Source organism: Cetorhinus maximus, chromosome 21 (genome assembly GCF_964194155.1).
Source record: "Cetorhinus maximus chromosome 21, sCetMax3.hap1.1, whole genome shotgun sequence".
Lineage (NCBI taxonomy): Eukaryota > Metazoa > Chordata > Chondrichthyes > Lamniformes > Cetorhinidae > Cetorhinus > Cetorhinus maximus.
The window spans coordinates 84,789,101-84,933,279 of record NC_135899.1 but is presented as its reverse complement, the minus strand read 5'-3'; the positions used below and the strand labels follow the sequence as shown (position 1 = coordinate 84,933,279).

Genomic DNA, 144,179 nt, shown 5'->3' with positions numbered 1-144,179 from the left:
GCGAAAAATCCTGCCCTGCGTGTTTTTTTTACCCATCAAGTCTGGTTAAAATTAACACCCCACTACTCCTACCCTCCCATTACGCTCTCCACCCCCCCCGCCCACCTACCCACCCCCATAGAGTGTGCAGAGGTTTAAATCACTTAAGACTATTCTCAATCAGTGTCTCAGAATGTAATTGTGTGATGAACAGTAGTTGGAAAACAATCTTTGCAAAGCCACCCAGTCAGGCATCGGTGAAGCACATCTGCTTCCTCCCTAGCCTACTGAGGAGCTCTGGTCAAGATGATAAGGTCGGCTGATCATTTCAAATCAAGGCAATGGAACAAATAAGTGGCTTTAATGCTTTGGACCAAAAGTATTGCTTTCCAGTTAGTAAATTTTGTATTGAAATTGAGAAACCAGGATCAAAGACCTTGGCCAGAATTTTACTGCCCCGCGGGCAGGTGCATGCCTGACCTGTCTGGCTGGGTAATAGCTCGAGATGACATCAGGCGAGTGTCCTTCTGTCATCGCGCGATATCTTGCTCAGCCGGCACGCGCGCCCGACGACAATTGCAATGAAGCCCATTAAGGAGGCAATTGGAAGTGATTTTTCGTGACCCGTCCACTTTTATGGTTGGCGGACAGGCCAATCGGCCAGGCGGCCTTTGCCTTTTTGCTCAAACCTCAGTCCCAGGCGAAATGGAACCTCTGTGGGGAAATAAAATAAAAGAGCTATCTGGGGATATCTCCAGATAACTGTTTGTTATGGGGTATGCTTTAAAGTGCTTGATTGTACTGCACGGCATATTTTGCAGCATTTTTGTTGTTTTGTTTATCTCTGAAGGTCTGCAGCTCCCTGGGGCATCTGTCTGCCTTCAGGGAGTTCACTGGAAGCGCTCACCTGCACCCGCGGTGATATCAGCGTCCGCCCTCTCCCCGCCCCCACCGGCAGCGCTGAGCCTTTCCTGTCTGCTCCCAGGCCCGCCAATCGCATGTGCCCAATAAGCAAAAAAATTCAGCCTTTAAAGCAAAAGATCCCAAAGTTGAATGCCTCCCCACTTGCCTTCCTATTAAGGATGGCGGGCGGGCCTAACGAGAGGGCTGGCAGCTCTGGAACCTTGGCAGATGGCCACTGCTGAGGCAGGCAGGAGAACCTGAGGATGCCTCAAAATGGAGGCACCCTCAGAGACTTAGAAATAAATATTTATTTCAGAGCGGAGAAGCCCCCTCAGATCAAAGGGGAAAGCAGTCTGGAGGGATTGTTGGGGACACTGGCTTGGTCTTTCCTTCCTGCATCTCCTTAAATTAATAGACCCTCAACCTACTGAAGGGGGGCTCCCTCCATTAAGCTGGTGGCCTCCAAACATGACTACTCAGCCAGCAGCAATATAACTCTTTTCGAGTCACAGCCAGCAGCAATATAATTCTTTCGAGTTATCAACAGTCACAGATTGCAACTCTTTTGAGTACATTCACAGTTCTTGGTTTCCGGGAAACTCTTTCGAGTTATCAACAGTCACAGATTGCAACTCTTTCGAGTACAATCACAGTTCTTGGTTTCCGGGAGTGGGACATGAACCCACAACCCTCTGATTCAAAGGCGAGGGTGCTACGAACTGAGCCACAGCTGACACCTATCTGCAAGCCCAAACAATCCCCCTTAATTGGGGCCTTAAGTAGTCAAATTGGCTGTCTGCCTGTGTGGAGCAGGCAGCCAATCCACATCCTAGCCTGCCCCTGGGAATCCTCCCCAGCAGCAGGAAGGCATTGAGGAGATGGCCCAGCCCCACTCCTCACTATTTCCCCAGCCCCCTCCCCCACTTCTACTCCTACCAGGGAAAAATCTGCCCAACATTGGAGTGGAAAACAGAACTGATACTTCACCTTGTGATTGACACAAAAGATTGCAATTCTTGTACTTGACTCATTTAATTTTTGTCAACCATCAAATAAACTTTCCAGGAACTATGGAAAATGGAATCTTTACTCAAAGGCTTGATAGGAAAACATCCAGAAACCAAAAAATACAATTGAGTAGTCAGCACAGATTTCAAAAGCGAAGGTTACACTTGACTAAACTTATTGAATTCTTTGAAGTAACAGAAAAAGGAGATTAGGGTACTATAGTACATTAATATATTTGGATTTTTCAAAGGCCTTTGATAAAGTCGTTCTCAAAGTCTGGGTCATCCAGGTGATCCATGGGATGGTTGACATGCAATGTCACAACCGAGGCCATACAAGAGAACAGGCCAGAACCCTCATCCCTAATACTCGCCTGACATCACACAACCAGACCGGATCCCATGTATATGGCACGAGTCGTCATCAGCACAAGCGGTGCCAATATGGTTTTATAAGAAAGATTAATGTTACTGTTAAATATAACAACATACAAGACACGTGGGGCTGAAAACAAAGAGGAGTGGAGTCCAACATGAGACTGAAGCCCTCCAGCTTGGAAGCAGATATCATCTCATTGGTGTATCATCTAATGAGCATTTTATTTTCCCAATGGCAGGAAAGTGGACGAGGTAGGACTGGTAGGTGGTCCATGGGGTCTTTTGCTCTGCCTAAGTGGGTACGAAAGAAAAAGCTTGTGAACCACATCAATAAGGTACTACAAGACAGGCTCAGGACTGAGGTCAGAGCATGTGGGGTTAGGGGAATAGTTGCAAAATGGAGAGCAAAACAGAATAGGAGTCAGAGGCAGCTACCCAGACAGGCAAAGGTGGCACCATGTTGTTCACAATTTACATTAACAATTTGGACTCGAAAATCAGAAGCATAATCTCTAAAAATGTGGATGAATCCAAATTGTGAATTGTAGTTAACACAAAGGAAGAATAAAATAGCAGACATTAATAAACTTGCAAAATAGGTGTTTAATGACCAAAAGAATGTCAATATAGTTAAGGGTGAGATTCAATAAGGAGACTGCATACTGCTTAAATATTAAGAATCTCAATGATGTACAGAAGCCAAGGTATAAGAGGTACAGAAATCAATAAAAGTAGCAAGCAGGATAATAATGCCATAAAATGAAAATCAAGCACTGGTTTCATTTGCGAAAGGACAGTATTTAAACCCAGGGAAGTTATGTTAAACCTGCATAGAACCTTGGTTGGATCACAGTTAGTAGTATTTACGTTATAAAAAATACATAGAGGCATTGGAAAGGTGGAAAAAAGATTCACAAGGATAAGAACAGAACTGGGGGAAGAATTTTCCCCCCCGTCGTAGGGGAAGTGCAGCAGCAGGTGCAGGCAGGCACGCCTCTGCTATGTGCTCCCTGTGCGGGCAGGTCGGGGGGAATTCCCTCAGCCGGGAGTGCGCTCTTTTGCTCATGCGCGTGGAAGAGCACACTGATCTCCCTGAGGCTAAGTGCAAGCTTCAGGGAGATCGGCTCAGAATTAAAACTTTGAAGGTAAATGTTGAAAAAATTTCCCTGACATGTCCCCTCATGTGACACTCACATGAGTTGGGACATGTACATCACTTTAACTCAAACATTTATTAAATTTTTTTTAAACCCTCATGAAACCTCATCCCACCTGTGGATGAGGTTTCATGCTTTTTCTGAAGCCCGCCACGGTTCCCGGCCTGCCCACTGACCTTAAGGCTGGACGGGCAAGTCCATTAGTTAAGTTAATGACTTTTTAAATGGCCTCAATAGGCCATTGACAGGTCGGCGGGCGCACAGCTGATTCGGTTGCACCTCCACTGACCTGAAAATGGAGATGACGCAGGGTGACATCGGGAGTTCCGCCCGACGTCATCCCGTGTCATTTTACGCATCGGCGCACTGACCTAAAGATCCTGCCCTGGGAGTTTATAAGTATTAGGAAAGATTGAACAGGCTGGGGCTCATTTCTCTTGAAAAGTGAAGGCTGAGGGTCGATAGAGGTCGCTAAGGTAGTGGAAGGGTTTCACAGGGTGGACATGGAATAAATATTTTCACTTTGGAGGAGACCAAAAACAGAGACCATAAAAATAAGACAGTAACTAATAAATCTAATAGGAAATTCAGGAGAAGTTTCTTTACAATGAGAGAGTTTAAGAATGTGGAATTGCTGCCACAAGTAATAGTTTTTTCTTATTATTTTATGGAATGTGGGCGTCACTGGCTAGGCCAGAATTTATTGCCCATCTAAATTGCCCTTGAGAAGGTGGTGGTGAGCTGCCTTCTTGAACTGCTGCTGTCTGTGTGGTGTAGGTACACCCACAGTGCTGTTAGGGTGTTCCAGAAGTTTGACCCAGCTACATTGACGGAATGGTGATACAGTTCCAAGTCAGGATGATGTATGTCTTGGAGGGGAACTTGCGATTGGTGGTGTTCCCATACATCTGCTGCCCGTGTCCTTCTAGGTGGGAGAGGTCACAGGTTTGAAATGTGCTGTCAAAGTTGAGGCAAATAGCACAGATACATTTAACAGGAAGCTAGATAAGTACATGAGGGAGAAAGGGATAGAAGGGGATGCTGTTAGGGGTTAGTTGAGGAGGTTCATGTGGAGCATAAATGCCGACAGACTGACTGGGTCAAATGGTCTATTGCTATGCTCTACACTCAATGCAACCAATTAAATTACTTTTAAGGAAAACTATACACACAGGTCTAAATGTTCTATGAACTTAATAAACCTCAGTTTGGACTTTCCTCTTTAGTTCCACTTCTGAGTAATCCAGTAATTGCACTTAGGGAAGCGGTTCAGTGCATGATCAGTCAGTTCTGACTTCTTAGTTTGCAAAAGGTATTTTAATGTTTATAATTTGCATGGGACATTTAAATATAAACGTTTAAAATGCATAAATCTCCATGTGAATTGCAAACATTATAACAAACATTTCAAGAAGGCTTCATGAATCAGCAAACATTAACAATATTCGGTGAAATTCTGAAACTATTGGAGCACCATCATTTAAGGTATTTAATTTTTTTTTTTGCATGGACCATATATCATGGCCTCTGGACATGGTTGTCAATGATGACCTCACCCTCCAAGTACCATCACTGTAAAACTCTCTGCTGTTTTCAGGCTTATTTTTATTTACTACTGTCTGAACATAGAGTTCCAAGTTTCTGGAAGAGATAATACTGGTTTCTTCAGTTCCCAAAATAGTTAAAATTGAAAGTCATCTGCCTGGGCAAATCTAACTCCAGCTCTGAAACAAAAGATGCAATTGAAAACTTTCCAACACTCTCTATTTGTACTGAACTTAATTGCACAGGATTTCCAAAAGCAGCTTTGGTGCTTTTGCTAAATTACTGGTTACAAAGTCATGTATATTTGCACTCTCTCTAATTATCACAGTCTTAAAATGATCCTTTAGCAGGCTTTGGGGTTTTGACCAGATGAGGTAACGTGCCTTTGACTTTCTCAGCATTTTTTTCCTTGAATGCCACACATATGTTTGCATGTGTGCAGTGGAATCAGCTTCAACAACTTACCTTTATATATTGCCTTTAATTTTTCTAACATCCCACGGCGCTTTACAGTGAAATAACAAGAATGGACATTGAGCTATGAGCAAGGGTTAGGACAGGTAACTGAACACTAGGCCACAAGGATGGCTTTTGAGAAGGTTTTTAAAGGGCAGAGAAGTAAAAGTAAAAAGACAGGTATAGAGAGGAATTACCAGAGAGTGGAACTGAGGTGATTGAAGACTTGCTGGGCAAAGCAAGTTGAGGGTGGGGGGAGGGGTGCCATGTGGTGGTGTGGGCAGGTGGGTTGGACAGAAGACCACAAATGGAGAACCATTAGTGCAATGAGGAAATGCTAAGCTATGGGGAAGGTTACAGAAATAAGGCAGAGGGAGGCTGTGGAGAGACTTGAAGAGGAGAACAAGGATTTTGAATTGGACACATTGGCAGACAGGGAATCAGTGTAGGGTCAGCAAGGACAGGGTGATGGGTGACTAGGACTTAGTGAGTGACAGGAGGAACATTAAATCATTTCACTTCTGAATAACAAAGACAGAATATTGTGACTATGGGCCATGAACTTCACAACAGGTGGACAGAATGCAGTATTCTATGGACATCTGATTTTCTTCCAGGTTCTCCTATAGGAGTTATGTTTATTGCACCTGGCATTTCACCATGGAAAACAACACTACCTGGTGTGAAAAATGGAGCTAACAATCCTGGGATTCGGTTATTTGAGTATGATACAAATACATTAGAAGTCCAGGTAAGAGGGATCTGTTCTTTCTCCAGTAAATATGCCAGCACTTCATCATTTTGTAGACACACTTTAAAATGCTTACTTCCTTATTCTGATCTCCAAGTAGGTAAAAATGCCACACTTTCAGCTACCAAGTATTTCAGACCAGTAGATCCCAAACTTGATTCCTTATCTATATGGAGTTAACTGTAGCACCAGTTAAAGTGTTGCAATCGACCTCAGTATCCTCGGTTATGGAGGGGGAAATAATTAGCTATAAGTCTCAACTCCTGACAGTGGTTAAGTGATTGTTGGTAACTGCACAGGTGTGCATGCTGAATGTGGCCCCTTCCATTGAGGAATAGCACCCCTATATGCACATGACGAAAGGCCGCTTGAGCAAAGTATTGGATAGTTGTCAGCACCTGTGGAACCACATCTCAACAACAACTGCCTCCAGGAGAGTGGGGAAAATGGAATGCTTGCTTTATACAGCAGATTCAAATGTTGAGCACTACATACCCAGATATATTTACTCAGCCTTGTCCTCACTTTGGGGGTAAATGTTATCCAACTCTGCCTATGTCCAGTAAGTCCCCTGGGTGGCCAGCTCGGTGTTGACATATCACACCTGATATACATATCAGGTGTGATATGTGTTTTAGTCTCTATGTAGGTCTAAATGAGAATAAGTCATCAATCAATACTATTTCATTGACTAGGCTCCATTTCCTCTTCAGTCAGGATGCATTTAATCTTTACTTCGTCTTAACTGGTTTTACATTTGTGTCAAGCAGAATAATTATAATTATTTAATGTTTGATTTCCATTTCTAATTGGAGATTGTTTCAAATTCAAATTCAAATTTTATTATCCATCAGAAATTCATTGCGGGTGCACTGCTCATTAAAAATCTCACACAAACATATAGCTAACAACGAAAAAGAAAAACTATATCATAAACGATGATCCATGTTAAATTCTATGTCACCGCAATGCAGTGCCATCTTATCTCTTCATCTCAAACAAGAAATAAACTACTTTAGTTAAATGAAGTATTCCCCCATTCCATGTGTTCCTATAGTAGTTTACAATTTTCTAGTTCATACTGAGAGGGACGTAGATTGGATTTCCAAAATTAAATGTGGGCAAATATGCATTTTAGTCTCTAACTTTGTCATAAAAACTATCAAGGAAGCCTGTTCTTCAAGAAAACAAACTATACCTTTTCTTCTGTGACCTTGTTGTGATAGACTGAGTTTGATAAAGTGGACATCTCTCTTTACTACTGTAATTGTTTTTAATGGAACAGTTCATTGGCACAGATTTTGTGATCAGTGGCGAAGCAATGGTGTTGATCTCGAAGGAAGCTGCACTGAGAGTTCTCGCAATCTCCGTGGCGAGAGCTTTAAGTTTCTCACCTTGTAATTGGTTGTAGTTTGTTTTAACGGTGATTCTCAGTGTTAAGCTGCAGTGATGTCATCAAGCTTTTCAAGCAACCAATCACATTAAAGAATTCTCACGGACAGCCAGCCAGGAAATGAAAAGCATAATAACCAAACCACTTCTTAAAGATTTTACACAGTGTGAAATAAAGTTTGAGAGTACATATTGGGTGAAGGTAGAAGCTGAAATATCATGAAACACTTCAATTTTAAAAAAATATTTTTAAAAATCTACTTTATAAAAATCTAATATTTAATCATAATGGAGACATTGAACAACAATGCACATGTTTTTTCAGGGCCAGATCAGTTGTTCAGCAGTAGTTATTGCTCAGATCACCATTTAAAAACCCAGTTACACATCATTGAACATGGGGAGCTGGTGGCGTAGAGATATTGTCCCTGGACTAGTATTCCAGAGACCCAGGGTAATGCTCTGGGGACACAGGTTTTAAACCCACCATGGCAGATGGTGGAATTTGAGTTCAATCAATAAAAAATCTAAAAATCTGGAATTAAAAGTCTCACAATGACCATGAAACCATTGTCAATTGTCATAAAAACCCATCTGGTTCATTAATGTCCTTTAGGGTCCTTACCTGGTCTGGCCTACATGTGACTCCAGTCCCACAGCAATGTGGTTGACTCTGAAATGGCCTAGCAAGCCACTCAGTTTTATCAAAACTGTTAGAAAGTCAGTAAGGGTACCTAGACCACATGGACTGCAGCAGTTTAAGAAGGCAGCTCACCACCACCTTCTCAAGGGCAAATAGGGATGGGCAATAAATGCTGGCCTAAGAAGTGACACTCAAATCCCATAAATGAATTTTTAAAAAATCATTGAACATCTCTTTTTATGAGATTTATAACAGTGATATAAGAGCAGAAAAGGAGAATTTATCATCATATAAATTGATTGCACTGATTGCCAGCTCTCAGGGAAGGATGGGTGTCGGGGTTCAAAGTGCACCTGTGAACAGACTACAACTTCAGTAATTCTATGTTCATTGAGGCATAGAGTACAAAAGCAAAGAGGTTATGGTGAACCTTTATAAAACACTGGTTCAGGAATTGGAGAGGGTGCAGAAAAGATTCACAAAAATGGTTCCAGGAACGAGAGACTCAGTTATGAGGATAGGTTGGCAAAGCTGGGGCTGTTCTCTTTAGAGCAGAGAAGGCTGAGAGAATTGATAGAGGTGTTCAAAATCATGAGGGGTCTGAACAGAGTGGATAGGGAGAAACTGTTCCCATTGGCGGAAGAGTCAAGAAACAGAGGACACATATTTAAGGTGATCAGAAAAAGAAGCAATGGCAACATGAGGAAAAACTTTTGTTTAAATGCAGCAAATGGTTAGGATCTGGGATGCACTACCTGACAGTGTGATGGAGGCAGATCCAATCATGGCTTTCAAAAGGCAATTGGATAATTATCTGAAGAGAAAAATTTTGCAGGCCAACAAGGAGAAGACAGAAAAGACAAAACGGACAGGACATGCCAAGTGACTTCATCCTGTGCTGTAATCATTCCATAATTTGCATCTGGCGATGCTGGGGCTGTTCTCTTTAGAAAAAGTTGAGAGAAGAATTGATAGAGGTGTCCTGAAATTGTGCCCAGAATCAGACTGACTGATTGTTGTCAAAAACCCTGCAAATTTTTCATACCAAAGTCAATTTTAAAATTATTTATATGCATATTTAAGCACTCACTGCAATTTGGTTTTATGGTCATTGCTCATCAATAATTCAGTTTCACCACTGCCATAACAACATCTGACTTTACTTTAGGATATGGTGACATGCTACTTCAATTTAAGCTATGCCAACACAATAGCTCCACGATGGCAATTGGAGTACCGTTTAACAGAGGCATTCAAAGTTCCAGATGGTACAGTTCAATCTATGGAAATGGCACTGAATAAGTTATACAATAACAACTACTATCTACAGAAATATTACAAATATAATTCTGTAAACTATGATTTAACTGAATGTAACAAGGACTGCAGAATTGATCAGATTTGTGCAATCCAGGAAGTTGACTTTGTTAAATATGAAGATTGTGTAAAAAGAATGAGCTCTTCTTCCACTCTTACGGCACAAGTACCTGCGATTTCATCTCTGCTGCTTTCCATCCTGTTCCTTCAATTCTAGCATACGCCAGATCTATGTAAATGTACCAAAGTACAAGGATCCTATAAATTGTTTAATGGGCAATCTGAGAGTGACAATGATATATACTTCAAGATCCACATGTACTTTATTCAGTCTGATTAATCTAGCTTGGGTCATCGTTAAGCTAGAATAGAACAATCCATTTAGTCCTTTGACTTTGTGTATGATTGTGTAATTATTGAAAAGAAAAACGAAATGCAACTAAACAGCATCCGTGGCAGCCGGTCATTGAAAATTACCTTCATGGACTTTTCTCTGGAGACAACCAATTTCACGGCATGAAATAGAGTCATTACAACACAGGAGATGGCCATTCAGCCCATTGAGTCCATGCCACTCTCTGTAGAGCGATCCAGTTAATCCTCTGCATTATCCCTGCAGGTTTGTTTTCCTCAACTGCCCATCCAAATCCTTTTGAAATTATTGATCTTCTCCACTTCTACCACCCTTGTAGACAACGAGTTCCAGGTCATTATTACACGCTGCTTAAAAATATTCTTCCTCACAATTCCCTGTATCTCTCATCCAAAACCTAAAATTTGTGTCCCCTAGTCCTTGTATCATCAGCTAATGGGAACAGCTTTTCTTTGTCTATCTTATCTAAACCTGTATAATCTCGTACACCTCTATCAAATCTCCCCTCAACCTCCTTTGCTCCAAGGAGAACAACCCCCGCTTCTCCAATCTAACCTTGTAACTAAAATCCCTCATCCCTGGAACCATTCTGGTAAATCTCCTCTGCACCCTTTCACAATCTGCCTAAAAATCTCCAAACGTCTGTAATGGCTCCAGTCTTAGAACAGATTTTGCTTAGTTGAACGTAAAGAACTTAATAATGATTGTTAATCAATGCCTTGAAATTATTCACTTCTGTCAGAATTATACATTGTTGTTGTGCATTGTCAACCTGTGTATGCAATCTTACCAAGACTGGTGGTAAACTCAACGCACAGAGGCTGAGTTATGCTATTCAAGGCAATGGGGAAGTTGGAAGGGCAAAATGGACATTAGCTAAAAGGATTTCTGCAAAAGAGGTGCCAAGTCATCAGAAGACCTGGTTAAAAGTGGCAAACCTACCCTTCTATTGAAAGATAAGAAATGGAAAGGTGAGTAGGCAATATGGCCCCTCAAACCAGGCCCTCGCAACTTCAACCCCGACTCCACTTTCCCTCCAGATCCCTTGGAGTCCAGAAATCAATCAATCTCACCTTTGAATACACTCAAAGCCTGAGCATCCACAGCCCTCTGGGATAAAGAATTTCAAAGATTCATAATTTTCCGAGTAAAGGAATTTCTCCTTACCTCTGTATTAAATAGCTGGTTCCTTATCCTGAGAATATGCACTGACTCTCCAGTCAAGTTTAAGTGTAAATATCATTTAAGATCAGGTCCAAACATAAGCACCCAGGATGTGGCTCCAGTGTTCCAGCTGCAAGTAGGATGCACAGTGGTTGGTTTTTATTTGAATAAAGCTCTTCCGATTATTTTGGAGAAATTCTCAAAGTTTCCATTCACGTTATAGTTGAAGCTGGCTGGAATTCACTTTACTAATATGTTTTTTTCTAACTATTGCACAGAATGTTAACACAAAAACAAAATTAACTCATCTGATTAATAAATATTACATTTCTGATTAAAAAGCCATCAGTCAATTTTGATAGTTTCTTTGTACATGGTGTTAAAAATCCATGTTTTATATCGAAAATGACTTTGTGTATTGAATGGGCTGAAGCCACAGAATACGTTTTAAAAGACTGAACAACAGCATTTGAAGTGACTTAAATAGCAGTTCCTAAAGTGGCCAAACATCTTCATAACTACACCTTGCCATTTACAAAGCTACCAGAACAGAGTCTAGCTGTAGTCCACCAGAGACAATTAACTTAAACGAGTGTGGATGACTCATCTCCTGGACCATTCACTAAACATCCAGATGTAACCTGTCAATTCGGGGAGGGGGAGGGGAAGGGGGAGGGGGGGGGGGGGGGGGGGGGGGGCGAGTTTGGACCAAGCATTACACTTTTGGACAATAGACCCCAGCTAAGAAGAGGGCCACACCAACCATCTTAATCTAATTACTGTAAACAATGGACCTGGAATGAGCTTGTATGACCATGTTTGGTGACTGACTAGTTCCTGAAGGAAGGTCATGTGACAGCAAGTTAGCCTTTTGTGGAAAATGACACTGATTTCCAAGGTCAGAGTGCAGAAAGACCATGAGCTAATAACAGCAAGAAGACTTCGTAGTCCCTTTTCTCTCTCTCTCTCTCTCCAGCCATTCTGCAAGCATTCCCTGTATTTTGACTAGTCAAACCCCAAAGGCAGTATATTTAACATAAACCAAGCAGATGCTGACTCCAGAAGAAGAGACAGAAATCGCCTGTCAACATTTTAAATCGTCTCAACGCAGAATCTGGAAAGATCACTGAACCCAGCCTGAAACCGTCCAAATAGTCAATACACAGGAATCGTATATGATTGACTGCCTTTTGGGACTCTTAAACCATTTACCTACCTTCCCTCTTTGTAATTTACTTCTGTGTGTGTGTGTGTGTGTGTGTGTGAGAGAGAGCATGAACCACTTGAATGCATGTGTGTGTGAGAGTTGGAGCATTTTTTCAAAATTATTTTTTATGCCGGGTGTTAAGTACATTAAATACCATTTCCTTTTCTTTTATAACTTACAAAAAAACCTGTGTGTGTGTGTGTGTGTGTGTGTGTCTTTTACAGTCACAGCACTTAAACAGTTAACACTCACTGAATTAGTAAGCAAATTCTCTTTCAAAGCACCTGTTGCAGTCAGTGGGAGGTGGAAAGAGAGGGGAGCCATTCTACAACTGCTCACCTGGCCGTAACAATTGGCCAAACAGAAAACGTAGTAGGTCTAGGTATGGAGACCTTTAAAATCAATTATTACTAATTTCCATGACTAAATTCACAGAGCGATCTTTATGTAGGGTAAAACAGTTAAAAATTAATATTTTAAAGATGAATTCTTGCAATTCTTGGGGAAATCCAGAGATACATCTGTTTTGCATTAATAATGTTAAACACACTTTATTAAAGACATATGTAACGTGTAATGACAGCATTAACATGATGTGTGGACATCTAGGACCCAACTTCTGCACAAAATTCTTAAAGGCGTAAACCAAGGGGAACTCCTTAAGTAATTGGGAGTTTGAGAGAGAGATTAAATGCTGCCACATATCTATCACACATGACCCATGGTGCCAAAAGGAAAATGAAAGTCCTATTCAAAGAGGCACTGTGTCAAAATGTAATAGGCATGCACACTTAATAGGCAATGAAATCAAGCATGTATCAAAATGTAGGTTTTTAAAATTTCTTCTTAGGCTACGGATGATTCCAGCAAGGTGCCATTTATTGCCGAGTTGCCCTAAGAAAGTGGTCATGGACTTTCTCCTTGAAATGCTGCAGTCTTTCTGGTGAAGGTGTTCCTACAATAGTGGTAGATAGCTAATTCCAGAATATTGACCCAGAGATGTTGAAGGATCAGCAATATACATCCATGATTATACATACATTAGACTGGTATGTGACTTGAGGTGTATGTATTCCCATGACATTGTTGTGCTTGTCCTTCTCAGTGATAAGGTTTCAGGGGAAGGAGTAACTGTTGGAATAATGAGTTGCTGTATCTTCTATATTGTATATACAGTATTGGAGCCATAATTCAATGTAGATGGAGGGAGTGGATATTGAGTAGAGTGGCACTATTAAGCTAATTGCATTGTCTTTGGATGTGTGTATTACTCTGGATGGTAGAGTCTATGACGGGTCAGGTGGGGAACCAAAGTACCTAGCCTCTGTCCTGTTCTTGTATATGTCTGGTCCAGTTAAACTTCTTGTCAATGACCAACCTGAAATGTTGATAATGGAAAACTCAGTGAGTATGATGCTACTGAAAGCAGGTGGCTGGGCTTTGTCTAGTTTGGTACGTCCATCGCCTGATTGTTAACCCAAACTTGAATGCTGTAGGCTGACATGGGCTGCTTCCTTACTGAAGTTGTGAATGGAACTGAACACCATGCAATAGCCCTAAAAACCAGGCTAATTCTAACATAGCCACTTGTACTCAATCAAGCTCCTTCCCATAATGAGTAATGTAACTATTACTATTCACTATACATTCAACATTATTTTATATACCTCTGAGCTGGCAACCGGTCAAGTCATGATTCTTGTGTCGTGTGAGATTCAATAAATGCTCATTAATTACCCATAAAGGGATGACCCCTTCATTAATCTGTCTTAAATTTTCTCGGGCTTGTTCCAACGCCCAAGATCCATAGGTGCTGCAAACATCATTTCTGCTCGCTTTGTCTGAAATATTTTTTCCTATTTCAATTAGTTTATTGATGGTCCCCGCATGACTTTCGAGCACGGTAGCCAGGCTTTGAATTAACCGCGTCACGTCCTGGTCCGTATCTAATTGGGTATCCTGGATCCCCTGTCCCCGCTCTAGAATCTCCTTAAGCTTAAAGCTCAGGGTATGGACCTTCTGGTCAACAGTTGCCAGGTTCTGAATTAACCACTGATGTCCCTATATTAAATATCGTAGCAGCATCATTTATCAGGCTACGCTTAACGTGGTTCGCTCCCAAGCCTGGTCACACCTCGCCATTGAACTGAGATGCTTCAGTCATCAGCTGGCCCATTCGAGCCGTACATAGTACTCAAATATGGGTTGAGCACCACTGGGGTGGGGCAATTCCGGATATGTTCAAGACTATGGGTACCAGCTCGTGGTGCACATTATCATACAAAACTTCTGACTAACCAGTACCAAACTATTCGTCGGTCCTGGACAAGGTGGATCAGTCGGTGTGGACTGAAAGGCTTCAATTATCTCTACTGGGATTGTGGAAGTAGGTGTGGGAGATGGCTGGGTAGTGGTACTAATTTTCTCTTTTCGGCAGACCTCCCACGCCCAATCTGAAGCAAACCCTTACCACAATTCGAAAGCACTTGTTCTCCAATTGTTACATTTATCATTCCCCATTGCGTGTCGCATTCGGCACTGTCCGTGCTGTTCTGCGGTGCGGGATGAGCAGTAATGATCCACGACCTTGTTGCCAGTACTGATACGCCCACGACCAGGATTGTAGATCTGTGGAGACATTAACATCAGCTCCCGTCCTCCGGGTTACCGCTTGGTCAATTGTCATGTATCTTTAACTATGTGTAATGCCTCCATTTACTTCCTGTTCTCATACCTACAAGTGCACATGTATCACCTGTCATAATTACCTCGTATGGTCCATTTTTGCTCTTTGGATTTGCCTGTTTCCATATCCTTAATCACCTGTCGGTCTCTGACTTCCTTCCTTAACTCATGCAATTGCTTACTTATTTCCCTCACATAGTCTCGCATCCTTCCTTTTAGTGGTCCTACATCTCCCACTACTACTATGATTCCCTCGGGTAACTGCATTGCTCTCCTTGTCATTATTTCAAATGGGGTGAACCTGGTGGTTCTGCTTGGGGTAGTCCTAAGGCGCATCAGAATACTGGGCTGTTCCCTGTCTCTTGAACTGCTTTTGTGATTGATGTTTTTTTTGTAAAGTTCAGTTCATCCTTTCCACCATCCCTGAGCTCTGAGGCTGGTAGGGAATGTGGAATTTCTGTGTATATTTAAATGTCTTTGATGACTCTTCCTGTGAAATGAGTTCCCTGATCTGAATCCATCTGGATGGGCACCCTCCACTCCTTCCCGTCTACTGTCTCCTGCTGCTGTCCCACATCGGACCTCAATTCCTTAAACTGCCAACACAACTCTTGCAATGCACCTTCTTATCCTATTTTTCAATGGCTCAGTATCTTCACTTCCAGTGATGGTTCTCTCTTGGAGCTGCTTAACTGTCTGTCATCATAGTGTTAATCCTGTGGCCTTACTTTTTGTAGCTCGCAGGCAGCAATTACAATCAGTAATACATCTATTTAGCCTTTTTCCAGCTTTCCCTTTACCTATATACATCTTGTGGTAAATTGTTGTTAAGTATTATTTCTCCTTACATTTCAATTCCTGAACTACAGATTCCACATAGTTGTACCTCTTAAGTTTTATTTTCCCTGACCATGATCATCTTAAGATTCTATTGAGTTCAGTTTCCCTATTGTCAACGAGGATCTCTGTCTCTAGATCTTTGCTTATCTCCCCTGTGCGTTTCCAATGTCTCAGTTGATGGTCAGACTATCAAGTTCACTTCCCTTAAAAAGTTTGTATATTGTGACCTCTTTCCCTAACTCATTCTCCTACTTGCCTCATACCATTTTACACATGCAACAGCTACCACCTTATCTTGTTCAGGTTGCTTGGAGAGACTTTAAAATAAATAAAGTGTTCTCATAACAGTTTTAAAAACAGAAATCAGGCATTGACATGTTCCTTATCTTCTTCTCAAACAACATTTTATTGACTCAAAAGTAACCACTAAATTATGTCTGACCCGTTTCTTTTAGAATTATCCCAGATTCATTAACTCGGCCAAAAATTGGATTTCTGCCAAACTTTGTCAAGGTCTTGAGTTTAGCTTCATATTTTGGGAACAGACTTACAAATACAAAAGCTTGCAGCATTTGAATTAGTGCCAATTGTCAAACCTTTTAAAATGAAAATTCCCTTTTGAGAACTTTATCAAGGACCAAACCTCAAATTTTGAAACTTTGTAAGAACTGTAATTTACACTATCAAAATTAAAGCAACCTCTTTTTCATGTGTAATGATTTGTATCCAAGTTACAATTTCCGTATGTTTAGCGACACATTCTTTATCTTAGATAGCATCCTCGTTATTCAAAGTAACCTGTTAAATTACACTGCACTTTACATCTCAAGATTGTCCCAAATTCAAATTCCAGTGCTTTTGGAAAGCAGATTTCCGTTAATATTTAATTCATCTCTTCATAAGAAACCCCTTTTTATCCATTGGACCCACCTAGACCTTGTGTTTATGTCTTTTGGTTTTCCTAGAATCCTTTTGAATTTCAAGTAATTGTTTTTTTCTCAGAATTTTAGAATACGAACTCGTATGTATTAATCCCAATCAGCTTGGAAGCTGATGATGATTGTTATTCCTTACTAGTCTGCAAGGGAGTGGTTCATCTCAAACAAAGGCAAGCCCTGTTTTATCTTTACATTACCTTCAAATTACGATTTTTGCCAGAAAGCTCAACTCAAACCTTGTACTCAAAACTTTGGAATGTTTTAGTATACTTTTCCTTTAATCTAACATGGGGCTTTCAACCCTAAAATGCTGAACTACACGTGCAAATGACAATTTACGGAAGAAGCACATTTAAAGCTCACATACGAATGCTTCCTTGCACACAAACAAACATATATTTCCAGGTATGTATTTATATTCCTGTATCCTTAACTTAACAACTTAAAACTCTCATATTCTAAACAAAACTTCAAATAGCAGTGGGGGAAACAAAGGGATCTTGAAGGCTCCACCTATAGGGACCATCAAACTGACGAAAGCTCACATTTCCCCTGCCCGTCAGTGCTTATTAACTCCCCTAGGGGTACGCCCCTTTTCTCTCTTTCTCTCTCTCTCCAGCACAAGCAGCTCTTGTAACTCAGATCAATTCATTTTTTTAAAGTTACAGAAAATTGAGTAGTGGACCTTTCGGGTCCCAATCATCCTTCCACATTTTCAGGAAAATCTCGTCATCCCGCACGGGACATTATACACCTCCAATTCGTTTCTCCCTCCCCCAAGGCTTCCTTGACTGCCCTCTCAAACTTCCTGTGCATGGCTGTCGCCTTCCCCCGATCTGGGACATCCCCAGGTTTCGCCCAGTCTCCACTCTTAGGCTGCAGGGGTAATCTTCCCAAATATCCCCTGGGCATTTAGCCTTCACCAGTGTGTGGGTATCAAGGGGGTGCATTGCATGGAAATCTTGCATTTCCCGCAGTTTGGTCCAAAAATCTGGGTTGCTATGCCGAGTTTTAAGCGTCAGCAGTTCTTTAAGCAAAACCTCTTTCTCCCCCGGGCTGAATGGTACGTGCTTAACTTTCTCCGTAACCCTCTCAATCTCTTCATCCTCCCCCTATTCCTCAGCCCCTTTTCTCCCTTCGGGTTTCAATTCGCCTTTCCTGACTTTACTTTTCCTAACGGTTATTGCCATAGGGGCCAAGGGATTCAATGGGCACAGTGGGGCGGTTGGTCGCCCCTCAGCTCCTTCACAGGTTTCTCCTTCGGAGCTTTCCCCTTCTTGATCAGTGCCACTGCAGACTGCTGCTGTCGCCACTGTTCTGATCTGTCCTGGATCTGACTTTGTTTCTCTCTCTCTAATCGACTGGAATTTAGCATTAACCCTTCTGCACAACTGTAGGTGCAGTGTGATAACAACCATCATCCCTTTCTTTTCCTTATCCTTTTTTTTGCTCTAACCACCACTGTTTTTGTTCTCCGGGGGTTCCCTGTGGGTTCCACCCCTCCTTCTGCATTTTATTGATTATTTTTGACTGTTGTTCCGCTATGAACCTCGTAATGGAGTCCGCAGTTCCCCAGTCGAGTTCCTTAGCGCTATTTTGTTTCCCTGACGGCACTCTGTTCTTATTCCCATCTATCTCTGCGCGGTATGTTCACGCGGCCCTAACAACTTAGTTATCTGAGGTATGTATGTGTGGTTTCACTGGGGTCTGGCCTCCCTGCGCGGCTTCGGTTATGGTTATATTTCAAACCGTAACCACGCCAACACGGCTCTGCCTCCTCTCAACTGGGGTCTGGCCTCCCTGCGCGGCTTTGGCCCCACTAGCCCACCTGCACGGCTCCACCTATTACCCCTGGCGCCTCCGATCTCCTGTCCTGAGTCCTCCTCTTGATTCTTTGTTACTTGACCGGACCGTTCTCAGGTAGGCTTGCTGCACTAACTACGGGTGGTAAATGAATATACTCACCCACTTTGCAGAGCTGTCCCGAGGATCCGATCCAAGTATCCTGCCGACTACGCCAAATTGTTGTGGTATCTTTGATGAATGGACCACAGGAGACTCAGGTACAGGTTACGATCATTTATTCGAGCAATTGCAAGGAGGGCACCATCTCAATGCAGCTTGAGACAGTACTCTGCTAAACTACAAGTGTTCATTACATTTATACATTATTGGTCACGTACAAGAACAGTTTCCAGATTTCGATCTTGTAGGTTTACATTAGGTTTACATTAAACAGACAAGTCTCTGGTACAAAGGTACATGCATCATCTAACCCTACTTTCACCCAGGCAGAAACCTGCCTTCCTATCTAAGCTGGGACCATCTGTCCTTCCCCTATCTGTTGAAGAGCACGCATAATCTATGTTATTGCCATCCTCTGACTCCAGTCTAATTCCCAGGACCTTGCTGGTGATTGCAAACCCTCAGGGTGTACAAAGTTTGAGAGTGTATAAGGTTCATCTGGTTTAACTATTTAATTGTTGATTTACTGATTTGCGCTGGCCTGGCTATAGATTCTAATTTAAGTAATTCATTCCCTTATAATGAATTCTCCCTTACCATAAATTCTCATTTACTTTTTTCCCCCCTAACAGTTAGCAATGTTAAAAACATGTCCCCTCATGTGACTCTGCCACAAGAGCAGGGACGTGTTATGAATGAATTTTAAAAAATTTTATTTGACATTTAATTGCTGTTGGAAACCTCATCTCGCCCTTGGATGAGGTTTCCTAAAAAATCCAAAGGCCGCTTTGCCTTTTCGCCCACCCGCCAACTGTAAGGTTGGACAGGCAGCGAAAAGTTTCATTCAATTATAATTTTAATGGCTTTAATAGGCCTGTTAATTGTTGGCGAGCGCACTGCCCACTCCTGTGCACATCCGCCGACCGAAATATCACGCGAGTGCACGATGACACTGGAATGCTCGCCCAACGTCATCGCAGGACATTTTATGCTCAAGCGGGTTGGGCATGCACCCGCCCGCTCAGCGCAAATTTCTGCCCACTGTTTCTGAACTTCACCTGGCTAGGTGACACATTTCACCCCCTCCTTTGAAAATAATCTAGTCTGGTTTATTTAAAAATGCAAACGTTCTTTTACACCTTACATTCGAAACTTCCCCCATGTTTACCTGCTTAACATTTCAAACCCAGTTTATCTTCTAACATGCCAAAGCCTTCTGGCCAGCTGCCTTTAATTCAATTAAGTCACACGCACACACACACGCACACACACACACACACACACACACACACATATATAGACACAGATACCACTATTTTACAATAAATTCCAACAACATTATATCTTCCTGACATCCTCCAGAACCTCTTTTCTCCAAGCCTGATAACATAGGCACAAGAACTGAAGGTCTGCAGGAGAGGCAAGAGTAGATACTGGGCCCAACAAAGTAGCTTTCAACTAAGTATGGCAGCAAGGAGCTCTAGCAAAACTAAGGTCAGTGAAGGACAATGATCTTCTCGATGTTGGAGGAGTGAGGGATGTGCTAGATCACAAGATTGCAGCCTGTGGCGACGTACAGTTTTGCTGGCCAGATTTGGGCTGTCTGACTGAGGATGACAGAATGTCCTTTATAAGCCTTGTAAAATGATATATTTGGAAACAAAATGTACAAAAGTGAAATATATCTGAAAAGCTTTAAGATAATGACTACAGATGTTATTAACAGAATGGATACACTGCACGCAATGTATACAATGTGCGTACCTACATCACAAGGACTGCAGCGGTTCAAGGCGGCAGCTCACCACCCCATTCTCAAGGGCAATTATGGATGGGCAATAAATGCTGGCCTCACCAGCCACACCCACATACAGTGAACAAATAAAAAAAAGTCAATTCATAGAATATACAGAAAAACTAAATCTTAGCTTTGACAATTCCATATTTGAAAAGTTTTACAAACATTTGTGCTTCAAAATAGTCATGTGTTATTTTAACCATAGATTTTATCAGTTAACATAGTTCACTTACCATCACTGTAAGTGTATTTTCCAGTAAAAACTAGTTTGACCTGGAAATCTGTATTGGAGCACATTTATACCCATTTATGACATTCAAAATAAAAACTGATTTTCTCCAATAAACCCTGGGTTTTGGGCTCTAGCCTTTTCTCTGTTGTTGATGCTAAAATCACAACTGCACCCACCCATCCCGCCTAACAAAGGTTTTAACGGCAATAAAACCAACTTAAAAAGATCCTTAAATAGGAGCCAAATGCCCGATATTTTCATCCACTGCTAAGTTACAGTAACCTGATACATCATTCACACAAGTAAGTTACTCCCACTTTTATCTCTTCCAACTAAAGTTTTTTTAAAAAGGGTTTCATTTATCAAGAGAAAAACAGACCCTTCATTGAACATTGAACCCCGGGGGGTGGGGTACTGCTCCTGACAGGCTTACAGACATTTTCTGTCACGTGGAAATCCAATTTTCCTTCAACTAACATCAGTGACAAACAGAATCAGCAAATACCAATGTTAAAGAAAACTGGAAACTCCCTGAGCTTTATTTTCAGCCCCCACTGGGGCCAGGGTTGAAGGCACTGGGAGTTAAAATTCCCTGGCTCAACACCGCTTTGGGCCATTCTGCGGTGATGGGATAGTGGGTGCGGGTGGGGAGAGGCAGCAGGGCTACTCTCCCCCACACATAGGATAGTTGACACAGCTTAAGAGCCAATTGAGGCCAATTAAAGCAGGCCTCCAGGTTCACACAAGCAGTGTGGGATAGTTTAGCCACCAGGAGGTAACTTCCTGGTGGCAGACCGGGGGTTCGCTCCTGTCAGGCTTACTTGTCTGGGTGCAGCAACAGGCCACCCTGTGTAGGGACTCCCCAAACCCCCATCCCCACATTAGTGGTCTGGCTGCAAGATCCATTTTTTAATTTTAAAACAATTGGAGAGGGTACCTCCATATTGAAGCACCCTCTCTCTTACTTACCTTCCATTGCATCCAGCAGTTCCTTTCAAGCTAAAAGACCTCTGATTGGCCGTCCAGCTTTGAGAGTCTGCCTGTTTCACCCTCTGGGTGCAGGTTTGGGACTCAGAAACTGTGCCAAACTCTGTTTCTCTCCCTTGGAGGGAAAAAAATGCCACTTGCCTGTGCTCAGTCAGTTAGATTCTGGCAGGAAAGGGGTAGAGGCACTAACTATAATTAACTTGTATCAGCTGAAAGTACACATGCAGATGTTGGGAGAGGACAGCATGTAATGCTTTCAGCAGTGGAATAGCCTACAAAGGCTCACCGTCTTGGCTCACAAGAAGAATGGCCATTTTGGTGCAATATTGAAAGGCTGCCAGTGCCTTTGGAACTGCACTGTAGCATGAGCAGGCTTCAGGAGATAAGCAGAGTATAGGGGAAAGGGAATTGCTGCATCTCCCAGATAAGTAAGTACCTGCAAAATGAAGACAGAGGAGCATCTGAAAACAGAACTGTCAATGTTAGGGAAAAATGAGGGATGAACTATATAATGAAAAACTGTCAGACTGATGGTCAACTCATTTATCAATGGGATGACATTATTCCTTTCAATAATATTGGTGCAAAACATTAAAGCAAATACAAAATGTCCAAAAATGGGTCTTGCATTTCTATAGTGGCTTTCATGACTTCTGGACGTCCCAACTGCTTTACAGCCAATTAAGTACTTTTGAGGTGTAGTTTGGCAGTCAACCTGCAGACAGCAAGCCCCCACAAACAGCAATGTGATAATGAGCAGATAATCTGTTTTTTATGATGTGGATTGAAGGATAAATATTGGCCAAGGCACCAGGGGAAAACACTATCTTGTACTGGTGCCAACTTTTCTGATAAAATGATATGGGAGAAATGTTCCCCCTCTCCCTTGGTGTTATGTATTGCTACCATTTTTATACCAAGAACAGTGAGATTAGATATAAAAACCAAAAGTGCTGGAAATACTCAGCAGGTCTGGCAGCATCTGTGGAGAGAGAAATAGAGTTAACGTTTCAGGTCAAGGATCTTTCTTCAGAACTGAAGGAATGTAGAAATGTAATAAGAATGGAAATGGAATTTAGAAATAGGTTTTGTGCAAGTGAAAGGAGGGGAGGGAATATGAAGAACAAAAGGGAAGATCAGTGATAGGGTTGTCAGCAGGAGAGGTTATATGACAAAAGATTTCATGGTACAAAGGGCAAAAGGAGTAGTAATAGTTGTAGCAAAGAAACAAAAGATTTGTCCAAAGTGAGTGTAAATGGCAGAATAACGAACAACTCTGTCCAAAAGCAAAACCACTAAAACCAAAGTTAAGACCAGCACATGCAAAAAACAAACCAAAATAGGGGAACTGAGTTCATGGTCTGAAATTGTTTAACTCATTGTTGAATCCAGAAAGCTGTAAAATGCCTACACAAAGCACGAGGTGCTGTTCCACGAGCTTGCTTTGCACTTCACTGGATCACCGCGGCAGGCCGAAGACAGAGATGTCAGTGTGAGATCAAGGTGGAGAATTAAAATGGCAGGCAACTGGAAGCTCAGGGTCATGCTTGCGGACTGAGTGGAGCTGATCCACAAAGTAGTCACCCAATTTGTGTTTGGTCTCCCCAGTGTAGAAGAGACCCCATTGCGAGTGCTGAATAGGGTTTACTAAGTACAAGTAAATCTCTGCTTCACCTTCACAGTTCTATTGCCCTTTAGTTCTTGAAGAAAGGTCCTTGACCTGAAACGTTAACACTAGTTATCTCTCTCCACAGTTGCTGCCAGAGCTGTCCAGTACTTCCAGCCTATTAGTTTTTTTTGATTTCAGATTTCCAGCATCCGCAGTATTTGACTTAGTGAGCGGGGGTTTTTTTTTTGTTTGGAGTGAGGGAGATAACACTAGAGGGTGCTACTGAAAAGCATTAAAAGTTTTGTCCGCTCTTGCCCGATTTCGTTCCCTCCCCCAAGTTGTGTGTTGTTTTGTAAAAAAAAAGTTACCCTATAATTACCAGGAAATAAAATCCCCTTGAGCATGGGGGAATTGATGTGGAGTGAGATGAGAGAGTTTGCGAGCCAGGGAGGGAAGATGCAGGGCTGGTGAGTCTGGAGCAGCAACAACCCGAAGAGGAAACAAATGTTTCAAAAGTTCCAGTTAAGCGACCGGCTCCGAAGTAAATGACAGGCGTTCCCCGCTCTGTTTTGTTGCGAATATGGCTACGGGCGATGAGCTTCGTTTCTCTGCGCTCGATCTGATCTTCATCTGGATGGGCTTGGCCACTTTCCTCTTGGACCTGGGCACTGATGCCTGGGTGGTGGTCTGTTTCTTCCTGCGGGGAGATTACTTCTGGGGCGGCGCCGTGTTATTCCTGGTGCTCTTCTGCTCGCTGGTCGTCCAGCTGTTCAGCTGGTGCTGGTTTGCCGGGGATCGGGAGAAGCTGCAAGTCAGCTCCGAACAACTTCCAGCCTTGAAGAGCACGGTGGGAGGCCGCGTCCTGCGGCTGTTACATGGACTGCAGCTGGGGTTCCTGGTCAGGTCAGTGTCGCCAGACAGGAGGCAGATGGCAAAGGGGGGGGGGGGTCAGTGGGAAATGGAGGGTCGGTACTGCTTCTGCTTCATGGAGAGAGAGTTGGAGAGCGAGGGAGTAAAAGGCTGTTGGAGGGGGGGGGCGTGGAAATGGAGGAAACAGGAGAAAACGAAATAAAGGAGGAGGAAGACGAACAAGGCAGGGAGGAACAGCAATGGGCAGAGAAAAGAGTGAGACGTGGACAAAGTAAAGCAGGATTTGAGAGTGGTTAGTGATGTACTAGGTTGAACCGTGAGGAGACAGTCAGGAATATCTCTATGCCTGTCTCTTTATGGGGTATGTGGAACATTCCTTGTTCCAGTCCTACTCCGGCCCCCTCCCACAACTCTTTCTCCGGTACATCGATGATTACTTCGGTGCTGCTTCATGCTCTCGTCTGGACCTGGAAAAATTTATTAATTTTGCTTCCAATTTCCACCATTTTCACATGGTCCATCTCTGACACTTCTCTTCCCTTCCTTGACCTCTCTGTCTCAATTTCTGATGATAGACTGTCCACCAATATCCATTACAAGCCTACCGACTCCCACAGCTACCTCGACTACAGCTCCTCTCACCCCGCTTCCTGTAAGGACTCCATCCCATTCTCTCAGTTCCTTCGCCTCCGTCGCGTCTGTTCTGATGACGTTACCTTCAAAAACAGTTCCTCTGACATGTCCTCCTTCTTCCTTAACCGAGATTTTCCACCCACGGTTGTTGACAGGGCCCTCAACCGTGTCCGGCCCATCTCCCGCGCATCCGCCCTCACGCCTTCTCCTCCCTCCCAGAAACATGATAGGGTCCCCCTTGTCCTCACTTATCACCCCACCAGCCTCCGCATTCAAAGGATCATCCTCCGCCATTTCCGCCAACTCCAGCATGATGCCACCACCAAACACATCTTCCCTTCAACCCTCCTGGCGGCATTCCGTAGGGATCGTTCCCTCCGGGACACCCTGGTCCACTCCTCCATCACCCCCTACTCCTCAACCCCCACCTATGGCACCTCCCCATGCCCACGCAGAAGATGCAACACCTGCCCCTTCACTTCCTCTCTCACCATCCAAGGGCCCAAACACTCCTTTCAAGTGAAGCAGCATTTCACTTGCATTTCCCCTAACTTAGTCTACTGCATTCGTTGCTCCCAATGCGGTCTCCTCTACATTGGAGAGACCAAACGCAAACTGGGCGACCGCTTTGCAGAACACCTGCGGTCTGTCCGCAAGAAAGACCCAAACCTCCCTGTCGCTTGCCATTTTAACACTCTACTCTGCTCTCTTGCCCACATGTCTGTCCTTGGCTTGCTGCATTGTTCCAATGAAGCCCAACGCAAACTGGAGGAACAGCACCTCATCTTCCGACTAGGCACTTTACAGCCTTCCGGGCTGAATATTGAATTCAACAACTTTAGATCTTAAACTCCCCCTCCCCCCATCCCCACCCCGTTTCTTCCCCCTCCCTTTTGTTTTTTTTTTCAATAATTTATATAGATTTTTCTTTTCCCACCTATTTTCATTATTTTTAAATCTACAACTAATACCTTGTCAGTCTTTCCACCCCACCCCCACTAGAGCTGTACCTTGAGTGTCCTGCCATCCATTCTTAATTAGCACTTTTCTTAGATAATATCACCACCTTCAACACCTCTTTGAACCTTTTGTCTGTGACATCTTTTGATTATCTGCTCCTATCACTGCTTGCTTGTCCTTACAACCACCCCACCCTCAACTTCTCTCCCCCCGCCCCCCACCTTAAACCAGCTTATATTTCACCCCTCTCCTAACTATACTTCAGTTCTGTTGAAGGGTCATGTGGACTCGAAACGTCAACTCTTTTCTTCTCCACCGATGCTGCCAGACCTGCTGAGTTTTTCCAGGTAATTCTGTTTTTGTTTAGGAATATCAGCTGTGCTGCCCATGGCTCGAGGGTAGCAAGAACTTCGCTGGGATGGTGGAACAGCTAAGAGATGGTGATGCTACATTGACCTTTACACCGTGTCTCATTGTGAATAACGAACCGCAGTTCCACTAATTTAAATGGAGTAGCACCTGTATCTTCATTAATCTTTGTTTCTTTCTGCCTGTGATCCTCCCTCGCCCTAGTCATATTCTCTCTCTCTTGCTCTCATCCTTCTCGTGTGTCTGTCACCATTCCCCTTCTCTGCACCACCACAGCAGGTTTAAGCCAGTTTCACAATGCAAATAATTACCAAACACATGTAAACTATTGATACATATGTTCAGTAATGTACCCAAACATTCATTTAAACAGATTTATACTGAATACTGGCTTTAGACTTGCTTTTTACTAGTTTCCCTTATTCGTTCATGGGACGTGGACATCTCTGGCTAGGCCAGCATTTATTGCCCATTCCTAATTGCTCTTGTTTAGTGGGCATTTAAGAGTCATCCGCATTGCTGTGGGTCTGGACTTACATGTAGGCCAGACCAGGTAAAGATGGCAGATTTCCTTCCATAAGGGACATTAGTAAACCAGATGGGTTTCTACAACAATCAGCAATGGTTTCATGGCTGTCATCAGACTTTGAATTCCAGATTCTTTTTTTTATTGAATTCAAATTTCACCATCTGCCATGGTAGGATTCGAATCCGGATCCCCAGAGCCTGGGTCTCTGAAATACCAGTCAGTGACAATACCACTATGCACCACCTCCACTTTCATTAGTTTAAATTAATGGCTTCTGATTTTAATCTCCTTGGTCGCTTTAAAAGTAATATCCTGCTGCTTTTCTTAACTGTATCATTTAATATTTTGACTTGATCAGGTTGCTGGTTGTTTTAAACAATCGAGCTTGAGACTGCTTTTGGCAGTCGGCTACAGGGATTTTAGCAGTGCCCCAGCAACAGGCTCTCCTGTCTCCACCTGAGCTGTCAGGTGTGGCTGAGTTGTTGGCACTCTCTTCTTCTGAGTCAGAAGGTTATCCATGCAAGTTCCACCTCTAGGCTAACACTTCACTACAGTACTGAAAGAATACTAAAATTACTGAAATAGATTGTAACGGGATAACAACCATCCAATTTGTGGAGCTTGCTATGTGCAAATTGGCTGTTGGGTTTTCCTTGTTACAACAGTCATTACAGTTCAAAAAGTGCTTTCCAGATGACACTTCCATCACAAAGTCCTAGTGATCATGCGGAGAACAACCACAGAGATGATCCCTAGGATTGAGGACTTGTTGACGGTTTGCACTCCTCAAGTTTAAAACGGGGGGGTCACAAGATATTTAACAGCATTGAAAAGTTGCAACCAGAACACTACATTAATTTAAGATTTTAAAATTCTCTTCCTTGTTTTCAAATCCCTCGCCATTCCCTATCTCTGTAATCTCCTCCAACCTCACCACACTCAAGATATTTGTGTTCCTTCAATTCTGGCCTCTTTTGCATCCCTGATTTTAATTGCTGCACCATTGTGGCCTGGCCTTCGGCTGCCCAGGCCCTAAGCATTCCCACCCTATACGTCTCTACCGCTCTTTCCTCCTTTAAAGATACTCCTTAAAAACTACCTCTTTGACCAAGCTTTTGGTCATCTGATCAAATATTTCCTCATCTGTGTTTTATAATGCTCCAGTGAAGCTCCTTGTGACATTATAGGTGCTATATAAATCTAAGTTGTTGTTGTTAACTAGTTCTTCACACAAAGCATGATCAATACCAGGAACAGATTTTTGGGTAGAGGTGAATATATTGGAATTGTTTAAAAAAAATAGTTGGATGCCGCAATGAGGAGCTGTAGGCTTTCAGATTGATGAATGATGGGCTGAATGGCCTTCCTCATCATATTGGTCTTCAGACCCACAAAACAAAAGGTGCAAGATACATCATCATTTATTAATTACACTTTGTTCCATCAGGTATGTAGCAGCACTAGAGGTGGGGTTCCGAGCATACAAAGAAAAGAACGCCAGGGACCTGCAGTATACCACTTACCTGGTCAGTGATATCAGCATGTTACGACTCTTTGAGATCATTTTTGAAAGTGCTCCTCAACTCACACTGATGCTGTACATCATCATGCTGAGGAACCAGGTGGAGCTTCACCAGTGTAAGTGCTAACTACTGCATCCATCTTCATCCAGCCACTTTTATGTGAAACAAAAACTATAAAAGAAAGACAACTATGTATCAGCAGAAGAGCAGAGATTAAAGTAGTGATATACAAACTAAGAACAAGTTGACCACATTTTGTTTAAAAAAAAAATTCTAAATAGCATTTTGATATATTTGCGCCTTTTAAAACCAGTTTGATCCAGTAAGTATCTGCATGGCTATTCAAGAAAGCCAGCAGAGTAAGCTGTGCCAATAGAAAGTTTTAATGAACCAGTTTGCTTCATGGGGAACTACATTCTAATGGGATGGGACAGGTATAAATGGTATTCATACCAAAACTCTAAAAGCAGCTTTATGTGGGAAGGAGATTGGCATCTCTTTACCAGGACTTGGCGCTAACCTTCTGAGAGGGGCCATAGAATTCTGTCTGAGGCCTGTGTACCCTCATGTTTCAGAGTAGAAGTGCACAGGAAGAAAGATCCTAGTGAGACCAGAAATGGAGGAATCTCTCTGACTTTGATGGCCAATAAGTGAAATTTATTAGAAGTAACACGATTGGCAAAGTACACTTTGGAATTCTGGTTTTCCATAGTAGGCACTGCTTTTAATATTTTTCTGATTCATCTCATTGTTAAGTTGACTTTAGTTAGGAGACTAGTTAATTGTAAATTCTGTTGAATTGTATTTTACTTTTGGTGTTTCAGTTCAGTTTGCATTCAGCTTTCTCCTATGATTTTATTACATTTTTCTGTTTCTAATTGGCTTTAAAACCCACCTGTACATACTCTCCTCTCATCTGTCATTGGCTCAACACTGCTGTGCATTGCCTCCCACGACTTACTTCTATTTATTAACAGGATGAGGGCGTCGTTAGCTAGGCCAGCATTTATTGCCTATCCCTGATTGCCCCAGAGAAGGTGGTGGTGAGTCACCTTCTTGAAAAGGAGTGCTAGGTCTTTTCAGAGGGCAGTTAAAAGTCAACCATATTGCTCTGGGATCTCAAATGGGCCAGACTGGCTAAGGATGACAGATTTCCTTCCCTAAAGGACAACCAGGAGTCATGGTGGGATTTGAATTAGTGTCTCTAGATCATTTAGAAGAGGCCTCTGGATGCCAATGTAACTACTATATTACCTACCTTGCTTGGATTTCCAATCAACACTCACTATAACTGTTGACAGTACAGCAGGACAAAGGAATTCAGGAACCCACGGTTAAATGGAGAGGCCACTCTCTATGGATTTCACTAGGTGCCACTGACTGGTGCAAGTGGGAGAATGAAATTCCAATTAAAGGAGGACAGCTTACTAAAGCATATGGTAAATTTAAATTCGCAGAGGATTCTTGCATCAAAACCACATTTCTGACAGCAGATATTCAACATACATTTATTTCCACATTTAAAACACTAATTTAAAAATGGGAACAATTTTTTTTTCTTGAGAGCTACACCATTGATGTATTCACACAATTTTTAAACTATTTTAAAAAGGTTGCTCTCTTCCTCCTCCCCCCACCCACCCACTCCAATACTTCGCACAGTGATAGGGAAACTATTGGAAAAAATTCTGAGGGACAGAATTATTCACTTGGAGAGGCAGGGATTAATCGAGGATAGTCAGCATGGCTTTGTCAGGGGGAGATCATGTCTGACAAATTTGATTGAATTTTTCAAGGAGGTAACCAGGTGTGTAGCTGAGGGTAGTGCAGTTGATGTAGTCTACATGGTTTCAGTAAGGCTTTTGACAAGGTGTCTCATGGGAGAATGGTCAAGAAGGTAAGAGCCCATGGGATCCAGGGCAATTTGGCAAATTGGATCCAAAATTGGCTTAGTGGCAGGAGGCAGAAGGTGATGGTCAAAGGTTATTTTTACGACTGGAAGCCTGTGTCCAATGGCGTACTGCAGGGTTCGGTGCTGGGTCCCTTGCTGTTTGTAGTGCACATTAACGATCTAGACATAAATGTAGGAGGTATGATCAGTAAGTTCGCAGATGACATGAAAACTGGTGGTGTGGTAAATAGTGAGGAGGAAAGCCTTAGACTATAGGACGATATAGACGGGCTGGTCAGATGAGCAGAACAGTGGCAAATGGAATTTAATCTTGAAAAATGTGAGGTGATGCATTTTGGGAGGACTAACAAGGCAAGGGAGTACACGTCAATGGTGGGACCCTAGGAATAACAGGCTCAGAGGGACCTTGATGTGCATGTCCATAGATCCTTGAAGGCAGCAGGACAGGTAGATAAGGTGGTTAAGAAGGCATATGGGATACTTGCCTTTATTAGTTGAGGCATTGAATACAAGAGCAGGGAGGTTATGATGGAGCAGTTTAAAGAGTTAGTTAGGCCACAGCTGGAGTACTGTGTGCAGTTCTGGTCACCACACTATAGGAAGGATGTGATTGCACTAGAGAGGATACAGAGGAGATTCACCAGGATGTTGCCTGGACTGGAGTGTCTCAGCTATGAAGAGATACTAGATAGGCTGGGGTTGTTTTCCTTAGAGCAGAGAAGGCTGAGGGGGGAACGTGATTGAGGTGTACAAAATTATGAGGGGCATAGATAGGGTAGATAGGAAGAAACTTTTCCCCTTTAGTAGAGGGATCAATAGCCATGGGGCATAGATTTAAGGTAAGGGGCAGGAGGTTTAGAGGGGGTTTGAGGAAAGATTTTTCAGCCAGAGGGGTATCTGGAACTCTGTGCCTAATAGGGTGGCAGAGGCAGGAACCCTCACAACATTTAAGTATTTAGATGAACACTTGAAACGCCATAGCATACAAGACTATGTGCCAAGTGCTGGAAAATGGGATTAGAGTAGATAGGGGCTTGATGACCGGTGTGGACACGATGGGCCTCTTTCATGCTATAAAACTCTGACTCTATCTCTCCCAAGGGCGCTGTTATTGTGGATTAGTTTCAAGGAGCCCCGTTCTTCACATAAGCAACTTCTTCAGATCGAATCCAGAAACAGTACAGGGCCGGAGTCGAACTTGCTCACGATCCATTCACCTTAGCTATTGTTAAAAATCAGGTGGTGTCAACAGGCTATTTGAGTAGCAGGCATCATCCCATGCCAGTCCTATTCCCACACTCAAACACTTTCTAAGAAGAGTCACTGGATGATGATCTCCTGGCTAATTTCAACCCCCAACCCTTTCACCAACAAGGAAAAAAGGGAGAAGGGAATGTTAGGTGAAACATAACTGATTTAGTTTTTGCACCCAACAAGTTTATTCTTCCTTGACTTGAAAGGGAGGAAATGGGGGGAACTGAGTGATATTTGTAACTTTAAGTAAACAACCAAGAATGTGATAAACCTTCTCATGCTTTGTCCTCTCGCTGTTCCACTTTTCAGATTTCTCCATTGTGGCCTCTTTCCTCTCCATTGCCTGGGCTCTCCTGGACTTTCAAAAGGCCCTGCGCGAATCTCTCGCTGACAAAATAAGTCTTAGATTCATGTCTGCGGTGTTTTATTTCATGTTTAACCTGCTGTTCATCTGTCCTAGGATTTTCAGCATCGCCCTGTTTACAACCGTATTCAAACTCTATGTCCTCTTGCACTTTGCTCTTATTTGGCTGTCCATGTTTGTTTGGGCATGGCAAAAAGGGACAGACTTCATGAACAGCCGTCCTGAAGAGGTCTTCTACAGGGGTACAGTGGCAGTCGTCTTGTATTTCACCTGGCTTAATATTGCTGAGGGAAAAACAAACATCAGGCAGATTATCTATCACTCATTCATGGCTGTGGACTGCAGTATTTTAGTTGGATTTTGGTGGCTCTATAGAGACCCAGTTTTAACCACTACCTACTCGCTCCCACTCCTTATTACTATATTGTCATCATATCTTCTTGGCGTGATTGTAAAGTGCATTTATTACAAGTATCTACATCCTACTGTCACAGCAGAAGACTTACTAACAACTGATGAAACAGACAGCCTAGAAGAGGTTGGATTTCGATCAATATGTGAGAGCAGATCTTTGATAAACAAAAGAATGAAAATCCTCGCCAATTCTTTTTACTCTCCCAAACCTGAGGGTAACAAACACCATTCAAATATAGAGGAAACTAAAATCTAAAGATCCATTATTCTGTTACATGTCAATTTATGCAAAGGATTTTTTTCTCTGCCATGAAACTTTATTTCAGGTCAAAATGCACTAAGAGGGTATAATTCAGTTGGAATGTAAACATCAGGAGCAGATCCTTCTTCATTAATTTCTCCTCTCCTGCCATTGTCAGGTGATACAATGAGTGTCAACAAACTTATTTGCTTAAAAGCAGCATCAATGAATGGAGATACCAACCCTGAGTTAATGAACGGGAGTTCCTCTGATATTAACCCAGTAGACCAGAGAAAATTAATATAAATTACAATATGGAAATTGGGTCAGACGGAATAAGCAATAATTCTAAACCCATGTGTTTGTCCCATTCCCATATCTATTTTCCTTTCATTCATCCATCTATCATTATTAAATGTTGACATGATCTCTGCCTCAATCACTAACTCTAATTTTACTTTCCTTTCAAGTTTGTGAATCTTTGGAACACAATTTTTTTCCACGCTCTGTCCAAAGTCTCACATTTAATCCTATATCTGTGTCTCCATATTCACATCATCCAACTTTCCACATTCAGAAGTATGATGATCTTTAAATCCACCTCACTGACTGACTGAATTTCATCTACCCATTGCAACAGCATATCAATATCCTCTTGCAAGTTTTATTTATTCTCAATTTTTTATTATGCCTATTTTAATATTATTGGCAAATGTGGACACTACTTCCTCTAGCGCAATATTCATAACATTGATGCATATTGTGAACAGAATCCTGTGGGGCACTGCTATCTACTTCTATCCTCTCTAAATTACCACCTTTAACTTCTACTTTGTTTCCCCACTTCTAACCATTTATAACCTAAAAAGCTTCAGTTCCCCTAATTCCATGCCCCTGAATCTTGTCCAATATTTCCCCACATGGTAAATTTCCAAAGACTTTCTGGTTCGCCTACATTTACACCTACATTCGTCTTGTCCTCCATTTCAGTTATTTCCTCAATGTGCCCAGGCTAGGTTTGCTGAGTTCAGTTGGAGCTGGAGCAAGAACGGCAAATTGGCCTGAGTAATTCAGGCCCAATTTCCCTCTTTCAGTTACCAATTTACCAGCTGTGTAATTCTCTTTTTATTATAAGCTTGTACAACAGACGGATTATCTATTAAGTATTCAAGAAAAATAGATTGAATTTTACTGCCCCAGGCCACTAAAAATTAACATAATGCAGTCAGCTATGAGTTCAGTGAAAACAGAAATGATTTCACAACGTCCTTAAATGTGTCATGGTGCTCCCAGATGATGTACATTATTCACAGTTAATAATGCAGACCTGGTACTGTGTAATCAGTTCCAAAAGTAGGCTACTAAAATTGAATATATTAAATAAGACTTGCTGGGATGGATCAGAGTGAAAATCTGAGGGGAAAGTACAAGGCATAATCCTAGTTTGTGTCAGGTCACTTGATTGCAGTCAGGAAACCATGAGCAGCACAATAAGTGGCTGCAGCGCTGTGGACTTGGAGAGGGAGAATTGGTTTTGTGGGGGGCGGGAGTGAAATCAGTCTGGGCCACGATATTGTCCATAGTCAGCCAGCCCTACCAGCACGACTCACAAGAATAATGGCAATTTGAGTGAGATAAAGGGTGCGGGCACTCTTGTCGCAGCATACAATAGTAAGTAAATGCCTTTGGAGATAAAATTGAGTAGGAAAAGATTATGAGCTCTCATAGTGCATGTTGTTGTTGTTATTGTGTATCTGATTTGGAGAATGTAACCAAAGTTTTGCAATGACTGAACAAGCTAGTAGCCAGTTTACATATGACAATGAATGAATATCTTCACAGATTATGTGCAAATACAGTGATAAATAGTGAGGATGGGAATAGTTCCTTTTTTGCAAAACTTGTGTGGCAAACTTTGCTATATACGACAATGTGGAGAAAATCCCCCTTCTACCAAGGTCACTGCATCGATTTACAGTAGTCACATGCAGATTATTTGACAACCTGTGTATGTGCCATTGAAAAGCACAAATACTGGAATTCAAATGTCTAGAGTTACTGTAGTTTAAATTAGTGGAGGAGCTCACTGCTTTAATACAGGGAAAATAAGAGTTAATATTAACTCGACCACAGAAATGTGCTTCTGATTTAGTTAATTTGAATTGCTGATAATTTGAGATTCATGAAGGAAGTGCAAGTGCAGGGTTTTAAGTCTGTGAATGTACTGGCTATCCCTGAAACCTGCTTCTTCAACAGCTTCTCATCCTGTACTTAGTATTTCAACAGTTCAGCAGTTCTTTTATTTGCATGTGTATTAATTTTTATAAATATATATTGTGGAAGAGTTTTTTCCTTCAACATATCTTTTTCTTTAACTAAATTTCTCAAGTTGTATTGATTTGTTAGATCCAGCAGGGACTCGTAGGGCCAAATGGCCACCCACCTGTCTATGCCATTATGACTATGTACAAGACATCAATCAGGGGAGCTGCCAGATGCCACTGGCAACTGCTGTGATGCTGTTTGAATCATGGCTTAGTTAAGTTTTAGAAGTGAATGGGAGTTAGAAGCTGGATCAATATCTCCATATCTCCCAAGAGGATGCAGAGCCATCTGATCACAGCTACAACTGCCCTTGGCACCCTTAAGATGAGGCAGGGACAGCAAGCTACAATTCTTAACCACAGATTTATTTTGTGAACCCAGAACGTACATGACATCGCACAAGACTATTAAGCTTAGCTGGGATTAGACGTGCAGTTGAATAACCTCATGCCATTAACTGTCAAGTCTCACCCATGACAAGCAGTCATTTGGACAAGGTACTAGCAGGAACCTGGAATTGTGCCGTAGCAAGTTGTTGTCCCATTAGGACAAGGTGAGGGTAGAGGGGAGACTGTAATTTGTTTAGTTGACCAAGGGCGGCATGTGAGTTGGTAACTTAGAACAGTGATTGATCACAATGAAAACAGTACTTAATCATATTAATGAGGACCAACCTACTCACCGTCTGCTGGAAAAGCTCATCAGCTTTATAAATAAATGTGACTTTTTGCAACCGGAATCCGTCATCTGATTTGTATCCTATCCTTGAATTGTGGAGAGTTATTATGTTTGCTGTTGAATGTTAATAGGAATTGGCACAAGATTAGTAAGCACAAATTGCAATATGCTACTGGTCACCAAAATAATTAATTTTCCAGTTGTCATTCAGGAGTAGTTCCTTACAATAACAGCTTCATTTCAGACACACAAAAACATAGGTGAAGGGGGAAACAGGAACAACTGCTTTTGTAAAAAAAAAAAATAAATGGAGAAATGCATTTCCAGAAAAACAAGAAGTTGTCAGAACATAAGTTTTCAAACTTGCAGTTTGTAAGAATGTGGTTTCATTAGCATTGCTGAAAAGGTTGTGGCCAATCTTGATGCACCTAAAATGCTTCTCAAGCAGCTGGTGAGATACTTGCTTGCAGAAGCAAAAAGTCTCAAGATAATGAAGTTTTTCACACGAGTGTTTCTGGGAACGTATGAACAAGCAGGAAACTATTTCCCAGTTTCAGAACCAAAGAAGTAGATGAGGAAAATGTAACGTAATTTTGAAAAGCAACAATCGTCATATTGATCACACAAGGAGGCATCGTGAGGACATTTCCCCACTGGTACCATCTATGAAATTGAACGTGTGCAACTAGTTAGTACTCAGATCAGCAGTTTTGTGTCATAGCATTGCCATGCACAACTGTAAATGCACAGGCTCCAACAGTGAAAGTTCACAGTAACAATTGCATAGCAACAATGACCACCTGTCATTGATGCTAGTCTGTCAGTGTTAGTCATAGACACAAATAGAGGTAGAGGGTTTTCTGTGTCCATTGCAGCTATCCTCCAGTGCTCCTCGTTCAATTGGGGGCACACAGTAGTACAGCACATCCAAAACCAACAGATAAAGGAAAAAACACAAGTTATGGTGCTGAAAACATATCCACAGACACTGCAAAACTTAATAAAAAATGAATTCATCATTAGTATCATACAAGTCAGTCATTCTATGTGGAGAAAATAATGCTTCCATTGTCTAAAACCCCAAAGATCTGGATAATGAGATCATTCTCTGACTACAGCAGCTGACCTGCAGCTCACTTTTGCTGGGAGCTACATGGTGACATAGCTTTATCTATACGTAATGGAGTAGGACATGATAGTTACTAAAACCTGATCCTATGATCCCATTGTGCAAATGTTAAGTGCTGACCTTTGCTGCTGCTGCTGGTATTACGCAGATGATTGACTGGCCCAGTAAATTTTCATCCACCAAGTGGCATAGCTCAGTCCCTGGCCTTCATGTCTTGCATTAGCCTTCACCTTCTGCACAGCTCCTCCACCACCTGCAGGTTGTTGACTGGTGAAATAACACTGCTCTCTGCGGAGTCATATAGCTCCCACTTGGTTTCCCTCATTGCAGTATACCCACAAATGCCCACTGCACTATTTACCCAGGACTCATGATGCTTTGACATTTTCACTTTTGTTGAACTTAGTAAAACTCAGGATGAACTTAGGGCAAAATACTCAGGTTTTTATTGCACTTAAACTACAGCATGCTACTCAGATGTGTCCTTAATTGTCTGCAGGCCCTTTAAGAATAGCAACCTACAGCAGTCTGAGGCATTTGGCCCAACTGGTCTATACAAGCCATTTATGTACCACACAAGCCTCACTCATCCCACTGCATCTAAACCTATCAGTAGATCCTTCCATTCCTTTCTGCCTCAAATGCATTTATGTTACTAGTCTCAAACTAATTCTTGTGGGAGCATGGTTCACATTCCACCTGAATTCCCTACTTAAATATAAGATAGTCATTCGTAAGTTATGAATTTTATTTTTGGACTCCAAGTGGGGAAATTTTCTCTACATCTACCCTTTCAAACTCTCTCTTAATCTTAAGACCTTGAATAGGTCACCCTTCAGCCTTTTCTGGAGAAAAGAATCTCAACTTGTTCAGCCTTTCTTGATAAATATATCCTCTGGGAATACACCTCATAGGAGAACGGGGATAATTAATCAATGGTCAGCTCACTGGGAAGAGCTACACTCCCACCAGAGCAATGTTTCAGCACTATTCTTATCTCTGCAATTTTCACGTTTACTGATCACAAAGATGCTAGCCCGAGGTTTCAAGTGAAAGATGGTACAAAGCACACATATGGGGCTGGATTTATTGTGGCCTGGTGTGGCAGGGAACACAGTAGCCAGGACCACTTAATTGCGGGAGAGGCTGCATGTCAATCTATCAGCAGCGGGAAAACCTCCCGCAATTAAGTTGGAGGTGGGAAGGGGCCAATGTGGGAAACCCACCCTCTTACAGCGGGATGTCAGTTAGGCTCATTAGTGAGCTTAACCGACACTAAATACCCCACAGGAGCAATGTTGGTTTCCCACCATTCACCAACCAGTGAGCAGGATCTGCATTGGCAACAATAAATTCCGAGCATGGTGCTAAAAACTTACTCTAATCAATTTGAATAAATCTAAAAATTCACCAAACATTTTATTTAAAAGCTGCCAACCCAATAAAATATATTGTATTTCAATTTTTAATATGGTTTCATTACTTGCCAATGGCTGACCCCTAGATTAGGCCAGACTGGTTCAATGAGTCTTTTGGGTTAGCTCAATTGTATAAAGACTGACCGAAGGTTTTATTAGGTTGCACTAGATTCATTGGGTGAATTCTCACACATACTGTAATGCACTATTTATTGTAAAAGCCTTAGGGCAGGATGTTGCCAGTTATTGTTTGGACTTTTATGTCAGTTACACAATGTAACAAGTATTATTTATTAAAAAGTCATTCGCAACAAATTATTTAGTCTACTGCATCCACTGCTCCCAATGTGGTTTCCTCTACATTGGAGAGACCAAACGCAGACTGGGTGACCGCTTTGCCATTTCAACACACCACCCTGCTCTCATGCCCACATGTCCGTCCTTGGCCTGCTGCAATGTTCCAGTGAACCTCAACACAAACTGGAGGAACAGCACCTCATCTTCCGACTAGGCACTTTACAGCCTTCTGGACTGAATATTGAGTTCAACAACTTTAGATCATGAACTCTCTCCTCCATCCCAACCCCCTTTCTGACCCCCCCCCCTCCCCCTTTTCCAATAATTTATATATATTTTTCTTTTCCCACCTATTTCCATTATTTTAAAATTTATTTCCATCGTTTTATCTCTACCTTTTAGCCTATTTCGATTCTCCCCCCCCCCCCCCCCCACTAGGTCTATCTGTACTTTGCTCGTCCTTTCTACTCTTAATGCCCCCTTTAGCACATTCCTTAGATAATATCACCACCTCTTTGTTCTTTTGTCTATGACATCTTTTGGCAATCTCCACCTATCACTGGCCCTCTATCCAGCTCTACCTGTCCCACCCCCCCCCCCCCCACCTTAAACCAGCTAACCAGCTTATATTTCACCTCTTTTCTATTTTTCCTTAGTTCTGGAAGTCATTCGGACTTCAAACGTTAACTGTGTTCCTCTCTGCAGATGCTGTCAGACCTGAGTTTTTCAAGGTATTTTTGTTCTAGATTTCCAGCATCTGCAGTATTTTGCTTTTAAATTATTTACAATGCTGGAATTACAAAGGGAAGCTGAAAGATGGAAACTAAGCAGGTTTTCAGAGTAATCAAATGAGGAAAGGACTTGCTGCTTCCACGCATGGGAAGTCCTTGCTGCTGACCGGAGTTGCTGGAGACTATTATGTTTTTATAATGGTATAAAGGCACTATTCACTCAAGGATTGGGTAAATGCATTGTGGGTTCATTTATTAAGGCTAGGCACATGAGAACATATATACATAAATAGAAAGCTTGAAGACATAAGCAGCAGAGCTGTGCTCTCCGCTCAAAGGCAAAAGTGAAACTAAGGCTGGATTGTATGACACACTTCCCTTCCACTGAAGTCAAGCTGCTATACCTTAAAGGCATATTACAACAGAGACAAACAGTCAGGGAAAGCATGGAAAAGGCAGAGGACAAAAGAAACAACCAGATGGAGGAAAAGAGTGAAAGGAAAAACCATCAGTCCACCTCAGACCAACACTATTCAGGTGTGCCAGCTGCAGAAGGGACTGCCATTCACAGGTTGACCTCTACACCCAGATGTTCAATTCAGAAGTGACATATACCCCAGGCACGGTCCATCATCTCCGAGGAGGACTGATGCCTATATAAATGAGGGAGACATCTGGAGTTTTTTCATGTCTACTGTTGGGACTCCTTTCCACACCAGAAAGTTCAGGTGAATGCATTTAAAAGATTAAATTTCAATTATTTTTAAATTCAAGATTTCTTTATTGTTATTTTAACCCTGCAGGTCTTAGTTTTGTTTCTCTGGTGCATTATTCCACAGAGAAAGGAATCAAACCACCATCTCAGTTTGCCATCGCTGAAATAGGATGTAGAGAATGGCTGGAGGTGGAATGGGGGGCAGGGGAAAATAATCATACACAGAAGTACAGACCAACTTCTACTACTAAACTAAGATAAAAGTAATCATATTCTTCTGTTTCCCTTTTAACCCAAACACATTAAAAACCCAATTGTCTGATTTGGCCTTAGTAATAGAACCGCACAATAAACGATTTACAATGCGGAAACTAAAAATCATAGCTCAGTTTTCACAATGCAAATAGATTTTAATGACCACACCATTGGTGGTCTCATCTTCAGATGTTTAGGTCCTATGCTCTGGAGTTCCCTCCCTACACCTCTCAGCCTCCTTACTTCACTTTCCTCCTTTAAGACATTGCTGCTGAATGAATTCTTGCATTTTGGCTTGCACTGCGACTTGTTTGATTAAGAGGCCCTATGGACCAGTGATTCTCAAACATTTTTGGTTGAAGTACCCCTTTTCAAATGGGTTACAACTCCCCATCTAGACTATATAATACTCATGATGAGAGTGTTGCATGTAAAGAGGTTTAATAACACCTTTAAGAAAACTCAAAGTTTACTTTGAGCGATCAGTGAAATGGGTGTGCATGCTTCTCATCGCAGAGTCTGCATAATTGAGCTACTAGGGAGTGTCATGTACAGTTCTACCTCTGGGAGGCAAGTAGCCAGGCCATTTTTGTTACCAATAGAAGTGTTTGACATTTGCCAATACTCAGGATATAAACACAATGGGTAAGACTGTAGGAAGGAAGAATACACAAACAGCACATAGTATTTACAAAACAGAATGGTGCTAACTGATCAGGCTTGAGTGAATTATGGCAGAGTATTAAAGTTTTTTTATTTACCAAAATGTCACAATACCAAGTGTTCCGAAATTGTTCTTTTCTATAAATAATGTCTTTTCATCAACAGAGGTAAAATAGTCTTCACAATTAAGCAAGGGATAGTTTGCTCTTAGCTGCAGTAAAGATCACAGAAAGAGACAAGGAGTTATCTATAAAAAAAGAGTTCTGGTTTGGCCCCAGCAGCCTCCACTGAACTAAACTGCTGAATGCAAACCACTCATCTTAGGCATGGCACGAAGGTATTCAACTTACTCTTCATGATAAAGGGTTGCAGTCTAACTTCTCATTTAATATTTGTGGCATTGAACGCGGCCTGATTTATGCTCAACTTGTGTTGCATATAATTTGAAACGTGAAATGCACAGAACATGCATTGATTCGGACAGATGGGCAATTAATTTTCAAAAACTTCATTTGCATTCTACAGCTTAGAATAAATAAAGTTCGTAAATATTTTAAACAACAGCAGTAGGCACAGCCAACTATAGTATTTCTATGTTTTTTATTCATTCATTCACATTATTACCAGCATCTCAAATATCCAAATTGCTCAAACCAGATATTTCCTATGGGGCGTTTGACTATAAAAAGAGTAATAGCAAAGTCCACTTGTAATATCATAAAAATATGCTTAAAGAACAATCCGAGTGGAGCTGCTAACAACAGGAAATCGCTAATATAGTGATTCCGTCACTGACAAAAAAATAGAAAGAAGCAATTTAACTTCTGAGGGACAAAGGAAGGGAAAGATTACACCACATCAAGATCAGCATATTATCTCCCTCCTCTACTACTGTCAAGTAGTGTCAAACTGAAAAGGTTCACTTCTGTGTTTGAGGCTCGACTTGGTACTGAGTGGCACCGTATCACCTTGGGAACATTCAGAATTAGTATACAACCACAGAAAGATGTTTATTAAAAACTACACAGAATTACACTTAAAAAGACCCCCAACTGAAATGAAGGTCTGTTTAAAACAAAAAGATAAAACTGCTCCTTTATACTTCTCGCCAAATAAATCTCCAATGCATTTCTGCAGCCTAGCTTCCCAGTAATAAAACACTGCTGGATCTGGGTTGGTCTGTAGATAATGCTGAAGTACGGATATTCAGAAACATTTATACAGTAAAGCTTCCAAAGAATGTTTTGCACAAAGCCTCAATATTAATGCCTGCAGAGGTTTCAGTGCATTTAACATGGAGCAGACACTTACTTGGCTATAGCCCAGCACAGGATCTTCTCTTCCTTTAAACATCCATTTAAAAATTTTGATCTATGTGAACAGAATTTTTCTTTCAAAAAGGGGTGATAATTTAACCTTCTAGAGTTCCTGCAGAGTGTGTTTTTGTATGTGTGTGTGTGTTTGTTTGTTTAAGTTAACGCCTGACATTAATAAGCAGATCGTTCACATAGTTCGACTGCCCACAGTCCTAACTGGTTTGTTCTGGGTTAAACAAGAATCACTATGAATGAAATTAGTGGTCCATCCTCAAACATGGTGCAAGGCATCTGTTGCAGTTGCTCAGCTTCTTGTTCCTTCCCAGCTGTTCACAGGTAGTCCAATTCCAGGGCTTGATACAATGACACCAGATCACCATTATTCAATATTCTCCAAAATGGCATGTTGTGCTGGAATTAAGAGTATACACATAATCAAGTATAAGAAAGAGATAAACCTTAGTTAAACATTGCAACACAATTATGGTAAATTTTTTGAACTAAAGATTACAAATAGAAAAAGGGTACTTTTTGTGAATGTATTTTTTTTTCTTTGCTCCCTCCTTTCATCCATTTGAAAACTGTGCACTTTGTCAATGTAAACCTGGAAACTGAACCTCTTGTGCTTTGAATCCCTAAATGAAGTCCAGCAGATGGCTGTCAACCTTCAGGCACAGAGGGTTACATGACCAGAAGTAGCATTACATTTCAAACTGTAAAATCATTTAGCAGTTTATAGAAGTGAGATTCAGAAGGCTTAGCTGCAGACAAATTTCATAATAAATTAGAAGCAACTGTATGAACTTTACCATGGCCAAAGATTTCACATAATTCCATAAGACCATAAGACATAGGAGCAGAAATTAGGCCATTCGGCCCATCGAGTCTGCTCCGCCATTCAATCATGGCTGATAAGTTTCTCAACCCTATTCTCCCACCATCTCCCCGTAACCTTTGATCCCCTTACCAATCAAGAACCTATCTTGGTCTTAAATACACTCAATGACCTGGCCTCCACAGCCTTCTGTGGCAATGAATTCCATAGATTCACCACTCTCTGGTTAAAGAAGTTTCTCCTCATCTCTGTTCTAAAAGGTCTTCCCTTTACTCTGAGGCTTTGCCCTCGGGTCCTAGTCTCTCCTGCTAATGGAAACGTCTTCCCCACGTCCACTCTATCCAGGCCTTTCAGTATTCTTTAAGTTTCAATCAGATCCCCCTCATCCTTCTAAACTCCATTGAGTATAAACCCAGAGTCCTCAAATGTTCCTCATATGTTAAGCCTTTCATTCCTGGGATCAATCTCGTGAACCTCCTCTGGACCCTCTCCAAGGCCAGCACATCCTTCCTGGGATACGGGGCCCAAAATTGCTCACAATATTCTAAATGTGGTCTGACCAGAGCCTTATAAAGCCTCAGCAGCACATCTCTGCTTTTATATTCTAGTCCTCTCGAAATAAATGCCAACATTGCATTTGCCTTCCTAACTACCGACTCAACCTGCAAGTTAACCTTAAGAGAATCCTGGACTAGGACTCCCAAGTCCCTTTGCACTCCAGACTTCTGAATTCTCTCCCCATTTAGAAAATAGTCTATGCCTCTATTCTTCCTACCAAAGTGCATGACCTCACACTTCCCCACGTTGTATTCCATCTGCCACTTCTTTGCCCATTCTCCTAACCTGTGCAAATCCTTCTGCAGCCCCGCCGCCTCCTCAATACTACCTGTCCCTCCACCTATCTTTGTATCATTTGCAAACTTAGCCAGGATGCCCTCAGTTCCTTCATCTAGATCATTAATGTATGAAGTGAAAAGTTGTGGTCCCAACACTGACCCCTACGGAACTCCACTAGTCACCGGCCGCCATCCTGAGAAGGACCCCCTTATCCCCACTCTCTGCCTCCTGCCAGACAGCCAATCTTCTATCCATGCTAATACCTTGCCTCTAACACCATGGGCTCTTAGCTTACTGAGCAGCCTCCTGTGCGGCACCTTGTCAAAGGCCTTCTGGAAGTCCAAGTAGATAACATCCATTGGCTCTCCTTTGTCTAACCTACTCGTTACTCCTCAAAGAATTCTAACAGATTTGTCAGGCATGACCTCCCCTTGATGAAACCATGCTGACTTTGCCCGATTTTACCATGCACTTCCAAGTATTCTGAAATCTCATCCTTAATAATGGACTCTAAAATCTTACCAACGACCGAGGTCAGGCTAATCGGCCTGTAATTTCCCATCTTTTGCCTCACTCCCTTCTTAAACAGGGGGGTTACATTAGCGATTTTCCAGTCCTCTGGGACCCTCCCTGACTCCAGTGATTCCTGAAAGATCACCACTAACGCCTCCACTATCTCTTCAGCTATCTCCTTCAGAACTCTGGGGTGTAATCCATCTGGTCCAGGTGATTTATCCACCTTCAAACCTTTCAGTTTTCCTAGCACCTTCTCCTTGGTAATGGCCACCATACTCACCTCTGCCCCCCGACTCTCTTGAACTTTGGGGATGTCACTCGTGTCTTCCACTGTGAAGACTGATGCAAAGTACCTATTCAGTTCCTCCGCCATTTCTTTGTTCCCCACGACTACTTCTCCAGCATCATGTTCCAGCAACCCAATGTCCACTTTTGCCTCTCTCTTACCCTTTATATATCTAAAAAAACTCTTGCAATCTTCTTTTATATTACTGGCTAGTTTACTCTCATACTTAATCTTCTCCCTCCTTATTTATTTTTTAGTTGTCCTCTGTTGGTCTTTGTAGGCTTCTCAATCCCCTGGTTTCCCACTGCTCTTTGCCGCATTGTATGCTTTCTCTTTAGCTTTTATGCTGTCCCTGACTTCCCTTGTCAGCCATGGTTGCCTCGTCCTCCCTTTATTATGCTTCTTCTTCCTAGGGATGAATTTTTGCTGTGTCTCCCAAATTAATTCCAGAAACTCCTGCCATTGCTGTTCCACTGTCTTTCCTGCTAGGCTCATCTCCCAGTCAATTCTGGCCAGCTCCTCCCTCATGCCTCTGTAGCTGCCTTTATTCAATTGTAATACCGTTACATCTGATTCCAGCTTTTTCCTCTCAAATTGCAGGGTAAATTCTATCATATTATGGTCACTTCCTCCTAAGGGTTCCTTCACCTTAAGCTCCCTTATCAAATCTGCCTCATTACACATCACTAAATCTAAAATTGCCTGTTCCCTAGTGGGCTCCACCACAAGCTGCTCCAAAAAGCCATCTCGTAGACATTGCACAAATTCCTTTTCTTGGGATCCACTACCAACCTGATTTTCCCAGTCTACCTGCATATTGAAATCCCCCATGATCACTGTAACCTTGCCTTTCTTACACACCTTTTCTATCTCCTGGTGTATCTTGTGCCCCACATCCTGACTACTGTTCGGAGGCCTGTACATAACTCCCATTATGGTTTTTTTACCTTTGCGGTTCCTCAACTCTACCCACACAGATTCTACATCATCTGACCCTACATCATTTCTTGCTATCGATTTAATTTCATTTCTTACTAACAAAGCAACCCCAGCTTATATTCTTTATAGACAGTACAAAAGAATTAACCCAACAAAACTAATCTGTCAATGGTTGTGCATCAGTTGTAGTATGGATGTTAGTAAGATATACACCACACACATTGAGAAATCCAAGGATAAAGTGAATTATACTTTCAATGATTAGTACTGGCTACGACTGTTGAAAATAAAGATGCTGGAAGCCCAAAAAACAATATCCTTTGCAGTATATAATAAAGTAGATTGTTAGGTGTTTGTAAAAAAACTGAAATATAATGTTTTTGAGTGTGACTCTATAGAAACCCATCCAGTTAGTAAGCAACAGTGCACAGAGGGAAGATATTTTTGTAATCCACTCAATGCCACCTTATAGTTTTAAAATATGCACTATAGTATGTATAGAATGCATTGCAAGATCAGTGAAATCAAGCAATATGCAACAACTTGGAATGAGCACAGAAAAGTGCATGATTACATGAAAACAAGACCGTTGTGTTTAACATCACAACAGCTTTATTCCAATGGATTTCTTCTGTGGAGCTGGATTACGACCAGAGATATAATTTTAATGTAACTGAAAGGGTAAACATCAACAAAAGGAAACTTAAGCAATGATCCCTGAAGGATAGATATGGGGAGGTTTATTCTTTCACGTGTACACTCTGAGTCAGGGAACGTGGCTTTCTGCTTAGTAGGTTTTTATTTTACTATTCTTTTCGCTGTTGCTTGCAGACCCTTGCTGTGAGAAAACTGGTTGCTGCACATACCTGCAATACTTTGAAGTACCCTTGGGACATCCAGAGGCCATGACACTCTAGGGCTGAAATTCCTCAGAGTGGTAATCAGCATCAGAGTGCCACTCCATGCCCAATTACTTATGTAAATGTTTTTTTTTTGATCCCATCTGACCCAACCTCCCAACTCAGGCTAGGCGAGATCCAGGCAATGCAGTGCGTCCTCAAGGCCCAGCGAAGTGCAGGAGAGTGGAGGAGGCCACACTCCCCTTTTTCTTTTTTTTTTAAAACAGCACTAAAGGCCTGAAGCCAGCTAAGTTTAAAGGTCTTTTGAAATTTAAAGGTCCTTGACAGGCCAGGTGGAAGGTTGGGACAGGCCTGCAGTGGAGTGGGAAGACCCATGTGGGTGAGGGGAATCCCTGGTCGGGGTAGTATGACACTCCAGGGCGGTGGTGGGGGGGGGGGGGCAGAGAGGAGAGGAGGGAGAGAGGGAGAGGGAGAGGGAGAGGGAGAGAGAGAGTGAGTCCCATGGGGGTCGGTCTGGGTCTGTACAATACTTACCCAGAAGTTAGAAGGGGTTTTAATTCTAACTTTTTCTGGGTAACTACTGGTGTAACCCAGTCAGAACCATCCAAAGTTTGTGATTTAAATTATATTTTTGGATGGTTCTCAATGCAGGGCAATTGCCCAGGAGAATCAGCACCTCTGGGCAATTGATGTGTAAACTTTACCTGTGAACTTCCAAAGGGGATTCCTCAGCGCATCTTTGGAGTACCCCTGCAATCAGACGCTGGGGAGCTTCAAAGTTAAGCCCCTATATAGATGCAAGTTTGTTCTTTTTCATTCACTGATAGTCCAGAAAATAAACTAATTTTTAAGCCCTATTTATATATTTTTAAAAAATCATTACAAGAAACACAGCAAACAACCATCACATTTTTTTAACAAATGCTTCTTTGGGGATGTTCCATCTCAGGGAAGGGGACATTTTTAAAAAAATATTGTTTGGAGGTCACTTAGCATGCATGCAAACTGACAGGAATTCAGTAATTAATAAAAATCAAAGTAGGCAGAAAAAGGATAAGAAAACACTTGGAAAATGAAGAAGAAAAATGAAACAATGCAATGCAAGTAAACAGTGTGGAGAAGCGGAGTTATAATTGGGTATAATTATTGAGAAATTGAATAAAATTAATCACTCAAAAAGTTGTAACACACTAAAGGCAAGAAAGCTGATGAAATGCTTCAGACTTCATTTACACAGACCAATGGGGCAAATAACGGACATCATTTCAAGGATCAGTAATTTGCAATCAGGTGGTAGTGTTAAGCTCACACACATTGTACATCAAGGCACAATAATTGGTTGGGGGAAAAGTTACATTATAGCAAATTTTGCCAGAACTTAAAATACAACAAATGAACAAAGGTGAAATTGGGACTTTCAAGCAATATATATTTAAAATGCATTTTGCATACAAGTGGATTTGACTCTAAAAACTGGTGTAGCTTTGAAGAAAAAAATGGCGAAAGCAGAGTTTACCTTATTTGGATTTGTTAGATTCAATCCCAGGCAAAAATGTTAAAGTTTTTGGTGATGGTCGCATTCTATTAAGAGATATCTCACTACTCACCAAAAGAAAACACATCATGATACTTTCAAACAACAAAGCCAATATTTTGCTAAACTCCAACCCCAATCAACTATTCCATCCTTATTGCAATTTCTGACACTTATCCCTTTATGTGGTGTTACAATTGTGTTTGCTGCTTTTGTATCAAACCTTGTGAAATGTGCACAACTTACATTCACTGCAAAACATTACGAGTCAAGCTTACCCGTTTAGCTGCATACTCCTCATCCCGACCATCCCCAATGACTACATATGTAACTTTCTTCCCAAATCTGGACACAATGCGCTCAAAACAGCTTTCTTTGCCTAAAGAAAAACAAATACATCTTACTGATTTTACGTCCCAGCGAAGATGGAGGCTTTGTTTACACAGGCTTCATGAATACTTTCCACCTGCCCTTCAGGGCCAACTGCTTAAAACTTTCCCTCCAGTAAAATAATGGTTTGCATTGAAGAAACTCTGCTGAAAAGGCTCACAGGAGCATTATGGAGTGTGGCAATGTACTTGAGGTTCAGATGTTAAATTAAGGTGCCATCTATCTGCTCAGATGGGCATTGAAAAGATCATCCCTTTGCTGTCAGCATCACTTGTTGAGCAGGGAATTTTCCAATTAACATTCCTTTTTCAAGTTACACCATCAAAAACCGGTTGGGGTCTGTGAGAGCTTGCTGGCAATGAACAGTTAGTTACCTCATTTACCCACCCCAGACATAATTAATTCTGTGAAGGGCAGACACCCCAACAACATTGAACATTTCTTGCGATTGGCTTTTCACATCAACCTACAGGTGGTGATTTTATAAAGCTCTCTCAGGAAAAAGTTCTAAGCAGCTGGAACCCGTATTATGTGTCAGTCTAAACTGGCAAGCAGAATAGGCTGAACTAAACTAAAAGAAGTTTCAAGTCAGCATACAACACAGAGGCAGATTGCATATTTTCCTGCTGGTTTTAAACAATAAAAAAAGGTACTCAATATAATAAAATAACCCTAAAAGACTTTTTTTTATTCTTCAACATGGCAAATTCATCCAAATTACAATCCATATAATACATATTTGAAAACGTTTATCTGAAGCAGAAAATCAATGGCCCATGCTTGGAACAGCAATGCATTCACTTCTTCCAACCAACACCAGCATGAAATACAAGTCAAATGCTGAATACTGCTTCATTTACAATGCCAACATGTCTTAACTAATCCCTTATGCCCCCATTGTACCAAGAGTTCTATGCTGAATTCACACCTACTGAGGTGTGATTCAGTGTGTAAATCATAGAGTGTACCTAACTTTACTTTGATTCAAAACCTGTTCATGATGGTGGGCCAAAGCTGGAGCAACAATGCTCTAACTACAACATCCCAGAACCCAATGTGCGCCATATATATCACTGTGCACATGGGAGGTGCCCTATACCCGGCCACTGAACCAATAGTCAGTGCGCCAGCAAATGCAGTATGCATCACAAGTATCAAGCTGTACACAATAGGCACTTTGGTTTCCTATGACACTCAAGACAGCAGTACATGCATCTTGCAGTCATACACCCAACTGCGAGAGCCCAGGGGAACATGGCGGCAGAATTGTTAAGTGACTTACCCTGGCTCAGCTAGTATAAGGCATTAGAATAGAAAACCCTAAATAGCATTATATTTCCATATCAGATATCCTAGACAGTTTTCAGCATGAAATCGTACCCATTAAGAGCTATGTTAAGACTGGCCAAAATCATTTTACTGAGGTTTTTAGCAGCTGTCCTAGACATCCAACAGTTTGAGCTAGATTCCAACTCATGGCCCAGATATGAACTGAGTGTTCCAATTCACCATTCTATGCAGTTCCCTCTATTGGATTATTTGATATTCACAATTATAATGAAACTATATGCAAGCCTGAACAAAATATGCTCTAAGCAAACTGACATTTTCATCACCAGCAGTAGCTTACTTAAATAATGTTCTTCCCACTTAGATTTCTTTGAATGAACTTATTCCAATTCACTCAAAACTTTACAACTAACAAAATGTCAAAAGCAGAGAATGTCATAACTATCAAAACTTATTCTAACAGCACCTAGATGATCAGAATTACCTGATGAAAGGTTAAAGAAGTCAGTAATACTTTGGAATATAATACCAGGTGTTGGGATAATCAAACGGTGTTGACAAGTCAATTAACTACAAAACAACTTATTCTAGAACATATTAAAAAAGGGCAGTTATATAATGATAAATGTTAAAAATATAAGGTCACATAAAAACTAATATAGGAGTCACTAACAATAGGGCAGGTTGCTGGAAGTCAGAAAAAGACCCACATAAGCTGATGCTCAAACCCTGATGATATTCGTTTCCCTCCACCCCACAATAAGCCAAGTAAATATATAAGTAGTGCATTTCCAGGTCTCTAAGTTATACCATGATTAGTTGCAAGAATTTGCACAAGTCTAGTGCAACTCTCACCAGTGCACAACAGTGACACCCTTAAAATGTTCTACATATTGAAGCTACTTGGAAGCATGATTCAAATCTCTGTCAGAATATTACAAGACAACATCAATTCCACTTTATATTGACAAGGCTAACTTTGCAACACAATGTGTGAAGTTTGAAAAAAATTACTCAACTAGTCGTGTTGGTGGAGTTGCATTTGATTATGAGAAAATCATCCAAAGACAATAACTATAAAATAAAATTGAAACCAAATCCCTTACCTATTTTTGTGGCACTGTAAATGTTTTCAATAGGGAAAATTTCACCCAGTCCATACAGCAATACTTTAGCCAGAGCTGGAACTAGTTGTGTTGTAGTGACCAGTATGTTAACACAGTTTCTTCTGGAATAAAAAAAGACCCCAACTAGTCTATTTATTTTTCTAAATGTATGTTACACGCTTTTTTATTCCCTTTTTTAAAAAAAATCTTTTGTGTGATCATCAAGCTGAAGAGGTCAGTCATTTTGGCTGCCAGCTTCAACATCTTGTACAATTTGGGGTTTCTCCACTTTATATGTCAACCATCCTTGTGCTCTCTCCAAGCAAGATCATTAGTGCTTAAATATGAGCAGTTTTGTACAGGGGGTCCACTGCTTACTAGAAACTTGATTGTAAATAAGATTAATTTGAAGCTTTCAAACAGCAGACAGACTTCAATTTTCTGTTAAAATAATAGATGGAAAATTATATGCAGCACATGCCCAAGTTCCCAATCTGCATTTCTGGCAGGCAAGGCTTCCCAAGGATGCAAAGGCAGCAAATTCTAATTTCAGTTTATTCATTAAACATGCTTCCAGAGTTTATGCAAATCTGAACATGGTGAGTCTGAATAGGCTTTGATTTGAATACTAGAGACTGTTCAGTTGTAGAATGCAACAAGGATGAAATAAACAGTCAACAAAATTCCAAAACCGTATGTTTTATGCATATTATGAATCTATTCAGCTACCTTGACTGAATTAGCAATAGTGATTTCAATGCAGTTGCTAGCCAGGAGTCAGTTAAAACTTCAACATCAGCCCTTAACTGCTGTAAGGAATCCCTCTTGGTCGGATTGAGCAGCTCTGTTGAAACAATAAATGACACTTGTTCACTTTTCTTAGCAACAATCATTGGCAGAGAGGCTGAGTGGAAAAAAATTCTCAAGGCAGTTACTCACAACTTTGTTATAAGAAACTTACCTCCAACATTTGTACTGTATGTGTTGTACATTTCTTTCACACGTCGATATCGAAAGGCCAGCTTTCTCATCCAATCAATACCTCCCTGCACACCACCTCCTGAGGAAAGGCTCGAACCAGACACCGATCCATGAAAACCGTCAGTAGCAAAGTTGTAGTTACTGAAACCAAAAGTAAAAATAGCTTCTTACATTTGACCAGTATCTTGTAAAAAGAAACACTTACATTAATCAACAAAGCATACACAAAGCAATACGATGCATTAGAACAGCAGCAGACCATTCAGCCCCTTGAGCCTGTTTCACAATTCATTTAGATCTGTATCTTAACTCCATCTACCCGACTTGGTTCCATAACACTTAATGCTCTTGCCTAACAAAAATTCATCAATTTCAGTTTTTAAATTTTTACTTGACCGCCTCCAGCCTCAAGAGCTTTTTCAGGGAGTAGAGTTCCAGATTTCCACTACCTTTTGCGTGAAGAGGTTTAAAAATTTTTAAAAAGAAAAGAGGTCAGGGGGGGAGGGAGGGGTGGAGGGAATGTGAACCACCAGTCTCAGGCACTACCAATTTCGACCATAACATTCTGTCATAGTACATTAATGCACAAAGTGTAAGACTTTAAACTGAAATATAACATTGATTACGTTAAGTCTTGTCCGTTGTCATCAGCCGCAACATCCTCCACGTGAACTTGATCACACTCCTGTTGAATAAGCAAGGCAAAAAGCATGAACTTGGAAACATACAGAGATTTCAAACTCCGGCTTCTAGTCGCTACATTAATATCAGAGGCCAAACAGTGAGGCAATCGCATGGGTTTTGTGCTATTTAGCGCCAACAACCTGTGAGATTCTGTACATACTTCCCTATTATGAAATTTATTCTCCCCAGTTTGTAAGCAGCCCTAAAAGCAGCCCCGTGTTAGCCTTCCAAAAACTGGATTATAGAAACATATAGCAAAAGCCAGACTAAGCGATTACTGTTCAAAGTTGAATTGTCTGTAATACAATGTTTATAGATAGTCAAACCCTCTTAGCCTTCCTGTCAGTCACGAGTATGGACAAGGTCTTGTTCATTTTCTATATGCCATGAAAATACATAGTCTTTTCTCAGCACGACCTGAATAATCAAGATATTTGAAAACCAGCACTGAATAGTCTATCACTGTAGCAGAAGGCATTAGTACAAAATAGACCTGCAATATCTTTCCTAAGTAAAATGAGCTATCCCCTGCACTTTCTGCTTCATTCATCAAGTGGTTCCAACTTCTAAAGGTTAGAATTAGACTTTGAAGCTTATATAGGAGAGACTTGAACATAAATCTTTTGAGATGCTATTATTTAGTTGCTAATCATTAGTCATTACCTCCAAGTCATTGAAGAACAAGTGTGTGTCAGCAAGATCAAAAATCATTTCCTCCATTCGCAGTCCTAATGTCAATGCTGATGTTGGGTCCTGCAAATTAATCACATCAGACAGCAGTGGCATCACACACATCATGTAAATTATTTAATTGAGAGAAGATTTAAAAGAAGGACAATCACGAGTTTCTGCCCCATTTAGAGATGGAGGATAATTGGAGCATCACAGATAACTTCAGTGCCTCTGGAATATAATGGGAGGACTGAGAAGGGAAAGAAAAAGATAAGTCAAGGTTCCTTTTCATGACCAGTGCCCAGTGACTCTGTAGCTAAACCTGCTCAAATGTCTGCTTTATCCATTATCAAAAGTACATCAATGTTGTGTCCAGGTTTACATATGGGAAATGAATGGCCCCAGCTTTCCAAATAGGACAATCCTCACTCGGTAATACAAGGTCAATGATTCAAGGAGAAAATTAGAGAGGGCATTTTAAAAAGAGAACTTAGGTAATGATAACACACTGTAAAACTGGAAATAATATCAGGTGTATTTTATGAGACCATGGAGTTTAAATCTGACGGATCAGACAAATAAAATGTAATACTACCAGTTATAATTTGCAACTGTGCGTCTCTTCCTTACCGCCATTTAAATATTAACCAGTTTTAAATGCTAGTGGATCTGCCTGTATGTGCAGAAAGTTGTCAGCTAGCACAGTATTCAGCAGTTTTTAGATATTGTCAGTTCAGCTCTGCGGCGTTGTTTAGCACTGGGAGTCTAAATTAGAGAGCTGGTGACCAGGGCACTTACTAATTTCACCATAAATCCATAAATTTCTATTTAAGATCGAGAAATTTATGAAAATTGTAGAATTAGATTACCTGGTGCCCTAATCACAACATGTTGGAGGATACACTTATTTTTGGAGAGAAAGGCGTATTACAAGGTATTGTTTGGCTTAAATGCTTGTGTGTGTAACTTGATGTATCTCTAAGAGCACAAGTGTAATTGATGTGGCTCCTTTTGATCAGCTGAAGGCTGAGACCCCCCCCCCGCCCAACTGCAAACAGGACTGCAAGTCAGTCAGCAGTCAATGTCTTTCCATATTTAAAAAAGTTTCACCTGAAGCCAGTCAAAGCATTTTCTGTAAATGGGTCAGTTTATCTGCATTTTGCAAATGATTGCTTTTCTTTTTTTAAAAAAAAGTGACAGAAATTATTGTGCATAAAGCCTGAAGTATAATAGGCTTTTCAAAATTAATTCATTGCAAATTTATTTTAGTGTTGTTCGACCTCCAATACTTCGCTATTAAAATCAGCTTTACATGAAGCTTTTAGTCATTTCCTACCTTTCCAAATTTTTGTGCATACGACCCAGTAAGTAGTGAATGAAAGATGATAATGGTTTCATCCAAGTCCCACACAAACACACGCTGTAAAAGGGACACGGAAAGAATATTACACACAAGTGATAAGTTGCTACCCCAAATCTTCTGAAGCTACATGCAAAATAGCATGTGTTTCTTTAACCAGTTCCTTATACTCAACACAGCAATTCTGTTAGACTTATTACTTTGAGTCTGATCACCTGAGTTTGATGGTTTCATTCCTAATAATTTTATACCAAGGTGACAAACAGCAATTCAAAACACAGCACGATGGTAGTGAGCACTGTTGGCCCATACAGTACTTCCGAGTTAGAGGCTGTAGTTTCATACCCTCTATGTGTTCATGTCACCTCGAGGTCATGAACACAGTCAGATTAGGGTACAATGCAAGGATAGCTACATTGTCAGAGGTCATTCCTTCTGAAGAAAGACAAAAATTTATGTTCTTGCTATCCTTCAAATACACAGCGGTGTCTGAAGAAAAATTAGTTGTTTAATGTTAACAGATCTGGCAGCACAGAAGTAGGCCATTCAACCCATTGTGCTTATGCTGGCTCTTTGAAAGAGTTACCCAATTAGTTCCTCAAAACCGTTCCAATTTTTGCTTTCAAAGTATTAATCCAATTTCCTTTTGAAAGTTATTGCTGAATTTGCTTTCAGACAGTGCATTCTAAACCAGTCCAATACTGGCAAATGTTCCTCAATTTGTCCGATGGTTGGGGCCAGTTATTTGTTGAGATCTTGCCGTGTAAAAAAGAAAGCTCTCATCTGCCTACATAGCTAGCCAATCATTGTCTTTCAGAGGCACCAAAAGGTGATATCTAAATGTCAATCTTTCTTTTTGAACTGTCTCAATACAGAAGACAAACTTCCTCCTATTTCTGTAAATTGTCTTCATGGCCAATTCTATTGTATTTTCCGAGATGCCCAAATGGCAAATAGTGATGGTTCGTGTGCTTGTCAACTGTTGCAGTGCCAGGAGAAATGAGCCTTGGTAAATGTTTTCTCCTTCCCATCTTGAAGATGCTGAGGCTAATCTTTATCAAATTCTTGCTCTCTTTAGTTGTAACATACAAACCACATGTTCTCAAAACTTGTTTCAAATAGACTATGTTTCTATTATGAATTGGTATTTAGCTTGCTCCCTATATACCACTTGTTTGGAAAACAAATATAGCAGCCAATTTACAACTAGTAGTGTACCAGAAACAACAACATACAAAACTGCTTCTATCATAGAAAGTTGAACCTTAACTTTGCCAAAAAAGTACCGTACATCTTTTATGCCCATCTAAAAAGTCAGACAGGTCTTCAGTAATAACATCTCACCCAAGGAACAGCAGCTTTGACAGCACAGCAGCAAAACACCAACTCACTGATTCATGATGTGAAGTGTGACAAAACCTCGCAGTCTTCTGACTCAGAATAGAGATGACATTTTGAATCTATTACCGCCTTTAACACCACAAAATTCCTGCTCATTAATGGTTCAGATTTCATTTGTTTGGATTTAGTATTTAAATAGATCATATTTTTCAATAACAGCCACACTGGCCTGGAGTTTAAAATAAGGAATATTTATTTTTACTGTATCATTCTTGGGATAATAAGATGGACAGTATTTTTCACCTGAATATGTTGCTCGCTATGCATGAATTTCTCTAACCTTAGAATCCTGAGCAAAACAAACATCTTCTGCACATCTCCAATAGTGTGGAAAAGATGATTCACTCCATCCACCAGGTTTCTTATTAATTTGAAGTTTACACACCATCCACACACATTAGCTTTAAATTTGCATCATACCACACAGCATGAAATGAAAACTGCTCATGTCCTGAAGTGTGCAAGTAAAACTCCACAATAATAGTTTCAAATTTAAATGAATGGTATACAAAAGAACATTTGCCAAAAAACCATAGAAGAGCACCTTTAAGTTTAAATATGAAGGTCTTTTTAAAAACTCAATATTGAAAGGAGTATGTAGCCTATGTTCTAACAGCAGTAGCCACATTTTCAATACATTCTCTAAATAATTTTTTCCTCCAAAAGAAACAATATAGTTGGTGACAAGATTTCAGCTGATGTTTTTCCAAAATGCGTTCTTAAAAGAAATTGGGTCAGTAAAACAAGATTTTGCTGCTAAAATGCGTTATGGACATTATTTTTGCTTGGCTGATAAATGGCAAGTTACATTTGCGCCATACAAGTGTCAGGTAAGAGCAAATTCAGCCATCTCCCCATGACATTCAATGGCATTAACATTGCTGAATCCCCCACTACCAACAACCTGGGGATTACCATTGGCCAGGAAATGAATTGGACCAACCATATAAATACTGTGGTTACAAAAGCAGGTCAGGACTTGGGAATTCTGTGATGAGTAACTCACCTCCTGACTCTGCAAAGCCTGTCCACCATCTACAATGCACAAGTCAGGAATGTGATGGAATACTCCTCACTTGCTTGGGTGACTGCAGCTCCAACAACACTCAGAATCACAGAATCAGAATCACAGTGCAGAAGAGGCCCTTCGGCCCATCAAGTTGCACCGACATGTGAGAAACATCTGACCTACCTAATCCCATTTACCAGCATTTGGTCCATAGCCTTGAATGCTATGATGTGCCAAGTGCTCATCCAAGTACTTTTTAAAGGATGTGAGGCAACCCACCTCCACCATCCTCCCAGGCAGTGCATTCCAGAAAGATTGACACCATCCAGGACAAAGGAGCCCACTTGATAGGCACCCTATCCACCACCTTAAACATTCACTCCCCCTGCCCTCGATGCACAGTAGCAGCAGTGTGTACCATCTACAAGATGCATTGCAGCAACTCACCAAGGTTCCTTTGACAGCACCTACCAAACCTGCAAGCTCTACCGCCTAGAAGGACAAGGGCAGCAGATGCATGGGAACATCACCACCTGCAAGTTCCCCTCCAACCCACACACACCATCCTGATGAGTGCAAGACAAAAAGCTTCACTAGCATGTCTCTTTTTTCAGCAATATTCAACTTTACATATGTTAAATAACAGACAGCAATACCCCTAAAACAAATAGATTGCCACTTCTACTCCTGTCCTCCTGCACAAACATTTTGCTTTTGACCAAACTTACCTCCAACTCATTATCGGGAGGTGGTGAAGAACAACTCTTCTTTCCTTTCCCCCTGGATTTCCCACCAGGAGTTTTATGAGATCGCTCCTCAAGCTCCTTTACGATTGTGGGTGACACACCTTGAACTGTACCATCATCTCCTGAACAGAAAGAAAATTAAACTAGTACTTTTGAGAGTAAATACGGAATTTTAACACATGCTATTCCCTCAAAAACGACATTTTATATTTTGTACGATTGCAAAAGCACAAGTCCTATCTTTTAAAGCTTTCTTCTTTCAATGCAGGTTTAGTTGATTCTCTTTAAAATTGATCATTTTTGTTACATTCAAATGTTTCTTTCAAATGATCCTCAGTTACCATGTGTAGGTCTGTGAACTTTTAATTTCTTTCAAATGTTACAAGAGCATTTCCTTCCAACAGCTTTGCATTCCTGACCCTCCTCAGTAGATTGAAATACAAATTCTGCTTCATTTTATACGGGATCTTGGTTGTTTGCAGGTTCAATAGTCCAGCCGTCAGTTCTCTTCTACCTCAATAAAATAATGCTATACTACCAAATTCTTCTTCGTCAGAATCTTGAGGACATTTGCTATCATAACAAAAGTGCAGCTTTTAGTTTGGAATTAAACTAGCCAGTAAACATTCTGTTTTCTAAGTTTTCATATGTGCACCCTATGAAACTTACAATTTTAGAATGTACAGTATGCATGAGTGGCATGCCTCAGACTTAAGAATCTACCTTTTGTGGTAAAATTTTACCTAGAGCACATGCATCTTCTGATGGAGGGAAATTGAAATTTGTTAGACAATATGCAGTGGGGGTGGATAGAAGGTGCGATTTTGTTTTTAGTAAACAATTTCTTAGTGTGAGCCAAGAGCAAGTAGGTTATGTTGAACTTGTATAAGTCACTTGCTTGGCCTCAGCTGAAGTGCTGCACCAGTTCTGGGCACCACACTTTAGGAAAGATGTGAAGGCATTGGAGAGAGCACAGAAAAGATTCATGCGAATGGTTCCAGGGATGAGGAACTTCAGTTACAAAGATAGATGGAGAAGTTGGGGCAGTTGTCCTTGGAGAAAAGAAGGCTGAGAAAGGTTTTCAAAATTATGAGGGGTCTGGACAGAAAACATAGGGAGAAACTGTTCCCACTCATGAAAGGATCAAGAACAAGAGGGCACAGATTTAAAGTAATTGGCAAAAGAAGCAAAGAGCGACATGAGGAAAAATTTTTTCACGCAGCGAGTGGGTAATGTCTAGAATGCACTGCCTGAGTGTGCAGTGGAGGCAGGTTCAATTGAAGCATTCAAAAGGGAATTAGACTTATCAGAAAAGGAAGAATGTGCAGGGTGACAGGAGAAGGCTGGAGAATGGTGCTAAGTGAATTGCTCATTTGGAAAGCTGGTGCAAACTCACCAGGCCAAATAACCTCTATGTGCGTTGTAACAAATCTGTGCAGTTGGCTTTTGATTGATGATCTCTGTCTACAGGGAGCTATTAGTGTGGTACTATGTCAGTGCACTGCTGACCTTGCTCCATGCCCAAAGACAGACTGCAATTTTCTATAATATTAAAAAAATAAAGTCTTCACAACAGTCCCTAAAGTGGACACAAGTCCTTCTAAAAATCCAAACTGCATATTTTTTCTTTTCTGATGAAAACTGAGTCCAGAGGTGCACATACATGGCATCAGAATAGCACATGCAACACTCAAAATTATCCATATGATGCCTGTGCATCTCCAGGACTGGTTATAATTAAGAAAACAATAGGAAATGGAGATTTTTTTCCATCAAGTTTGGGAGGAAAATCAATTTTTAACCAGTTTACTACAGCCGTCGTCCTCAAGACCAAAAAGCCAGGAATCAATTGATAGATATTCATTACTGGGAGTCAGCAAAAACTGACTCTAAAGGTTCCAATATATACTAATAGGCATCTATTTAATAAGGACTTTACTTCCAATGAGCGGACAGGACTACCGAAACAAAGAAAAATCTGGTCTTAATGTAAATGAAGTACTCGTCTGGGTGCCAACAGCACCTTTCTTTGGGAAACTTGCTGAATACTTATTTATTTACCTCATTGTCAGTCTGATACTCAACATGTTCCTTGACCACCTCCAAATAATTACTAAAAAGAAAATGCTAAAATCTTTGCAAAGTCAGCAATCATGAAAGAGGTTTATGCTCCAGCACATTATGTATAAAACGTTACTGCTGCATGACAATTTTGCAGATTTAAATAGACCAGCTTCTAAACAGAACTGTACTAAAATGCATTACCAGATTGGAAACCCTGGTTTGCTGGACTGGAAACCTCTTCTTGCATTTTTTGCATCTGGTAGGTGACAGTTGTTGAGGTGCTGCTGGTAGGTGAAGAGTTTGGAGTTGTGGTTCCATAATTTGAATTGGAAAAATAGGGCACATACTGGCTTTGCCCAATGGGTGGGTAGGAAGGATAATCCTATAGAAATAAAATGAATAAAAAAGGTAATAATGTTATTTATATAAAAAGTGATTTCAAAAATATGACAGGTAAAAAATACATATTACCTACCTGATTCGAACTGTTAGGGCTAGCAGCACTGGTGACAACAATAGCAGCAGCAGCGCTGCCAGAATAACTACCAGCTCTTGGGAAACTGGTACCTGTCAAAATTAAAAGGCAAAGCATTTTCAAAAATATATATAAATACTTACATGTACTGGCATATATACAATATATCTGTAGTATATCCCAAGATTCAAAACCATAAAAAATTGAAAGAAATACAAACTTGATACTAATACGAAAACTTTGAGGTAAATACTGCTAATAAATATTTCTAAACATTGCATGACCTACAGCAAAATCCATACACATACATCACTCACCTCCCCATTAATACCTCTGCACGAAAGGAGGGAATGATGTGGGTGGGGTGCACGGTAACAAGTGTTTGGTGCTGGGGAGGTCTGACATTATGGTTTGAAGGGAGCAAGAGATCAAGGTAGGAGAAGATTAGAAATTGTAATAGTGGGGAGAGAGAAGGCACGACTGACTGGCTTAGGGGAAGCTGAAGTCAGAGACCAGGGTCACTCACAAGGAGTGCAGTAAAAGGCATTTACTTTATTGTGCCAGAACTAATAGCTCCCTTTTACTGCTGCATATGACAATTTTCAATTTAAGTCAGGCCCCCAATTGCACTGTTGAAGTCTTATTTAAATATGTTAACATAGCGTCCCTCACTCGCATGGCACGAAACCCGTAAAATAAGAAACCTCCTACCCCAAATGACTGTTGCGACGGGTTAACACTAAGGCATATATGTTATACTCTTACCTTGAACAGGATATGTATAAGGTGCTGTACTAGTTTGGTTTGAGCTAAACCCTGTATTATAAGTGAGGTATCCAGGCTGACTGGGTGATCCATCTTCTGTTTTCACACCAGGCCACAATGCACCTAAGATTAAAACAGCAATTATTAATGGCACTCTTCCATAACCAGATTACCTAAAAGGGAAAAACAAAATATGTTAATGCAAGCATTTGATGTAAACCAAATCTTCCTCGAGCTATTGTTAAAGGGGCGATTCTGCAAAACATTACACAAATAGCTTCAGATTTCAACCTACTGGATCCCAGCGGCTATTTCCATATTACAATAAATTATGGAACATTTTGAACTATTAATAGTCAGGAGAAGTTGTGTAGATTTAAAAATGAGAAAAATTCAAACATGCATCTAACTTAATTTACAGCTGATCCAGAAATCACTCACCTGGATGAAAAGTAAAATGATTTTTAAAAATAGTAGTTGGCTACTACATATCTTCCCATGGTCAGTCATCTGAATATTGATCCATCTACAGAGTGCCTGATTTTTTAATAAAAGATCATTCCCAAACAATGCATTGATAATGAACTGCTCAATTAATCCAAATTCCAAAATTGCTGAGACATACACCGGAATTGACAATGTCAAAATGACATGTACTCACTCCTCCTGCTTTTTTGTCCCTACAGTTTTCTAGTTTTTGAAGGATCTTTAGCTTCAGGCAAGACCAATATTACATATATCAATCTCAAGGAAAGAATGAATCAAGCATCTTCAAAAATTCTTTGACCCATTTCATGTACATGACAGGTAGAATGGCCTCCTTCTGTGCTATAACCATTTTGTGACTTTACAAAGCAGGGTGCAGAATAAGCTTACCGAAGGGAGGTAGTCCATAAGGCTGACTTGGTTGTGGATATGCTGTATAAGATGCTGCCTGTTGCACTGTTGGGTATCGAGTCTGTCCTGAATAAGAAGCTTGTACTATTGGTGGAGAAAAAAGGTGTGGATATGGCCTAAAAAAGTTAAAAACTGATTAGTCTGAAGCACCTTTAAACCATGACTGATTAGTCTGAAATAAATCTAAAATCATCTGATTACCATGACAAACTGATAAGCTACAATTATTTCTGGTTAAACAGCACAGGGGGAAAACTGGGTCATTATTACAACAGTTGAGCAAATGGACCAATAATGAACTTAGTTCTCATCAGTGAAGAAACAAGTTATATGAAGTGGTTAACAAGTGCAGTCATTACACAACATTGTATGCTAGGAAAATACTGGAACCAATGCCAGCGTAGAGTATATTAACAAAATAATGAAATCCTCTCATCAGTACTTAAGGGTTCAACTAATTTGCAAGGACATGTAATGTGATTAACCTTCATAAAAATAAATCTCCCCATTAATGTGCTGATGTAAAAATTATACAATCTATATATGCGCTTTCAGAATTTATACAATGTTATTGAGAAAGTGCACAGAGAAAATGCACAAAAGCTCTCAGCCTCAGTGAAAAAGCTGCCCTCCCCATTATACAAATGTGCAAATGTAAAGGAGGCAAAAACCAAGTGAAATGTAAAATACTGTGTAATTTATTTAAAATTAATTTAAAAATGAAATATTTTTTGTATATTTATAAAAGCTGTAAAAATCAAGAGCAGCAAGAAAGTTAAGAATTATTTTTCACTCATGCAGGTACTGATTTGCTTAATTTCCCATTTCTAATTGTGACTGATTTACTGCACCCATGCTCAATCACTATGGAATCCCTGCGATGGAACTTGGCTCCCACTTTTTTTTTCCCAAATGAGCTGCATGACTATAGAATCTCCACTTCCCACTCAGCTTAGTCAACACATACCCATCTGAGCAAATTGTTCTCTACAGGATAGGGCTCATGTCTGGGGCATGAAAGTTAGAAATAGCTAGGGAAAACAGATGAAAATCTTTCACCCAAGGAGCATCAGTCTTGTGGAATAAATTACCAGGGAAGTCCTCTGAAATTGACAGGATGAATGGATTGGAGAGACAACGTGAGAGGAGGGATTGAGGGATATGGCAAAAAGGCAATTGAGATGGTTTGATTGCTGAAAAACACTGGCTTTTGTCCAATGGTATTTTCTATTGCCTAAAAAAAAACATGTTCTATATGCCCATGGTCTAAAAGTATTGTTTGGTCAAACTGAGAAACCCATACCAACATTACTCATTTAAATTGAAACTTACTTTGTAGGAAACATTAGCAAGTTATCTTGATTTGGCACCCGTGGACTATAACCTGTGCAGGTTATAACTGTAAAAAGAAACAGGAGGAGATATTCATTTCAATGACCTGGAACCAACACTAGAAAGTTGAAACCTCCTTGTCCTACTTTGCCCAAATTAAAATTGTTAATGTACAACGTATTTGCTTCTGTAAAGCAAGGCAATGAGGATTTATCAAACCTTTTAAATACAGCATGAATTGCATTCAACAATTGGTACTTAATCTCAAACACAAAACAGTTGCGAACTGTCAATATTTTTAATTTCTGAAAATGGTTTACAAAGACTTATGATAAAAATTTCAAATGGAAAAAACTTCATGTTTTTTTAAACTTTCTTTTACAACTATAATCTTTCATTCCTGGTACCATTCAAGTGAACCACCTCCTCATGACTCCAACATCCTTTCTATAAATGGAGAACCCAAAACTGCAACGACTTTTATAAATTTACCACTGCTCCCTAAATTTTGTATTCAAATGCATTAAACCTAGAATCCTATTTTCCATTTCGATCTACATTCTGATGTGAAAGATTGATGGCCCAAATCTTCCAATTTCTGAATCGTTGGAGACCAGATATCTGGGACCTGTGGAAGTCCTGACACACTGATCTACATGGGAATTGCCTGGGAAGTTTCAACTTCCAATGGGCAATTCCCCTGCTCCCCTTGACCCTCCACGATTATCTTCGACTCAGAGTTAAAGCCAGAGATTTAGGACAGTTCCAATGTACTTACCTGGATGGTTACCCAGAAAATATTAATTAAAACTTAGTTTAACTCCTGGGTAACTCCAGAACTGCCACCCCATTCACCTGCCACTTCACCCACTCTACCCATTCACTCATTCATCGACTCACCCAATCACTAACATTCAAACTTAACCTTTAAACTTACTATATGGCAGCTGGTGCTGTAAAAAGGGGACATGGCCCATCTCCCTCAATCCCCTCGACTCTCCTCCACTACAACAGAGCTCTCCAACAGACGCTACACTCTTCATTTCTGGGAAAGCCGGACTCGGAAGGTTCTGGGAGAAATGAGGAGCAGCGTCGAGTTGGGGGTGTGTTTGGGTGGAGCACCAATCCGAGGATGACTAGTGTTCCTCAGAAAATCCAGGCCAATGAGTCTGCACTAATAGTTCTCTGTATTCGTCCACTCTTAAGCACCTGTTTAGGGTTTAATTCCTTTCGTTTTTCTCCCTAAATGTAGCACTTCACATTTCCCTGCACTGAATAGCATTCGTTACCTGTCTGTTCACCTGTCCATTTCCTGCTACAATTTTCTGCATCCTTCTTCAGTTTTCAAAGTCTCAAAATTTGGATTATCAGCAAACTTTTAAGTAAAATATCAAACCGCATTTCTGACCTCTTCAATCTCTGTTGGTGGCTAATTTTTAAAATGTACAAATAATCTCTCGCCTAGCCAGCAAAGCCCACATCCCATAAAAATGAATTAAAAAAACTAGGTAATCTATTTGAAACATGACAGCTCCCCGTTTCCTGCCTTTTGTCTCTATCCCAATTACTTTAAAATGTTCTTGTTTGACATGCTGAATAAGCTTGCTCCATAATCTGATAATTCTGATCATCCTACCGATCAAAGTTATTGCTCTTCCTAATGTCCTGTGCCTTACTGCCTGAACCTTTACAATGAAATATTACAGAAAATCAAGTTATGAAAATCAATTTCTTAGCTACCGCTCTTAGATGGTGAGTGATTATTGCAAATCCTAATCACAGTAACCTAACTGATTTAAGGGTTGTATTACGAAATTTGTTCTTTATACATTTTATGAAAAATTCTGAACTTTAGGTAGCATAGGAGCATAGGAATAGACCATTTAGCCCAACAGGTCTATGCCTCCAATATTTCACACGAGCCAATGCCATTTAGCATTTTTCCCACATGTTGACATTTCTAGGCAAGGTGTCTAGTTTAAATGATTAAGGACAATAGTGTAGATAGATGAACAAATTGGCTGCTTTAATTCAGAATTCTTTGGACTGAATCGCAACACCTTGTTGCACAAGAACATAAGAACGTAAGAAACAGGAACAGGAGTAGCCCTTACGGTCCTTGAGCCTGCTCGGACATTCAATACAATACGGTTGATCAACTCCACTTTTCCACACGCTCACCATATCAAAAATCTATCTATCTATCCATCCTACCGTTGGTTTATTTCAAGGCTGAAGTATATTCAAAGAACACAGCAGGGTGTTGAGACTTGCAAATCCCTGTAAATCCTTCAGCCTAATTTTAACAGCAAGATGTTTCACCTACGTCAAAACTTATCAGGAAAATGCTTAAATCAATGGCAATAGAAGGATGAAAATTAATTCCCATGACTTCATTGTCAAGGCTGGAAAACATTAAACAATTTGTTTAGCAAGCTGTTTGATGAGCTAAATGACAAATAAATATATATATTTAAATCTTTCTTGCTGCACAGGGTACGACTGCCTCCAGCTGAGTGTATGTAAATGGTTTGACCACCTACTTCCACCTGTGACATCATTCAGCTCAGCTCCAGCCTTCATACATTTACTGCCAAAGCCACATCTATCCCTTATTATCTCTAGGTCTGGATATTCCAATGGTCAGTCAGCACCCCCATCTTGTACCCTTCATAAATTTAGTCATCGAAAACTCTGCTGCGTGTGCCCTGATCTGCATCAGATTCCATTCACCTGACACCCTTATATTTGCTGACATACACTGCCTCCCAGTCTAGTCCCTAATTTAAAATTCTCGCCCACCTTTTCAACTCCCTCCATGGCCGCATCCTTCCCCATGTAACCCCGTCCAGCCCTGCAACCCACCGAGATCACTCCAATTCTGGCCTCTTAAGCACATAATTTTAATCACTCCGTTGCTGACTGTTGTGCCTTCAGTTGCCTGGGCCCTGAGTTCTGGAATTTCCTCCTTGAACCTCTCAACCTCTTTTAAGAAGCTTATTAAAACCTTCTTTAGCCAAGTTTTTGAACACCTGTCCTAACACTGGCTTGAGGTTCAGTGTCAAAGTTTGTTGGATAATGCTCCAGTGAAGCGCCTTGGGATGTTTCACCATGTTAAAGGAGCTACAGAAATGCTAGCTGCTACTGGTGCCCACAGTATGTTTTGATAAATTCTGATGTCAAATGAATGGCATGCTTCCCCTTGAGGTTTCCAGAGTGAAATCCATGAACTAAGCTTCAAGTTGCTAATGTACCCTCTCTTTCTCCTCATCTTGGCCCTATTACCACCCTGCTGGTGATTCCTAGTAGAATTTTTTCTAAAGCTCAAAATACAGAACTCTTTGCCCTGGGGTACAATCCACAATGACAAAACGTTCACATCCGCAATTTAAGTGATAGGATCCAAATAACAGCAAAGTAGGAAAAACTCTGCTGCAAGTTTCCTCCAAAGAACTCCTTTGCTCCTTCGAGTTCTGGTCCACCTCCATGGGAACAGGCCCAAATGCAAGACAAGGCACATTACAGGAGGCAGCGTTAAGCCAGCCCAGTGCTATCTCCCATTAAACCGTTGTCCAGTTATGGTCACATCTCTCACTGCCAGCTGATCTGCTGTCTTTCCTGGGCTTTACAGCCATGAGTCAGGGCCAGGTTCAATCTACATCTTTCTAGGCTCCAACCAAAATGCCTCTTTCTAGCTATAAGTATGCATATGTAGCAGTGTTACCCCTGTGCTCACTTGCATGCACCCACTGGCTGCCGACGTGGAGGTTTTCTATACTTCAGTTTCCTGGTTCCCAGACCAACTCCTTTTCATCTCTTGCCTTCCATTAAGTAACTTACGCTTTCGCTCCCCTCATCTCCTACTCTAAAGCAGAAAATGATGGAAAAAACCTAGTTAACAGTTAAAGAGAGATAGATTATTGATGTTTCAAGTGTGTGTAACATTTCAGCAGAACTGATGAAAGGTTATACAGCCAAAATCTGCCTTTTCTTTTCACAAATGATGCCAGCCATGTTGTACATGTCCAGCATATCTATTTTTAACTCAGCTTGTGCAATTTTTTTTCCTTCTACATTCCTTTCTCTCTGGAGTTCTCAATAGCATAGTGACCACCCAACTCCTTGACCACCTCTCCCCGAGCCACCGCCCCATTCCCTTTCAATCCTCAATAAACTAGATTTCTTTCTGTCCCCAGACTGAAAATCACCCTGTTCAAACTCCCTAATGACACCCTGTATAACTGTGATTGCAGCGCATTATCACCTCATGCTCACTGCAGCCTTAGAAACAACTGACCATGTTATCCTCCTCCACTGCCTTTCCTCATGGCCCATTCCATAGGAGTGGAACCATGTGAAGATGATCTTGTCAGCACAATGCCTTCTCTTACAGGACTTGCACAATCATGGCTGTGCCACAGGCTTCAATCCTTGTCCCTTTAAGGCTCACCTATATGCTGTCACTCAATGGCATTATCTTTAGACATGGGATCACTTTCTATATGTATGCTAACAATTTTCACCTTCATCATCATCCACAATATATGATGCTCATCTGCTTGTCCTAAATCACGTCATGGATGGGCTAGAATTTGGCAAGACTGAATCCATCTTGTCGAGCTCTCACCAGTAGGTTTGCACTTTAACACTCCTCCATCACCCCCCCTCTCCTTCAGATGAAGTTTGATCTTAAGCTGAACTTTGAACCCCACATCCAGGTCCATTACCTATACCACTCACTCTGTCACAAATTCATGCCTTTGCCATCTCAAAACTCAACTTCTCACCAGCTTCCTGACTCCATCCTATAAACTCCGACTTATCCGGAGTTCTATCACCTCCATCCTATCTGGCATCAATTCTTCCTCACCCATCAACCCTATCCCCATCAACCACTACTGGCTGTCCCATCACCTAACAAAATTTCAAAGCCTCTACAAGCTTTTTCAAATTCTCTCAATCTCACACCAGCCTACTTGGTACCATAGAACTTGAATATTGCTGAAAAGAGAGAAATGGTGTTGAGCTTTTTGTCTTGTATTCATCAGGATAAACACAAGAATGTCAAAGTTCAAATGACCTAGTCATTCTGCTGCAGCTGGTTTTGTAGAATTATTGAAGGAAGATTGATCCCAAAGACATTCGACACATTAAAAACACAAGACATTTCTAGGGAGTTTTTGAAAAGTTTTATATTCCTAGCCCTTCTCTATCTTCTCTAAATACATTACATCTTGATTTTTGATTTTTTAATTGCCATGTCGCAGTAATCCCTGCTATGTCTGGTTGTATGAACGCCTTCAAGCTCCCCAGTTTTATTGCACGTGTTGTGTGCATTGTTGTACAGACATTTTAAACTAGTTTTTAATAGGATTTCTTCTCACTTTGTTTAATCATCATTTTGGATTCCCTTCTGTAACTGCATTTATTCCCTTGCCATCAATGTCCTCCCTTACTTTATTTTTTCCTATGTTCTCCTGCTGTTTATATTTAGAATGCTTACTTTTCTTGTAGATCATCTCTCCCCACCCACCCTTAACTAGTTTAAAGCCTTTGCCACCTTTCCTCTAGGATACAGGCCCTATCCTGGTTTAGGTGGAGCCCACCCATCAGTACAGCTCCTTCCTGGTCCAGAACTGATGCCAGTGTTCCAAGAAAAGGCACTCCTCTTTCCCACACTAGCCCTTAAGCCACAAGTTAATTCTGTCAGCTCCTTTGCCAATTTATTTCTGGCTCGGGCAATAATCCAGACACTATTACCCTCAAGGTCCTTATTAATTTAGAGGCCAACACTTGATACTCTTTCAGCAGAACCTCCTTGCTGTCCTACCTAGGTCATTTGTTCCTACATGGAGCATGACAACAGGTTCCCCTCTAGCCACTGACGTGGATATGATATAGAATTTAAAAGGTACAGGGATCAGGTCAAAGGTTATACAGCAGGAATAAAGGTTATATAGTGCCTTCCCTAAAGAAATTCCACATCAATTCTTTGACAGACAAATTGGTCTCTGTTTACATCTTTTGAAGGTTAAAGTGGAATTCAGCAGAATGCCTACTCAGGCTGGGATTTCTACACAGCAGAAATTACCATATTTCTGCAATGGCTCAAAAGATGATTATTCAGTGACTCATTGAGCCACAAGCACCAGAGATGCCCCAGGTTCAATCTAATAGCCTAAACCTGGGTGTACAGGGCACAACATCAAAATTTGCAGGTGACACAAAATTGGAAGCATTATGAACATTTATGAGGATAGAGTAGACTTCAAGATTGCATAGACAGGCTGGTGGAACGGACAGTCACGGGCAGATGAAATTTAATGCAGAGAAATGTGAAGTAGTACGTTTTGGGAGGAAGAATGAAGACAGAACACAAGAAAGAAGAGCAGGAGAAGACCATATGGCCTGCTGCAGCACTCAATATGATCATGGCTGATTTTGACTTCAACTTTCCCACCCGTTCCCCATATGCCTAGATTTCAAGAGACCAAAAATCTCTCAGCCTTAAATATATTCAACGATGGCACATCCACAATCCTCTTGGGTATAGAATTCAAAAGAATCACAACCTTTTTGGGTGAAGAAATTTCTCCACATCTCTGCCCTAAATGATCAGCCTTTTATCCTGATAGAGGCAATGTAAATTAGAGGATATCATTCTAAAGGGAGTGCAGGAACAGAGTGACATACAAACACATGAACAAGGAGGAGTGGGCCATTCAGCCCCTCGAGCCTGCTCTGCCATTTAATAAGATCATGGCTGATCTGATAGTAACCTGAAAGCAGCATCCCACCTACCACCGATAACCCATCGCCCCCTTGCTTACCAAGAATCTATCCACCTCTGTCTTAAAAATATTCAAAGGCTTTGCTTTCACCACCTTTTCAGGGAGAGAGTTCAAAGACTGACAATCCTCAGTGAAAAAATTTTGCCTCACCTCTGCTTTAAATGGTTGACCCCTTATTTTTAAATAGTGACCCCTAGTTCTAGATTCTCCCACAAGAGGAAACATCCTCTCCACATCAAACCTGTCAAGATCCCACAAGATCTTATATGTTTCAATCAAGTTCCCTCTTACTATCCTAAACTCCAGCGAATACAAGCCTAGTCTGTCCAACCTTTCCTCAAAAGACACAACCCACCCATCCCAGGTATTAGTCTGGTAAACCTTCTCTGAACTGCTTCAAATGCATTTACATCCATCCTTAAATGAGGTGACCAATGCTATACAAATATAGTCTCACTAGTGCCCTGTAAAACTGAAGCATAGCCTCCCTACTTTTATATTCAATCCCCCTCACCATAAATGATAACACTCTATTAGCTTTCCTAATGACTTACTGTACTTGCATACTAGCTTTTTGTGATTCTTGCACTAGGACACCCAGATCCCTCTGCACCTCAGAGCTCTGCAATTTCTCACCATTTAGATAATATGCTTCTCTTTTAATCTTCCTGCCAAAATGGACAATTCACATTTTTCCATATTATACTCCATCTGCCGGATCTTTGCCCACTCATTTAACCTATCTATATCCCTTTGTAGCTTCCTTATGTCCTCTTCACAACTTTCCTACCTTTCTTTGTACCACCAAATTTGGCAATCATCCCTTCATCCAAGTCATTTATATAAATTGTAAACAGTTGAGGTCCCAGCACTGATCCTTGTGGCATGCTGCTCGTTACATCTTGTCAACCTGAAAAAGACCCATTTATGCCTACTCTCTGCTTCCTGTTAGCCAGCCAATCTTCTATCCATGCTAATTTGTTACCTCCTATATCATGAGCTTTTATTATCCGCAACAACCTTTGATGTGGCACTTTATGAAATGCCTTCTGGAAAGTACAGTACATCCACTAGTTCCCTTTTATCCACAGCACATGCTACTTCCTCAAAGAACTCCAATGAGTTGATTAAACACGATTTCCCCTTCACAAAACCATGTTGACTCTGCCTGATAACCTTGAGTTTTCCAAGTGCGCTGCTAAAACTTCTTTAACAATAGCTTCTAACATTTTCCCTATGACAGGTGTTAAGCTAACTGGTCTGTAGTTTCCGCTTTCAGTCTCCCTCCCTTTTTGAATAATGGGTGTTACACTTGCTATCTTCCAATCTCTCGGGACCTTCCCCGAATCGAGGGAATTTTGGAAAATTAAAACCAATGCATTAATTATCAGACTAGACACTTCTTTTAAGACCCTAGGATGAAGTCCATTGGGACCCGGGCTCTTGTCAGCCTGCAGCTCCAACAAATTACCATTTCTCTAGTGAATGTAATTTTCCTGACTTCCTTCCCAACTTCCATTTCCTGGTTTATAGCTGCTTCTGGGGTGTTATTTGTATCCTCTATAGTGAAAACTGACCCGAGGTACATGTGCACAAATCACTGAAGGTGGCAGAGCAAGTTGTGAATGAGGTTATGAAGGGTTATGGGATTTGGGATTCTGGACTTTCTAAATAGAGGCATGGAGTACATAGATTACAAAAGCGAGTTATGATGAACTTTTATAAAATGCTGGTTTGGCCTGAACTGGTGTGTTGTGTCTAATTCTAGTGTGTAATTTGATAGATGGTACACACTGCTGCTACTGTGCATCAGTGGTGGAAGGAGTGAATGTTTGTGGATGGGTGCCAATCAAGCAGGCTGCTTTGTCCGGGATGGTGGCAAGCTTCTTGAGTGCTTGACACCATCCAGGACAAAGCAGCCTGCTCGATTGGTACCCCATCCACAAACATTCGCTCCCTCCATCATGATACACACTGGCAGCAGTGACTACCATCTACAAGGTGCACTGCAGGAACTCACCAAGCTTCCTTAGACAGCACCTCCCAAACCCACGACCACTATCATCTAGAAGGACAAGGGTAGCAGACAGATGGGAACACCACAACCTGGAAGTTCCCCTCCAAGTCACTCACCATCCTGACTTGGAAATATATCATTCCTTCACTGTTGCTAGGCCAAAATGCTGGAACTCTCTCCCTAACAGTGGGTGCACCTACACCACATGGACTGCAGCGATTCAAGAAGGCAGCTCGCCACCACCCTCTCAAGGGCAATTAGGGATGGGCAAGAAATGCTGGCCTAGCCAGCAGTGTCCACATTCTGTAAATTAATAAATACAATTCTGAGCGCTGCACATTAGGAAGGATGTGAGGCCTTTAGAGAGGGTGTAGAAAAGGTTTACAAGAATGGCTCCAGGAATGAGAGGTATAATTAGGAGGATAGATTAGAGAAGCTAGGGTCATTCTCTTTAGAAAAGATTGAGCAGAGATTTGATGGAGGTGTTCAAAATCATGAGTGATCTAGACAGAGTAAATAGGGAGAAAACGTTCTCAGTGGCAAAGGAGTCCAAAATGAGAGGACACTGATTTAAGGTGAACTGGCAAAAGCAATTGTGAAACAAGGAAAAACTTTATGTAGCAAGTGGTTAGGATCAGGAATCCACTTCATGAGTGTGATGGAGGCAGATTCAATTGTGATATTCAAAAGGGAAGTGCATAAGCACCTGAAGAAAAGAAACTTGCCAGGCAATAGGGAAAGGGTGGAGGAATGGAACAAACAGTTGTTCTTGTAGAGAGCCAGCAAGGACACAACAGGCTGAATGGCCTCCCTGTGCTATAACCATTCTATAAATCCAATCAACCATTGTATTCTAAGTAAGTTGAATGTAGCCAAAGCAGTACTTCGGCTTCACTACTTGGGTTCGAGAAGTGGAGTTACTCAGCTGGATTTCATACACTGGATCAGTATACATAAACTCCTGCTGTGCATTTTTTTGCTAGCCAGGACCAAGATCAAATTCAGCTGTGCAACCCCTGTAGTTGAATACGCACGGTCAAGGCACACACATGAACATGGCTCTCGAGCAAAGTTCCACAAGTGACCAGTGTAAATAGAGTTGTGCCCAATCAAGGAGTGAACACTTTTGGCAGGGGAAATGAACGTTGAATAAATGCATTCCCTATTGAAAAGACTTTGGAACTAGCCAATCTTTATTTCAAGGATCTGCAAAAGATCAAGTGTAATTATCTCCTCTGGGCCCAATCTTTAAACAGTTTTAACCTCTTTTGCAAGCTACACATTTTAGACAAAATAACTGCAAAGCAGTGACATGCACTGGTAAGATTTTACCTGAACCTGGATATACATCAACAGATGTGTTCCCTGTTGGAGTTTCAGATTCACTGCTTTGAACCACTTCATTTTTAACTATGTAAAGAACAAAGATTAAAAAAAAATAAAAGACAGGTTCAAAGAAACGGACAGATCACTCATCCTTACACACAAAAGCCATTGTTCTCAAATGGAGAAATAATCCACATACAATGGGATTGCATACCATGGTCAACAAATGAGGAAGGAGAGAGAAAGAAGGTTTAATGAAAATGCAAGGAAACATTGAATTTCAGCTATAAAAAACAAAAAATGAAATAAAAAACTCGCCAGGGCTAACAAAGTAGAAAAATTTTGATAAATACAGTATATAAACAGAAAAAAAGTGGTAATGTGGAAAGTAGGCTCACGAAAGTTAGTTGCAGGAGAGACAATAATGATCAATGAAAAAAAAGGAACTTTTTGAAAACAGGATGAGAATTATTGAAGATGTTAACCAGCATGAGGCCCAAATTGGAGGGATCAATACAGGAGAAAAAGCAAAGTGTGTAAATTATAAATTCAGTTTGTAAAAAATGTGGTCTCACCATTCAGACCAGAAGAGAGTTCAAGTATCAATAGAGTCAGCCAGTTGCAGCCAGGATGGCAATCAGGGCCCTCAATGTCTGGGGTAAAAGATGCAGTAGAAAGAAAAAAAAATATCTGCCAGGACTTCCACTCCCAGTAATCACTGTTGAACTGGATGAATGGATATTGGGCTTCACAGCAATCAAGTAGGCACCGGATACTTTAAGTAACCATGAGCTTGACTCACCTTCTGCTTCATTCAGCACAGTTAAATTACTAGCCAGACTGCCAGCCTCAGACTTTTGCACGTCATTTCTATTTGTTTGACTCTGCAGTCTTATTAAGTTCTGCAGTTCTCCAGTCCTGGGGAAAAAGGAAAGAAAGAAAAAAAGTTAAAAATCCTCATATGCGCTATTATTCAACCCTAAAACTTTAAATAATTGAAGTGCAGTTGATGAACCTTCTCCCTATCAATTATTTTTTCTTAAGAAGAATTTCCGGTCCATTCCATCTGATGCCCACCCCTAGCATTCATCAAATCAGAAGCAGGATGATATAGCCAACAGAATCCTATCAACTTGTCCAGACTAGTTTTCACTAGGCAGCAGTGCATAGGCAATTTGTGGATAGTTTCCCCTCTTCATTTAAATAAAATCTAGGTGAACATTGGAAATGAAAGAGGAATATTAGCTTCTCATCTAGAATATGTAATACTAAAAATAAACTCAGCAGTTTGCAGTGCTGAGTTGGAAGAAGGAAGGTTAAGTTGTTCATAATAATACATGAACATGTCCTTCTTTGAACCACTAGAACAAAGGGTTGTTTGTGTTTTCATAGATGACCTCTGCACAACATATGCTATTTAAAAAAAAAGTGATTTTATTAAAAAGTTGTTTGGTAGTTTTTGCCCATTCTGGCCACATTGCATTTTCTTAATGCACATCACTCCACAGATCCACACTACTACTGCACGAGCCAAACCTGCCCACGAATGGCTGTGTTTTGAGAAAAAAAACTGACATGCACAAATTAGAATTGTATCATTACACACATTGGGGTCCAGCAGTTTACCAAAATCACTTTGTTACTGCATTTGGATCCCTCAAGGTTTGCATAAACCACAATTGTACAAAATGTTGTGTGTCAAATCTTTCTTCTTCCTGCCTAGTGGCACATCCATTTCTTCCATTGCTTTAAATCCACCTCAATGCTCTGGGTTGTCTTTATACAAAGCCCCTTTATTTTTATGAACAGCAATATCCCCCACTGCCCCCAACCCAGAGTCCCCCCAACAACAGCCTCACAACTCACAATTGCCTACCAGGAGAACTGGTTTCATGCGATGCTGGGGTGGGGAGGGTGAGAAGTTCACCACTCCGCTGCCATCAGGTGTCAGTATCCCACTGGATATCAGCCCAGTATTAAGTGCTCACTGGGACTGTCTGTAGCGGGGATTGAAACGATGACCACCTGATTCAGAGGTGGGAATGCTACCACTGAATTGAGGCTTACTTAAACCCAACTATAGATTAAAACAAAGTTATTTCAAATCCGACTTCCACATAAACTGGAATATAGATTGCACTGTAACAACTGCCACCGACCGGAAAGGTGTCAGGAACAACTGAGCACGTGCATTACAACCATTGGTGTACACTCAGCTGTTCCTTACACCTTTCTGGTCAGCGGGTGACAGGAGTTGGTGATTTTGAAATATTTAAGAGGGGTCAACTTTACTGCTTTATTAAAAAGCTGCGTTTATTTGAACAAATGAACAAGCGCAGCGACTTCCTATACAGCCCAGCTAGCTCTGTTGTTAGATAATGGGACTCTTAATCCCAGGGTCATGGTTTCAAGCCCCATTTTGAGTGATGATTTTTTCTTAAATATTTTAAGAAATGTTTTTTCTTTTTAAATTTTAAAAAGGTTTCTGGAGAAAAAATATCTACCCGTCACTCCCAGGCATCTTGTATTCACTACTAGAATAAGTATTTGGAAAACAATATTGCTTTATTTAATAATTTGCATGCCTTTACCTTGAATAAAACTTTCCATCATGAATAAAGATCCAAAATAAAATCCATCATAGTCAAATTTTGAACACTGAAGAAAGATATATTAATAGAACGCACAGTTACTAAGGAAACGCATACAAGTTCTTCCACTGTCACTGTATCTGCACATGTGTGGGAAGTGCTCTCCCTAATCTTGCAGTACAAATAAATGTAACCTTAAATTACTGTTTATTAATACATTCAGAGTTTACATACAATACTGTAGCTTTCAATTACTGGCATGGTATTTTGAGATGGTGAAGGCAAGCTGCAGGTTTTCTTCCTGCAGTATTAATAATACTCTAAGCGCATAAAGCATGAACATGATAGATTTCAAATACAAACACCTACAAACCTTAAACATTGCTCATTTGTGGAATCTAAATCATGGCGCGATTTCTTCACCTGTAAAAGCAAAGATATTAACAACAATTTCTTCATAAAAAAAAGCACAGTTGTACACAATTTAAATGATCTATGTAAGGGATTTTAAAGAGTTGGGAGATAGTTCAGGTTACAGTTTCTTCATTCAAGAAAGAAATAAATCCGATCTTGCTATACATCGCTATTGCATACAATTTAGGGTATGGTTAGAAAAACTCAAGTCTCGAGAAACTTCATCACTCCAACCCCCCCACATTCCTAGCAAGAACGGAGGACACAAAAGAACACACTCCCAGAGAAGAACATACAATTCAGAATCAATTGACATCTTGGGAGCCGGATCCTTACCTGCAGTCACTAGGATTTATGGTTATAGCTACATCAACAGCTCAACTTTTCAGGCAGGAAAGAGGGGAGAGGGCAGGCCTGAAAGGGGCAGGCATGAAGGTCGGGGTGTAGGGAGTGATGGGATAGATGCAAGAATATGCAGAGACATATTAAAAAAGTGCTCAGAGGAGCAAAGAAGAAGCTAGAAGTGAGCATAATCGCAGGCTGAACACAAATAAAAATTCTCCCGATTGTGGAACTGCAGGAGTGTAGTCAGAATTTGAGAACCATAAAAGGGATAACAGGATTGTAATGGAAAATGAACAGTTAATGAACTGAAGGGTGATTTCTTTGAAATTTTCTTTTCTTTTGTGCGGTCCATCAGTGCAGACTTTTACTTTCAACTCTGTCTGAAGACCCCTCTCTCAATTGTCAGTTAGTAATATCACTTAAATTATTGTGTATGCAGGCAGGCGGGATGTATTGGTTACTTTCCCCTGGTGAATACATAAGGAAGTAATTTTTTAGTGACTGCCATTGCTACTTTTGCCAATGAGGAAAAAACTTGCAGGAAGTGCATTCCAGATCCTAACCACTCACGGCGTACAAAAGCTTTGCCTCATTTTGCAGTTGTGTCTTTTGCCAATCACCTTAAATCGGTATCCCTTGTCCCCATCACACACTCAGGATCAACTTGGGAGTTGGATCCTTACCTGCAATGACAGGGATAGAGCTAACCATTTGCTGCATAAAAAAGTACACAGTGCAGGCAGATTCAATTGTGGTTTTCAGAAAATAACTTGGATAATTATCTGAAGAGAAAAACTTTGCAGAATTAAGAGGAAAAGGCAGGGGAGTTTGATTAGGTGAGTTGCCATGATGAGCTGAATTGATCTCCTTCTGTGCTGTGACCAGTAGAGGGTAGCGGAGTGGGAAGGGGCAGCAAAAGAGGTAGAGGGAGAGAGAATGAAACAGTGGATGCATGAAAAAGGAGGGGGGCGGGGGGGTGTGTGTGTGTGTGTGTGTGTGTGTGTGTGTGTGTGTGTGTGTGTGCGCGGGTGCGCGCGCGTGTGAAGGGGGAAGGACTGCTTTTGCAGCATATTCACTTCAGAAATAGAACTGAAATTAAAAGAAATTATCCACATAAAATATTGAACCATGGTTAAATAAATACTAACTGCCTCACTGGAAACCAAGATTTAACACAACACAATAAAAATCCAGTAACATTATGGCTTTAGTCAGAAGTGAGCATCACATAACTTACAGGTCGCTCCTGTGAATCCTGTGGATTTTCCATTGAAGTCGAGTTTCGGGATTCTCTCTCCTTTCAAGGTATAGGACAACGATGCTCGTTTGTCTTCCAAGGCTATTACGTCTGAAAAGATTTTCACAGCCTTATATATTCTGATCACAAAAGGTTATGTGATGTCAAATACTCTCAAACTGCTGATTTATTTCAAACTGACATGTGAGACCTCATTTATAGACAAGCCCATCACTAACTGTACCGAGTGAAAGTATTAAGTGCAGCTGCATGGTTAATCCTAGACAGAACAATTAGCTGGATATCAAAGGATAAAATGTTCGATAAACAAGGACACCACATGAAATAATCAGGAGAGTATCCACGTGTAGCTGCTTTTCTACAAATTCACTCAATTTTCTTCCCTCGGATTTATGTTCATATGACTTGCCACTGAATCAAGTAAACTGATATCCAATAATTAAACAACAGAAAAACTTCTTTTCTGAATGCATGTGAACTGCAAGTAAGGTGGTTAAATGACTTAGAGAACCTGTATCATAAACAAATGAAGCACTGCAAATCCACTGTGGGAAGTAGGGTACAAGCGTCATATATAAATTGTTTAATTTTAAACCTTGATGCAGAGAATCCCTGCAAATAATGCCACACAACCAGAGCAGTTGCTCCTTAAATTCTGGATAACAGCTATCCAAATGAAAAAAGCAGCACCATTGTAGCATTTTTGAAAAATACTTTTGTTGCTGTATTCTAATAATGTGCAAAAAAGCCAACATTTTACAGAAAAAGTCAGAGATCTGTTGAGAGACAGAAATCCGAGGAGTTCAAGGTACCCTGACATTCCTCCTACAGACCTCTATTTGAAAATCCAAGATACAAATAATGAAGTTTGGGCAAGCGGAAAGGGCAGTTACATTATCTGAAGGCCGTTTTGTAAAGTGGTGAGCAATATTATTACAAATATTAAATATGTGAGCTCTTAAGTAGAGTCATATTTTCCGTTGCATCACACAATATATTGTGTTTCGATCTCCATAGAGACCAATAACATTTCAAGGGAAATTTGAACTCAGTTATTAACTGAAGGAACTACGCCACAAGATTTCACATTTTAAAAACTTTACTATTCAAGAGTTAAACAAAGCAAATATTAACTTAACACTATATTTGTAAACACTTATACTTCAGAGTTAAAAATCTCAACAAAATGTAAATACTGATACTTAAAACTTTTCCACTTTTACTTCTACCCAAGAGTTCCCCCATGTGTTACAGGATCTTGAGAGTTCACTAACTTCTCCTGGGACCTAAGGAATGCCACAGCTCTCCGAAATTCACTTTTGTTCCCCTTAGTGTTCCAACTAATCTCAGAGACATGCCACTAGCATTCAGCCAAGCAACCTTCTGACTCTCTTTCAATATCTTATTAATAACCTAGACCTTGGTGTATGTAGCACAATTTCAAGAATTGCTGATGATACGAAACTTGGAAGCATTGTGATCTGAGAGAAGGATAGTGCAAAGCTTCAAAACAACAAAGACAAGTTGGTGGAATGGGCGAACAAGTGGCAGATGAAGTTCAATTGAGAGAAATGGGAAGCAATCAATTTTGGTAGGAAGAACATGAAGATGCATAACTCTGAAGGGGGTGCAGGAGTTGAGGGACCTGGGTGTATATATGCCAAGTCATTGAAGGTGGTCAGAAAGGTTGAGAGAGTGGTAAAGTGGTTAATAATGCATTCAGTATCCTAGGCTACATTAACAGGGGCATAGAGTGCAAAAGCAAAAAAGGGAGGTTATGTAGAAGTTGTATAAGACAATAGTTTGACCTCAACGGACGCCGCACTTCAGCAAACATGAGAAAGCATTGGAGAGAGTGCAGAAAAGAATCACAAAAATGGTTCCAGGGATGAGGAACTTCAGTTATGATGATAGATTGGAGAAGTTAGCACTGTTTTCCTTGGAGAAGAGAAGGCAGAGAGGAGATTTGATAGACGTATTCAAAATCATGAGGGGTCTGGACAGAGTAGATAGGGAGAAACTGTTTCCACTCGTGAAAGGAACGAGAACAAGGAGACATAAATTGAAAGTAATCGGCAAAAGAAACAAAAACAACATGAGGAAAAACTTTGTTTTAAGTGAGCGGCTGGGATCTGAAATGCACTGCCTGAGTGTGTGGTGGAGGCAGGTTCAATCAAGGTATTCAAAAGGAAATTAGACTGTTATCTGAAAAGGAAGAATGTGCAGGGTTAGGGGGGGGGAAGGCAGGGGAATGGCACTAGGTGAACTGCTCGTTCAGAGAACCAATGTAGACACAACAGGCGAATGGCCTCTTCTTGCATTGTAATAATTCTGTGAGTGTGTACTCCCCCACCTCACTCATTCTTGATTATTGGCTTTAAATCAAAAACCACCCTGTGTTTCTGATGACCCTTTGCTCTAGTAGGTTATCTTTATGCCTTCTCCAAACACCAACTAAAACATTGAGTGTTGTCTCCCCTTTTTTCAACATGTTGAAACTTTTCATCTTGCACTCATCACGACACAGCGCAAGAATACCAATATAAGAGGACAACAACAATTTATACTGTATGAGAAGAGAGTGCTAATTGGTTGGCAAGTGGACTCTGACTGGTAGAGGCTTTGCCATGGAGAATGCACTAATTGATGGTGACTAACAATTAACTGCCAAGCATTGTTTGAAATTTAAACCAGGCAGCTGGATTCTGATTGGTCAAGGCATTGCCCCGAGGAATGAGTCAGCGAATGGTTGTCACTTATTTTGTTTAGCTGAAACGGGCACAGTGTACACCAGGTTCTGTCTGTAAAGAGCAGAACCCTGTATATTAATATATGTAGCTTCCAGTACACACAAATGCGCCACACTGCGAGCCCAACTGACAATCTTAAAATTGGTTGTCAGAGTAATTCTTAGCACATTGAGAATTATTTAGCAAATGTTGTCCAGTCGTGGAATCACATCTAATGTTGGACACCGTGTTTTGAATTTTGCAAGCGCGGGGTGGTTGGGCAGTCTGCACCTTACCTGTTGCAAACAGCAGCTGGGACATGTTGTTTGATACAATCAGCCAGTCTTTGGAACGTACAGCCCACACAACTGGCATCACACTGGCACTGAAATTCATGAACCGCACTACTCATTTGTGTGATAGGTAGAACGTCTTTTTGGCTTCACGGCAGCATCTGCTAGTGGTGAATACCACTTGCGGTGAAACAGCTAGCTTCACCTGTTGCTCAAATTTTTGAGATACTTTGCCCCTCTAGGGTAATCTGAGGCAGGCCAAAAGTGACGGCCTTAGGCCCATTCATGAGTGATATACGGTGCAAAACGATCTGATCAGGGTAGCCATTATCCTGCACGATGCGCCCTATTTCACATTCAAGCTTACATGGTGATCAAATGGCTCCGGCCCTATTTACAAGGTTGCTGATAAGGCCAATCTTACAGCATGTGGAGCTATAAGAATCCCAACACGTATACTGACCAGTAAAGGTAGGCTTGTGGTAGACCATGGTAGAGAATCCTCTGACAGAGTTCTCAATTAGTACATCAAGGACAGAGTTTATTTGACTGCTCCATTTCAAAGGTGAATTTGAGCGCAGGATGGAGCCCATTAAGGCATGCAAGAAAATTATTACATGCAACTGCAGATTTAAATATAGCGAACGTACCATCCACATATTGGAAATATGAGAGAGGTTAGAGGTGTGGTGTCAATCCATTGAAGGCATGTTTCTCATGGAACCCAATAAAGGTGTTTGAGAGCCCTGGGCCTAGAGGGAGTCCCATGGCGCCATCTATTTGGGCATATATGGTGTCATTAAAACTGAACTCAATGAGTTGCCGAGCTCATAAGTTCAATGAGTACCGATTCACGCAATGGCAGTGCTTCTGCCAATCAGAGTCCACTTGCCAACCAACCAGCACTATCTTCTCATACAGCATACATTGTTGTTTTCCCCTTATATTGGTTATTCTTGCTAAGTGTCCTGATGAGTGCAAGACAAAAAGTTTCAACATGTTTCTTTTTACAGCAATGCTCGAGCTCTATACTACCAAATGACTATAAACTAAATCATTTGTGTTTTTCTGTGATAAATCACATAGATTAAAACCAAAGCAAAACAGTACCTTGCTGCATAACCAATTTCCACAGCATCAGGGGTGCTCCAAACAGAAATTCAAACCAATTATCTTTATCCTCAAAACATCCTTTTAACTCTGTGGCCCACATGAATAACTTATATTTCAAATGGGGACAACTGCAATCTTACCAGATTCGCTGGTCCCATCAAGAAGCCCAAATAGATCACCCATTGTTTAGAAGTGCTTTTCACAGCTTCTTTCATTTGGGGCACTACATGAATAATTTAAACCTCCCCAGTCTACACTCCAACTTCAAAGGCTTTACTGGGATGCCTAGTGACAAACGGATCCTTCAGAGGAGATCCGGAGAGGCCACTATAATCCTGGGTGTGAACAGGACTCCCCCTTTGATTCATAATTACCTGAGGAGTGTTTTATCAGTCTCTGGACTTCCATTTATCTTACATTTAAAAATTCAATTCCCAAAATTAAAAGTTATACCTCTAAAAGATATGAATAAGACCAGATATTCCTAACAACTGTACAAACACACCCAAGAAATAAACCAGGATATTTATTATATGGTAAAGTATTCAAGAAACAAATCTGAAACCATAGATACCGAAATGATAAAAGCAAAAAACTGCGGATGCTGGAAATCCAAAACAAAAATAAAAATACCTGGAAAAACTCAGCAGGTCTGGCGGCATCTGCAGAAAGGAACAGAGTTAACGTTTCGAGTCGGTATGACTCTTCAACAGAACTAAGTAAAAATACAAGAGGAGAAATATAAGCTGGTTTAGGGGGGGGGGAAGGGGGGGAAGAAAGTAGAGCTGGATAGAGGGCCAGTGATAGGTGGAGATAGCCAAAAGATGTCATAGACAAAAAGGACAAAGAGGTGTTGAAGGTGATGACATTATCAAAGGAATGTGCTAATTAAGGGTAGAAAGCAGGACAAGCAAGGTATAGATAGCCCTAGTGGGGGTGGGGTGAAGGAATCGAAATAGGCTGAAAGGTAGAGATAAAACAATGGATGGAAATACATTTAAAAATAATGGAAATAGGTGGGAATAAGAAAAATCTATATAAGTTATTGGAAGAGAAAAAAAAAAGGGGGGGGGGGGGGGAGGAGATCGGAAAGGGGGTGGGGATGGAGGAGAGAGTTCATGATCTAAAATTGTTGAATTCAATATTCAGTCCGGAAGGCTGTAAAGTGCTTAGTCGGAAGATGAGGTGCTGTTCCTCCAGTTTGCGTTGAGCTTCACTGGAACAATGCAGCAGGCCAAGGATGGACATGTGGGCATGAGAGCAGGGTGGAGTGTTGAAATGGCAAGCGACAGGGAGGTCTGGGTAATGCTTGCGGACAGACCGAAGGTGTTCTGCAAAGCGGTCACCCAGTCTGCGTTTGGTCTCTCCAATGTAGAGGAAACCGCATTGGGTGCAACGAATGCAGTAGACTAAATTGAGGGAAGTGCAAGTGAAATGCTGCTTCACTTGAAAGGAGTGTTTGGGCCCTTGGATGGTGAGGAGAGGGGAAGTAAAGGGGCAGGTGTTGCACCTTCTGCGGTTGTATGGGAAGGTGCTGTGGGAGGGGGCTGAGGTGTAGGGGGTGATGGAGGAGTGGACCAGGGTGTCCCGGAGGGAACGATCCCTGCGGAATGCCACCAGGGGGGTGAAGGGAAGATGTGTTTGGTGATGGCATCATGCTGGAGTTGGCGGAAATGGCGGAGGATGATCCTTTGAATGCGGAGGCTGGTGGGGTGATAAGTGAGGACAAGGGGGACCCTATCATGTTTCTGGGAGGGAGAGGAAGGTGTGAGGGCGGATGCGCGGGAGATGGGCCGGACACGGTTGAGGGCCCTGTCAACCGCCGTGGGTGGAAAACCTCGGTTAAGGAAGAAGGAGGACATGTCAGGAGGAACTGTTTTTGAAAGTGGCATCATCAGAACAGATGCGACGGAGGCGAAGGAACTGAGAGAATGGGATAGAGTCCTTACAGGAAGCGGGGAGTGAGGACCTGTAGTCAAGGTAGCTGTGAGAGTCGGTAGGCTTGTAATGGATATTGGTGGACAGTCTATCACCAGAAATTGAGACAGAGGGGTCAAGGAAGGGAAGGGAAGTGTCAGAGATGGACCATGTGAAAATGATGGAGGGGTGGAAATTGGAAGCAAAATTAATAAATTTTTCCAGGTCCAGACGAGAGCATGAAGCAGCACCGAAGCTGGAGAAAGAGTTGTGGGAGGGGGCCGGAGTAGGACTGGAACAAGGAATGTTCCACATACCCCATAAAGAGACAGGCATAACTGGGGCCCATGCGGGTACCCATAACGACACCTTTTATTTGGAGGAAATGAGAGGAGTTTAAGGAGAAATTGTTCAGTGTGAGAACAAGTTCAGCCAGACAGAGGAGAGTAGTGGTTGATGGGGATTGTTCAGGCCTCTGTTCGAGGAAGAACAGGTGAGCCATCAGACTATCTCGGTGGGGGATGGAGGTGTAGGGGGATTGGACATCCATGGTGAAGAGGAGGCGGTTGGGGCCAGGGAACTGGAAATTGTTGATATGATGTAGGGTGTCAGAGGAATCACGGATGTAGGTGGGAAGGGACTGGACAAGGGGAGAGAGAATGGAGTCAAGATAGCAAGAAATTAGTTCCGTGGGGCAGGAACAGGCTGTCATGACGGATCTGCCGGGACAGTCCTGTTTGTGGATTTTGGGTAGGAGGTAGAAGCGGGCCCTCCGAGGTTGGGAGACTTATCAGGTTGGAAGCTGTGGAAGGAAGATCTCCAGAGGAGATGAGGTCAGTAACAGTCCTGGAAACAATGGCTTGATGTTCAGTGGTGGGGTTATGATCCAGGGGGAGGTAGAGTGTCTGCGAGTTGACGCTCAGCCTCTGCGAGGTAGAGGTCAGTGCGCCAGACAACAACAGCACCACCCTTGTCAGCAGGTTTGATGACAATGTCAGGGTTGGACCCGAGATAACGGAGTGCAGCAAGTTCAGAGAGAGACAGATTAGAGTGGGTGAGAGGGGCAGAGAAATTGAGACGACTGATGTCACGCCGACAGATACCGAATTGATGCCCTACAGGCAGCTTTCAATGCACCAAGTCCTTTCACAACTCAAACACAGTGCCCTATCTGGAACTTTAAGTCGGGATTCACTATCACTTCCCCTTACGATTTGCTCTTTCCCTGCCCGCAAATTCTCATGAGATCAGTGCATGCAGGTCAGCAAGAAACAGCAGCAGGTGGAGTAAAAGAAAGTGCTTCTGTGGAATGAAGAGCTCTTTCTTTACCCAGTACCCATAGTGACAGGGATTGGAGGAGGTAGGGCAGATTTTCTGTTGCTATGGATACGAACTAAACAACGCCCCTTCTTCTGAAAGTTTTTACGGCACATACGATAGACATTTTGAAAATAAAGGACATCTGCAAAAAAGGCAGCTAATACCAGTCCCCTTAGAAGGTTGTAATGACGTAGCATTAGAGTACTCCTAACACAGGAATACAAGACACTTTCTAATGCCAGCACAGTGCCTTCATCATTCCTCCTATAGATAGATTATTACAAGCCCACTGCCTGGAACTGTAAATAGTAACAGTATTAATAAACTGTTTTCAAATGCAAGCCCAATTCATAAAACTGCTCCAGAATTTTCTAGAGCTGGGCATCTTGTGATGTATGCCATTTGTTATTCCCCCATGCCACAGCTCAAATTGTTTTTGCCCTAATATTTTGAGATTTTGGGCAAAAGATGCAGAGAAATGTGAGGAAGAACTTTTTAACGCAGTGAGTGGAAATGAACTAGGACTCGCTACCCATGAGGGTGGTGGATAAGGAAACCATCAATGGTGTCAAAGGAAATTGAATGGAGACTTAAGAAATAAACTTTAAGGGCTGCAGGGACCAAGTGGGAGAGTGCAACTCAGTGGATTGCTCCGTGGGGAAGCCAGCATGGACTCGGTGGGCTGAGTGGCCTCCCTCTCTGTTGTAAATAACTCTCATGAAAACTCTATGAATCTAAGTTGCTGCAACTGCAAACATTTAATGGCTCAAGCAGGGCAAAGGGACATCTGGGACCTGGGGAGTGACAAGGCTAACTGCGTAGTTCCTTAGCCAACCAGATTTAAGGATTAAGAAATGAACAGGAGGGATAGATAAAGTTGAATTAGAGTCAAATCAGATACAGACAGAAATAAAGGGAAGGAAAGAAAAATTGGATTAAGGAAGAAAGGGCCAAGAAAAAAAATTGTCAAAATTTAAAACGACCTTTTTGAAAATCTCCCAACGATTCACTACATACAAGATGAGATTTACATTGTTGATCTTTTGGGCCAGAAAAGATGACGACTTGCACTATAAAAAAAACTGGACTTACTGTAGTGAGATTAATGGGCAATTAATGTGCATTTACGATAATTTTACAGAAAATCAAAGGTTAAATGTGAGAAGCCACTTTCATGAGTGATGCAAAACATCCACAAACTTTGTAATTCACGGCTTATCTGTTCCTCAATGAGATTTGTGCATTAATAAGGGCATGCTTTGTTCACATGCATTTATTTAATCAGAAAATTCTGCGCCATCACAATCAGTTAATTATAAATTGTCACCGAACTCCAGTAACCTGCAGTCTGTGATGACAAGCCATTTGGATATTAAGGATTCCAATAAATTAGCAAAATGTCAGATCAATCATAATACTTCCTACATTAACATTTAAAAGTTTCAGAACACAAAATATTAGAACAGAATTGAATTTCACAATCACAGATCCAGAAACGAGGCTGATTGATATTTTCATCTCTAGCCGAGCGATACAGAGGTGAATAGAAGCACATCACCAGCACCAGCTGAGGTCAAGTTACTCACCACAGATAAGATTATGGGACCATCCAGTTACTTATGATTCAATGCCACAACAGACAATATATTTATACATTAAGTCACCGAGAAGCACCGTACAGGGCATCTTAATTTTTTCCCATCCTCCGACAGCACCTTCCAAATCCTCGAAATCTACTACCTGAAAGGACAAGGGCAGCAGGTGTATGGGAACATGACCACCTGTAAATTTGCCTCCAAACGACACACCACCTTACTTGGAACTATATTGCCATTTCTTCACTATCGCTGGATCAAAATCCTTGAACACCCTTTTTAATGGTATTGTGGGTGTACCTACAGATGGACTGCAACGGTTCAAGAAAGCAGCACACCACCACCTTCTTGAGGGCAATTAGGGATGGGCAATAAATGCTGCCCTAGCCAGTGACTCCCACACCCCGTGAGCATATTTACATTTTTAAAAATGTATTGTCCTTTCATACTTTAATTTTAAAAAACCGTAATTTTGGGTTACTGTTTATTCTGGCTACCATACATGAGACTTTTACTAAATTTGCAACGGCAGATCCAACCAAAATTCAACAAAATGTTAACGTTCTTAAAACAAAATCCTTACAAAATTAATTAAGAACTAAACAGAATGCACAAGACTACTAGCTATTACATGATGAATTTGTTATATCAAAACTGTTGGGCCTCTGACCAGCACCCAAATTATGAAGTCAATAAGTGATTTTTTGTAGAAAGCAATGTCAGTATATAATTTATCATATAAATCAGCTGAATATTAGGAAAGCCTGCTTTTGAGTGAAATTGCTTTGAATTCCTTATTTTACCTATCCTATTATTTCCTAGTTTACCAGCTTTCAAAAGATTTCTACATGTTTCTTACGGACCATTACACACTTATCACCTCGAGCTGTTAATCGCATTGAATAAGTATTCAAGGACAAGCAATCAGTCAAATCTGTACTCCGTTACCTGCGTGAAACAGCAATCAATTGTACTTGCACATTATGGATCCTGATTAAGGGTTAATACGTGAAGAGCAAGTGATTGCTATAAAGTGATTACCCATATACTCTTGTATTACAATTACTTCACTTCAGAATCAGTGTGGCCTGAACAAAACAATCATAAATTATACAAGCTTAACACCAGTAGGGAGCCAAACTTCACACCATATTAGCGCAAACTCACCCAAAAGGACCACTGTCTAGTCACTGTAATTCAGAATCCCCAGCTGACTGCAAGGATGATAGTGTTTCCACGGTCACAAATAAACAGAGGTGACAGAACCGATGGACAAAGCTGTCAAAGCACAAGTAAACCAGCATTGGCAGACCTGCATACAGACTTTGGCTGAAGATATCCTGAAAGTGCTGGGATAGAGTTCCATAGGAAGACATCACTCTCAAGCCCAAGACATACAAACATACGAATTAGGAGCAGTAGGCCACTAGACCCCTCGAGCCTGCTCTACCATTCAATAAGATAATGGCTGGTCTGATTGTAACCTTAACCCCACATTCCTGCCTACCCCCCCTACATTCCTGCCTACCCCCACTAACCTTTCAGCCCCTTGTTAACCAAGAATCTATCTAATTCTGCCTTAAAAACATCCGAAGTCTCTGCTTCCACCGCCTTTTGAGGAAGAGTTCCAAAGACTCATGATCCTCAGAAAAAAAACTCTCATCTGTCTTAAATGAGCAACCCCTTATTTTTAAACAGTGACCCCTCATTCTCGATTCTCCCACAAGAGGAAACATTCTCTCCACATCTACCCTGTCAAGACCCCTCAGGATCTTAAAGATTTCAATCAAGTCACTTCTTACTCTTCTAGACTCATGGTACAAGCCTAACCTGTCCAACCTTTCTGAAGACAGCCCGCACATTCCTGGTATTAGTCTAGTAAACTTTCTGAACTGCTTCTAAAGCCTTTACATCTTTCCTTAAATAAGGAAACCAGTGCTGTACACAATGTTCCAGATGTGGTCTCACCTGTCGTCTGTATAACTGAAGCATAACCTCCCTACTTTTGTAATCAATTCCACTCACAATAAATGATAACATTCTATTAGCTTTCCTAATTATTTGCTGTACCTGCTTACTAGTGTTTTGTGATTCATGCACCTGGACATCCAGATCCCTCTGCATCTCCAAGCTCTGCAATCTCTCACCATTTAGATAACAAGTTTCTTGTTTATTCTTCCTGCCAAAATGGGCAGTTTCACATTTGCCTACATTATACTCCATTTGCCAGATCTTTTCCCACTCACTTAACCTAATGTCCCTTGGTAGCCTCCTTATGTCCTCTTCACAATTGTCTTTCCTACCCATCTTTGTGTCATCAGTAAATTTAGCAACCATTCCTTCCGTCCCTTCATCCAAGTCATTTATATAAATTATAAAAAGTTGAGGCCTCAGCACTATATCGCTGTGGCACACCACTTGTCACATCCTGCCAACCAGAAAAAGACCCATTTATGCAAACTCTTTGCTTCCTGCTAGCTAGCAAATCTTCTATCCATGCCAATATGTTACCCCTTATACCATGAGTTTTTATTTTCCACAATAACCTTTGATGTGGTACTTTACCAAATGCCTTCCGGAAATCTAAGTACAGAACATCCACCAGTTCCCCTTTATCCACAGCACATGTGACTCATTCAAAGATCCAACAAGATATAGACACTTAATGCCAACCACATCACTGCAAAATACCAGTCTTTTTAGATAATATTTTTAACTCATGGATCCTAAGTCACATAATTATTGCTTGAATCAGCCCTGCAATTAGTAGAAGATATTTGAAATCTAGGAATTCAAAGCAAAATTATGCTTTATCTAAATTCTCCTAGAAGTTCAATAGCACCATCAGCAGCAAAAGGGGGTAGAGAGAGAGAGAGAGAGAGAGAGAGAGAGAGAGAGAGAGAGAGAGAGAGAGAGAGAGAGAGAGAGAGAGAGAGAGAGAGAGAGAGAGAGAGAGAGAGAGAAAGAAAGTGTCCTTGTTCTGCAAAGTTATTGTGCCCCACTGTATTAATCTAAAACCATGTGCTGGACAATTATATTCTGATCATTCAATCTAATCTCATTGAACTCTCGTGATATATACGATGAAGTATTTAAATAGCTAGACAGTTCAAATTGTTACTCAAATGGTCCATGCCCATATGCAAGACCTGAACAGCATTCAGGCTTGGGCTGATAAGTGGAAAGTAACATTCACACCAACAAGTGCCAGGCAATGACCATCTCCAACAAGAAAGAATCTAAACACAAAAAACTACTGCGGATGCTGGAAATCCAAAACAAAAACAGAATTACCTAGGAAAACTCAGCAGGTCTGGCAGCACCGGCGGAGAAGAAAAGAGTTGACGTTTCGAGTCCTCATGACCCTTCAACAGAACCACGTTGAACCCGTTGAAGGGTCATGAGGACTCGAAACGTCAACTCTTTTCTTCTCCGCCGGTGCTGCCAGACCTGCTGAGTTTTTCCAGGTAAGAAAGAATCTAATCTCCCCAAGACATTGAATGGCATTACCACTGCTGAATCTCCCACCATCAACATCCTGGCAGTTACCACTAACCAGAAACTGGAGTGGACTGGCCAGTGCAGCTGTCCCTCAATTTAAAGGGAGACATCTACTGAGGGTTGAGAGTTTCTGCCATTGGTTTTCAGGTGACTGAACAGGCAGGGTTTCTCTTTGGACACATTGGTCCCATGAGGTAGTGATCTGGAGTACAAGATTTCCTTCCTCTTCTTTTCGTCCCTGCCTCCGATCTACTTCATCATTAAACATAGAAAATAGGAGGAGTAGTCCATTCGGCCCTGCTCCACCATTCATCATGATCATGGGTCAACATCCAGCTCAATAGCCTGCTCCCGCTTTCTCCCCATATCCTTTGATCCCTTTCGCCCCAAGAGCTATATCTAACTCCTTCTTGAAAACATACAATGTTTTGGCCTCAACTACTTTCGGTGGTAGCGAATTTCACAGGCTCACCACTCTCTGGGTGAAGAAATTTCTCCTCATCTCAGTCCTAAATGGTCTACCCCCTATCCTCAGAATGTGACCCCTGGTTCTAGACTCCCCCACCATCAGGAACATCCTTCCTGCATCTACCGTGTTTAGTCCTGTTAGAATTTTATAGGTTTCTATGAGATCCCACCCCCCCCTCATTCTTCTGAACTCCAGCGAATATAATCCTAACCGACTCAATCTCTCCTCATATGTCAGTCCCGCCATCCCAGGAATCAGTCTGGTAAACCTTCGCTGCACTCCTTCCTGCAAGAACATCCTTCCTCAGATAAGGAGGCCAAAACTGCACACAATATTCCAGGTGTGGTCTCACCAAGGCCCTGTATAATTGCAGCAAGACATCGCTGTACCTGTACTTAGTTCCTCTCGCTATGAAGGCCAACATACCATTTCCCTTCTTTAACACCTGCTGTACCTGCATGCTTACCTTCAGCAACTGGTGTACAAGGACACCCAGGTCTTGTTGCACATTCCCCTCTCTCAATTTATAGCTAGATAATAATCTGCCTTCCTGTTTTTGCTACCAAAGTGGATAATCTCACATTTATCCACATTATACTGCGTCTGCCATGCATTTGCCAACTCACTCAGCTTGTCCAAATCACACTGAAGCATCTCTGCATCCTCCTCACAGCTCACCCTCCCACCCAGCCTTGTGTCATCTGCAAATTTGGAGATATTACAGTTAGTTCCCTCATCTAAATCATTAATATGTATTGTGAATAGTTGGGGTCCCAGCACCAATCCCTGCGGTACCCCACTAGTCACTGCCTGCTGTTTGAAAAAAGACCCATTTATTCCTACTCTGTTTCCTGTCTGCCAACCAGTTTTCTATCCATCTCAATACACCTAACCCTAATCATATGCGCTTTAATTTTACACACTAATCTCTTATGTGAGACTTCATCGAAAGCCTTCTGAAAGTCCAAATAAACTATATCCACTGGCTCCTCATCAACTCTACTAGTTACATCCTCGAAAAATTCCAGTAGATTTGTCAAGCATGATTTCCCTTTCGTAAATCCATGCTGACTCTGTCCGATTCTGCCACTGTTTTCCAAGTGCTCAGCTATTAAATCTTTTATAATGGACTCTATAATGGCTCATCCCCAAGGGGCCTCGCACAAGTAGATTACCAATTATTCCTTTCTCATTACACAATACCCAATCTAGGATGGCCTGTTCTCTAGTTGGTTCTTCAACGTATTGGTCCTTTTTAAATAGTGGGGTTACATTAGCTACCCTCCAATATGTAGGAACTGTTCCAGAGTCTATTGAATCTCGGATGATGACCACCAATGCATCCACTATTTCAAGGCCACTTCCTTAAGTACTCTGGGATGTAGATTATCAGGCCCTGGGGATTTAATCAGCCTTCAATCCCATCAATTTCCCCAATACCATTTCCCTACTAATACTGATTTCTTTCAGTTCCTCCCTCTCACTAAACCCTGTGTTCCCCAACATTTCTGGTATGTTATTTGTCCTCCTTTGTGAAGACAGAACCAAAGTATGGATTTAGTTGGTCAGCCATTTCTTTGTTCCCCATTATAAATTCCCCTGTTTCTGACTGTAAGGGACCTACATTTGTCTTCACCAACCTTTTTCTCTTCAAATACCTATAGAAACTTTTACAGTCAGCTTTTATGTTCCCCGCAAGCTTCCTCTCTTACTCTATTTCCCCCCTTCTTAAATCAATCCCTTAGTCCTCCTTTGCTGAATTCTAAACTGCTCCCAATCCTCAGGTCTGTTGTTTTTTCTGGCCAATTTGTATGCCTCTTCCTTGGATCTAATACTATCTCTAATTTCCCTTGTAAGCCATGGTTTGGCTACTTTTGTTTTACTTTTGCGCCAGACAGAAATAAACAATTGTTGCAGTTCACCCATGCGCTCTTCAAATGTTTGCCATTACCCATCCACCGTCATCCCTTTAAATAACATTTCCCAATCCATCATAGCCAACTCACGCCTCATACCATCGTAGTTTCCTTTATTAAGATTCAGGACCCTAGTCTCAGAATCAACTACATCACTCTCCATCTTGATGAAGAATTCTACCATATTATGGTCACTCATCCCCAAGGGGCCTCACACAACTAGATTGCCAATTATTCCTCTCATTACACAATACCCAGTCTAGGATGGCCTGTTCTCTAGCTGGTTCCTCAACGTATTGGTCCAGAAAACCATCCCGTATACACTCCAGGAATTCCTCCTTTACAGTATTGTTACTGATTTGATTTGCCCAATCTATATGCAGATTAAAGTCACCCATAATTACAGATGTTCCTTTATTGCCTGCGTCTCTAATTTCCTATTTAATGCCATTCTCAACATCACCACTACAGTTTGGGGGTCTATATACAACCCCCACTAACGTTTTTTGCCCCTTAGTGTTTCTCAGCTCTACCCATACAGATTCCACATCGTCGGAGCTCATATCTTTCCTCACTATTGCATTAATTTCCTCTTTAACCAGCAATGCAATTCCACCGCCTTTTCCTTTTTATCTGTCCTTCCTAAATACTGAATGTGCCCAGATGTTCAGTTCCCATCCCTGGTCACCCTGCAGCCATGTCTCCGCAATCCCAACTATATCATAGCTGTTTACATCTATTTGCACGGTTAATTCATCCACTTTATTGCAAATGCTCCTCGCGTTAAGGCACAAAGCCTTAAGGCTTGTCTTTTTAACATTACTTGTCCCATTCCTACCATTTTTCACTGAGGCCCTGTTTGATTCTTGCCCTTGATTTCTCTGCCTATCACTTTTCTTATTCCTCTTTCTGTCTTTTGTTCTTGTCCTTGATTCCCCCTCCTTTGACTCCTTGCATAGGTTCCCATCCCCCTGTCATTTTAGTTTAAACCCTCCCCAACCACTCTAGCAAATATTCCCCCTTGAACATCAGTCCCAGTCCTGCCCAGGTGTAACCTGTCCAGTTTGTACTGGTCCCACCTCCCCCAGAACCAGTCCCAATGTCCCAGGAATCTGAAACCCTCCCCCTCACACCATCTCTTTAGCCACGTATTCATCCAATATATCCTGCTATTTCTACTCTGCCTAGCACGTGGCACTGGTAGTAATCCTGAGATCACGACCTTTGAGGTTCTACTTTTCAACTTATTTCCTAACCCCCTATATTCTGCTTTTAGGACCGCATCCCTTTTTTTAAGAACCTGTGTCGTCTGTACCAATATGTACCACAACCACTGGCTGTTCACCCTTCCCATTCAGAATGTCCTATAGCTGCTCTGAGACATCCTTGACCCTAGCGCCAGGGAGGCAACATACCATCCTGGAGTCTCGTTTGCGGCCACAAAAACACCTATCCCCCTTACAATTGAATCCCCTATAACTATTGCATTCCCACGCTTTTTACTCCTCCCCTGTGCAGCAGAGCCAACTGTGGTGCAACGAATTTTGGCTGTTGCTGCTTCCCCCCCCCCCCCCCCCCCCGAGAGACCATTCCCCTCAACAGTGCCCAGAGTGGTATATCTGTTTTGCAGGGGAATAGCCACAGGAGATTCCTGAACTGCCTGCCTAGTCCTCTTGCTCTGCCTGGTGGTCACCCATTCCCTTCCTGCCTGTGGGCTCTTAGCCTGCGGTGTGACCACTTTTCTATACGTGCTAACCACGATACTCTCCGCCTCACAGATGCTCCACAGTGTCCCCAGCCACCGCTCCAGCTCTGAAACCCGGGCTTCCAGGAGCTACAGCTGGAGACACTTCCTGCACACGTGCTGGCCTCGGGCACTGGAAATGTTCCCGATTTTCGGGAACTTTCCCGGGAGGAGCACACCACGGCTTTGAGCTCTCCTGTCATGACATTCCCCTTTAAATTAAATCTTTTGGAAGATATTTAATATCAAACAATATCAATTACTCTAGGGCCCTTCTGCCCTGCTCCTCGTTGTTACAGAATATAGCCCTTACAAACGATGAACCACAAAATAAGGCCTTAAAATCTATAAGCGATAAAAGTAATACTTACCCGACCGTACTCACGGTACTCAAGGATCACTTCGTTCCCTCCTCACCAAACTCCCAAAGCAGCATTCCAGTGCTCACAGCGATGCTGACTGCAGGATGCTCTTCCCAGGCTGCTTCACAGCGATGCTGACTGCAGGAACCTCTTCCCAGGCTGCATGATGCAGCTTAATGGATGAGTTATCATTTTTAATAATTGGCAAACTCCTCCCAGTCACTAGTGCAATATTGCCACACTTCAAGGAGAACTTCAAAGTGCCTTTGCAGTGTTCTCTTTGTTCTCCCTTGGGACTCTGGCCCATTTGAGAGTTGAGAAAGCAGGATATGATTCTATGACCTGGTGAAGGAGATGCTTTTCGACCAACCGAACACAGATTCCAGTCCATCACAGTTGATTTTGCAGTTTTGCCTGAATGCTTCTAGAGTTGGCTTCGAGGAGGACACTAGCATTTGTTCAACAGTCCTTCAATTGAATTCGGAGGATGCAGCGGAGGCATTGCTGGTGGAATTTCTCTAGCACTCATATGTCACTGATACACAGTGCAGGTCTTACTACAGCACAGGAGTGTGGTGATGACAACTGCTGTGCACGCTAGGACTTCTGTTGATCTGCAGAGGCCTTTGTCGTCAAACACTCGCTGTCCCAGTTTGTAGAAAGCTGAGCTGGCACAGCTGATTCGGTGTTGAATCTCTTCGTCAATGGTGGCCCTTGAGAGAGGTGGCTGCATAGGTATAGGAAGTGCTCAACGCATTCAAGAGTCTCTCCTTCAACATATATGGGAGGTGGAATATTTGACTGTCTAGGTCTGGGTTGATAAGAGCTTTGTTTTGGCAACATTCAAGGACAGACAAGGCTCTTGTATGCAGAACTGAAGAGATTGAGAGTGGTTTGCAAATCTGGCACAGTGTAAGCAACAACACTGCAGTCATCTATATACTGTAGATCATGTAGGTATATGGTGGCCAGTTTAGTTTTGGCATGGAGGTGACGGAGGTTAAAAAGCGTTTTCTATCTAGCGGGTATTTAATACTCACACCAGAGAGCAGTTGACCTTTGATGGGATGAATAGCCACTGGTCAGGTAGATTTTAAGTACTATCACACAGACATGCTGTATGGGTGGGCGGTGAGTTCTTTTTCTTCAAATCCACAGAATGAGTGAATGGAGTCTTGATGTGAACAGAAGCCCACCAGCTTTGAACATCTCAGCTGGAATGCGATGGAGGGCCACAGGCTTTGGTTTTTATATTTTATTCTTTCAAGGGATGTGGGCTTCGCTGGCTAGGACAGCATTTACTGCTCATCCCCTAATTGCCCTCAAGGTTGATTGCTGTTTTTCATACGTTTAATTGCTTGCTGCAGCCCTCCCATCGTTGGTGGTTCACCCATGGATTCTACTACAGGATACTGCGAGATAGCCTGGACAGTATCAACTACCACTGTGGATTCACAGTTGAGGAGTTGCTGAAAATATTCCTTCCAGCCTTGACAGATAGCACTGTCATCCTGAAGAGAGACACCGTGCTTTGATCTTGGCCTATAAGATGGCCTTGGTGGCTTGAAAAAAGTTTTACATGTCAAGATGTTCAGCATATTGTTGGATCTCTTAGGCCCTCTTTCCACCCACTTGTCTTTCATCTTCAGATTTGTCTTGGGCGTCAGCCTTGAGATGTTGAATGCTGCTTTCTTGACTTGAGACTTTGGGTTGTTCTGCCAGGCAAAGGCAGCTGCTCAATTTGTTCCAGGTTTTCATCGAACCTACCCTGGTGACAATGATGCTTGAACCCAATGGTCTGGACACAGGAGTCTACTACAGCTGATTTTATTCGATCCCAGTTCTGAAATTGAGACTGATGTTGAAAATTTTCCAAATTGGTTGAAATCTGCATTTGAAATTCTTTTTTCAGTCAGCTGCTTTAGGGTTGAGACATTGATCTTCTCCCTTTTAGGACTTTTGGTTCTTGTGATGTCTTGGTGCTAGGTAGATGTGTATCACCAATTGAACAAGTCAACGATCTGCCCAGCAGGCATCAGTCCCCTGCACGCATCGAGTGATACAGACATCAATTAGATTTTGACTCGAACAATGACATAATCTAGGATGCCTCAATGTAGTTTTGTATTTATCCTTCTGTCAGAAGAGGGTGTTTATTATAATGAGGCTATGCTGAGCACACTGTCAGCAGAAGGATGCAATTTGCGTTGGCTTTCCCCACACCGCTTTCCCCAATGGTTCCTCTCCAGACATTGGAGTCACAGGCAATTCTGGCATTGAAGTCTCCCAGAAGGATGATTTTTCCTTCTTTTGGGATGGCAGTGAGAACTTCAAGGTCATAATAGAGCTTTTCCTTAACATCTTCATTGGAGTCAAGCGTTGGGCATAAGTGCTGATGATGGTGGCATATTGATTAAGGCCAAGCTGTAGTGAAGTGTCATGAGCCTTTCATTTATACAATTGGGAGTTCTGGTAGCACATCCAAGACCTTATTCCAGATGGCAAAACCCACTCCACAGATACAAGTGTCACTGTCAACCTTTCCTTTTCAGTAGGTGTATCCTCCTGCTTGTTCTTTCAGCTGCCCCTCCCCAAGGTGGTGGTTCTCACCTAGAGTGGCAATATCAATTTGGAGTCTTGATAGTTCATGTGATACAAGTGCAGTTCTTCTTTCTGGACAGTCACTCAGGATTATCTATGAGTATTCTAACATTCCAAATTGCAAAATTTAGAGTTTTCTTTATGGTCAAAGAAAGATGGTGATCCTACAGGGTGTGGTTCCCCAGTCAGGAGAAAGTGGGACAGCCTATTTTTGGGGCACCTTTTCTAGCCTCTTCCCACATTGAGTGAGCAGAGGGTATCCCAAGAGGCCTGCTCAGTCACAGGTGCTGCTGCCAAAAGACACCTGTCTCAATATATATGTCCAACGTGCAGGAACTCCCAGGTTCACAGCCCTGCCCCCACTGCCAATTTTCTATTGCCACAGGACTTGGCAAGTGGACTCTGGTAGAAGCCTGCTTGTGACTTGGCTTAACATGGGGGCCTTGGGGCACCGTCATCACCCACACGAGCTTGACAGTTGGTGGTCAGATTTCAGTGACGTGTCGAGCTGAAAGCACCCATGGATTTCCAATGATGTGGTGGAGAGGTTTATGCGCTCCAACAATCTCTTGAGCGATGCCATTGGGAACTCCTTGCTCCTGGTAGGGCCATCCATTGCAGCAAGGTCAGGGGTAGCTGCCAGATAAACTGCAGTCCAAAACATCCTCAACAGCAGAACAAGCGAAGGGAGACTGCGTCTCACTGGCTGTGAAAGCAGAAGGCAGCTGCAGCCACATAAATACTGTGAGCAAGTCAGAGACTGGGAATTCTGCATTCGTAACTCACCTCCTGACTCCCAAAGCCTGTGCACCATTCACACAACGGCAGCAATGTGCATCTACAAGAAGCACTACAGAAACTTACCAAGGGTCCTTGGACAGCACGTTCCAAACCCACAAGCTCTACAACTTCAGACAAGGACAGCAGGTGCATGGGAACACCGCTACCTGCAAGTTCCCCTCCAATCCACACATCCTCCTGACTCAACTATATTGTCCTTTCTTCACTGTCGGTAGATAAAATTCCTGGAACTTTCTAACAGCAATGTGGGAGTACGCATGCCAGATGGACTGCAGAAGTTCAAGGCAGCTCACCACCAACTTCGCAATAGGGATAGGCAACAAATGCCACCTTTGCCAGTGACACCCAGAATAAAAAAAACCCTATTAGCTCACCCATTCTGCAAAATGTCTGCATTCCTGAAACCTTTTGGAGGTCTTCCTGCTTTTCATCATATTGAAATTTACTGATGACAAAGGTAGATATCACATTCCCAAGTCCAAATCCTGAACATATACCTGGAATATCCAGCACTGACCCTTGGGGTACACCACTTCAAACCTTACTCCAAGGCTGTCAACCAACTTTCTAACCATACTGCTATATTATTTTTAATACAGTATGCTTGATCTTTTCTAACAAGACACCTGTGAGACTCATCAAAAATGTTGCAAAAATCCATATACAGAGCGCCTACTGCATTTTCATTATCTATTCAATTGATTACTTAAAAACAACCTAAAATCTGTCACATGGCAAATTAATATTGGCTATCCTTGACCAACCCACAAATGACTAAGTGCTCACTTATTTTATGGATTCTAATAGTTTGTCCATAATTGATGTTAAGAGTAGCCAGTCTACAGTGACTGGCTTCTCTTCTCCCTCTTTCAAGAAAAGGTGTTGTGTTGGCTACATTCCAGTTCTGTGATATAATTTGCACACAGAAGTATGATTGAAAAGCTGTGGCCAGAGGCTCCACTGTCTTTTTCTGACTGCTTTCAACAACCTGGGACACCAGCCATCAGGGATAAGCAACTTAACCAACCTCTAGTTCTGCTATTTTTTCCAGAACCAATTTCCTTTGAGAATTATCCAAATTATTTTGTATCCTCTAGTATGCATTTGTTTTTACAAAAGTGATGATGCAAGTCATGTTTTGGCACCTCAGTCATAGGTTCATCCTCCACAATCAGGCTCCCTCATTCATCCCTGAGCAGGGCTGCACTAACTATTCCTTTCTGTCCTCGCTTATAAAAGGAAATAGTAAGGGCTTTTATATTATCAACAAACATTTTCCCCCTTTTAGCCCATATCTCTTAACTTCCCAACTATACTTCATATATTTCTCATGATTATCTTCCGTATTGTTAAGCAAAACCGTGTCACCTATTTCAGTTTTGGCTTTGTTTTAATCTAAATAGATTAATGTATTCTTTTTGCTTATAAAAAATTATTTTGCAGTTATACAAAGATTTCCCAATGCTTATCTGTTTATCTCAAACTTTTCCACCTAGCTGGTGAGCCAAATCGTTTAGTTAAGTGAGGGTTGCTCTTTTGCAGAGGGGTCTGGGTATCCTAGTGTATGAATCACAAAAGGTTCTATGCAGGTACAGCAAGTAATTAGGAAAGCTAATAGAATGTTCTCATTTATTGCAAGAGGAACTGAATATAAAACCTAGGAGGTTATGCTTCACTTGTACAGGACAGTGGCGAGACTGTATCTGGAGTACTGTGTACAGTAACGGTGGACTGTGTACATGGAGGCAGTGGCATAGTGGTATTGTTGCTGGACTGGTATTGCAGAGACCCAGGGTAATGTTCTGGGGACCCAGGTTCAAATCCCACCACAAGAGATGGTGAAATTTGAATTCAATAAAAATCTGGAATTAAAAGTCTGATGGTGAAATTATTGCCAATTGTCATAAAAACCCATCTGGTCCACTAATCTCCTTTAGGGAAGGAAATCTACCATCCTTACCTGGAGTGACTCCAGACCCACACTGACCCACAGATCCTCTGAACAAGGATGGGCAATAAATGCTGGCCTAGCCACATCCATATGAACGAATAAAAAAAGTATTGGTATTTAAGGAAGGATGTAACTGCATTAGCAGTTCAAAGGTTTACCGAACTCATACCAGGAATGGGCAGGTTGTCTTATGAGGAAAGATTGAACAGGCTAGGCTTGCATCTGATAGAGTTTAGAAACATAAGATCATGAGGGGTCTTGACAGGGTGGATGTGGAGAGGATGTTTCCTCTTGAGGGAGAATCTAGAATGAGGTTTAAAAATAAGGGGAAGAGGAAAATATTTTTCCTGAGGGTTGAGAGTCTTTGGAACTCCCTTACTGGAAGCAGAGTCTTTGAATGTTTTTAAGGCAGAGGTAGGCAGATTCTTGATAAACAAGGGGGTCAAAGATTATCAGGGGTAGGCGGGAGGTTATCAGATCAGATCTTATTGAATGGCAGAGCAGACTCAGGGGGCCAAGTGGCCGAATCCTGCTCCCAATTGTATGTTCATATGTTCAGCATCTTTCCTTTTATCTTCAATATCCTTTTCTGTTCTTGCATTGAATGTAGCGATATATCTTTTCCCCAAATTTTCTCCTATTCTCACCAATGCCTTTCAAACAATTATGTTTTTTACTGATCGAGCTCCACCTGTCCCACCTCCCTCTACCAGCTTATACTTCACTCCATTTCTCTATTTCCTTAGTTCTGATGAAGGGTCATACGGACTCGAAACATCAGCTGTATTAGTCTCTGCAGATGCTGTCAGACCTGCTGAGTTTTTCCAGGTATTTTTGTTTTTGTTCTAGATTTCCAGCATCCGCAGTATTTTGCTTTTATGTTTTTTACCCTTTTGGACCAGAAGCACTGATCTAGGTATATGTATTCTTAAAAGCATTCTGCATTTTTATAAGATGCTTTGCCTTTACTGCCACTCTATCTTGGAATAGTTAAAACCACCTATTATTGTCCTGCTGTTTTTGCACAGTTCTTGAACTTTCTACAGATCGCCCACCCCGACCCTCCATCTTCACTGCTTGATGGCCTGTAATGCACAATAGCTGTACTATTTCCTTTTCTAGTTCTTAATTCTATCCAAATGGATCAAACTTAACACAATCTCATTAACGATCCTCACATTTTAGTGCAATGAAGAGCCACCTTTTCTTGTTCCCTGTATCTCCTGAAAGTGCAATAACCAGTGTAGTACAAATACATGTAGTAAACTAAAGTTTTCTATAAATGGGTAAAACCAGTCCCGGATGGGCAGAAGCAAAAAGGGCAGCTGACATATACCCCATGTCTGTAACTAAAGCACAAATAATCATCTGAACATATATAACCTAACTCCAGACTGGCTGAAGACCTACACAACCTGACTACAATAAACACACCAGGGAAAAAGAGTTAATTTCTATCACATAGAGCTAAAGAATTATTCATCCTAAATTGAAAGATAACACTGTTCCTTCTTATCCCTACACCAGGAATATTAAGCTCCTGTCCAAGCCTAAACCAAGTTATTCTAGCTTCTCTAACATATTGTGGTTCGAGTTTCTGTTAATTCCACTTTGCATCCATCTAAAATCCTGAGGGAAGTCAATAAGGGCCTTGTGCCTCTTCCACTTTTGAGTTTCACCAATTTTTTAAAATTCTACTTTATAGTTATCCTAATTAATTCTCCCCTTCAGTCCTTTTCATTCCCAAAACCATAATACATTAAAAACTGGAACATAGCACTTAATATCTCTTGATGATCCCCATTGGCCCTACCCATTCTTGAGGTATCCTTCTCTTTATTTGTTTATAGAATCTTAATCGAGAACATGGAACCTTTTAATTTTCTTAATGTTCTACTGATTAGCAACTCAAATGACATCCACTATGAAAGCTTAACCCCCTAGACATTGCTAAACTTAGGTAACCAGTCATCCATCTCCAAGAATACTGTTACCCCTCTACAGATGCCACCAACATTGAAAAAGCAACAGTGCCATATTCATATAACATGAGGCCATAGGATTTTGCCACTTTTTATTAGTCACATGTATTAATTACTCTGTCACAGCTTCATTGCCACCATGAGCTTCACCAAGATTCTACCAGTGTCCACAGCATGAACCTGGTCATAGGTGTCATTCTGCTGTTTGCTTCCCAAGGAGCACGTCAGTGTCACATTTCACAGACACAAAATGTCGTCAGTCAATAACATCCTCATGAATTGTCATTACTGCAAAACTCTCTTCGGATACTAACTGGCTTCCTAAACATCAAATTAATCATCAAGTTGATCGCTGTACTTGTGAAACAGTATTTAGCAAAGCCAATATTTTTGTTCAGGCCTAGAAGTAGAGGAAAAGGCCATCCAAGTAGTTGAAAATATGATTTGATCGTGAGCACACAGCAGCTTATGGAGAAGTTAAAAGGCGAGTCAAAGGTGTGGTTGTCCCAACTACTTGAATTACAAGTCATGGATCAGCTCTACACAATGCACAGTAGGTATTTCCAAGACTACAAATTAAGACAAACATGGTTGAGGAAGATGATGGGATCTCTGTAAACTCCGTTGGGTAACAATTTAATTTCAAGAAAGAATTTTACCAACTGCAAGCGTGGCAGCATGCCACTCAAACACATAATGGAGAACAATGTTAGCTCATTGCCAAAATATCTTGGACAAATTTCAACTGAAGCTGATAGCTGAGAAGTGCTATATGTTTACAATTCATGCTCTTGAAAGTCTATAAAAAGATGTGTTTGAACGTATTCAATTTGGAAATGCAGTCTTTAGTTGTCATATCATTGTCAAACTGTTCAACAGCATGATATTTACAGCTGCTGGATGCCACCACACCTTAAATAAGTAGAAGTTAAAGTTAGCCTTTTCATTAACATTACACAAATAGGAGCAATAAGCAGCTATCCTTTAAGTGTAGAATGTTTATGGATACACTTAGCACAGATGTGTCATTTACAGCACAATTTAATAAACCCCAAGGTTATTAACAATCAGCCTGATGAATGAAAATATTTGCCAGCGTGACCCTGACCACACTGCAGCTCAACACTAACTTCTCTTCTCATTCCATTCTGACCTTTCCATCGTTGACCTACTACATTATTTCAACTCAAATTTCAGCAACAGTACCTCAACTCTCTCCTGAACACTGTACAGCCCCTGCTCAAAACACTGACAATAGTAAGCACAGGTCTGTGCAATACTACAGAAGGCGCTGGTTACATGGGATCAGTTGGTCATTGTTGGGGATGTGGGTGTTGATCATATGTCAGAACACAAGAGTAGTGGGTCTACACAAACGGTGTTGGCTTGTTTGTTCTCCTTTTGGCACTGGCAGACCCACCATTTTATTTTCATTATTTTCTGTTTTCATTTGTGACCTGCTGCATCTACAGCTCTGCCACCCCGCTACTTTCTCACTTTTTTGTTTATTTGGGCCTATTCGTTTGCTCATTCTTTTTACGACTTTCCATTGCCAATCTAGATGATCCTTCATATCATCTGACAGTTCTATTAATTCAATAACTCGATCTCCCCATCACTAGAAAATCTGTTGCATTGTCACTTCCCTTTTTTGTTGTTTGGTAGTACAGAACTTGAGCATTGCTGAAAAAAAGAGAGACATGTCAAAGCTTTTCATCTTGCACTCATCAGGACACTGCAAGAATACCAATATAAGGGGAAAATAACAATTTACACTGTATGAGAACAGAGTGCTGATTGGTTGGCAAGTGGACTGATTGGTTGGGGCGGTGCCATGGAGAATGCACCAGTGATAGTGACTGACAGTGAACTGCCAAGCATTGTTTGAAATTTAAACCAGACAGCTTGACCCCGATTGGTCAAGGCATTGCCCAGAGGAATGAGTCAGCGAATGGCTGTCACTTATTTTGTTTAGCTGAACAGTGCCAGTGTGACTTTAGGTATGTAGTCCCTATGTCCCAAAGGCTGGCTGATCATATCAAACAGCATGTCCTAGCCGCTGTTCACAACATGCAGGGTACAGACCATACCCAGCCAACCCATGCTTGCAAAACTCAAAACACAGTGTCCAACATAAGTTGTGATTCCACGATTGGACAACATTTGCTAAATAATCCTCAGGTGTGCTAAACATTATGCTGGCAACCAATTTAAGATTGTCAGTCATGTTCATAGTGTGGTGCATTTGCATGTACTGGAATCTACATACATTAAAACACAATGTGACTGACTTCTAGCTGTTCTGTACAGACAGAAATTTTCCATGACAACATCTCTACCATTCAGCACTCTGTTCTCATACAGTATAAATTGTTTTCCCCTTATATTGGCATTCTTGCAAAGTGTCCTGATGAGTGCAAGGTGAAAAGCTTCAACATCTCTTTTTTCAAGCAATATTTCCCTTTTTAATCAACCACTAAAATGCTCACCTGATTTTTAATTTCAGTTTAGCCTGCTCTGCCATTCAATAAGATCATGGCTGATCTGATCTTAGCCTCAAGCCCACCTTCCGGCTTGTTCCTTATAGCCCTGACTCTCCTGCTTTGGTTACAGATGCCGATCAGACCACTGTTTATTTTCAGCATTTTCTGTTTATAAATTTCTATCAATAGAATAGAACTTTTGATTGTTTATTCGAGATACCAGAAACAAAGCAACACATCAGGGAGTAAACTTACAGCAGATCTTCCCTTTAGCAATTAAAGCACAGAATTTAACTGAACTAAAACACTCTTTCATAGTAGATAACAAACGATGAGTTTTATTAAAGATCATTCAACAAAAAAAAATTTAATAGAAAAACAAATTTAAATGGCAAACCCTGTATGAGATAAACTGGAAAAAAAACTGCAAATATTGAACATCCATTGAAAATAGGAATTCTGGAAATACACAGACGAGCTTCAATGTCCAAAAACAAAGAGAATTAGGGGTCTGCAACCTAACCATGGGAACAGTTGCATAGTGTTTTTAAGGGACTAGTAATTCAGAAGCCCAGGCTAATGATCCAAAAACACAAGTTCAAATTTCATCATGACAGCTGCAGAATTTAAATTCAATTTAATTAAACAGATGTGGAATTTTTTTTCTTTATTCTTTCACATACATTTCTTTTTCCTTTCAGTGACATTAATATTACACCATCTCCATCTGCTATTATCAGTAGTGGTGACCATGTAACCAACATTGGTTAACCAGATGAGATTTTACAACAATGTCATCCAGGAAAGGAAATCTATCATTCTTACCCAGTATGGCCTAAATATGACTCCAAACCCACAGCAATGTGACTGACTTTTAGCTGCCATCTGAAATGACCTAAAAAGCCACTCAGTTGTATTCAACAAGGCTGTTCACCACCACCTTCTCAAGTGCAATTAGGGATGGAAATAAACACTAGCCTTACCATCAACACCCACATCCTATGAATGAATTCAAAAAAGTTACGCTAACAGCTTGTTATTGGTTTTAAAGCCAACACCAGGTCAACCACGCTGTCCCAATGTTTTAACATAAAATTCTCTCAATCGACACAATGTACTAAAATCAATTCGACTTACCAAGTAAACATAAGATCTGAACACTTCAATGAACTATGCTTGGACCTTAAATATACGTTTTCTGAGTTACAATTAATTTAATTTCACGTTGCAGCATTAACATTGAAACATTAGAACAGGAAACTTAACAACTAAAGGTTATGTCTATCCTAAATATTGTTGGACTGCAGGAGTTAACTTCTGTCCTGCTCATTGTACACAAGGACATTATTTAGCAGGAAGCATCACTTGCGAGCTCAAGCGCATGCGCGGCCGCTATTGTCAGCCGATACTCACTATTTGGCAAAGGACACTCGGGGCCTGCGTCCTCGTTGCCCCATCGAGCCTGCTTCACCCGAGCGCGCACAACAACAATAAAATAATAAACTGCACTAACTGTTTGACATGAAAAGAAGCCAGGCGCTAAATCTTCTGCGACAAAAACAGTTAAGAGTCGGCGGGTGAGAATCCGCAGGCTGATGCGCCCCTTGACTCCGGCCTCATCCCGCCTCTTCAGTCGCTATGAGTCAACGGCCGCCATTAAATCGTCGCGCTGCACCCTGTGATTTCCACTTGCCCCGCCCCTCTATGGGTCACGTGATTCAAGCTGCGCTCCTTCCCGCCGCGAAAGTGTTGCAATTTTTCTAATGCAACCGCATGGAGCTAGTGGAGTTCTCCTAATGCCATCAACCTCAACGTCGTCCAAACAAAACAAAAAATACCCAATAAAAATGGCCCCTTTTAGAGAAGTAAGACCATAAGACATCGGAGCAGAAATTAGGCCATTCGGCCCATCGAGTCTACTCCGCCATTTAATCATGGCTGATATGTTTCTCAACCCCATTCTCCCGCCTTCTCCCAGTAACCTTTGATCCCCTTACCAATCAAGAACCTATCTATCTCGGTCTTAAATACGCTCAATGACCTGGCCTCCACAGCCTTCTGTGGCAATGAATTCCATAGATTCACCACTCTCTGGCTAAAGAAGTTTCTCCTCATCTCTGTTCTAAAACGTCTTCCCTTTACTCTGAGGCTGTGCCCTCGGGTCCTAGTCTCTCCTACTAATGGAAACATCTTCCCCACGTCCAGCCAATCCAGGCCTTTCAGTATTCTGTAAGTTTCAATCAGATCCCCCCTCATCCTTCTAAACTCCATTGACTGAAGAAAGTCCTCAAACGTTCCTCATACGTTAAGCCTTTCATTTCTGGGATCGTTCTCGTGAACCTCCTCTGGACCCTCTCCAGGGCCAGCACATCCTTCCTGAAATACGGGGCTCAAAATTGCTCACAATATTCTAAATGTGGTCTGACCAGAGCCTTATAAAGCCTCAGCAGCACATCCCTGCTTTTATATTCTAGTCCTCTCGAAATAAATGCCAACCTTGCATTTGCCTTCCTAACTACCGACTCAACCTGCAAGTTAACCTTAAGAGAATTCTGGACTAGGACTCCCAAGTCCCTTTTGCACTTCAGATTTCTGAATTCTCTCCCCATTTAGAAAATAGTCTATGCCTCTATTCTTCTTACCAAAGTGCTGGACCTCACACTTCCCCACGTTGTATTCCATCTGCCACTTCTTTGCCCATTCTGCTAACCTGTCCAAGTCCTTCTGCAGCCTCCCCGCCTCCTCAATACTACCTGTCCCTCCACCTATCTTTGTATCATCTGCAAACTTAGCCATGGTGCCCTCAGTTCCTTCATCCAGATCATTAATGTATAAAGTGAAAAGTTGTGGTCCCAACACTGACCCCTGCGGAACAGTCATCAGCCACCATCCTGAGAAAGACCCCCTTATCCCCACTCGCTGCCTCCTGCCAGACAGCCAATCTTCTATCCATGCTAATACCTTGCCTCTAACACCATGGGCTCTTATCTTACTCAGCAGCCTCCTGTGCGGCACCTTGTCAAATGCCTTCTAGAAGTCCAAGTAGATAACATCCATTGGCTCTCCTTTGTCTAACCTACTCGTTACCTCCTCAAAGAATTCTAACAGATTTGTCAGGCATGACCTCCCCTTGATGAAACCATGCTGACTTTGCCCGATTTTACCATGCACTTCCAAGTATTCTGAAATCTCATCCTTAATAATGGACTCTAAAATCTTACCAACGACCGAGGTCAGGCTAATCGGCCTGTAATTTCCCGTCTTTTGCCTCACTCCCTTCTTAAACAGGGGGGTTACATTAGCGATTTTCCAGTCCTCTGGGACCCTCCCTGACTCCAGTGATTCCTGAAAGATCACCACTAACGCCTCCACTATCTCTTCAGCTATCTCCTTCAGAACTCTGGGGTGTAATCCATCTGGTCCAGGTGATTTATCCACCTTCAGACCTTTCAGTTTTCCTAACACCTTCTCCTTGGTAATGGCCACCATACTCACCTCTTCCCCACCGACTCTCTTGAACTTTGGGGATGTTACTTGTGTCTTCCACCGTGAAGACTGACGCAAAGTACCTATTCAGTTCCTCCGCCATTTCTTTGTTCCCCACTACTACTTCTCCAGCATCATTTTCCAGCAGCCCAATGTCCACTTTTGCCTCTCTCTTATCCTTTATATATCTAAAAAAACTCTTGCAATCTTCTTTTATATTACTGGCTAGTTTACCCTCATATTTAAACTTCTCCCTCCTTATTTCTTTTTTAGTTGTCCTCTGTTGGTCTTTGTAGGCTTCCCAATCCCCTGGTTTCCCACTGCTCTTCGCTACATTGTATGCTTTCTCTTTAGCTTTTATGCTGTCCCTGACTTCCCTTGTCAGCCATGGTTGCCTCGTCCTCCCTTTAGTATGTTTCTTCTTCCTAGGGGCGAATTTCTGCTGTGTTTCCCAAATTACTCCCAGAAACTCCTGCCATTGCTGTTCCACTGTCTTTCCCGCTAGGCTCATCTCCCAGTCAATTCTGGCCAGCTCCTTCCTCATGCCTCTGTAGCTGCCTTTATTCAATTGTAATACCGTTACATCTGATTCCAGCTTTTTCCTCTCAAATTGCAGGGTAAATTCTATCATATTATGGTCACTTCCTCCTAAGGGTTCCTTCACCTTAAGTTCCCTTATCAAATCTGCCTCATTACACATCACTAGATCACTACACATCTAGAATTGCCTGTTCCCTAGTGGGCTCCACCACAAGCTGCTCCAAAAAGCCATCTTGTAGACATTGCACAAATTCCTTTTCTTGGGATCCACTATCAACCTGATTTTCCCAGTCTACCTGCATATTGAAATCCCCCATGATCACTGTAACCTTGCCTTTCTTACACGCCTTTTCTATCTCCTGGTGTACCTTGTGCCCCACATCCTGACTATTGCTCGGAGGCCTGTACATAACTCCCATTATGGTTTTTTTACCTTTGCGGTTCCTCAACTCTACCAACACAGATTATACATCATCTGACCCTATGTCATTTCTTGCTATCGATTTAATTTCATTTCTTACTAACAAAGTAACCCCACCCCCTCTGCCAACCTGCCTATCTTTTCGATAGGATGTATATCCTTGGATATTTAGCTCCCAGTCCTGATCCCCTTGCAGCCATGTCTCCGTGATGCCCACCACATCATACCTGCCAATTTCAATCTGCACCACAAGCTCATTTACTTTATTTCATATACTGCGTGCATTCAGATACAACACCTTCAGTCCTGTATTTCCCGTCCCCTTTCTTATTGTCGTCCCTTTATCTGATGTGCTTGAAGTTAGATTCCTAGCCCTTTCCAAACACTCTGTCCTATTTTGTGTTCTGGAGACTTTAATAGCCTCTCCTGGGCTCTCCTTTCTTTTCAGTTCTTTCATAATTTTTCATGAAGTTGAATCCACCCCCCAACACGCTAACCTGCTGCTTTGTTTCCCATTAGTCATACTTCTTGGAGTTTTACCCTTCCCTCCCCCCCCACTTTCTAGTTTAAAGTCCTGTTGACCACCCTATTTACCCTTTTCGCTAGAACGAGTACAACAAGTTTAAAACCAATAACTGCAAAACAAAGAAAACTTGGGCAATTAGATATTATTTCTTTATTTTCAAATCCCTCTGTGACCTTGCCACTTCCTAACTCTGTAGTCTCATCCAACCCCATAACCCTCCGAGATATCTGCACTCGTCTAATCCCGGCCTTTTGTGACCATGCCTTCAGTTGCCTTGCCCCAAGTTCTGGAATTCCCTCCCTATAACCCACTGTCTCCTACCCAACTTTCCTCCTTTAAGACACTTCTTAAAACTCTTTGGCCAAGCTTTTGGTCACCTGACCTAATATCTCCTTACAGTCCTCGATGTCATACGTTGTTTTATAACAATCACGAAAGCACCTTGGGATGTTTTATTAAATTAAAGGTGGTATATAAATATAAGTTGTACTACCCTCCCCACACCCTCCAGCCCCTGTGGTGCCAACTAGTGACAGAAGCCCTTGAGCAAACCAGTGGGCACCAAGCCTTCCTCCAGGGCTACCCAGGCATGGATAAGGCCATGGAAGTGAGACAGGAAACCTGACCCACCACACCATAGGCAAGAGTAGGAAGTGTTGCAATTTTGCAAGGAGAGGGCCAATGGGGAGACTAGTGGGGATTAAGTTTTAGGAGCCACTGAATATTAATATATGATCAAAAAGTATGAGGTGTTGATTTTGAAATGTGAATTGCATGGCAATGATTTGCACTAATAAAACAATCAACAACAACTTGCATTTACATAGCGCCTTTAACTTAATGAAATATCCCAAGGTGTTTCACAGGGGCATTATAAAGCAAAATACCAAACCACATAAGGAGATATCAGGGATGATGGCCAAAAACTTGGTCAAAGAGGTAGGTTTTAAACAGTGTCTTAATGAAGGAGAGAAAAAGAGGGATAGAGGCAGAGAGGTTTAAGGAGAAAATTCCAGAGCTTAGTGCTTAGGCAGCTGAAGACATGGTGCCATTTGTGGACCAACTACCAACGGGATGCTCCAGAGAGAAAATGGGTGATTTGTCACTATTAACCATATAGATTTTACTTAATTTTTTTCACCTCTTCTTCTGAAAGTACTAGAGTTCCATGAGTGGTGGCAGCACTCTGGGCCCTCAATTAAAGTATTTTGTGAGAATAGACAATGAGCACTTTATTGTTTTCACCTAGTATCCAGTGCAATTTTCAGCATCATTGCTGAATGGCATCAGGATTAGGAACTTGACCTGGCTTTATCCTTCTAGCTCAGAGACATTGAAGTCCTAACAAGTTCTTAGCAGACCTGAACTAACTTAGAACTGACCAGGGATTCAAGCTGAGACCTTTTTGGTCAGTGTGTTCTTTCTCACACTGGGCAGTGTGTTTTCAGAGCCATCATAGGAAATATTTTACTTCAAATCTAAAATGGGTAATTTGGCAGTGTTCATAACTGTGATTTAATATATCCCTTTGTAAAATAAGTAGGGTTGCCATTTAATTTATTGAATAAACCATCCTGAAAGTTTCTGAAGTGTAAGTCAGACACCAAAATTCTGTATTTTTTAAAATAAAAGCATTGTTTCATCACAGGAAGAATTTGGTAATTTATGTTTTAGTGTTGTGTTTTAAAGCACACTTTTGTTGAAAAGATTCTGGCACAAAATGTGCAATTGAACTAGACACTGAAGCAGTCTCCCTAAAGGCTGAAAACAATAAACACTTTTGTTAGCCTGTCTTGGCAATCTGTTGACCCTGAGCACTTGGCAGGGTTGGTCTGGCATTGGACCTCAGCTCTTTGTGAATGCAGAGAGATCGTCTGACGGTCAAGTTTTTAAACAATAAGCTGGTAGGACAGACTTTTGCTAACTCAAAAAGTTTGAATGCAGAAGGATAGTTAGAAATTATTTTACTAAAGTCAAGCAACGGAACTATCTGATTTGGAGGGGGCTGGACACATAATTACACAAACAAGTTCAGATTGAAGCAGCTGAGTCTGATCACAGTTGTTGCTGTGTGTGTTCACTTAGGTCTGTGAAATAAAGCAGTTAAACAATTTGTATGACATCTTATTTTATCAAACACTTCCTTACTCCACCTTTGAAAAGATTAGAAAGAATATATGGGAGCACATGTGAAAGAAAGGAAGATCTGGCATTGGTATAGCGCCTTTCACAATCTAAAGTTTTTTTACGGTCAATTAATAATTTTTCAAGTGTGGTAACTGTTGAAAAGAAAGAAAGGCTTGCATTTATATTGTGTCTTTCATGACCTCAAGATGTTCCAAAGCGCTTTACCAATAAAGTATTTTTCATTGTTTCAGCCAACTTGAGCACAGCAAGGTCCCACAAACAGTCACGAAATCTTGACCAGAAAATTTCTTTTAACAATGTTGGTTGAGGAATAAATATTGGCAGGGCGTCGGGGAGAACTCCCTGCTCATGCCGAAGGATGATTTACATCCACCTGAGAGGACAGGTGGGTCCTCAGTTTAATGTCTCTTCTGCAAGATGGCACCTCCATCAGTGCAGAATTCCGTCAGAACTGTGCTGAAGGGTCAGCCTTCGTTTTGTGCTCAAGTAATAAAAACAGCTCCGAAGAAGGGTCATACAGGTTCAAAATGTTAACTCTGTTTCTTTTCACAGATGCCGTCAGACCTGCTGAGTTTTTCCAGCATTTTTCTGCTTTTATTTCAGATTTCCAGCATCCGCAGTATTTTGCTTTTATCTTTGTGTTCCAGTCTTTGGAGTTGGACTTTTATGTCCATTTTAGAGGATAACCATTGAACAATTATTTAATAAGTTGTTGCAATGTTATTTTGACAATTACAATTAACGACGAGTATCTCCCCTGGTGGACAAGGTAATAGGAAATAATGGGCACATATGGATTATACTCTAGCAAAGAGTCAACTCTTACTGGGATGGTGAGTGAGACAGGTTGGCATTTGGCTAAGTGGATAAAGTAAGAAGTTGTGTTTGCAGCTAAGAGGAAACTACGTCCTATAGTTCTGAGGATGTAGGAGGTAATAAGAATGCAATATTCAGAGATAAATGAGATACAGGTCAACAAAAATTACTTTAGTTTCACCAGTCAAGTCCATGAAATCAACAAATTAAACTCCACAGAGGCACCAATATGTTTGTACTTACATCAGCATACTTCCACCTGTATTTTAGACAGTTGTAATCCAGTCTCAAATATATTGGATAATTACATTTGGATGCTGGGAAGAAGTAGAACTAAATTGTTTTTCTACAATTCTTTGAGTCTCGGTTTGACATATAAAATCCCTCAAAGATGAAAACTGATGTGTAAGCCATTTGCAGGCCAATCTTATTAGTTTCTAGGAAGTAGACAGGAATGAACATAAAGAATATATCATTCATCTGGGAAGAAGGAACCTAGGAAATGATGGAACTATCTGACTAATTTCTTCCACACTGCACAGTTCGAGCTTTGAGGGGCTCAATATAACCTATTTGTTCCACCAATCAGCAAAATGTCAAAATATCCATCCAACCGCACAAAATACATAATTTTTTATTGATCAATTGATTTTCAGTCCCAGCTGCTCAGGAACCATCAGGCCTCACAGTGGGCTGAATTTTACGGTCTGTGATCGGGAGTGTTTCCCGCTTCGTGGACCATATCATGTGGCGTGATGACGTCAGGCGCCATTCGCAACAGTTTCAGATAATACCATACACCATTCCCAACAGTTTCAGATAATACCCACAATACGGTGGGTCAAAAAGTTGGAAACCTGCCTGTGTTATTCAAGAATCAATTTAAATGCCGTTTGAGTGTAAGCTGCTGAGCTCTGAGCCAAAACAATGGTGTGAAGGTCAGAGCACATCCCGACAATCGCATCTGCAATGCACTCAGTTTGCCCCTCCAGGACAGTCGCCAGAGTAGGTAATTGCAGTGCTAGGGCCTGGATGGGCACCTCCACAGTCCGTGCCAGAGCACACAACTCCTCTGATATGCCAGTCAAATCTTCATGGACCTCGTGCTGAACATCCATCATCTGCCACCTTACGGACAACTCCAGAGGCTTATCATCCGACTCGAAATCAGACTCTGGATCACCCCGGGGCACTCCTCCGACAGTCCGGGGCCTGCTGCACCACACTCTCCGGCAGCTGCATGTGCGAGTGTGGAGTGCCCTCACTAGTGTGTGAATGACCCCTGACTGACACGCTAAACCCTGCCAAAGTGCCAGTAGGGTGCTGGGTGCAGAGAGAGGATGCTGCACCCCCTGAGGTTTCCTCGGAGGAGGAGGAGGAAGGTTGCTGCACTGCTCCTGCTGGAGGCTGCGCTGAAGAGGCTTCTCCTGTAACAGAAAGAAATCATTAGGGGAGTAATCGGGTATCACATTACTTAGTGCAGCATGCCTATAACTGGACTCACATAAACCTTTCCACAGCCTGACATGCATGAACGAACTCCGAGAAAACTATGTCCGATTGTCCCAGATTTGCACGCAGTGCGGTGCGGACGGGTAAAACGACGTTTTCACGCCGTATCATCCCAAGCCCGCCACATTGTTTATGCATTCCCGGGAAACCTGTTTCCATGGCGAGCAGGCTCTCATTCGACCACCCGCCATCACCTCGCTGCTTCATCACGCCGGCCACCATATTTAAAGTCCAGCCGCGTGCACACCCACTCAGTGCTTCCAGACCACGACTGCTGCAAAGAATACATGGCCCTGAAAAGCAAAAAAGACTGCAGCCCCCGATTCAGCGACACATCACTGGAACGCCTATTGGATACAGTGGAGTCCCGCCGGGATGTCCTTTACCCCCACTCCGGCCGCAGGGTGGGCAGCAACCTCACTAATCTGGCTTGGGGGACAGTGGCAGTCACAGTGGTCAGCGCCAACGCCCTGCAAAAGAGGTCAGCCACCCAGTACCACAATGATGTCCTCTGATCCGCCGGGGTAAGTCACTCTTCTCATCACTCTCAACTCACACACTCACAAACCCATCACACATCCACAGGGCCCTCACTCACTGCCAGCTTATGGGACATCACCATTCACTCTCTCACACTCACTGCCATTGTCCCCATCCCATCCATGGGACCATTCCCCACCCACACAGGCCAAGCAAACTTATCATTTGTCCTGGCTGGCGTCCTGCTTATACTCTCTCCATCTCTATTCATGCAGGACAAACTGGCACATAACAAGAGGGAGAGGTCGCAGAATGGTGAAGGACTGCCTGAAATCAAGGTCCTCACGGACTTTAAAAACAGAGCCAAACAGCTGGCTGGCGAGGATATGGGCCGGTCTTGTGCTGACGGTGAGGTCAGCGCTGCTCTACCAAGTGAGGATCCAGTAATGCAATATCCGTCAGACAACCATGCTGTGAATGATGTGTCTTGGTTCACAGTTTACTGCCATGCACATATTCCCCCCTTGCTCCTGCACGCATATCTGGGAAACAGCCAACTGAGTCCACGACCCAGGGCCTCCAATCAAGCCCTGGGGGAAGCTCTGAAGAGGAATCTGAAGGCACCATCCCTGAAGTCCTGTCACAGCGCTCACCCACACCCTCCACCAGCGCAGAGACACACACCTCGGTGGGACCTAGCTTTAGAATAACCTCGGGATCACAATCTGGTGAGCGCATCGCACTGTCTGATCCGCAGCAGGTGGTGACAGGGACTTCCCAGGTCCCCGGCATTTGGAGGGCTGCTGGAGGCCAGAAATTTGCTGAGTCCGAGTCAGATGACTAACCTCTGGACTCGGTCATGTCACAGTTGCTGGAGCTGCAAAGGCAAGGGAAGGGATGTCCACTGCGCTCCTCAGATTGCAAGGCACAATGGAAAAGTCCATCCAACTTCTGGCTGAGGTGGTAGCTCCAGTGTGCCAACGCACTGAGATCAACATTGGCAGGACGGCAGCTGCCATGGAGACCTTGGTCCAGGATGTCACTCCTGCACTGCTGCGGGGGCTCAACTCCATTGCTGATGCCATAGTTGGCTTCCAACAGTGTATATGCGAGAGGGGTCCTGGGCAGCTCGATCTCACTTCAGTTATCGCTTCTCCCCAAGGAGTCAGCCAGAGGCCCCCGGGCACCCATAGGGAGGAGGGTCAGCAGGTGCATACTCCAGGGCCATATACCCAGGTGACTCCAAGAGTGTCCGGCCCATGCGAATCCCCTCTTCCTGTGACCTCAGCAGCTCCAGCTCCAGCTCCACAGGCTGAAGACGGTACCACTGCCACACAGCAGGTCCCTGAAAGCAGGCCCGAGCCCTCCGAGTCTCGATCCTCCAGAGGACACCCACCAAGGTCATCACAGACAGGGCATCACAGTCAGCAGGCTGCATCCACCTCCCCTGTGGATGTCCGGTGAGCACCAAGACGTAGCGCAAAGGTTAGGACAGTTAAGAAGAATTAGTTGCACAGCCTGGCCACGGGTGTTGGTCACTTGCACATATTGTTCACTATTGTCAATAAACTTCAAAGAATGTCTTTCTGCCAATGGCTCCTTGTTCTGATGAGCAGTGTTCGTGTCACTCAGATGTGAAATCTTTCTGCACAAGGTAAAGGCAGGTGTCTCAGTCCAGGGCCTCTTCCCTGGGTTCTATGAAGCCTTCGGACTAAAGTGATGGTCCGGCCTCACACTACCTGGAAACATTACTGATGCCTGCACCTCGGCAGTGCTTGATGCTGCTGCCAGAATGTAGTGGGCAGGAGCCAGAGTTCTCTCATACTCCCTGTGGGCTCTCAGCACCTTTAAGGTGGGTCTGGCTCCCATCCCTTCAGCATTTGTGACCACTGATGCTGTGCACCTGAAGGGGACAGGTGCTGAAGGCGGACAAAGGATCAGATTCTTCTGAAGTTTCATGGCTGTTTTCCCATGATATGACCCTGATCACAGAGCCCAAGCAAACTGCCCTCGGCCGGACAGGAGTCAGACATTCTCAGAGGCTATGTGAAGATCTATGGAGAGTCTTCACTTTATATCGTCATCACCCTCCACAAATCTAGCAGCTATGAGGTCCTCCTGAGAACACCCGCCTCGTCTAGCCAATGCAAGGGCCTCATCGCCATCATCGCACTCCGAGGACCTCCTCACCCTCATCCCCATCGGCATCCTCCTCATTGGAAGAGACCTCCAGCTCCTCCATCTCCTCCTCAGGCAGCTCTTCTCCCCGTTGCAGCACCAGGTTGTAAAGGGCGCAGCAGACTGTGACGATGTGTGACACCCTCTGTGGACTGTATTGCAGAGCTCCAGCAGGCCGGTCCAGGCACTGGAACCTCATCTTTAGCATCCCGATGGTCTGCTCCACCAAGTTGCAAGTTGTAGCATGAGCCTCATTATACCGTCACTCTACTGCAGTCTGAGGCTGTCTGATGAGGGTGTCATTAGCCACAACCTCTGCGGGTAGCCCTTGTCCACAAAGAGCCATCTCTGCAGGTGCCGTGGACCTTGGGAGACTTCAGAGATCTATGACTGACGGAGGATGTAGGAGTTGTGCACACTCCCTGGAAACTGAGCACAGACCTGCAGGGTGCATTTCTGCTGAACACACACCAACTGCACATTCAGCAAATGGAATGCCTTGCGGTTGATGTAGTTGACCATGTGTTGCCATGGTGATCTGAGCGCCATGCGAGTGCAATCGATTGCACCCTGCACCTGAGATCTGGGCAAACCCAATCGCTCTTGCATCCTGGCTCTCCTGGTCCTGAGTGAAATGCACAAAGTTGTGTGCCCTCACAAAGATGGCATCCTTGACCTCATGGACACATTTGTGGGTGGAGGCTTAGGAGATCCCACAGAGGTCACCTGTGGAGCCCTGAAAGGAGCCACTGGCGTAGAAATTGAGCGCCACTGTCAGCCCTGCCAGAGGATGCTGGAGGTGCTCACAGACCAATGTAACATCATCATCCTGGTCCAGACCAGTCTCCCCCATGGTTCAAGCTAACAGTGCAGCCTTGCAGCACGGGTTAGGAGAATGCCTGCAGCTGAGAGCACAGCATGCAGTCCAATGGGCAAAGCTGCTGCCAATCGGTCAGGTCAAGTGGGGCGGAGGTGGTGGGGTTTCGGGCAGCCATGCAGCGCACTCATCTCTGGCCATCCAAGTGGCGGCCAGCACTCTCCGGAAAGCGTTATGGGGCCTTCACACTTAAGCAGGACAGGTCCTTAGCATACCTATGCTAACCACTTGTCTCCCTCTTTCACCCTGCAGGAGGAGTACATCAGGATCATGGAGCCTGGTGAACTAGCTGTATGCCTGATGGCCCTCAGAGAGCGAAGATGGCAGAGGAGAGAGTGACTGAGGCTCCTGGCTGCGCAGAGGCAGGAGCAGCAACCTCGGGAAGAAAGGGCGACTGGGGCTCCCGCACACATTGTCGAAGAGCCACAGCGAGTCGTCGCTGGCCGGTGCCTAGCAACAACCAGGGTCTATAGACACCGCCTGTCATTCCTGCAGAAGACTGACAATCAGTGTTGCCGAATTCTGCACAGGTCTAGGGAACTAGTCGGTCACATCTGCCAGCTACTGCAGGATTTGACGGCACGGAGACATGGAGGGCATCCACTGCCAATGGCTGTGAAAGTGATCATGACGCTCAATGTACAGGGTTATGGGGAAACGTCAGGAGGTTGGCACTAATTTAAAATGTCCTGAGAGCCAGTGCAGACACGATGGGCCAAATGGCCCCCTTCTACACCGTAACAATTCTGTGAATCTGTGTAATTCTACACCAGTGGCTCCTTTCAGGGCTCCACAGGTGACCTCTCACAAGCATCCACGCACAAATGCATCCACAGATGCCATCTTCGCGAAGGCACACAACTTTGTGCCTTTCACCCGGGACCAGGACAGCCAGGGTGCAAGAATGATTGGATTCACCCAGCTCTCGGGTTTCCCACAGGTTCAGGGTGCGATCGACTGCACTCATGTGGCGCTCAGATCTCCAAGGCAACACGTGGTGAACTACATTAACCGCAATGGGTTCCATTTGCTGAATGTGCAGCTGGTGTGTGACTACCAGAAACGCATCCTGCAGGTGTGTGCATGGTTTCCAGGCAGCGTCCATTACTCCTACATCCTCATTCGCAGATCTCTGATGTCTTGCAGGGTCCAGAGAGGCTGCAGGGTTGGCTCCTCGAGGACAAGGGCGCCCGCAGAGGCCGGGGCTGATGACACCCGTGCGGCGGCCTCAGACTGCAACAGAACGACGCTATAATGAGGCTCATGCTGCAACTCGCAACTTGGTGGAGCAGACCTTCGGGATACTGAAGATGAGGTTCCGGTGCCTGGACCGACCTGGTGGAGCCCTGCAATACAGTCCACAGAGGATGTCACTCATCGTCGTCGTCTGCTGTGCCCTTTACAACCTGGTGTTGCATTGGGAGTGGAGCTTGCTGAGGAGGAGATGGAGGAGCTGGAGAAGGATGCCGATGCTGACTGCTACCCGCCCTGTCTGTGATGACCTTGGTGGGCGTCCTCAAGAGGGCTGAGACATGGAGGGCCTCGGCCTGCTTTCGGAGGCTGTCTGGCAGGACAGCCAATACATCCATCATCTCGGTGAGCATGCCCACCAGTGTTCTCCCGTATGTTCTCTGTTGAGATCATCATCTGAGTTCCCAGTACCAGGACTGGTCTGCAACTTCACCCTCCGGTAATACCCCTTTACCCCTGGCTTAGCTGCAGCCTATTTGTTCTCAGTGAATCACCATGTCCTGAGTCCAACTCTATAGTAGTAGCCTCCAAACTATGTGCACTGCCAGTCCCTGAACCAGTGGCTGTGTCCTAGATCAAGTGATGGCACCTTTTCATCAGTGGTGCGGTGTTGCAATCTCTCTCTCTACCTCCTGGAGCTGCTTTCGCACCCTCCTAAAACCATACAATTTACATTATGCTGCCTCGCTACGTGTTTCACCCAAAGTCTATCTGCCTTAAGTTGTGCCTGCCATGTGTTTGCCTGTATCATTCATTCATCCATGCCCTCCTGAAGTCTGCTAACATCCTGTTCACTATTTATTACATTGCCAAATTTTGTAGTATCAAAATACTTCCTATCTCCATGTCCAGGTTACTTATTGTCATGGACAGAATTTATGTGTTCTCTTACTGCCCATGATCAATATGTTTTGTATGAAAGAGATGTGAGCTTTCTTACCTTCAGTGTGTGTGTATCCCAATTAAATAATTTTAGCAACAAGCTTTAGCGAGTTTAAAATAAAGAAGGTTATTTATTCTCACGCCTTTGCCCCAAATTAAACGTGACATCTCACACACTTGTTCTCACACGCACACTCACACACCTGGTTATAGGTAAAGGCAGCACACTGTTACAAATTATGGTTAACTCAGTCTCTGGTTAGTGTCCCATACGGTAGGCCTGCAGTTTCTTGGATTGTTTTGATGCTTTAAAGTTGAAGTGAGGATCTTGTAGAGCAAAGGACTCTCAGCGGGGCTGTGAGGTTTCCTGTAGTCCAATTTCTAGGAGGTTGCTTCTCAGGTGAACTTAGAGTTGGAGAGTCCTTCACTTTGTCGGGATCTCCCGCTTACAAGGTATTGCTTTTTTTTTGCAAAAATATACTTTATTCATAAAATATCTTCAACCTCATTCCAAACCATTTCAAAAACACCATTACAAGGTATTTTTTTTTTTTTTTTGTAAAAATATACTTTATTCATAAAAATCTTCAATCACATTCAAAACCATTTCAAAAACAACATTACAAGGGTACAATCCAGGTTAAACTTTTACAAAATGTATCACCAGGTGCATCAGTACAAACAATATTACAATCATTTACAGCCTTTCATTTTGATCTGTACAGCCCGAGGGGCTCTAAACAGTTCCCAGTCTCTCGGTGCGCTGTGGTAGAAAGGTCTTAGACAGCGACCCTTCCCCATTGCGCCTTTGCGGCAGCTGCCCCAAGCTTTAGTGCGTCCCTCAGCACGTAGTCCTGGACTTTGGATTGTGCCAGTCCGCAACAATCGGTCGGGGACAACTCTTTGTGCTGGAAGACCAACAAGTTTCGGGCAGACCAAAGCGCCTCTTTCACCGAGTTGATGATCCTCCAGCTGCAGTCGATGTTTGTCTCGGTGTGTGTCCCTGGGAACAGCCCGTAGAGCACAGAGTCCTGTGTCACAGAACTGCTCGGGATGAACCTCGACAGCAACCACTGCATCTCTCTCCAGACTTTCTTTGCAAAGGCACAATCCACAAGGAGGTGAACAACGGTCTCTTCCCCACCACAGCCACCTCGAGGGCAACGTGCAGAGGGGGTGAGACTCCTGGCGTGTAGGAAGGATCTGACGGGGAGGGCCTTTCTCACCACCAGCCAAGCTACGTCTTGGTGCTTGTTGGAAAGTTCTGGCGATGAGGCATTCTGCCAAATGACTTTGACAGTCTGCTCGGGGAACCATCCCACAGGATCCACCCTCTCCTTTTCCCGCAGGGCCTCTAGGACGTTACGTGCTGACCACTGCCTGATGGACTTGTGGTCAAAGGTGTTTTTCTGCATAAATTTTTCCACCAGGGACAGGTGGTACGGCACGGTCCAACTACTTGGAGCGTTCCGCGGCAGCGTGGCCAGACCCCTCCTTCGCAACACCGGGGACAGGTAGAACCTCAGCACGTAGTGACACTTGGTGTTTGCGTACTGAGGGTCTACGCACCGCTTGATGCAGCCACACACAAAGGTGGCCATCAGTATGAGGGCGATGTTGGGCACGTTTTTTCCCCCTTTATCTAGAGGCTTGTACATCGCGTCCCTGCAGACACGATCCATTTTCGACCTCCAGATAAAGCGGAAGATGGCTCGAGTGATCGCCATCGCGCAGGAGTGTGGAATGGGCCAGACCTGCGCCACGTACAGCAACAGCGAGAGTACCTCACACCTGATGACCAGGTTCTTACCCGCAATGGAGAGGGAGCGTCGCTCCCACATGCCCAGTTTCCTTTTCACCATAGCCACTCGCTCCTTCCAGTTTCTAACGCATGCCCCGGTCCCTCCGAACCATATCCCCAGCACCTTCAGGCCGTCAGCCCTGACAGTGAAGGGGACAAAGGATCGGTCAGCCCAGTTCCCAAAGAACATGGCCTCGCTCTTCCCACGATTTACCTTGGCTCCCGAGGCCAGTTCGAACTGGTCGCAGACGTGCATCAGTCTGCGCACCGACAGCGGATCCGAGCAGAAGACGGCGACGTCGTCCATGTACAGGGAGGCTTTTACCTGAGTGCCTCCACTGCCTGGGATCGTCACTCCTCTTATGCCCGGATCCTTCCTGATGGACTCGGCAAAGGGTTCTATGCAGCACACGAAAAGGACAGGCGAGAGAGGACAGCCCTGCCTGACTCCAGATTTAATCGGAAAGCTATCTGTTTCCCACCCATTGATTGAGACTGCGCTACTGATGTTAGTGTAGAGCAGTTGGATCCAATTTCGAATTCCCTCCCCAAAGCCCATTTTGGAGAGCACATCCCCCATGTAGGTGTGCGATATTCTGTCAAAGGCCTTCTCCTGATCCAAGCTGATGAGGCAGGTATCCACACCCCTGTCCTGTACATAGGCAATCGTATCCCTGAGCAGCGCCAGGCTGTCAGAGATCTTCCTGCCTGGCACAGAGCAGGTCTGGTCAGGGTGAATCACCAATTCCAGAGCGGATTTGACCCGGTTGGCGATGACCTTGGACAGAATCTTATAGTCCACATTCAACAGTGAAATGGGTCGCCAATTTCTAATTTCCTCCCTTTCCCCCTTGTGCTTGTAGATGAGGGTGATGATGCCTTTCCTCATGGATTCTGACATGCTGCCGGCCAGGAGCATACTCTCGTACACTTCTAGCAGGTCTGGGCCGATCAAGTCCCACAGAGCCGAATACAACTCCGCCGGCAGGCCGTCGCTTCCGGGGGTTTTACTCTTCTCGAAGGACTCGAGGGCCTTAGTCAGTTCGTCAGGAGTTAGCGGTTTGTCTAGGCTCTCCCGCGTACTGTGGTCTAAGACCTCCGTGATAGAGGACAGGAAGGACTGGGAGGCCGTGCTGTCCGTGGGCTTCACGTCATACAGACCGGCATAAAAGGATTTGCTGATCCTCAGAATGTCGGACCGTGATGACTTTACTGAGCCGTCTTCTTCCTTCAGGCTGCTGATCACAGAGCGCTCTCTGTGTACCTTTTGGAAGAAGAAACGTGAGCACGTCTCATCCTGCTCCACGGAGCGGACTCTGGAACGGAAGATGATCTTGGAGGCCTCCGAGGCAAAGTGCGAGGCTTGCTGGCCCTTCACCTCTTGGAGCTCCTCCTTGACATCGACCCCCATCGACTGCAGCCGGAGCAGATTCTGCATCTTTTCCTGGAGTCGGGACATTTCCCTCTGTTCCTTTCTAGCTTTCTGGGTGCCTTTGCGGATGAAAAACCTCTTGATGCTTCCCTTGATCACTTCCCACCAGTGTGTCAGGGACTCAAAGAGGGGTTTCACGGTTCTCCAACCTTTGTAATCCCTCTTGAGCTCCTCAATGTTCTCTGGGGTCAGCAGTTGCACGTTTAGCTTCCATGCCCCCCTGCCCACCCTCAGGTCTTCCTCCAAGTGGCAATCCGCCAGTAGGAGGCAGTGGTCAGAGAAGAACACCGGCTTGACGTCGGTGGATCTGACTGTGAATGCACGGGACACAAACAGGAAGTCTATCCTGGAACGAATGGACCCGTCTGGCCGCGACCAGGTGTATCTACGCTGCGCTCCGTCTGCAGGGTTGCTGAAGACGTCGTGCAGCTTGGCATCCTTAACTGTTTCCATCAGGGATCTGGACGTAGCGTCCAATCTGCTTCCGGCCCTGCCGGATCGTCCAGCCGCATCGATGATGCAGTTGAAGTCCCCGCCCAGAATGACCGGCCTGGAGGTCGCCAGCAGCAGTGGGAGCTGCTGAAAAACCTCCAGCCGCTCAGCCCCTTGGCCCGGGCCGTACACGTTAATTAACCGGAGTGGAGCGTTCTTGTACATTACGTCTGCTACCAGGAGTCGCCCGCCCACCACCTCCTTGACCTCGGAGACGGTGAAGTTGCCTCCCCGCAGCAGAATACCCAGGCCGGAGGAACGAGAGTCGTTTCCGCCCGACCAGATCGATGGCCCGTGGGACCACCATCGTGACCATTGCCTGTAGGAGCTGAGGTGCGGTATCGCACACTCCTGCAGAAACAACAGGTCAGCTTTGACCTTGGCTAGGTAGTCCAAGGTCGCAACACATCGCGTAGTAGATTTAATGCTACGCACATTTATGGATACAATCTTTAAACCCATTTTAAAGCATTTATTCTCCTACCAAACCCACTGTCTCTGAGAGTCCCAGACCTTTAGTCTGCTCCTTCATACCCGTAGTGAGCTCAAATTCCTTCACTTTGGATGGGCTGAGGTAGATCTCCTTGGCCGTGTTCTGCTCCAGTGGCATCTGGAGGTTCACGTAGAGAGCGGGTTTTGAGATGACCTTTGCTGGAGAAGCTTCTCCAAAACTCACCCCCTCTGGGGGGTTGCTGTTCCCGGCTTCCTGGAGCTGGGGTGCGATGATTGCCTCACTGCTCCCAGATTCCAGGGGCTGTGGTGCACTGGCCTCCTCAGGTTGCAGGCAAAGTTGGGGTGCGCTGGGCTCCTTGTTGTCTCCAATTTTCTGGAGCTCGGGTGTCTCGTCCTCCAACGCCCTGGAGCTTTGCCGCCTCTTCTGTCGGTGCCGCTCTGGCACTTCCTCATCCGAAGAGCTGCTGCCCTTGTCATCCGTGTCGGATGGGAGACGCCTCTTGCCGCTTCTCTGGGAAACGCCTTTGCTTCTTCTTCGCTCCCTCTTACTTTTCTTGTTCTTCACCGTCCGCCACTCCCCCTGCTGCTTTTCCACTGCTGCCTCCTCCTCCATTGATTCGCTGTCCTGAGGACTGGAAGGTTCAGGGGGTAGTGCTGTTGATTGGCTCTCTGTTGCCTCAATCTCTTTCTCCACCTTGTCTCTCTCTGTGTCCTCCTTTGTCCCGTTGAGCTCCCTGGGGGCCTTGGTGGTTGGAGTGACACGGAACATTTCTTCTGCTTCCCCCTGGTCGGCTTTGGCTGCCTGTGCGTAAGTACGGCAGCGTTTGGGGCAGGTCCTGTAGAGGTGACTTGCCTCGCCACACAGGTTGCAGCACTTGGCCTGTTTGCAGTCTTTTGTCTGGTGCCCTTCCTGTTTGCAGATCTTGCAGAGGGAGGCGCTGCAGTTGGCCGCCACATGACCAGCCTTGCCGCATGAGCGACAATGCTTGGGTTGCCCAGCGTAGACCAGGTAGCCACGGTTTCCCCCGATAGCGAAACTGGAAGGAGGGTGGAAAATGGCTCCCTTACCATCGGTCTTTAGCGTGACCTTAAACAGGCGTTTGCCTGTCCAGATCCCCAAGTCGTCTCGAATCTCAGTGCCGCTCCCCACCTTATCGAAGTACCTGGTGAGGAAGGTGACCACGTCGGCGACAGGGACGAAGGGGTTGTACACATGCACCATCACCTCACGTTCCCGTTGCAACGGCAGAGAAAAGTGCGGCTCCGCCGTCAGGATCTTCATCTCCGGCAGGTCTCTCTTCTCCTCGAACACCCTCAGGAGCCGGACGCAGTCTGCCACTCGCTTGAACGTCACGTCAAAATAACCACCTTTGCGGGAGTCGTGCAGGGTGAAGATCTCCGTAGCTTGGAAGCCGCACGCCTTCAACAGGATCCTCCTGGTGAAGAAGCCCCGATCCATAGGTGATCCTCCTTCGTCGCTGTGGTTCACCGTGACTCGGACGGTGATAGGTAACCCACGGTATGGATTCGGATTGCGATTGGTTATCGCCCTTCCATCCCGACCTTGCCTTGGCAGGACCATGGTGTCGCCCCTGCAACACTACACTTGATCTTAGCCAAAAGGCAACACCATTACAAGGTATTTTTTTTTTTATTGCAAAAATATACTTTATTCATAAAAAATCTTCAATCACATTCAAAACCATTTCAAAAACAACATTACAAGGGTACAATCCAGGTTAAACTTTTACAAAATGTATCACCAGGTGCATCAGTACAAACAATATTACAATCATTTACAGCCTTTCATTTTGATCTGTACAGCCCGAGGGGCTCTAAACAGTTCCCAGTCTCTCGGTGCGCTGTGGTAGAAAGGTCTTAGACAGCGACCCTTCCCCATTGCGCCTTTGCGGCAGCTGCCCCAAGCTTTAGTGCGTCCCTCAGCACGTAGTCCTGGACTTTGGATTGTGCCAGTCCGCAACAATCGGTCGGGGACAACTCTTTGTGCTGGAAGACCAACAAGTTTCGGGCAGACCAAAGCGCCTCTTTCACCGAGTTGATGATCCTCCAGCTGCAGTCGATGTTTGTCTCGGTGTGTGTCCCTGGGAACAGCCCGTAGAGCACAGAGTCCTGTGTCACAGAACTGCTCGGGATGAACCTCGACAGCAACCACTGCATCTCTCTCCAGACTTTCTTTGCAAAGGCACAATCCACAAGGAGGTGAACAACGGTCTCTTCCCCACCACAGCCACCTCGAGGGCATCGTGCAGAGGGGGTGAGACTCCTGGCGTGTAGGAAGGATCTGACGGGGAGGGCCTTTCTCACCACCAGCCAAGCTACGTCTTGGTGCTTGTTGGAAAGTTCTGGCGATGAGGCATTCTGCCAAATGACTTTGACAGTCTGCTCGGGGAACCATCCCACAGGGTCCACCCTCTCCTTATCCCTCAGGGCCTCTAGGACGTTACGTGCTGACCACTGCCTGATGGACTTGTGGTCAAAGGTGTTTTTCTGCATAAATTTTTCCACCAGGGACAGGTGGTACGGCACGGTCCAACTACTTGGAGCGTTCCGCGGCAGCGTGGCCAGACCCATCCTTCGCAACACCGGGGACAGGTAGAACCTCAGCACGTAGTGACACTTGGTGTTTGCGTACTGAGGGTCTACGCACCGCTTGATGCAGCCACACACAAAGGTGGCCATCAGTATGAGGGCGATGTTGGGCACGTTTTTTCCCCCTTTATCTAGAGGCTTGTACATCGCGTCCCTGCAGACACGATCCATTTTCGACCTCCAGATAAAGCGGAAGATGGCTCGAGTGATCGCCATCGCGCAGGAGTGTGGAATGGGCCAGACCTGCGCCACGTACAGCAACAGCGAGAGTACCTCACACCTGATGACCAGGTTCTTACCCGCAATGGAGAGGGAGCGTCGCTCCCACATGCCCAGTTTCCTTTTCACCATAGCCACTCGCTCCTTCCAGTTTCTAACGCATGCCCCGGTCCCTCCGAACCATATCCCCAGCACCTTCAGGCCGTCAGCCCTGACAGTGAAGGGGACAAAGGATCGGTCAGCCCAGTTCCCAAAGAACATGGCCTCGCTCTTCCCACGATTTACCTTGGCTCCCGAGGCCAGTTCGAACTGGTCGCAGACGTGCATCAGTCTGCGCACCGACAGCGGATCCGAGCAGAAGACGGCGACGTCGTCCATGTACAGGGAGGCTTTTACCTGAGTGCCTCCACTGCCTGGGATCGTCACTCCTCTTATGCCCGGATCCTTCCTGATGGACTCGGCAAAGGGTTCTATGCAGCACACGAAAAGGACAGGCGAGAGAGGACAGCCCTGCCTGACTCCAGATTTAATCGGAAAGCTATCTGTTTCCCACCCATTGATTGAGACTGCGCTACTGATGTTAGTGTAGAGCAGTTGGATCCAATTTCGAATTCCCTCCCCAAAGCCCATTTTGGAGAGCACATCCCCCATGTAGGTGTGCGATATTCTGTCAAAGGCCTTCTCCTGATCCAAGCTGATGAGGCAGGTATCCACACCCCTGTCCTGTACATAGGCAATCGTATCCCTGAGCAGCGCCAGGCTGTCAGAGATCTTCCTGCCTGGCACAGAGCAGGTCTGGTCAGGGTGAATCACCAATTCCAGAGCGGATTTGACCCGGTTGGCGATGACCTTGGACAGAATCTTATAGTCCACATTCAACAGTGAAATGGGTCGCCAATTTCTAATTTCCTCCCTTTCCCCCTTGTGCTTGTAGATGAGGGTGATGATGCCTTTCCTCATGGATTCTGACATGCTGCCGGCCAGGAGCATACTCTCGTACACTTCTAGCAGGTCTGGGCCGATCAAGTCCCACAGAGCCGAATACAACTCCGCCGGCAGGCCGTCGCTTCCGGGGGTTTTACTCTTCTCGAAGGACTCGAGGGCCTTAGTCAGTTCGTCAGGAGTTAGCGGTTTGTCTAGGCTCTCCCGCGTACTGTGGTCTAAGACCTCCGTGATAGAGGACAGGAAGGACTGGGAGGCCGTGCTGTCCGTGGGCTTCACGTCATACAGACCGGCATAAAAGGATTTGCTGATCCTCAGAATGTCGGACCGTGATGACTTTACTGAGCCGTCTTCTTCCTTCAGGCTGCTGATCACAGAGCGCTCTCTGTGTACCTTTTGGAAGAAGAAACGTGAGCACGTCTCATCCTGCTCCACGGAGCGGACTCTGGAACGGAAGATGATCTTGGAGGCCTCCGAGGCAAAGTGCGAGGCTTGCTGGCCCTTCACCTCTTGGAGCTCCTCCTTGACATCGACCCCCATCGACTGCAGCCGGAGCAGATTCTGCATCTTTTCCTGGAGTCGGGACATTTCCCTCTGTTCCTTTCTAGCTTTCTGGGTGCCTTTGCGGATGAAAAACCTCTTGATGCTTCCCTTGATCACTTCCCACCAGTGTGTCAGGGACTCAAAGAGGGGTTTCACGGTTCTCCAACCTTTGTAATCCCTCTTGAGCTCCTCAATGTTCTCTGGGGTCAGCAGTTGCACATTTAGCTTCCATGCCCCCCTGCCCACCCTCAGGTCTTCCTCCAAGTGGCAGTCCGCCAGTAGGAGGCAGTGGTCAGAGAAGAACACCGGCTTGACGTCGGTGGATCTGACTGTGAATGCACGGGACACAAACAGGAAGTCTATCCTGGAACGAATGGACCCGTCTGGCCGCGACCAGGTGTATCTACGCTGCGCTCCGTCTGCAGGGTTGCTGAAGACGTCGTGCAGCTTGGCATCCTTAACTGTTTCCATCAGGGATCTGGACGTAGCGTCCAATCTGCTTCCGGCCCTGCCGGATCGTCCAGCCGCATCGATGATGCAGTTGAAGTCCCCGCCCAGAATGACCGGCCTGGAGGTCGCCAGCAGCAGTGGGAGCTGCTGAAAAACCTCCAGCCGCTCAGCCCCTTGGCCCGGGCCGTACACGTTAATTAACCGGAGTGGAGCGTTCTTGTACATTACGTCTGCTACCAGGAGTCGCCCGCCCACCACCTCCTTGACCTCGGAGACGGTGAAGTTGCCTCCCCGCAGCAGAATACCCAGGCCGGAGGAACGAGAGTCGTTTCCGCCCGACCAGATCGATGGCCCGTGGGACCACCATCGTGACCATTGCCTGTAGGAGCTGAGGTGCGGTATCGCACACTCCTGCAGAAACAACAGGTCAGCTTTGACCTTGGCTAGGTAGTCCAAGGTCGCAACACATCGCGTAGTAGATTTAATGCTACGCACATTTATGGATACAATCTTTAAACCCATTTTAAAGCATTTATTCTCCTACCAAACCCACTGTCTCTGAGAGTCCCAGACCTTTAGTCTGCTCCTTCATACCCGTAGTGAGCTCAAATTCCTTCACTTTGGATGGGCTGAGGTAGATCTCCTTGGCCGTGTTCTGCTCCAGTGGCATCTGGAGGTTCACGTAGAGAGCGGGTTTTGAGATGACCTTTGCTGGAGAAGCTTCTCCAAAACTCACCCCCTCTGGGGGGTTGCTGTTCCCGGCTTCCTGGAGCTGGGGTGCGATGATTGCCTCACTGCTCCCAGATTCCAGGGGCTGTGGTGCACTGGCCTCCTCAGGTTGCAGGCAAAGTTGGGGTGCGCTGGGCTCCTTGTTGTCTCCAATTTTCTGGAGCTCGGGTGTCTCGTCCTCCAACGCCCTGGAGCTTTGCCGCCTCTTCTGTCGGTGCCGCTCTGGCACTTCATCATCCGAAGAGCTGCTGCCCTTGTCATCCGTGTCGGATGGGAGACGCCTCTTGCCGCTTCTCTGGGAAACGCCTTTGCTTCCTCTTCGCTCCCTCTTACTTTTCTTGTTCTTCACCGTCCGCCACTCCCCCTGCTGCTTTTCCACTGCTGCCTCCTCCTCCATTGATTCGCTGTCCTGAGGGCTGGAAGGTTCAGGGGGTAGTGCTGTTGATTGGCTCTCTGTTGCCTCAATCTCTTTCTCCACCTTGTCTCTCTCTGTGTCCTCCTTTGTCCCGTTGAGCTCCCTGGGGGCCTTGGTGGTTGGAGTGACACGGAACCTTTCTTCTGCTTCCCCCTGGTCGGCTTTGGCTGCCTGTGCGTAAGTACGGCAGCGTTTGGGGCAGGTCCTGTAGAGGTGACTTGCCTCGCCACACAGGTTGCAGCACTTGGCCTGTTTGCAGTCTTTTGTCTGGTGCCCTTCCTGTTTGCAGATCTTGCAGAGGGAGGCGCTGCAGTTGGCCACCACATGGCCAGCCTTGCCGCATGAGCGACAATGCTTGGGTTGCCCAGCGTAGACCAGGTAGCCACGGTTTCCCCCGATTGCGAAACTGGAAGGAGGGTGGAAAATGGCTCCCTTACCATCGGTCTTTAGCGTGACCTTAAACAGGCGTTTGCCTGTCCAGATCCCCAAGTCGTCTCGAATCTCGGTGCCGCTCCCCACCTTATCGAAGTACCTGGTGAGGAAGGTGACCACGTCGGCGACAGGGACGAAGGGGTTGTACACATGCACCATCACCTCACGTTCCCGTTGCAACGGCAGAGAAAAGTGCGGCTCCGCCGTCAGGATCTTCATCTCCGGCAGGTCTCTCTTCTCCTCGAACACCCTCAGGAGCCGGACGCAGTCTGCCACTCGCTTGAAAGTCACGTCGAAATAACCACCTTTGCAGGAGTCGTGCAGGGTGAAGATCTCCGTAGCTTGGAAGCCGCACGCCTTCAACAGGATCCTCCTGGTGAAGAAGCCCCGATCCATAGGTGATCCTCCTTCGCTGTGGTTCACCGTGACTCGGACGGTGATAGGTAACCCACGGTATGGATTGCGATTGGTTATCGCCCTTCCATCCCGACCTTGCCTTGGCAGGACCATGGTGTCGCCCCTGCAACACTACACTTGATCTTAGCCAAAAGGCCGAGAAGCGATCATTACAAGGTATTGCTGTTAATTACCCTGGCTGCTTGGTGACTTGCAGCTCTTCATGGTCTGGCTTTCTGACCACTGAACTTGTTGGTTCAATGGCTTTCTGGTCGAACTGGCTGCAAACACTTCTAGCTGTTCCTTTAAGCAGATCAAAGAAACATGGAAATCTCATCATGTGACACCTACAAGTTCAAAATCCTTTTCCAAATAAGGGCGGTGTTTATATTGACTCCAACATCCTGTGTTGTGGCTTAACACCTTGAGGGTTTGACACTGTCATCTTGATGCAATGGGACAGTGGTAATGTCCATTCATTTTGTCACCAATTGAGTTTCAATCTCCCCTTTTGTTCAGTATGAAACCTGCAGGAGGCAGTCTGAAGATTCCATAGCTCTTTTGTTGTTGGCCCATTCTTAAACAAAGAAATGTGTGAATTCCCCAGATGACTGGGAATGTCCATATTTAATTACGTATTCGCCTGAGACTTGGTACTATCTGTAGTTCAAATGGAAAAGGTCACATGATTTGCAGCAGTCATTTTAATAGCCTGTTTGTGTCCCATTTTTTAAACATATTGACTGAACGTTCATAATATAACATCTTTGTACTTGGCATGACATTATATACAAAGAAAATCAGATTTCCTAATTCCGACCTCTGAGGGATTCCTATATACTTCCTTGCAGTCAGAAAAATATTCATTCACCGCTCTGCTCTGTTTCCTATTCCTTAACAAATTTTATACCCAAGGTACCTCCAGCCCTTTTAATACCGTGTACTTCTATTTTCTGAATAAGTCTGTTAGACTGTGCTTACAGTTCAGTAATGCCTTTTGAAAGTCATTACATATTTACAACATCTACTGCACTACCTTCATCAAACCTCTCTGTTACATCATCAAAACACTCAATCAAGTTAATCATACATGAATAGCGTTTAACAAATCCATGCTGGCTGTCCCTTATAAACCTACACTTCTCTAAAAGCAGATTAAATCTCTAACTTCCTCCAATCTTCATGAACGCTTATTAACCTGAAATGTTAACTCTGTTTCTTTCTCCACATGTGCTGCCTGACTGCTGAGTGGTTCCAACATTTTCTGTCTTGTTATTCCTACTCACACCACTACTATGTCTTTTACTCCAGCACATGTGAGGTAGCAAAGTATCTGAAACTGTTGATCTATACTGCAAAAGATTGTGTCAACCACTGGAACTATTGAATCCCCTGTCAATATTGCATTTTCAGCTGTGTTGCTATTCCACCCTCCTTAAACCATTTTAAAAATTCATTCATGGGATGTGGGCATCGTTGGCCAATCCAGCATTTATTGCCCATCCTTAAATGCCCTTGAGAAGGTTGTGGTGAGCTGCCTTCTTGAACCGCTGCAGTCCATGTGGTGTAGGTACACCCACAGTGCTGTTAGGGAGGGAGTTCCAGGATTTTGACCCAGCGACACTGTAGGAACTGCAATATATTTCCAAGTCAAGATGGTGAGTGGTTTGGAGGGGAACTTCCAGATGGTGGTGTTCCCTTGTATCTGCTGCCCTTTTCCCTCCAGATGGTAGTGGTCTTGGGTTTGGAAGGTGCTGTCTAAGGAGGCTTGGTGAGTTCCTGCAGTGCATCTTGTAGATGGTACACACTGCTGCTATTGTGCGTTCAAGGTGGAGGAAGTGTATGTTTGTGTATGTGGCGCCAAATAAGTGGGCTGCCTTGTCCTGGATGGTGTTGAGTTTTTTGACTCTTTCATGTGTGTATATGTCATCTTGATGGTACATTAACCAATATTTACATTTTATTACTTTGAACCAGTTATGGTATTAGCTTTTTGCAGTTTAGTTATCGAAGACAAGGAATTAAGAAGTAACTGCTCCATCTTCCAGCTCATTTTCCAACAACTGTTGCAGTAAGTGTTCCGCATCTGAAGGAGGCGCCAAAACATCAATTCAAATATGAACATTCTCTCTTCAAAAACCAAATGTACCATGACTTTTACCAAGATAGGCAGGCAAATTAAAACACTCTCTGGGACATAAGGAATTAAGTTTCATCTATGACAATAGCCTGAAACGCTGACAGCAAAATATGTGGTGTAAAAAAAGATAGAAGAAACCCAGAAACATAACACCTATGTCCTCCTCTTCTAGTTTCATAACTTAGAAGGAAAGAAAGACTTGTGTTTACATAGCGTCTTTTATGATATCAGGATGTTCCAGAGCACTTTACAGCCAATTGTTAGGGGAAAATTAAAAATGCTAAAAGAGAACACTGTAAGAATTTACTGAAAAGCCCTAAAATCTCCAGGCAGACATGGCTGCTAAACATATTAAGAGTTGAAGATTACCAGATGGATATTGCACAGCCTTGAGAGTCAGACTGGAAGACACAAGCAGGACATAAATTAGATTATATGTACTCCCTCCTCACATAGGGAAGGGGTAGATGGTTTTAGCTTAGATATGGGAGGACATACAAAGGACAAAGAGAGGGCTTTGATGAAACACAGTCTTGAGTTGTGAGAACCAAGGTCTTTGCGTACGTGTTTTAATTCTGATTGTATAATATTATTATGCATACATCCTCTAGAATAATTGGTTAGCAAAATCACATGTTTATGTACTCAATAGGATAGTTTTAACATGGTACCTGTGTGTTGGTCACTGATTGGATGTATTCAAATGTACTCAAATGTATTGTGATAAGAAAAAGTACAAAAGTAATGAAATGTAATCAATCTGGGAGCTGGGTCTTCATTCTTAGGAATGATTGTGGCTCCCTTGCATATGCTAGAATAAAACCGGTTAAAGGAAGCCTGAGTCTCTGTGGTCGCTGTGTGATAAGGGATTGTAATTTCTCCTCTTCAACTGGCCTCTGTGGTAGTTGCTGGATTGGAGGGAGTACCTTCTTCACAATGAAGTGCTTTTGAAGTGTAGCCACTGTTCTAATGTATGAAACATGGCAGCCAATTTGGGCACAGTAAGCTCCCACAAACAGCAATGTGATAATGACCAAATAATCTGTTTTTGTGATGACGATTAAGGGATAAACATTGACCAGGACACTGGGTAGAACTTTCCTACGCTTCTTCAAAAAATTGTCATGGGATCTTCTAGTTTAGTTGTCACTACTGGTCTGGATTTGCCATTTCCATGCCCTTTACTAAGAGATCATTTCTGAGTCATCTTACTTCTAGCCTGAAAAGCCTAAATTTAACCAGCCTTTCATCAAAATTAAGTGTACTCATCACTTATGGCTTTGCATGGCTCAAAGTTTCTCTATGCACCCGGTACAAAGCTTGAGAAACGTCCTCAAATGTCTCAACCAGAAGTGGATACTGCACTCAAGGATTGGCCTGGTCAGGACCCCTTATATATCTGAGCATGACCTCCTCCAACTTGTACTCTACCATTTTGGCTACAGTACATACTTTCTCTCCTTCTCTAGTCAACTATTGGCATTGGCCCTTCATCTAGTTTTCCCAGAAAAAAGAAAACTTGTATGCTCTAACATTATATTGCTTCATCGCTGTCTCTTTATTTTTGGAACTTATAGATCAAGGATCTAACCAATCAAGGTGTGATATGATGCAGCGAAGATCAAGCATAAAAATGCACATTAGTTAAAAATAATAAAATAAAATCTCCATATAAATGATATCAAAATGATTAAAAGGATATGAAGCATAAGCTCAATCATTTCTAGTTCCTTGGCCGGCCTCAGCGCATTCTGTCTGCATGGCTAGTATTGATGTAGATGGCTGCTGGGTGCTGAATAAGGTATCAGTTGTCAGGTTTGGTGTCACCCAGTGAATTTTGAAGCTTCACATCTTGCGCAGACGGGGAAGGAAGTCTGAAAATGATATCACTGCTGAGAAATATTAAAACCAAATGAAACAGCAGATCAAAATAGTTCACGCTCAAAAGCATGTGGATGCAGGTGTTTTTTCAGACAGTCATGGAACAAACACATCAGGGGAAAAAAAAAAGTCTTGCAAGCGATGGAGCTTTTATGTGGCTCTCGTTATACCCCAGCTGAAAGAACTGTCCACAGCTATTCATCTCCTTGACATCTGGAAAGCAGCTGTTGTGCCGATCAGGAGCCAGTTATAACTCTAAACTGATGTTGTGGAAAAACCCCAGGAGAACATTTCATTTAGACAATATGCTCGAAAGTTGCCACTAATGCAGTATTTTTTTTTTGCCAGCGTTTCATCACTTTTTGACAGAGGAAACCACCCAGGAGGAGAACTGTGATTGATGCCTAATGATTGGATCCTGGCTGCCAGATTAAGCATGACTGATAAATACAAACATTAGGGTTCTTCAGATAAGTAATTAATCATTTCAGGTCTGTTGCTGACAGTTACTTAAACACTTTAGGTCATATGAATAGATAATAATAATAATAAAAAAACTATCATTCCACAATTATGTCTTTGAAGCTAAAGGAGCTGTTCTGTCTTGTAAAAATGTTGTGTGATTTGAGGCCAAATCAAGGATGTCTGTCATTAGTAATTTTGTCAACTATCATTTTTGTAATCATATTTTTGAACAATTTTATTAATAAATTTAATCATTTTTCAGGAATGATGTATTTCTTATAATGATCATGGGATTACAGAAGAAATGTCGGGGCTGTAAACACTGCACTATTAAACAGAAAAGTCCAAACTGACAATTAGTCCAATGGTTACGAGTTCAAAATTCTTGGAAAGAACTAACGTAGCCATTTAGATAGCATCTGATCTACCTTCAGAGTTGGGTGAGACAGGAGAAATCAGCTCTCTCATTGGGTTGAGTGGAAATTGGCTGTTGTATTCATGGTTGGGGCAGATAAGGAAGTAGATGGGTCACTTAGAGTCAGGATAAGCTAGCTGGGGAGCTGGCTGATGAATTCAAGGTTAGCTTGAACTGGAGAATGCAGGGTCAGGGATGGAGTACTCTGGGTGAGCCTCAGTGGGAAGGAATGAGATGAGCTGCAGCACTTGGGATAGAGAGCAGGAGGGAGTCAAACCAGACATGGAGCACTCACAGCTTGCTGCAGAAGGGAGGCTGCAGAACAGATATCAAATTTCAACTCAGGAAAGAATCAAAGGTCCTGGTACAAGATAAGACAAGAAGAGTGAGTAAATGTGCAAGCAACAGAATAAATAGAATGGACAACATAGAATGACTATGATGGCTAAAACAGGTAAACCAAAAATCTCCAATAATTTGATTGACATATGGCTAACAATAACAATCAGAAAACATTAGACGCATACAACAACCTAGTAATAGTATAATCATGCAACAGTACAGTAATTTATCACAGCATTTTAAATAATATAATTTTTCTACATACAGTTCAGTTGACAAGATATGTAAAAAAAAACTCTGGGCTATTGAGTATAGATGTACATGGATAGAAAGCTACTTGATGTTCACGTGATACTGGGTGAGATTTACTGGGTACTGTTAAGATTGGAGAAGAGTTGATAGTGGTTGATCCACTTTTTTTTGGTATTTATATAGATCATTTGGACTAGGTAGATGATTTGGACCTGGGGAAGGGAACATAATATCAAGATATGCTGATGACAGAGAGGCAGAAGTTCTTCAAACAACTTGGAGAATTGTTAAAAAAAAAGGAAGCATTAGGGGTAGCAGAACGTCAAACTGTTGGCAGGTGCAATTTAATGCACAGCATGATGCAGTGTATTTTGGAAAGAAATGGAAAAGCACCAAAGCATTAGGGTAGGCAGAGAAACCTACAGGTTGAAACACGAAATTCCTTCAAGTATGAGTCCAGGTAGGTCAGTTAATAATAATGGCCAACAGCATTTTGGGATTTCCCAAATAGAGGAATGGAGTTTAGCTGTAAACAGGTAATAATGAATTTGTACAAGGCAATGCCTAGACAACATTAAGATACTTTGTGCAGTTTCAGGAGGCCCTTAGTAGGGAGGTTATGGTGTAGGTACACTAGGATAATATCAGGGATAAGAAACTACAGTTATGAAGACAGATTTGAAATACTGGAGCTTTTTCAGCTGGGGAACAGCAAACAGCAAAAGAGGTGATTTAATAGATTTTTTTTTAATTATGAAGGTTGTAGTTTCAATGAATATTTTCTTTGGTTGGAGGGTCAGTGACAGGGGGTCATCAATTTAAAGTTATAACTAAGCAAGTAAGAAAGGATGTAGGAGAGGATTTTGGGGCAAGGTATATTTTGCCCTGTCTAATGCCCACATACAAAGGACACTGGGTCAATACTTTCTTCTCCAGGCAGAGGTCATTGGAGTGTTTGTGGCCATCACATTGCCACCCATGCTGAGGACATGTATTTTGGAACAAAGTGGGAATTGTAACAGGGATCATCCTCCTTTGCTGGACTCTCAGTGCCACACCACAAATGCATTTATCACTGACCTATCAGATGCAACAAAGCATACCTTTCTCAGCAGAATTAATTTTTGAATGCCTAGTCTCAATGATATATGTGTACAATAATTGTAATAATGGTTGCTGCATTGCAATGCTTTTAATCTTTTATACAAGCTCTAATATATTGAACCACACTAATTTAGAACTGATGAATTAAACCTGGAAACTGTTAATTATGTATTAATGATGTTTAATTGTATGCAGATGGTGGGTATTAACTGGGGATTCATTTGTATCTCAATAAATAGGCACAGACTGAAACTGTGGCTGTTGGATTAGGAAGTGTGTGTTTCTAATGCGTAACTTTGTAAATTAATATAAAAATATGTAAAGGTTGGCTCCGGTTCTATCCAATGAAAACTAGCTTTCTGCAATAGAATAGGGCTTCCTGGTCCCTGTGGTTCAGTGAAATTATACACATTGAATTTACACATTCAGTTATCACAGAAGGTATATGGGATACTTACTTTAATTGGCTGAGGCATAGAATATAAGAGCAGGGAGGTTATGTTGGAGCTGTATAAAATGCTAGTTAGGCCACAGCTGGAGTACTGTGTGCAGTTCTGGTCACCACATTATAGGAAGGATGTGATTGCACTGGAGAGGGTGTAGAGGAGATTCACCAGGATGTTACCTGGGCTGGAGCGTTTCAGCTATGAAGAGAGACTGGATAGGTGAGGGTTGTTTTCCTTAGAACAGAGAAGGCTGAGGGGAGACCTGATAGAGGTATACAAAATTATGAGGGGCATTGATAGGGTAGATAGGAATAAACTTTTCCCCTTAGCGTGGGTGTCAATAACCAGGGGGCATAGATTTAAGGTAAGGGGCAGGAGGTTTAAGAGGGATTTGAGGAAAGATGTTTTCACCCAGAGGGTGGTTGAAATCTGGAACACACTGCCTAATGGGTGGTAGAGGCAGGAACCCTCACAACATTTAAGAAGTATTTAGATGAGCACTTGAAATGCCATAGCATACAGGGCTATGGGCCAAGTGCTGGAAAATGGGATTAGAATAGATAGGTGCTTGATGGCTGGCACGATGGGCCGAAGGGCCTGTTTCTGTGCTGTATAACTCTATCACTCTATAATTAAATCTTACATGATTTTACAAAAATCTGGTATGAAATTTTAGAGTCAATTTTTTGAATACCCTAATGCTAAATTCCTTCAGACATTTTTAAGCCCAGATGTTAAGCAAAGCACTGGGGTGCAGTTTTTCTGGGTGATTGGATCGCTTGGGCACAATGCAAAGCGGAAACTCAGATGGTGGAGATAGCTGCAAAAGAGCCAAATGATATTTTTGCACCTAATTCAAATAATGGGAGAATCTGCCTTGACACTATTAGGCAATAACAGCTCCCCTCAGAAAAACACCACTGTTTTTATTAGTTCCTGGAAAGAGGGAACATTTCTTTTCCCTTTAGGGGTTGCATTTGAAGCTGGAAGACAGTAAATTGTGTTTGCCAGGAAGCCTCACCCGCCATTTATGCAGCTTTGGTAATCCCAGGCACACTAATCATGATGCTCTATCGCTGTTGAATGACTGTAAAGGTCATGAGCTGTGTGTGCTGACCTGGGAAAAGCAGCTCCATTGTCATCACCAACACAAACAAATTACATTGGATGATTATCATTGTATTATATCAATACTTGGAAAATTATCGCAAGATTTCGCTTAGCTGCTACAATGGAGTGGAAGCATGGGATGATACTGGGATACAGAGTTCAACTACTTAATTCAGAAAGCCTGCTTTCTATTGACATCCTTGTCACATTTTACGCTACAAATTGTGCTAGAAGATGGCAAAAGAAAAATTCTCTATTGTTTCGGAATCAAGCTGATGTCAAATAATAATTTGATGTCAAATAACAGATGAGATTCTTTCCCCCTGTCATTGTCCAGAGCAAGGCTGTCTTTTACTAATACCAGATGTCAAATTAAAAGGATCAGGAAATGCTGCCTGCCAATATAGAATTAGTTTCTATCTTTAATAAATGAAAACATCTCACAGAAGTAATTAATATGATTTTTTTCAAAACGTCCCGAGTCTAGGAATGAATGTTTTTGGCAGCGTTAGTAATGAAAGGGAAAATGAAACTCACCCAGTGGCAAATTCAAAGTGCCACTAATTGGGTGAATGAGTGGTCATCATAGAAATACAGTTCGAAGTTGACACAGCTGTAAGAAACTTTAAATGTCGAGATGATATGGAGAAGAAATTAAAACAGAAATACAATTTTGAAGTTCATAACCAGAACAGTAGTGTTTAAATGTATCAAGGTGGTATTGAGGCTTCATAATGTACTGCTGGGTGAATACTTAAGAGCCCCAATTGGCAGTGGGGCGGGAAGTCTGTCTGCAGGCCTTCCCACCACAGGCCTAATCAGGGTGGAGGTGGGGGAATGGCAGGGTTCCCACCCGCCACCCTCCTGCCTGATTAAATGCCCCCTGCCCCAAACTCGCCCGGGTAGGGCACAAGATTCTGCCCATTATCTCCAATAACTTGAGAGTTGTGGAGGTGGATAGCTGACCAGCATAAATCTCAAAGATGCAAGTTTTCACATCAGTATTAAGCAAAAGAAGATCTAACACTTGGTGTTCACCTTTGCCATGCAGTCAACCTCAACCATTGTCAACAGTAGTGACTAAATTGCACTTGAAACACTTACATAGCATCTGGGCAACAGGAGACATTCCAAGCTGACCGTGGGAGATGGTAGCATAGTGGTAATATCATTGGATGAGTAATCCAGAGGCTCAGGCTAATGATCTGCAACACTGGTTCATATCTCATCACAGCAGCTGGTGGAATTTAAATTCAATGAATAAATCTGGAATTGAAAGCTTGCCCCAGTAATGATGACCAAGAAGTTTCATCAACTGTTGTAAAAACCCACCTGGTTCACTAATATCCTTTAGGGGGTGAAAATCTGCTGTCCTTCCCTGGTCTGGCCTACATATGACTCCAGACCCACAGCAATGTGGTTGGCTCTTAACTGCCCCACTGAAATAGCCCAGCAAGCAACACAATTCAAGGGCAAATAGGGATGGGCAATAAATGCTGGCCTTGCCTGTGACACTCACATCCCATGAAAGAATAAAGGGAAAAATGGTGTGATATTGAGGTGTAGAGGAAAAGAGTGATCTTGGAGTGCACGTCCACAGATCCCTGAAGGTAGTGGGACAAATCGATAAGTTTACTTAGAAATCATATGGAATTCTGTCCTTTAGTCGCCAAAGCATAGAACCCTTAAGGTCGAGGGGCTCTGCTAAAATTTTATAGAACACTTGTTACACCACAGCTAGAATACTGTATATAATTCTATTCACCACATTACAAGAAGGGATGAAATCGAACTAGAGAGGGTAATAGGAGATTTACGAGGGTGTTGCCAGGATTGGAGAATTTTAGTCATGAGGAAAGATGGGAGAGGCTGGGGCTGTTCCCTTTGAAACAGGGGAACTGAGAGGAAATTTAATTGAAATGTATAAAATTATGGGGGGCTTAGATAGAGTGCGTAGAAAGGACATAATTCCCTTAGCAGAGAGGTCAATAACCAAGGGGCATAGATGGAAAGTAATTGGTAGAAATATTAGAGTTGAGGAGAATTTTTTCCCCCATATGGCAGTGGGGATCTGGAACTCACTTCCTGTAAAGGTGGTAGAGGCAGACGCCCTTTGTATTTAAACAGTACTGGGATATGTATTTGAAGAGCTGTAACCTGTATCCTACAAAGCTATGGACCAAGAGTTGAAAAGTGGGGTTCAGCTAGGTAGCTCTTTCCTGGCCAGCATAGGCTGCCTTGGCTTCAATCAATCTGTAAATTTATATGGTTCTATGGGTTCTGGCCACCAAGACATAAGGGTGACATAGATGCCGTAGAGGCAGGTCAGGGATCACAAAGCTGATTCCTAGCAACAGAAGACTAAATTTGGAGAAACTTGAATTCTTCCACTTTGAAAGAAGGTGACCAAGAGGTCACCTGATAGAGATATGTGAGATAGGAATGGTTTATAAACGACCATTTCAGAAAATTACTTCAAACAAAATCTCAAGAAGGAATAGGCTCTGTGTCGGACAGTGGAAGTGTTAACAGAATAATTTAAGAAATAATTGGTAGTAATGGTAAGGCCGTAGAATTTGCATGGATAAGCTGAGATGATGTAACTGGCCTTCTTTACCTTGGTAAACCTGTGGACTTCTCAGGAGCTAGGATTTTAGGCAAACTGCAATATGTTAAATTCTTAGTTAAAGCTTTCAAATCTTTACAAAAATAACTGTTCCTAACATTCATGCAGCTTACTTCTTTATCTTAGAATCATTTCAGAGCGTACAAAAGGTCACCTCCTTACAAAAACAATGAAAGTGCTTCAGAAGTAATTTTAACAAATCGAGATCAAGTGAATCCACAGGAAAGGAAATGTTGGCAGGAAAATCATTTTTGATCGTTCCCAATTAACTGTCTACCTTGCTTTTCAATAGAACATCCCATGGATTCGGTCTTTCAAATTGGTTGCAAGATGATAGTTGTTTCTTTTAGTTCAATGAGCTTTTGTGTTCACTTCTTTCTTTCAGATGATCATTTGCCACCTAATGATTTCACCATTGCAAGCTATAAAAAATCACCTCCATTGACTTAACACCAACACTGGCTGGGTTTTGAATACTCTAATCTACATAGTACTACAACCTTACATTCAATTTTGGTGTAATGACACATTATTCAAGCGTGTGTTATTTATTCTCACTCACCCCAAAAATAATGCAACGTTTTAGTCCCTTGTCTCACGTGTACTCTCTCACACACTAAGATGAGATACAGGTGAAAGTTTTATACCGTTACATATTGTAATTATCTCGGTCTCTTTCATGGCAGGCCTGGGGTTTCTTGGATGGTTTCAATCCTTAAGGTTGAAGTGAAGATCTTGTAAAGCGAAGTATTCTCAGCAGGCTGTGAGATTTCTTGTAGTCAAATTTCTAGGAGGCTGTTTCTCAGGTGAACTTGAAGTTGGAACAGGTTGGGGGTGTTCTTCGGGCTGTTTGGATCCCCCAATTTCAAGGTATTGCTGTTAATTGCCTGGGCTGCTTGGTTGAATTGCAGCTAGTTTGATGGCTTTATGGTTGAATTCTGTCTGCAAGCAGCTTCTATGAGAGCCTCCCGTGCGCGCCTGCCTCATCTAGCCAATGCGAGGGCCTCATTCCCGTCATCATCGCTTTCGAGGACGTCCTCACCCTTATCCCCATCGGTGCCCTCCTCATCGGAAGAGACCTCCAGTTCCTCCATCTCCTCCTCAGCCAGCTCGTCTCCCTGGTGCAATGCCAGGTTGCAAAGGGTGCAGTAGATGATGACGATGCGTGACACCCTCTGTGGCTTATATTACAGGGCTCCGCCAGACCGGTCCATGGACTGAAATCTCATTTTCAGCATCCCTGTGGTCTGCTCCACCAAGTTGTGAGCTGAGCCTCATTATACCGTTTCTGGTGGTCACACACCAGCTGCACATTCTGCGATTGGAACCCCTTGCGGTTGATCTAGTTGACTGCGTATTGCGATGGAGATCTGAGCGCCATGTGAGTGCAGTTGATCAGACCCTGCACCTGTGGGAAACCCGAGATCTGGGCGAATCCAATCGCTCTTGCATCCTGGTTGTCCTGGTCCCGGGCGAAATGCACAAAGTTGTGTGCCCACACAAAGATGGCATCCGTGACCTCATGGATACATTTGTGGGTGGCGGATTGCAAGATCTCACGGAGGTCACCCTGAAAGGAGCCATTGGCATAAAAATGAGCGCCACTGGCAGTGGATGCCCTCCACGTTCCCGTGGTGCCAAATCCTGCAGTAGCTGGCAAATGTGACCAGCCAGTTCCCTAGACATGCACAGTTTTCGGCGACACTGGTTCTTGGTCATCTGCAGGAATGAAAGGCGTCATCTACAGACCCTGAGTGTCGCTAGGCGCCAACCAGCAATGGCTCTCTGTGGCTCTTGGTCAGAATGTGCGGGAGCCCCAGCATCCCCTTCTTCCTGAGGTTGCTGCTTCTGCCTCTGCACAGCCAGGAGCCTCAGTCTCACTCTCTTCCATTGTCTTCGCTCTCTGTAGGCCATCAGGCACACAGCTAGTTCACCAGGCTCCATGATCCTGATGTACTCCTCCTGCAGAATGAAAGAGAGAAACACATGGTTATGGGTGCATTAAGAACCTACCCTGGTTAAGTGTGAAGGCCCCTTCATGCTCCCCAGAGAGCGCTGGCCACCACTTGGATAGCCAGAGATTAGTGCACTGCATGGCTGCCCGAAACCCCACCACCTCCGCCCCACTCCACCTGACTGATTGGCGTCAGCTTTGCCCATTGGACTGCATGCTGTGCTCTCAGCTCAGGCGCAGGCATTCTCCTAACCTGCACTGCAAGGCTGTGCTGTTAGCTTGAACCATGAGGGAGACTGGTCCAAACCGGGATGATGACATTGCAAGAGGCTGTGAGCGCCTCCGGCAGTGACTGCTCCATGGCCAGCTTTAGCAAGGAGATTGTACAACGTGCCCAGTCGTCCAACTGCTCTGCAGTCCACTAAAATGCTCATTACTTTGCAGCCTGTGCTGAGAGGGTGAAAAGTTTTGGAGCCTTGGTGGCACTTTGATGTCTCTGCATTGCTTGAGTGGGCAGAGAAGCTAGAGGCCCGACTCCAATCATATCAATGTGGCTGCATATAATGTGATTTCAAACTGGATTTTGGACATAATGGCCCCAAGGAATTGTGTCATTAATTAACTGGACAAAGGTGATATTTAATCCCTCATTTCCTGGCTGAATGCGAGCATGATTTTAACCGCGTAAACTTAATTATCATCCTTACATGCACTATGCTACTAATCAGGCTTTCCATGAAATCTATCAAATGTCATCAGCCCCATTTCACGTTAGTCCAGCCACTAGTTTATATTTTTCCATCAATTTTTTTTTTTTGGAAAAATATACTTTATTCATAAAATATCTGAAAGAACATTACAAAACATTTCTAAATGGCCACCACAAAAATTGCAATCAGATTCAACTTTTGCACATGGATCACGAGGTGCTTCAATACAATCAATTCCATCAATTATACTTAATAACAAAAGTAATGGATAAAGATCAGAATA

At 42.9% G+C, this 144,179-nt stretch overlaps 3 protein-coding genes across 6 annotated transcripts in view; 2 read left to right on the top strand and 1 right to left on the bottom strand.

Annotated features, from left to right (window-relative positions):
• The window catches only part of LOC144695422 (acid sphingomyelinase-like phosphodiesterase 3b), a 39,580-nt gene extending 29,678 nt beyond the window's left edge, over positions 1-9,902 (top strand). The window contains exons 6-7 of the mRNA XM_078566313.1: positions 6,043-6,176; positions 9,380-9,902. Of these exons, the coding sequence (XP_078422439.1) occupies positions 6,043-6,176; positions 9,380-9,745 (500 nt within the window). The 3' untranslated portion in view covers positions 9,746-9,902. The remainder of the gene's footprint in view (positions 1-6,042; positions 6,177-9,379) is intronic.
• A 13,681-nt stretch (positions 9,903-23,583) lies between these two features.
• xkr8.3 (XK related 8, tandem duplicate 3) lies at positions 23,584-35,459 on the top strand. Its single transcript, XM_078567332.1, has 3 exons — positions 23,584-24,229; positions 28,135-28,325; positions 31,686-35,459. Exons 1-3 carry the CDS (start codon positions 23,907-23,909, stop codon positions 32,408-32,410), a joined length of 1,239 nt encoding a protein of 412 aa, XP_078423458.1. The 5' UTR covers positions 23,584-23,906; the 3' UTR covers positions 32,411-35,459.
• Positions 35,460-41,191: 5,732 nt separating this feature from the next.
• LOC144696090 (protein phosphatase EYA3-like) lies at positions 41,192-106,113 on the bottom strand. 4 transcript variants are annotated; one of them, XM_078567339.1, is made up of 19 exons: positions 105,834-106,113; positions 77,623-77,733; positions 76,000-76,049; positions 73,838-73,953; positions 73,042-73,119; positions 62,902-62,968; positions 61,549-61,685; positions 60,673-60,795; positions 59,908-59,999; positions 59,634-59,814; positions 57,351-57,490; positions 54,189-54,272; positions 52,844-52,933; positions 52,123-52,181; positions 51,477-51,637; positions 51,245-51,359; positions 50,516-50,637; positions 48,008-48,108; positions 41,192-42,333 (listed from the first exon to the last, which is right to left on the bottom strand). In XM_078567339.1, the coding sequence occupies exons 2-19, from the start codon at positions 77,653-77,655 to the stop codon at positions 42,253-42,255; spliced, it is 1,830 nt and encodes a 609-aa protein (XP_078423465.1). In that variant the 5' UTR covers positions 77,656-77,733; positions 105,834-106,113; the 3' UTR covers positions 41,192-42,252. The 4 variants fall into 4 exon arrangements, with proteins under 4 accessions (XP_078423465.1, XP_078423467.1, XP_078423466.1 ...); XM_078567341.1 differs by having other exon boundaries at positions 57,351-57,487; XM_078567340.1 differs by having other exon boundaries at positions 105,934-106,113.
• Between the last annotated feature and the right edge of the window lie 38,066 nt (positions 106,114-144,179).

Bases quoted from the DNA above. Each gene is read 5' to 3' on its own strand.
- xkr8.3 (XM_078567332.1), top strand. From the start codon at position 23,907: ATGGCTACGGGCGATGAGCTTCGTTTCTCTGCGCTCGATCTGATCTTC. The intron at 24,230-28,134 runs GTCAGTGTCGCC...TTGTTCCATCAG, and splicing joins CAGCTGGGGTTCCTGGTCAG to GTATGTAGCAGCACTAGAGG. The intron at 28,326-31,685 runs GTAAGTGCTAAC...TCCACTTTTCAG, and splicing joins CCAGGTGGAGCTTCACCAGT to ATTTCTCCATTGTGGCCTCT.
- LOC144696090 (XM_078567339.1), bottom strand. From the start codon at position 77,655: ATGGAAAATCCACAGGATTCACAGGAGCGACCT. The intron at 73,954-75,999 runs GTTTGTAGGTGT...CTTTTTCCCCAG, and splicing joins ACAAATGAGCAATGTTTAAG to GACTGGAGAACTGCAGAACT. The intron at 51,638-52,122 runs GTAATCAATGTT...TTTTGGTTTCAG, and splicing joins GACAACGGACAAGACTTAAC to TAACTACAACTTTGCTACTG.